Source organism: Tachypleus tridentatus, chromosome 13, assembly GCF_004210375.1.
Source record: "Tachypleus tridentatus isolate NWPU-2018 chromosome 13, ASM421037v1, whole genome shotgun sequence".
Taxonomy (NCBI): Eukaryota; Metazoa; Arthropoda; class Merostomata; order Xiphosura; family Limulidae; genus Tachypleus; species Tachypleus tridentatus.
Window position 1 is genome coordinate 169,729,379 of NC_134837.1, and position 144,179 is coordinate 169,873,557.

The 144,179-nt window shown below is 33.5% G+C and overlaps 2 protein-coding genes across 4 annotated transcripts; one reads left to right on the plus strand and one right to left on the minus strand.

Moving 5' to 3' along the window:
- Nucleotides 1-3,886: 3,886 nt before the first annotated feature.
- Nucleotides 3,887-50,829, plus strand: LOC143239230 (TWiK family of potassium channels protein 7-like). Its single transcript, XM_076480136.1, has 2 exons — nucleotides 3,887-4,527; nucleotides 48,814-50,829. Exons 1-2 carry the CDS (start codon nucleotides 4,071-4,073, stop codon nucleotides 49,524-49,526), a joined length of 1,170 nt encoding a protein of 389 aa, XP_076336251.1. The 5' UTR covers nucleotides 3,887-4,070; the 3' UTR covers nucleotides 49,527-50,829.
- Nucleotides 35,063-65,516, minus strand: LOC143239231 (uncharacterized). 3 transcript variants are annotated; one of them, XR_013021069.1, is made up of 3 exons: nucleotides 50,824-50,960; nucleotides 36,043-36,184; nucleotides 35,063-35,585 (listed from the first exon to the last, which is right to left on the minus strand). XR_013021069.1 is itself a non-coding variant. In XM_076480138.1 (3 exons), exons 1-3 carry the CDS (start codon nucleotides 65,420-65,422, stop codon nucleotides 35,432-35,434), a joined length of 330 nt encoding a protein of 109 aa, XP_076336253.1. In that variant the 5' UTR covers nucleotides 65,423-65,516; the 3' UTR covers nucleotides 35,063-35,431. The 3 variants fall into 3 exon arrangements, 1 of the variants encoding a protein (XP_076336253.1); XR_013021070.1 differs by lacking the exon at nucleotides 50,824-50,960 and adding an exon at nucleotides 36,847-36,919; XM_076480138.1 differs by lacking the exon at nucleotides 50,824-50,960 and adding an exon at nucleotides 65,389-65,516.
- Nucleotides 65,517-144,179: the final 78,663 nt, after the last annotated feature.

Genomic DNA, 144,179 nt, shown 5'->3' on the forward strand with positions numbered 1-144,179 from the left:
TAAGATCTGTGGGTGGCTCACAGATGTCAGTAGAGAACTGTAGTAGCGACTGCGACATGCAAGTTTACTCCAAATGGGCTATATTTGCACGAAATCTAATGGGCATGGTGGGTAAGAAACCATGATCATCGTGAGTTGCTGTACCATCGGTTTGAGAGAGTTCCTATTAGTCAAGGTAGAAATGCCGCATTGTGAGGTATTCACACCTCCAGATTATACATTGTACTTGAAGCCATTTTCCTATGTAAAGAAAAGAAAGACCTAACATATGCAATGATAACGTTCCCTACACCATTACACCATCTCCATCAGTTTGCACTCTAGGTACAAAACAAGTAGGGTCCAAGAGACTCTTGGAGTTATCTCCAACTTTTGTACCTAATTTTCAGCACCAAAAAAACCCAAAAAAAACACGTGCAATGTGAAACAAAACATCACGTGATCTCCACTGTTTGTTCTGCAAGTGCTATTGAAATCTTGTTTTACCTAGAAAGATCAGCTACTATAGGTCATTTTTTTCTCAATATTGTCACATGCTGTAACAAAGATTGCATACATCTGAGAACTCTTGATGTAGTCGGTCATTTACTTCGGTTTGTAGACAGAAGTTGAGAGCATTAGTTTTGCTTCTGTTTTACAGATCCTAGTGATAGATACATCTGAACTTCCGGCCAAATAAGCAATCTATATTAACAGTTGTCTTGCCAATTCGACACACACCATAACGCTTCTTCTGAGGTTGGAGGAATCTCTGTCGTTACTCGTTGTCTTGAAGATTACACAGGTCTGCGAATTTAAACTTGATAAAAGTTTTGGTTTTAACAACAGATCGGAAATATTTCGATAATAATATTCGCTTTTTCTTTTCTATTGCGTAAATTTTTTTTAACAAATCGGAAAGAAAGAAAGTCTTACAAAGATAACATTACTTCTTCGTTTACCACAATGAACATTTTTTGTTATTATGTTTGTTAACAAAAATAGAAACAAATTGAAGGAAAGTGAAGAAGATCGATGCCAAATGAGTCTCTTCATTCACCTTGATTTTGTAAAATTTACATATTTTAGTCTCAAAATTTAGGTGTTGTGGTCTTTTTTTATGTATTGTGTCTGTAGTATCAGATAATTAGCCATCATACTGATGTTCTACCTTCATGGATAGCTCCTCTCCATTTCCTTGATGTATAGATGAAACTTTTGCCCTTGCTCGTCGCTAACGGCACCGAGATTTTCAGGGAAATAGTCCTGATTTTAGCGTTGTAAATCCGAAGACCTCTTCTGTCCCAACGGGGGACAATCTTTAAAAGCAATCCTTGTTTCAATTTTCCTCATTATCTTTTCGAACTGTTCATTTTACGTCAGTTTCCTAATCATCTTTTCTATTAACATCAGTTCATAATCAGGTAAAATTGTTTTAAAGTATTCAGTACAGTAGATACAGGTACATTAGGTCTTATAGCAGATTGTAGGTTTGATAAGAAATTTTATTTTTATTTTCAGTGTTGTAGCGTTGCTCGTTACTTGAACAAAAACATCAGTAATATTCGTGGTTTCTAGGCTCACACTAGACCATTGGAATTCCAAAAAGCAAAAACTTACCTTTAGTCTATTGTCTCAACTCTTCATCACAAACGACACAATCTACGTGTGGAGCCCATGATTTATCCTGGTCCCCACGTTTTATTATGCATAATACGCTTTTTAAACGAATTCTGTAATATTTTATCTTTGCTTATTTACAACAAATTTATCACAAATGTAACGGAATATATCTGGGTTATTTATACAACCTTCTGTTGGCATAGCAATGAATAAATAATATTGAAAAATAATAATGTCAGAGTGCCCGCATAAACAAATACTATTCAAAAATGATATATAATGCGGCCTGTTAACCGTTTATAAAATAGAGGTGTGTTTCTCGTGGGTTCTAGAACGATCGATAAGATTTTCACGTAGTGATTAGATTAGCGAAATATATAGTCAATTGTTTTCAACATTTTAAGTATCACAAAATGGACCCGTTTTCAAAGAAAATTATTCACTTACTTAAAAGTACATACGACATTTTGTGAAGAACCTATACATGATGGAGAAAAATGGACATCGTTTCAGGATTTAGCGTACATGAACTTCTGTCAAACATGTAAAAATATCAAAATAATAAAACCGTAACAGGTCTGGGTTATCCATAATATGATTAAATATTTGCATTAATATGTCTGACATCTGTTGGGCCGTTTTAATTTATATAAAGATACAAATGGGATGTTATAAAAATACAGCTATAGTGAAATGGTATTTTTGTCAGCATATGTTTCACTTAAAACATCGAACACATTCATGTAAAGTGAGGCAGCATTTATATTATTTCTAAGAATGAAAAAGTAAATGTGGGATATATGATTTACTGATATACTTCTTAATCGAAAATAAATCAGAATGTTAAAAAACAACATAGCAGTTATTGTATAAGAAAATCTTTATTTCGATAGCGTTTTCAGGCTTTAAAGTTGCGATAGCCAAACTATAACATTTGACTCTCTATCACCGTCAATATTACCTATTTATTTTCTGAGTGAAAACTCAAGTGTTTTACTGAGTTTAGTAACTTTAATCAATGATATCGTAACGTTACAACATTGCTCTTTTGATTTTTTTCTCCATTTTAGCTTCTCCATGTAGTACAATTCGCTTCATTTGTTTATCTGTAAGTATTAGATCAAAGCCACATTGGATTATTTACTGTGTTCATCGAAGGGGATTAACTCCCGGATTTTAGCGTTGTAAGTACATAAACTTACAGCTGTATCATCATGGGAGTAAACCTGCTTTAAAGCTAAAAGAACCACTTTGGTTCTAATTTATGCGTAAATCTACAAAACAAATTGTCTGTGTTTTTCTACCGTGAGTATCAAACTCAGATTAGTAGCATTATAAGGCCTTCGACTTATTTTCGAATGACCAGCATACCCAATTAAAAAAATTCTAATTATTTAATAATCATTTGGAAATGTGAATTTTTTTATTTCAACATATATAGTCCGTTATTTGTAAAGAATAATAGAAACCAACTGCGTTAGACGAATTCGGTTATCGTTCATTCGGTGTACACAAAGATTGTTAGATAAAAATAGCACTACAGTTAAATAGAATGTTAATGTTTGTTTGTGTTTTAATTTCGTACAAAGCTACAAGAGAACTATCTGCGATAGCCTTCTCTAATTTAGTATTGTAAGACTAGAGGGAAGGCAGTTAGTCATCACCACCCACAGCCAACTCTTGGGCTACTCTTTTACCAACAAATAGTGGGATTGACCGTCACATTATAACGCCTCCACAGTTGAAAGGGCGAGAATATTTAGTGTGACGGGAATTCGAACCCGCGACCCTTAGATTACGAGTCGGATGCCTTAACCACCTGGCCATGCCGGGCCCAAATGTTATGTTAACAAGTCCAACGTGACTCATTGATTAGCGTGCAACATAATGTATCAGTGGGTCCAAGGTTTGCATCTCTTTGCCACGTTTTCTACTTTGAGGATGTGTGGACCTAATTAGAGTGACAGTCACGTGTGTTAAAGAGAACTGAAAATTAAAACCTAAAAGACACATTTTGCCCATGTGTTAAGATAGCTGTGAATCGAAGTTTCCATATCATTAATAATTAGTCACGTGATTTTCTTTAACGTATGTTCAACTATAAGCGTTTCCCAGAATTGCTTTTATGTTTTTTGTTTATAAATTAACAGTTTTGGCTTACAACGAATTACCTTCGTCTTTAACTGTAGCTTACTGAACATTTAATCAACAGATGGCGCTGGATTAGATAAGTTGCTAAAGTGTATTGACATCTATGCTCCCATCATAGTCTGCCGCTACTGCAAGCCCCAGCCATGTGACTGAGTTGTGTGAAGGTTTGACAGAAGCAGATTGGGAATTATCCTTAACGTATCCCAGCTGCGCACACAAAATGCTAATTTTTATTACGCACGTTCCAACAGTTGTTCAAAAACTAAATAAACTAAACGGTTTATTGGTATAATTACGTTTTAGGATTTACTAACGTGATGCCGTCAGAAAGAAAAAAGTCTTCCTACAGAAGTAGAAGAGAAAGCCACCATCCTATGAAGAAACGTCCTCCGGTCAACAAATGCAAGACGTGCTGCCGTAAGTTCACGGCTTTCATGTTCTCCCATGTCGGGTTGTGTGGACTAGTCGTTGGCTACAGTATCCTGGGCGCTTTCGCTTTCCGGGCACTGGAGGCTCCTTACGAAGAAGTAAAGGAAAGTGAAGTGACCGAGATGCGGGAACAGACAGTGGAGCGATTGTGGGACATTACGTACCACTATAATGTGCTTTATAGGGAAAACTGGACTCGAACTGTGACATCTGAGATCGAGGAATTCCAGGCAGCTCTAATAGCAGCGGTCAGAGATGGTTATGACGGCAAAGGTGTGGAGGCTGGTCAGCAGTGGTCATTCTCTGGAGCTTTTCTCTATTCTCTCACTGTCATAACTACAATTGGTAAGGTATTGGATGTTTTATTTCTATCTGAAAATAAATGTATTGTATAAAATAATAAGTCATAATTCTGGACAGACCCTTAATAATTGTACGTATCAAGGGTGACGTCATTACAAACACGTTTCTGTCACAAACGGTCACTTATTTAACTTGTATATAATATACTTATGTGAAAATGACATGTTTAAAACAACGTATATTTTACTTACGGTTGTACGCTACAGTTGTTAAAGTATAATGATATTTTTTGCTCAGTTTATGAATATATGTATACCTTATGTATTCTTTATTACCTTGCTTTATTCATTTATGCATACATTAAAAATTACGTAATTTTGCTAACTTTCATTATGGTCTGATCAGCTGATTTAAGATAACTTAATGTTATTAAGAATTATTTGATGTTTTTATAGTTCTGTTGAAATATTATATTACACACTCTCACAAATGTGTAAGGAGCAAAACATTTGCCTTTTTCATGTTTTTCAGTGTTCGCTAGAAACAATGTCATTAGAAATCAGTCAACTATCATAATATAATTTTAATAAGATAAATAACACGAGAAATTATGATTTTTGTTGTTATTGTTTCATTTCAAGTTATAAGTATTTTCTGTAAATTGATGAAATGCATTCCATTCGTCAGATTGCTTCCTCTTTTGTTATTGTTACAAGCTAGAGATCCCTTTAACATAGACCAAAACACAGGCCGTCTCTTTTCAAATATCGTGTTCTGTCGCAGGACGTTCCTAAGAGCGCAGTCTGTAGCTAAGCGGTAAACCTGAAGATTTATAAAGCTAAAAATTTCTTTCACTACCCGTAGTGGGCAGAACACAGTTAACCCATGGTGCAGTTTTGTGCTTAATTACAAACAAACAAAGCTTTGTGCCTAAAGCTGAAAATAAGTCTCACCAATTAATTTTTACTTTAAAATAACAATTATTTGTTTTTACCTTTAGATGTATTTATTTACACAAAAACACTAATGTAAATAGAGGAATTGTTCTTTCAATATAGAATTACTATCAGGATTGTTCTTTCAATATAGAGTTACTACCAAGATTCTTCTTTCAATATTGAGCTACTATCATGATTCTTCTTTCAATATAGAATTACTATCAGGATTGTTCTTTCAATATAGAGTTACTACCAAGATTCTTCTTTCAATATTGAGCTACTATCATGATTCTTCTTTCAATATAGAATTACTATCAGGATTGTTCTTTCAATATAGAGTTACTATCAGGATTGTTCTTTCAATATAGAGTTACCATCAGGATTGTTAATTGCTTCTCGACACTATAGCAACAAAAGAAACAAACGCAAGTCCAGTCTGTCAACAACTGCATAATATATAATAACATGAACTAAACAAGTTAACCTAAGTTAACTCTTGTATTCTGAAAATAACTGAAATTAATTAAAATATTTATAAGAACTTAAGAAGAATATTAATATTATTAACTACAGTTATTGAGAACGTAATCTATAAAGGCTTAACTGAGTATGATTTGTGCTTCTTATTTTTTCATTATAATATTATATATATGTTAAAGCAGTGAGGTTAAGTATTATGCTTAAAATCGGTTGCAACTAATATCGTTGTTTCGGTATAAAATGATATCACGGTTACGACACTCGACTCACAATCTGAGGGTCACATTGAACATGCTTGCCCTATCAGCTCATTGTGTAGTTTTGTGTTTAACTGCGAACAAATAAAGCATTCGACACTATCAAATAGGCCAACTTAATACGACAGTAACAAGGTAAACAAACGAATAAAACTGAACATTCTAAGTAAGTTGACACAACTTGACTTTTGTATTCCGAAACTAGCTCAAAATTAAATGCAATATTCTTTTAAGAACAAAATTGATTGGGTTTTAAATGATAATAAAAAACAACAGAGAGCTTAGCATTACACCTCTTTTTCTCTCTAGCACCTTCACCTTTTCTCTTTTTGAAACCCAAAACGTTTGTAACTAAAATCCAAATATAATACCAAAGAAATAAACAAACCCTATTTGGTAGAGTAACTTTAACCAATTGTAAAACTTTGTGTCAATACCAAACAAATAAATCCTGTTTGGTAGAGTAACTTTAGCGTATTGTAAAGTTTTGTGTTATTACCAAACAAACAAATCCTGTTTGGTAGAGTATCTTTAGCGTATTGTAAAGTTTTGTGTTATTACCAAACAAACAAATTCTGTTTGGTAGAGTAACTTTAGCGTATTGTAAAGTTTTTTGTTAATACCAAACAAACAAAAAATAAAAAATTTAATACATCATGTTTTGCTCAAGTTCGTATAGTATTTTTGCATGCTAAGTTAGTATAAAGTTATGATGTTGGAATTCATTAAGAATTGTAACAAACTGCATTCGATTTATCATTTCATTTGTTCCTATTATTAAGCATAAGCCAATGTGTATTTTTATACAGTAAACAACTTCTTGATTTCTAATATTGAAAATATATTTGTTCAGATACATTCTCGAGTATTAGAAATCAGAAAACTGTTTATAGTTTAAAGATACATTTTGATTAAAGCTTAATATCCAAACCCACATCTCAGTTTCTCATGAATTAGTTGAATATTCTAATTTTATACGAAATATTTTTGTCACATGTTACTTAGGTAAGTAACGGCCGTCGCAAAGCATCTTGTTAGAGCTTTCTAAGAATTAATCTGTTTATAAGAGTTGTAAGAACTAATCTGTCTATTACACATATTACGAGAAAGTTTATCCTAGATTTGAACAATTAATGTTTTTCTTATTGCTGGCTAATAATAATAAATTCAATGGGAGAAGGACAGAAATGTTCAAATGTTTTATTAACACGTCTCTCGGGAGCCAAGAATTCCCTTTACACAGTAGCTTGTTGAACATTAAAACGTTGAATCCGAAAACTTCCAAAGCAGGTTGTTTTGAATGTATCTTTTTGGGACATATTCAAGACAAGTTTTCGTTACTAATTGATAATTTTTAAAATAAAATACAGCGTTCCCAAGTCTCCGTACTAACTAGTATAAAGGTTTATCTGCGGGGTGTGTGTGTTTTCTTATAACAAAGTCACATTGGTCTATCTGCTGAGTCCACGGAGGGGAATCGAATTCTTGATTTTAGCATTATAAATCCGTAGACTTACCGTTGTACCAGCGAGATACTGTCTGCTGGGAGTAACTTCAATATATATGAATAAAGCCACATTATCCGCATTATTAATTAAGCAATTGCCAACCTTTTATGTTTGTGTTATCAGATTTTTATATTTAGCTTTCATTTGAGGAAGGAGCAATTTCACCTGCGATTCGTGTAGGGAAAGTCAAAGTATCACAATAGTCAGTAGTAGGATGAGTAGACAGTAACCTACAATTTCACCTACGATTCGTGTAGGGAAGGTCAAAGTATCACGATAGTCAGCAGTAGGATGAGTAGACAGTAACATTTTCAAAGCAGCTACATACATAATATTGTATCTGGCTTGCTACACAAAGTGGTTCTAAACAGCTCTTGAATATCTGTTCCTGTTATTTGGAGACTTTCATGCTTCTTGTGTTTAGCCATTAAGCTTGTGATGCGCTGACAGATTTCTATCACCTTACCACTTTAAATCACTTTTCACAGTCCCAACGCTAAAATAATATGGAAATGCCTTCTTTCTGACCAATAAAAATAACCCAAAATTTCAATTAAAATTAATAAAAAATAAATGGGGTAGTGTGTTTTTTAAAACAAAAATGTCCACCACTGGCTCGTGAGGAGCTTGTTAATACGTTGAAGATTACAAACATCTATCTATCAATGCATTTAAAGCACAAGTTGTTGTGAGGAATTAGTTAACATTGTTTAGATTTTATTTAATAAATGAACTCAACTTGAATTTTACATCCAAAGATAGAATTTAGTTGAATAAATATTTATCTTCATACTACGAATGAGGGCTCAGCTGAGCGAATAAGTCAGTGGTAGAATACGTGATACCAACGCCAAACAAAAGCTAATGTTTAATAACGCACATAGCAAGGGTATCTTTCTTTCGCACGAACGTTAATGAACTACGTCACGTCTCAAAATAGTGAAAGAAACGGCCCACACCCATAATTACAACGTTACATTTTAAACTTTAGCTAAGCGTTATATAAAATTATTATCGGAATTTGTATTTAGTCAGTAGTTTCAAAGATTCGATTTAAATACGTTCTATTTCTACACGTTAGGATTTCAAATTAAGTTTATCGATGTTTATGGGAGGGAAATGTGCAACATCTAACAACGTTATTTATTTTATCGCTGATATGAGTATCTAAAGAGGATACGTTAAAAAAGGTCTGTACAGCATACATACCTTAAACCATTTAGTAATATTTTCAGATTTATATCACTAGCATGGGCGATGAAACGTAATTTAAAAAAACACATATACTGATTCTTTGGTTTACAATGGAAAACAAATAGACACGTATAACAACTAATCAGTGTGGTGCTCTAAGGATTCACACATTGGGAATATATTCAATTTGCCTTTAGTTAAATTGTGTTCTTCCAGGACATTTTCTCGTTATCTAATGAAATCTTTTGTCGAGTGATAGGTAGATGCAACTAATCTCTAATTTGAGTCGAAAAAAAGACTTCGCATTTCCTGAAACATCTATAAAGTGACAATAAAAATGTCATCTTTCAATATGCTTGAAAATTCGTTGGTGTTTCAATTACCACAGATTGGAAATAAAGTGAAACAATTTTAATTTAGAATATCAACAGATGGCTTCGAGTAGGAACGCGGGCTGAAAAGGCTTCAAATTTTTTATCCAATAAAATATGTTATTACCATTTGCTTTAATCATTTTTTTATCTTTATACCATGCGATAAAGTAATACGTTTCACGAAAACCAGATTTTAAGTAGAATATATCTGTTTATTTCAGAATAATTTCATACAATATTTATTTCTGATTTAAATAATATTAACGTATAATAGTAATTACTATTATTTAAATTGTGACACCAGTTTGAATCTTCTCGTTTTATAATGAAGTGATATCGTCGATTATTTATTTATCTGGCCCATGGTCCGGCATGGCCAGTTGGATTAAGGCGTTCGACTCATAATCTGAGGATCGCGGGTTCGATTCCCTGTTGCACCAAACATGCACGCACTTTCAAACGTGAGGGCATTATAATGTGACGGTCAACCCCACTATTCGTTGGTAAAAGAGTAGCCCAAGAGTTGGCGGTGGATGGTGATGACCAGCTGTCTTCCCTCTGGTCTTGCACTGCTAAATTAGGGACGGCTAGTGCAGATAGTCTTTGTGTAGCTTTGCGCGAAATTCAAAACAATACATAAACAATACTGTACTCATCTAATAAAGGTATAAAGAAATAAACCAATACGTTTTTATGTTATCGAGTAACAGTTTCGAATAACGTCTTGTCTAACTGAACGACCTAATAACTCTCGCATCAGAGATATGGGTACAGTGTTATACATAATACATATTTGAGTGTTTACATAAAGAAGTTTAATACTTCTAGTTTCTCTACATTCTGTTCTCTAACACCCATAATTTTATTTTATATCTATAATATTCAGATGTTATCATATGTTTTAGATACATACAAAAAGAATCTGTAACGAATTGCTGCCGGTTAAACAGTCAAGCATTCAGTGAGATATGATATAGTCCTTCATTTTCATATCATCCAGTAAGATATGGTACATTCTTTTATTATCTATATTATCTAGTAAGATATGGTACATTCTTTTAATATCTATATCACCCTGTGAGATATGATACAGCCTTTTATTATCCATATCATTCTGTGAGATATGGTACAACCTTTTATTATATACACCGTTCAATAATACATGGCACATCCTTTTAATATATATATATATATCATGAAATAAGATATAGTACATCCTTTTATTATATATATCATCCAGTAAGATATGGTACATCCTTTTATTATCCATAAAATCCAGTAAGATATGGCACATCCTTTTATTATCGATATGATCCAGTAAGATATGGTACATCCTTTTATTATCTATATCATCCAGTAAGATATGGTACATCCTTTTATTATCCATAAAATCCAGTAAGATATGGCACATCCTTTTATTATCGATATCATCCAGTAAGATATGGTACATCCTTTTATTACTTATATCATCAAGTAAGGTATGATACATCCTTTTATTAACATTCAGTAAGATCTGTTGTTGGATTATATATATTTTCCAGTGATATAAGGTTCAGTTTTATTATCTGTATTATATATCAAGACATACTATACCTCTTTATTTCTCTTATCAACCTATCAACATATTTATCCACACACCCAACAGTTTACTGACCCGTTTCATAAGTTCGCTCAATAAGCCTTCCACATAACCATTTACTTATATGCCCTTCCTTCAACCAACTTAATCTTACTAGTGTTTGTACTTAATACCTTATCTACTTTTTTGAAGCACCTGATAACAAATCTTCACTACCAAGCAACTTTTTACTGTTCATTCTTAATATGAACATAGCTTTTGGTTTCATTCTCGACAAATAAACTGACGTACTTAGTTTTACATTAAACTTATCACTGATCTATACTTTCACACTTTTACTGAAGTATATACACTGCCAGATATCTACCTATTAATGCACCTACTCAGTTATTCTAATTACTGATCTACCTTTTCAAAGCATCTGCTTACTGGCCTACCCTTTTCTTATTAATCTCTTCTTTCTGGTACCGACTTAGACCAAAGAGGCCTAAGTCAAAATCCGTCACGTTTCTAGAATTGCAATTTGGATTCATAGGTGCTTCATAAGGGTGACTATCAAACATCGCTATTCAATTAGAGTCACCCAAGAGGTGCACTAGGTGCTGTTGAATAGCTTCAGTACTTATAGTATTTCAAGTTAAAATTACCTTTACAATAAGGATGGCAGTGTGTGAATATCCAACTGATGTTCTCTTCTAAACGTCTTCTCAATGACCCACACTATATTTTACACTAGTACTGGTTTCCACTTCGATGGCCTAATTACTAAAATATTATTTTACTTATGTTGATCCTTATATTCAAACACTCTTGCATCTTTCCACACATCTCAAGTACTTATCGTATCACATCATTACACTAATATACCCATACTTTTATTAATATTATATTTCTTCCTTATATCTACTTTTCCTGCAAATATTCCAGCACATTCTACATTGAAATACATTCATTGTTAATCTTTTGTGTGTGTGTTTTCTTATAGCAAAGCCACATCGGGCTATCTGCTGAGCCCATCGAGGAGAATCGAACCCCTGACTTTAGCGTTGTAAATCCGTAGACATATCGCTGTACTAGCGGGGAGAAATCTGTTGTGTCTTGTCGAAGTGTATTCATATTTATAAAAAAGATAAAACGTGTGGCGCTGGTAAAATTTTTGTTTATTTTGCTTTTGAATTTCGCGCAAAGTGACACGAAGGCTATCTGCGCTAGCCTTCCCTAATTTTGCAGTGTAAAACTAGAGGAAAGGCAGCTAGTCATCACCACCCACCGCCAAGTCTTGGGCTACTCTTTTTCCAACGAATAGTGGGATTGACCGTCACATTATAACGCCCCCACGGTTGAAAGGGCGAGCAAGTTTGGTGCGACGAACATTCAAACCCACGATCCTCGGATTATGAGTCGCACGCCTTAACCCACCTGGCCATGCCGGGCCTCAAAATGTTTGTTGGCTTGTTGTTCAATATAAAGCTATACGGGCCTGGCATGGCCTAGCGCGTAAGGCGTGCGACTCGTAATCCGAGGGTCGCGGGTTCGCGCCCGCGTCGCGCTAAACATGCTCGCCCTCCCAGCCGTGGGGGTGTATAATGTGACGGTCAATCCCACTATTCGTTGGTAAAAGAGTAGCCCAAGAGTTGGCGGTGGGTGGTGATGACTAGCTGCCTTCCCTCTAGTCTTACACTGCTAAATTAGGGACGGCTAGCACAGATAGCCCTCGAGTAGCTTTGTGCGAAATTCCCAAACAAATAAACAAAATAAAGCTATACAATGAGTTATATTGCTCTACCTACCGGGGGTAGCTAAACCCGAGTTTTAGCGTCATAAACCTTCGTAATTAACGTTGAGTCTTTAAAGGGGGGATCGTGAAATGATGGAAAAGAACTAGGACGGGAACGTGAATTAATCTTACTCACAATTTAACTATAAGTGTACAAAACCATCACAAACGTATCGCAGAGGATCCGAACGAAAGGAAAAAGACATGGAGATGTAGTAGCTACAAGTGAAACAACAATGAACCAAATTTACACATTCTTAGTACAGACAAAAAGTAATTCAATCCCAGAGTAAAACGAAAAGTCGAGAAAGCTCGAGCATTGAAAAGAACATAAGAGAGCAACTAGGAGTATAACGAACAAACAATGACTTTACGAAAAAGAAAATTTGATCTCCAGTTGGTGTGAAATTGACGGCTTTGGAAGAGATTAAAAATGAAATATCGCAAGTAAATGATGCTATACAACTGCTATATATATACATAATTAACATGATGATATCGTTTTTACAGGTAGGCCAGCTTGGTAACAAGTAAAACTCTTGAAAAATAAATTACAGTCTCGAACTTCCAAGAATGAAGAATGAGAGAAAGCTATTAGAGTTAATCTAAGCATCAAGATAAATGAAGTTGAGGACAGGGGGAGAATTATTAGCATAGCAGTAGAGGGAATTCCAGAACTTTACTCTGAATATCTGAATGGTAAAAGTCTCCCGGTGAGACATCGGCAAGTCTTCGGATTTATAACGCTAAAATTATGGGTTCGGTTTCCCTCGATAACACAGCAGATAGCCTGATGTGGCTTTGCTGTAAGAAAAAACACACATATTGAATGTTAAAAACAGCGCATTAATATAAATATTAAACATATTTAACATTCAAAGCAAATAACAAATGGTGATAGAGTACCTGTTGAATTATATAAAAAATATTATCTTAGAGAAGGTGCAAGACATTTGTCTTAAAACAAAGAAACAGATAAAACAATTGAACGAACAAAATAAATAGAAAATAGAACTGCCCTTTAAATTTAATACTGAGAAAACAATAAAGGAATATATATGAAGGGAAATATGACGAAATTTAATAAATCATTGTTGTGATGTTAACAAAAAATGTTGATGAAAGAAAGGAAGGTGTGTGTTTAAAGCAAGGATGACATATCCTCACCGATTACAGAATAGATTTAATAATACATTGAATGTTAAATCCGTTATGAAATAAGTACAATAAGAAGGGTTAAATAAATATAGTAGATGTTTAGGCAGACAAAAAATGAAAGGGAAACAACATTAGGTTCTCCAAAATGACAGATATACATAAATAAATGACAAGTGTAATAACAAAGTTTTACATTTAGTGAAGAAAAGTATGGATCATTAAAGAAGTAACCTAGGAAAGTGTAGTAATAAAGCCCCACACTAGTACAGCGGTATGTCTCCGGATTTACAACGCTAAAATCAGGGGCTCGATTCCCCTCGGTGGGCTGAGCAAATAGCCAGATGTAGCTTTGCTGTAAGGAAAATATATATATATATAGTAATAAAGAAAGTTTTAACACCACAAAAAGTATTGAAACAAGGAAGTCACACCTAGAAAAACTGGGTACTTTAATAAAATCGTCCCTACTTTGGCAACTTACAGCAATTATGTTACCATGATCCAAAGTAGGAATAGACGTTTTCAATTTTAAGCGATCAATTTTTTTTTTAGTTTTTACTTCCTTATTTCAATACTTTAAAACTTTCTAGATTACTATAGATAGCTAGGTTATGTGTATATATATCGATATCTACCAGTCTTTATAATATTTATATTTTTATTATTCTTGTTTGTTTGTTTTTATTATTTATATTCAAGTGCTCGCAGCGCCAAATGTGGGGTGAGTGTACACTCGATTACATTTTATTACTTATCAAAATCTCTACTAACCTGCACTCAATCCTAATTGTATGTCCGAAGTTGCGCATCGTACTTTTTAATATGTACACAGAAATGTGCATATAAGTAACGTTTTCAGTACAAGAAATGAATAATTCGACCCTAGACGGAAGAGTTATGTGATTCAATTAGGACAGTAAGGTTGGCTATTTTATTCTGTACGCTTGTCTGGAAATGTCACTTATCTACATGAAAATTCATTGAAATAGTAAAATTTTGCTTCACACCATAAACACGTATTTAGCAATTTAGACGGCTTTACAGTAGAATAAGCTCTAGTTTCACTCAGTCATTCCTGTGAAACAGTCACTGATAATGTTCATACATTTTGTAGATGGTTTCAAACGATTAATTTTTATGGTCGCCATTTGGTTTCATCACGATTCCTACTATTAATTGCTAACGCACTTAATGATAGAAAATAAAATTGTCTTACTCAAATAAATCTATTTATTTTACCGGCAGGACCAGGTGATTAAGGCGCTCGACTCGCACTCTGAGGGTGGCGGGTTCGAATCATTGTCATACTAAACAAGCTTGCCCTTTCAGCCGGGTGAGGGCGTTAAAATGTTATGGTTAATCTCAGTATTCGTTGATAAAAGAGTAGGTCAAAAGTTGGCAGTGAGTGGTGATGACTAGCTGCCTTCCTTCTAGTCTTACACTGATAAATTAGGGACGGCTATCGCAGATAGCCCTCGTGTAACTTTGCAAGAAATTAAAAAACAAACCATCTATTTATCTGTAAAAACCCTTTTATGAAGTTGCATCACGGGAAGAACTGAAATTTCTGGAAGTTCAGATTTCGATCCCCGTAGTAGATATAAATCATAGAAGCACCTGTGTAGCTTTTTGTTTAAGAACGACTAAATTAAATAGCTATCTAAACGTAGTAAGTAAAAAAAAACCCTTATCGATCTGTCTTTCTTTACATATTTATTTATTTATTTTGTGGAAGAAATAAAATATATAAATCGAAGTTCAGAAATGTACTATTTATTAGAGAATCACAAATAGTTAATGAATGCTGTGCAACATGATTCAGGAAAGTAAGCTGAATTTAGATACACTAAGCGATTTGTAAATATATCGTACCTGTTTACAGTTAAACATCCAGTTAAGAAAAATACATAAACAAAAAATTACCAATGTAGATATATTTTTCCTTTGTGATCTCAAAATAACATTTGATCAAGCAATAAAGGGTTCGAATCTCCGTCATACCAAACACGCTCACCCTTTCAGCCAGGGGGGCGTTAAAATGCTTGGTTAATCTTAATATTATTGGATAAAAGAGTAACTTAAATGTTGGCAGGGGTGGTGACGACTAACTGCCCTCCCTCCAGTCTTACACTACTAAATTAAGGAAGGTTAGTGCAGACTGCCCTTATGTAGCTTTGCGCGAAAATTCAAAGTACACTGATAATATCGTAATTTTTGTACTTTCATACATTAAATGTTGTAACGATATTTTAATGAAGAAATAATTTTGATAAGTATCAATCTCGTTTTTTGTTCGTTTGTAGTTAAGCACAAAGATTTCACAATATGCTATCTGTAATTTCCACGGTACAACGATAAGTCCACGGATTTAAAACGCTTAAAGCCCATTTCATAAAGCTCCCGACGAACAGTTTTTGTGCTGACGCTGCTTCCAGAGTCAGTTTTGAACTTTGATAGTGAGTGTTGCAACTGTGGACAGACGAATGTAACGTGTTATGCATTTCAACATTCTGCGGTCCTGTTCTGTGAGCTCGTGTGGCCTATCGCTTCGTGGCTGAGCTGTGGTTGCTCCTAGACGTTTCCACTTCACAATAACAGCACTCACAGTTGACCGGGGCAGTTCTCACAGGGGAGAAGAAATATGACAAACTGACTTGTTGGAAAGTTAGCATCCTATGACAGTGCTATGTTGAAAGTCACTGAGCTCTTCAGTACAACCCATTCTATTGCCAATGTTTGTCTAAGTAGATTGCATAGCTATATGCTTGATTTTATGCACCTGTTAGCAATGGGTGTGGCTGAAATAACCGAACCCACTAATAGGAAGTGGTGTCCACATACTTTTGGCCATGTAGTGTATTTTGATATTATAAAATTATGTGGAATAGGGTTAATGAATTATTAGTTAGGAAGTTTATTATACATTATGTAGAAAATAATGAACATTCATTATAATATTTAGCTGTATGTTTTAAAAGAAGACCACATAATAAATGTATTAACAGAGCCCCCAAAAGAGTAAATAATTTAAATTTAAATTTGAAATAATTTAAAAAAGACATAAACTGTACATTTGTATGAATGACAAAAATATACAAACTTAAAGTATATGTGTGTGTGTGTTTTTTTTTCTTATAGCAAAGCCACATCGGGTTATCTGCAGACCGCACCTAGGGAAATCGAACCCCTGATTTTAGCATTATAAATCCATAGACACACCGCTGTACTAGAGAGGGGCAAGCCTGTAGTACCACATTTTAGAAATAACTATATTAATGTTTACGAAATATAATACGCGAATTTTATTTAATAAAATACAGGAAGCAATTGAAAACATATATGTTGTAAAAAGGGATAAAATTAAGTGTTAGAAAATATTTAATAAATGGTTTGGATTGTGACTGATAAAGATAGAAGTGTTTAATAAAACACTGAAAATATGTAATTGACTTCAGAGTCACCTACCATCATTGTCATAAGACAAGTTGTGTTTGCTATATATAAGCTTCATCGCAGAGGGATATATACAAATAAAAAATAAAACGGTAAAAATAAAGTTTTATATTTCTAAATATTTGTTGAATGTTCTTCACGCATTACAAGTTTTATTTAGAATATATCTCCTATTAGAGGTAGATTTGATGGCTCACAACGATAAAGTCCAAAGTAAACTGAGCGTAAATAGCCTATGTGTAGCTTTGTGCTAAATCAAAAACACATCAAAAATTTATTTTATTGGTAAAGTTATCTATTCCTTGTTTTTAAAAACATAACCACAAGCACAGATTACCTAATAGTAAACTGTACGTTTATCATCCTATTCTGTTTATGATTGTCTTTAGTAGCATCTTTCGAAAAGAAGCTTTTCCAACTTGAAATTTGTATTAACTTCTTCTACAAAAATATGCCAAAAAGGTTTTATTTACAACTTCTACGGGTTCCCAATAGCCCACATTTTACTGTTGTACCGTCGTTGCGATTTAAAGCGACGGCACCACTTTAAACATATCTTTACCATGGGTTCACTATTGACGACGGCCCGGCATGGCCAGCTGGGTTAAGGCGTTCGACTCGTGCATCTATTTTTCTGTCAGCTAGTCACTTTCTTATTCTCCATTTACGTATTCAGCCGTTTATTCTTTCATAAACAACTCATACACACTGTTCATCCACTTAACCTTTGTATACATTGATATGTATGATTGTTTTCCATCTACTGACTCATTTAATAATTCTAGAAATTAGTCACTTATTTACCCTATTACCCTCCTAAGCATTTATTTATCGTTCCACCTACTTTGTGAGGCCCGGCATGGCCAAGCGTGTTAAGGCGTGCGACTCGTAATCTGAGGATCGCGGGTTCTCATCCCCGTCGCGCCGAACATGCTCTCCCTCCCAGCCGTGGGGGGCGTTATAATGTTACGGCCAATCCCACTATTCGTTGGTAAAATAGTAGCCCAAGAGTTGGCGGTGGGTGGTGATGACTAGCTGCCTTCCCTCTAGTCTTACACTGCTAAATTAGGGACGGCTAGCACAGATAGCCCTTAGTAGCTTTGTGCGAAATTCAAAAAGAAACAAACAAACCACCTACTTTGTAAATGTCAATTCCTTTCAAACAATCACTATGTTCACCCAAATAAACAATAAAGTACAGCTTCTTTGTTCAACAACTATCTATTTTTCTGAACAGTTAAATATCTAGTCATAAATTGTGATATTCTCTTGCTCTTAAACCTATCTATATTGCCATCCAGATATTATTGGCTCAATCTTTTTTACTAGATGTCACTTTTTCATAAAATATTGGGCTACCCAGACTTTACCTGTCAATCTTTCTTTCACTCACTAACCCATCAATCTAGTTAAGACTCATCCATCTTTCCATTCAACCCTCCACCTAAAACACCATCATTAACGAACCAGGATTAAGACCAGTCTCCCAAATACTTGACGATTCAACAAATAACTATTTAATTTCCCTCCTATTGAAAATACTCACCACAAAATTCGTCGTTCATTCAACACCTACCGACTTACTATAGCTCTTATATACCTATATTAAGAACTACACAGCGACGCAGTCGTCCATCTTCCTAACAATTTCAGTGCTCACTCAATCAATCACTTCATGCTAGTATTTTCAAGAAAGCTTGGCCTGTACCTCAAAGTTATCGGTTTCACATATAGCCTCAAAATGATGTGCTGCTCTTGGCTCTTTCCAACTGGAGGAAACCGATTCTTACAATACTTTTTTCTTTATATAAGAGTATGGTTATCTACATAAGCATAAGTTAGGTTAAAAACACTTCTGATGTTAGGTTTACTCGAATTTGGAAAGGTATTGCGCAATGTAACATGTTCAAATCTCAAAAGTAATCTAATTTCACTTTGTTTATTCTCTAATCTTTCTAGAGAGTTGCACATGATTAACATAATATAATACGAAACTAAATTTGTAGAATTTTTTTACAGTACACCAAACATGCTCATCTTTTCAGCCGTGGGGGCGTTATAATGTTTCGATCAATCCCACTATTCGTTGGTAAAAGAATAGACCCAGAGTTGGCGGTGAGTGGTCATGACTAGCTGCCTTCCCTCTAATCTTATACTGCTAAATTAGGGACGGCTAGCGTACATAGCCCTCGTGTAGTTTTGCACGAAATTCAAAAAAACCAAACCAAATATTGCAGATAAATTTTTTAAGATTGTATCATAGAGTCGTTTGTTCAGAATATGAATGTTTGTGTTAAGTTGCGGTGTGTGAAATAATTGTCAATGAAAAGTAAACCATTAAAAATTCAAACAAATTCGGAGTTGATACACAATGATTAAAATATGACTCATACTCACAACTTGATTCACCAACAGTGAACATCTGTTCTTGTTTTTTGGATATAGATGTGACGCACGATGCATTACATTTTCTTTGAATCGAAACAGAACATCTTAGCTATGTTCTTGTATAACATATATAAATATACATATTACTCAAAGCCTATACTTTGAAGAGAAGAGATACCGTTGAATTCTGATGGTTCAGGTAAGGGCTTCAGATGATCAACTTATCTCAAGATCTCTTACGACATGTTTGACTTGTTACCACGAAGTTCTCACTTGTGGTTGTAATATGACATTTTAAGATATGTCAGAAGGTAATAGAAAAATTCTGAACTTTCCTTGGAATATGCTCTTTATTTAACTCCTAATAGGGAAGTCTTAAGTATTCGTTCACCTAAGACTGGTAGAGTAGTTTGTAGTTACCAAATAAATATTTCTAGCTATTACATATTTAAGTTTCTCCTAACAGTAGAAATAAAATATACTTAATTTTAAAACAGGAATAAACATTTACAATTATTACAGCTATCATTGTTTAAATATCGTAGAAATGAACATGAAACTCACTTAATCAGTCATTCGAACCACTACTCTTCCCTCAATTATGGGCCAGGCATAGTCAAGTGGTTAGGGTGATCGACTCGTAATATGAGGGTCACGGATTTGAATCACCGTTACACCAACCCTTCACACACTTTTAGATGTTGAGCGTTATAATGATACGGTCAATCCCACTCTTCGTTGATAAAAGAGTAGCCCAAGAGTTGGCGGTGGGTGGTGATGACTAGCTGCCTTCCCTCTAATTTTATGCTGCTAAATTAGTGACGGTTAGCGCAGAGAGCTACAGTGTAAAGTTTTGCGAAATTAAAAACAAACAAACACTCAGTTATACATGTTTGGGGAATTTCACTTAGTACAAGGGCAAATCGACAAAACAAGACTAGACGATTGGTACGATTATTATTCTAAATATGGTGACCTAATTTTTTTCCATATTCACAAGACTTTAAGGATGATCAGGATATTAAACATTTCATTGGCATGACTATCAGCAAAAGTTACTATATTTTTAAAAGTTACTGTGGTTTATCTCATTATACAAGTTAAAATAATCACTTACAATCATGTACGCTCAGTTAATAAATGTTTCAACTCAATCTTATTAAAAAACCGTAAGAAGAAAACTGATAAAATGTACATATGAAAATGTTGGTTTACGGTGCATGCTTATTTCAAAAGCCACTTGTTGGTTATAATAAAAATTATCCGAACAACTTGATGATCATTCGTATTCCGCAGAAATACAAACATTTTTGTTTACGAATTAAAGTATGTCAAACCTTTCTAGCAAGTGATACTTTGTAATACCAATAGTTGGCTGAGTAACAACTATATTACGAATTTTTATTACTATTACAGTATTTACATGATGTTCTGTATCTAAGGCAACATCCTATATCTTTACATATTCGACCATGACAGCTCAGTGTTAAGTTTGAAGACTTGAGATACTTAAAAAGTGGGTTTTGATACTCGAATTGAGCAGAGCACAGATAGTCCATTGCGCAGATTTATGGTCAACATCAAACAAAACATATATATCTTTATTTCTTCTGTAAGTGACATTCAGGTACCGTGAGACTTTGATATAATTTTGTTTGTTTGTTTTGAAATTTCGCACAAAGCTACTCGAGGGCTATCTGTGCGAGCCGTCCCTAATTTAGCAGTGTAAGACTAGAGGGAAGGCAGCTAGTCATCACCACCCACCGCCAACTCTTGGGCTACTATTTTACCAACGAATAGTGGGATTGACCGTCACATTATACACCCCCACGGCTGGGAGGGCGAGCATGTTTAGCGCGACGCGGGCGCGAACCCGCGACCCTCGGATTACGAGTCGCACGCCTTACGCGCTCGGCCATGCCAGGCCCTTTGATATAAAGATTTGCGTATTTAAACTTAGACTTATGCATAAGTTAGTTTCTTCCTGACGAATCTTAAATCGATTATTTAACCTATAAGAACACTTAATTTAAACAAGGCACGTAACACATCTTGTAGAATTACTTCAGGAATTAGGAAAAGAAACACTTACCACACCTCTGAAAAGCAATGGTTATTTTTGGCCTCACTAGAAAGAAAAACATTCAGTTTTCCATTTGCTCCTTATCTTTCATCACGACCTAAAATCTATTTTCACCAAAGCATTAGATTTTTGTTACCGATATTTTTATATATATAAACACATACACCTACTTGAGGTTCGGAATTTTGACTATCATTTATAATTTTTCTTTTCTATATATTCACATGTGTTTCTCAATACAATCGTCAAATAAATTATATGTTCTTAGAAAGTAGTTCTATAATTTAGTTAGTTTTATTTGAGATTCCGACTATTAGGAGGTTTGAAAAGTAGTGCTATATGATTTTAGTGTACGATTATGGTAAACACTGTTTTTGCTCATTTCCAATTATTACGAAACTAGGAAAAATCTGTAGAAAGAATAGTATTATATCACTCCGTTTTGACAAAATCTATATTCTTTATCAGAACTTTTAATCAGATGAAGGAGTAAGTTAAAGGTAATTAAGATTCGAGGTGTTCTGATTGGATATTCCATATTACTACTACTTGATCTGGTGACGTGTGTTGTCACCTGACCTTGACTTTCATAAAGACTGTTGCAATACGTTGTCAGGCGTCGAATTTTAAGTTTATATCAAGGTACTGAGTAGTTTACTAATCACAGAATCGATAAAGATAGCATGATTAACCAAAGTTTAAACAATTTACTCACCTGTTAAAATTGACTTTATTAGTCGTCTAAGTAATGGTTTGTCTGTGATAACTATCAGGTTCGACTTGGCTTGTCGTCTGAGTAAAGGTTTATCTATTATAATAACTATTAGGTTAGCTTTGACTTGTCGTCTAAGTAATAGTTTATCTGTGATAATTATTAGTTTCGACTTATATCGTTGTCTAAGTAATAGTTTATCTATGATAACTATACGGTTCAGTTTGGCTTGTCGAATAAGTAATGATTTATCTGTGATAACTATAAGGTTCGACTTGGCTTGTCGTCTAAGTAAAGACTAATGATAATTATTATGATCGACTTGGCTTGTCGTCTAAGTAAAGACTTATGATAATTATTAGTTTCGACTTGGCTTGTCGTCTGAGTAAAGACTTATGATAATTATTAGTTTCGACTTGGCTTGTCGTCTAAGTAAAGACTTATGATAATTATTAGTTTCGACTTGGCTTGTCGTCTAAGTAAAGACTTATGATAATTATTAGTTTCGACTTGGCTTGTCCTCCTGGTACTAGTTTACTTGTGGTGATAAGCATCAGATGATTTGTTTCATACTGAGTAGCTTACAAAATTCTCATTAATCTCCTTTACTGCCTTAAACAAATATATATCGTTTGTTAGGAGAGGTAAGGTTAAATGTTTCACCTTTCAATCAATGAGAAACCATTTTGATAGTGTAAGAATTCACATATTTGTCAAAATTTGTGTCTTACTTATAGAAGTTCTACTACGTGGAAGGGAACGTATGATAACAAGTTCAAATATACGTTGTATAACGATCAATGTTGACATATTGTCATCGTTTGCATCTGATTTCATGACTGCTGTCTCAGCTGGATAACTTTCAAAATCTACAAAACCTGAGCGAATCTGGTACTTCTACAAGGCTACGATATTTATGTCCTTTGTTAAAAAATTTTCGTGTTTTTTTTTCGAAATTAATGGATGATTTACTGTCTACACCATAATTGTAGATTTTTATTTCATACTAAAGTTATACAATGCAAAAAATTAAATAAATATATCACGATAAATTGACGTATCATAGTTTTAGGGTTAAGTGGTATCAATACTTTGTATATTATAGAACCATCTTCTAAGGTTTTGTTTTGTTTGTTTGTTTGTTTTTGAATTTTGCGCAAAGCAACATGAGGGTTATCTGCGCTAACTGTCCCTAATTTAACCATGTAAGACTAGAGGTAAGGTAGTTAGTCATCACCACTTATCGCCAACACTTGGGCTACTTACTTACCAACGATTAGGGGATTGACCGTTACCTTATAACGTTCCCTCATCTTAAAGGGTAAGCATGTTTGGTGTGACGGGAATTCGAGCCTGCGACCTTCGGATTACGAGTCGAGTGCTTTAACCATCTGGCTATGCTTGGCCATCTTCTCAGGTGCTGGTGTCTTAGCCACAGTCGATAAATGAGTTTTAAAAACAGGCACAGTTTGTTTAAAATTGAACAAAGAAACATGTATATATATATACTAGTGAACACAGATTTTGCAATTATATTCCATAAATAAAGAAATTAATAGAAACACTCAAATAAAAACAGATTTTCACATAAAATATAAAATAATGTGATAAAAATCTCACGTTTTTCCCAAATTAACTAGTACCTGATTGAAGCTAAAATATCTTTAATTGGTTATTTGTTCTTCGGAAACTTTTTGTTTTCGATTCCTACATATATCAGAATATCTTAATGTATGCAAAAGTTGTTGGAATGTTAACTTTTAAATCATAAGACAGGTATATGCAATTGAAGGAATATAAACTAAATGCTATCCACAACCACATTGTGTATAGCAATGTTCCCGCCAACCCAGCTGGGTCAGAACTGTACGCAATAACACTGTGACTTCTTAATAATAACGTTTTATACGAACTTGAAATTTAATTATTTTATTAATCATTGCTTTATCCAGTGTATACTCTTCGAACGTTTGCTTGCAACCCCAAAAAGAATCTAAAGATTATGTTATACAAAGTTATATACCTATATGTAAATTAAATAGATATAGTATAGGATCAGTTATCTTGTGGCTGGATAAATACACTAGATTAATCATGTATTATATGACTTTATTCAGTAAAACTTTAAGTATACAATAGTTATGGTACTTATCCTGGAATTAATTTTATAAAGTAACTATATTATGCCTTAAAACCTTAGAAGTATTAAAGTAACTACAACCAGTTGCAGTATCATCATTGTTGCAACATACTTAATCAAAGTGTTCTATGGGATTTTTCTACAATTGTTTCTCATATACTCCCATAAAGTTTCCTTAGAAGTAACTTTAGATTTGCCAATTTTTTTGATCTATCAAACCTCAGATTGCTCAGTTGGGTGGAGATGAGTGATCTGTGGGTGCCGTCTTATGAATGACTGCAGTGTCTTTTTTTTTTTAGCTAAGCAATTTATGAATACGTTCAATGAGTGTTTAAAATCATTATCTTCATGGTAGTAGAATCATCTTCCAATAATACTCAAACTACTGGATATGCCATGACGGATCAGAATGTGATGGTCCTTGTGCTGGTCCATTATTTCAGCAGCAAACCACCTTCAACTGCTTCCCCATGCTTTATGGTAGGTGATATAGATTGAGGTAGATATGTTTCACCTTTCTTCTGCGTTCAACCAAGTATTTCATACTTGGACTCTTCCGTCCATAACACCATTTCAACAGTCTAGTTTTGTAGTTTTTAGCAAATTTCAGTCTCTTGATAATATTTGAAGATAGAAGTAAAGTTTTTTTTTAACTTCTACACGACCAGATATTTAATTCTTGTTAAGTCTTCTTGATGTTGTAAATCTGAACACGTTTCTGTCAGTTGGCACATGGTCATGCTTGAGATCAGTGACAGTCTTCCTTCTGTCCTGAATGCTACATAATCCAAGACACTTAACATCAGTATCATGGAGTTTAGGTGTTCTATCTCTTCCTTTCCTGTTTTCAGATTTGACTGTCTGGGTCTCACAGTCTAGGGTTTACTTGATAATGTTTGTAAAGCACTTCAAGTATGTAGCAATTTGTCGGCAATACTAGGTAAAGCTTTTGTGCGAACTCTTCGCACTACTAACAATTCTATATGCGTTTTGAGCCGTGACATAACAACAAAACTTAATATATAGTGTTAAACACTGTTTTTATCAAAGTTTATTTGTGGAGTGCTATAAAATGTTGGTACCATATGTTAGTTTCTTGCTAATTTCTATATAGTTAAGACACTGCATGGAATACCATGACAGTTATTTAAGACTCTAAGTTTGATCAGTATTTTCATTCAAGCAGCACCATTACAACATGTTCTTGGTACAAGTATATGAGAATTGTAAAGAATGATAAATATTTTCATTCTCGTTCATTCAAGTATCAACAGGGATCAATGAAGCATTACCATAGTGTTGAAATTTACTTCCTGTAATGAAATGATTAGCCCCATAAAAAGGAAGGAATAACAAAATATTCTCTTGTCCTAACACTTTTTCACAATACTATATATGAATAAGCATGTTACTAAAATATATCAGTGTGAAAAAAAGAGAGAAAATTACGGTGTGACAGGCGCTTTAAACACTTTAAGGTAATGTAATTTATACCATTTGCTCTTTGTGTGTTTTAACTCTAAACTTTAAATACTCTTGGTAGGAGCGAATTCAGAATTTCAATAATAGCACGAATTTTCTAAGTGAGCATTTCACTCCTGGGACGTTTTGTTATTACTTTAGATTCTAAGAGAAAAATTTTCCGAGGTGTTGTTTTCCGTTAGTACAAAGCTACACACTAGGCTACTTGCGCTTTGTGCTCCGCTGGAAACCGACTCCTGCCTTTTAGTGTTATAATTCGGTAAACTTACCTTTAATCTACCGGAAAGAATGTTTAAGCTACGAAAGATACATTATCTTTTTTTATAGCACACAGTTTCATTCAAAAACCTTACTACTAATTAATTAATTTATTTATTCATGTTTTAATAAATTCATTATTATATTATTATTTACTTACCAGAGTAATATTTAGGTAATATTGTATATATATATATATATATATGTTCATGAGAGCTAAAATTTTTAATTTAACGATTTGTTTTTGATTTCATATAACAACTAACTTATTCTTCTTTCAGTTCAGTTCCAGTTGTTTTGGTATTGATTCATGGTTTCAAGGTCTTTACTATTTTAGTAGTTTATTAATTTGATTATCATTGGTTTTTGTTATTTCTTTAGAAGACATGAAAACATGATTATACAAATGCTCTTTTATTGTTACTAAACGGACTTTTTGTTATTTCTTTAGAAGACATGAAAACATGATCATACAAATACTCTTTTATTGTTACTAAACGGACTTTTTACGCTAGCAGTTTGAACTAGTGGTTCTACATTTATTAAAATATAAAGTTAAAGTCATATACGAATTTAATAAAATTTATACATAAAGGTAACGTGTATATATATATATATATATGCATGAGTGACTGCTGCACTAGCAATACAGAAGCAGAAACAATTCAAATACAAAGTATTAACGGTAAATTGACACTTATCTAAATGCAAACTTTATTTTATTCGACATTTCGGAATATAACCCAGTCTTATGTAGAAATTAGACTAAAATGTTTAGAATTTATAAAAGTATTAGAGTTCTAATACTTGTAGTTAGATGTTTAAAATTCTATTTTTGAATATGATAATAATAGTCGTAAATACATATATCAATACAAAAAATATTATTTTTATTTTTAATTTTGTGCAAAGCTAAACGACGGTTAGCGCAAATAGCCGTCCCTAATTTTGCAGTGTAAGACTAGAAGGAAGGCAACTAGTCATCACTACCCACCTCCAATTCTTGGACTACTCTTTTATCAACGAATAGTGGGACTGACCGTAATTTTATAACGCCCCCACGGCTGAAAGGGCGAGCATGTTTGGTACCTTGACCACCTGTCCATGCCGGGCTACGACAATGATAATCAAGTGAAGTGTTTCTAAGAGAGAAATAGAGACAGAGTAAGTCTATTAAACAGCCTATAGTAAGATGCGAATAATAATAAAGAGTAAATGGAAGAAATTTTTGTGAAATAATTGTTTGAAAGCATCATTTTTGTTAATTCTGTAAAAGAACTTTATGCTCAGTTATAACATGCGGTTGTTTTCCAGACTTTAAACGTGTTACATGATATGTATTTGATGGAACTATGACAACAGTTTGGACCCACGAACATCGTTAGTTAGAGTGTTTAATACACGCAGTTTTATTTTTGTGTTTTTTCTAATTGAAGCTTTATCTTTATAAATGCATCATAATAATTATTCTGTACTCTTAGTTAGTACATCGATTTATAATAATTTAAGCCTCCTGAACAGACTGAACGTCATTATATGTTATTGGGCTTGTAGTCGAAAATATCGTTTACAGCCGAAATACCCAATTGATAAGACAATGCATCCTAAAAAAGTATATGCGATATGGTTCGATCATTAAATTTAATTAGCTATGCTCATATCAGCTATATATACGTTTATTTTCAATCTGCTGTGATTAGAAATTACTATTAATTATGACTAAGTGATCTGCAGTGTCTGGGAACTGGGAAGTTAGTAGAATCGTTTTGCCCAGATGTAACGTGTTCGTGAAAATTATTGCAAAACTGTGATCTGTTTCACCAATATATATGTATAGTGTGCGTGCGTGGTTTCTGTTGCACTGGTCAAAGTAAACTGTCATTCTGTTGTGCAGGTATAACGTTCCTAATATGCAATGTGGCGCAAGAGCCAATTATTAAACTATTGTTTGAAAGATATGACCAGATATGACATTGTTGTTGTATAGCAACTTCAGTTTAACTAAGTGACCTTGAAGGCATGGATCAGATGTATAAGAGATTAAAGAAGGTGTTGTAGGTACGTTAGTAATGGTGAGGTCATTCAATCTTGAGTAAACTAGTATTTTTTTTAGATTAGATTTCCTTTTAAACTGTTGATGGGTTGTTATGCTAATGTCAAGGGGATTTTGTAAGTTTAATTTTTAGTTTTGAGGTTTGCCAGCGTCTGTATGTGATGAATTGATTATATGGTGTTGTGTTTTTTTTTTTTTATGTCGTCAGTGGCATTGTTCGAAAAACGACGGTCTTGATCCATAGAGCACAAAATCAATGAGTTTGTAGTGTACAGTGGTTGTAACTGAGTCATGTGGGTAATGCTCAATAATGGTCATCTAAAACATATTGTTGTAAAAGTGCTTCACGTAGTACGTTATACATATCACGTATTTTCTACCATATTATTTTAATGTAGCAATACTAGAAATTTTTCAGTTATTTTGGCATGTGCAGCTTTCACATAACGCCCAGTCAAGAAATTCATTAAAACCGTATTAGTTCTTGCCTCCCTTGTTCCTTTGTTATTTTTTTAAAGATAAAACCTGTTCCGCCCACGATACCCCGAGTTTATAATCTCTTTTACGTTTGAATAAGAATGATCAATCTCAAGCATTGCTAATCGTTAGAAATGTTAGATTTAAACAGTATGGTGCATGATCTTGGAGAAATCATTTTGTCTAAGAACAAGTTTTTCTCCAGTAAAAGTGACGGATATTCGTCAATCAAGCAATGACATGCAATGTGTTTGTGTTTATGGCACAATAAAGTGTACTAATTTCATTTGGAGTTTACTTAGTGATCAAAATTATTCGTCACTGTAAATGATGTAATTTTTAACAAACTATAACAAAGACTGTTCATTATTTTTACATTGTTACACTCTCTATTTTATTCTCACGAACTCAGTTAATCAAGGAAGTTCACAATAACACTGTCATACATGTTTTATCGAATCTCCTGTTATTAAATGTAGACGTTCCATTGGTCTAAGTAAAATTAGTTTGGCTTGAGCATATCACAGTATTTTAACCCTTTAATGATTATTTCTTATTCTAATTTCAGAGTAACACTGTACGCATTACCCAATACATAAAGTTTTCATATAAATCAAAACTAATTTAACCTTCAAAGTGTATGTAGACTTGGCGTCTTAGAAACAGTTACGTTGAGGAAAAATATTATTTTATGGAAGCCAACAAACTTAAAGATATAGTTATGATTTTAACATAACAACGGGCTTTACTAGGTCTCTTTTCTGATAAAAAAATGTATATTTTGAAAAAACTACGGAAATTTAAGTAGGAGTAATACCGTGTACTAGTGAATAAATAAATAAAAAATACAGTGAGCAAGTAAAGTATCTGTGAAAAGATATAAACAGCAACAAAACTGTATGCTCATAAATGGTTGGTTTTGGAATTTCGCAAAAGCTACACGCGGGATATTTGTGCTAGCCGTCCCTAATTTTGCAGTGTAAGACAAACTTGGGCTACTTTTTTACCAACGAATAGTGGGATTGACCGAGACATTATAAGGCTCTCACGGCTGGGAGGGAGAGCATGTTTAGCGCGGCTCGGGCTCGAACCCGCGCCCCTCAGATTACGAGGCGCACGCCTTAACGCGCTAGGCCATGCTAGGCGTGCTCATAAATAAACAAATCAATAAAGAAATAGCGATCAACATATCTATCTGTTCATAGATATAAATAACAAAATTATGTGCTCATGAATAAACAAATAAATAAAGAAAACAGCGATCAACCTATGTATCTGTTCATAGAAATAAATAACAAAATTATGTGCTCATGAATAAACAAATGAATAAAGAAAATAGCAATCAACCTATGTATCTGTCCATAGACATAAACAACAAAATTGTGTGTTCATAAATAAATAAATGAATAATGGAAAAATCAATCAATCTATGTATCTGTGCAGAGACATAAACAGCCATAAAGACAAGTAGGAAGAAATCCACGTATGATTTAACTTGATAAAAACTATACTAGATAAATTGTACAAGATTTTTCCATGTGCTCTTTAAATTAATTAATTAATTTCAGTTTCTTAATTTGGCCTCAAACTTCATGTTTTACTGCAAATCCACGCAGATGGTTTTCTCTACCGCGTGTTTTGTTTCTTTTGTTTTGAATTTCGCGCAAAGCTACTCGAGGGCTATCTGCGCTAGCCGTCCTTAATTTAGCAATGTAAGACTAGAGGGAAGGCAACTTGTCAATACCACCCACCGCCAACTCTCGGGCTACTCTTTTCTTAACGAATTAACCATCAAATTATAACGCCCCCACGGCTGAAAAAGCGAGCATGTTTGGTGCGACGGGGATTCGAACCCGCGACCCTCGGATTACGAGTCGAATGCCTTAACCACCTGGCCATACCAAACCCTCTGCCGCGGGCACTGGAACCTAGGACTTTAGCATTGTAAGTCTATTAACTTACTACTGGGTATATTAGTAGTTGTGAGTTGATCTTTAAATGGTATTATAACAACCAAAGTTAAACTTTTATATTTTTACAGCATTTTATTGTATGTAGAACACACCTTTTTACTTAAAGGCATTTTTTTAAGTGACTTAATATTATTATTTTATATAGCCACGATGTTTTTGAGTTTTACTGAAAACCAGAAACGCTTTCAGATTGCAAAAGTAACAGCAATCTTCAAAATTACCCAGTAGCAAAAGTAAAACCAAAAGTTACAAATGAAGGCGCCTTGAATAGGTTATGCTTTTACTTTGAAACAAAAACAATTTTCCTGAAAGGTTTTCCAGTTTACTGAGATATTTCACCGGCAACATGTTTTATTATCACCTAAGACCTGGCAATATTCAGTAAAAACAAAGAGGGAAACTATTGAGCCAGTCCTCATTTGTAACCAGTATTTATACGAAGAAGAGCGCAGTTAAGTGTTTTTTTTTTTTTTCGTGAACTAAATAGTTCTCGGATTTACAAAGAATTACCTACGAACAGACGTTTTAAACACGATACTAAAAATATAGAAATGGAACAGCATGTGTTTTGAATTTGAGAAAAAAAGTTTAATTTTTATTGTTATAATGAACTCAAACTAGTAGTTTTTTTGTAGAACGGTTGATATAATATTTTTAATAATACTTATACACTGAGCTTTCACTATTTCTTAACAAAACTGCTGAATATCAACTGATTGCTTATGGAAGCTATCGCACTTAGTCTTATTAGAAGGCTTTGGTTTCCCACTGGGTCCATAGACTTACAACGTTAAAATCCAGGGCTCGATTCTCGGCGATAGGCACGCAAATAGCCCATTCCAGAACTTTGCGCTAAAATAAAACAGATATAAAAATATCTGAATTATTTTGCTGTTAATTTATTTATGTTATGAACATAAAGTAGATAATGGGTTTATAATTTACGACATAATGCTGACAAATTAATTGAATAAAACCTATTTTCACCTAAGTTTTGTGAATAAGAAGGAAACGTTTGAAATGTGAACGAAAAATACCCAAATTAAACAAAGTGCTTCCACTGAAATTGGTTTTCAAATTTAGTTATAATTATACAATGGTGTTAAGCGTAATGATAGCAACTGGAAAACACAAAGAAGCATTTTTACTTATTAGAATGGTTTTGTGCACAGAGTTAACAAAGTTATTGTGTACAGGCTCACTTTGTACTATTTTTCTTCCATAATGACCAAAACAGCTTTATCACAGATCTGGGCCTAAATATTTCTATATAAGATTTCACAAAAAAAAGTCTCAAAGGTGCGTAATATTATTATTTACCTTTGAATAATACCCTACAGGTACAGCGGTATTTTTACGAACTTATATAGCACAAGAAACCGGATTTCAAAACCCGTGGTAAGCAGCATAGATAGTCCATTATGTGGTCTTGTGTTTAACTTCAAACAAACAAACAAAGCCTTTTGAATAATAAACATAATAAAAAATTACTTTTTTCGAATGTATTATATTCAATCACTCATCGAAATTAACTGCTGAACTCCTAGTAGCTGTGGCTTTAACAGTTATATTCCAAATACGAGCTCGTTTTCTGTTAATAAACAGTTTGTATTTTGCTTTGGAGCAAAGCAAACGAATGGATTACTTGTGCTGTGCACACCGCAGGTATTGAACCCCGATTTTTAATGTCGTAAGCTACCCAGCTTAACTTTAAGCCATCTGGAGAGAAGATGTTAATACATAGACATAAAATTTCTTCAGTGAGAATTAAACTTAGTAACATAATGCTTGATGTAAAACTTGTAAGTTCGGGCATCTCTACCTTTTTTTCTATCAAGTGGAAATGTTTTAGAGCCACTTCAACCATTTGGACCGTGATTGTACATGGTGATTGTGGGCCATTTAGATGAGGGTGTTATAATGTGGGCTGCGTTTTGCTCAAAGAAAATTGGGTCAAGTTGCCAAGAGTTTGCATGTTTAAATGCTTGTGAATAATAAGGTACATTGTAATTGAAACGTTGAAACGTGGTATTTAATCAGTAGATCAGATAATTATAGTGAAAAGCTAATAAGATAATCGAAGTCAACTACTACGCGTAATTAGATATTATTTTGTTCAGTCTCAGTGTAAAAGCCATTTCAAGACTCCTTTCACAATGACCACAAAACGTAGGGTTAAAACAATTATTCAATATAAACCATGACAATGACTGGTGTCCAAAACTCATTTCCTATCGTAAATAGTTAGTAGTGCAATTTAGTTTGTTTAGAAAGATGATTATTACTACACCAACCAAACCTAGCTTCGAAAAGAATAATACGTACAGGACATCTGACGATATTAACTTGAAAGTTTACACCAGGCTGTACGGTCGTCATACATTACCTGCACCTTAGAAACAGTTTCAACTGTCATTCTTCTCTTGAAACCGAAAATACTGATTAATTAATTGTAATATTATAGAATGAGTTATTAAAGCAGTTTATTTTTCGCACTATTTTAAAAGACGTTTTACGTAATGATTTGCTCGCAATGTCTCGGTGTCCAGATGATTAGTATATCATTACGCAATAATTTCAAGCATCGTGCGACGATACTGAAGGGAACGCCAGAAGGATTATATGCATAACTTTATGATTAAAACGTTCGTAATTAATAGGAGAGAAAAAATTCCTGAATTGTTAATTCATTAGGAAGTGTTACCGGTGTAATGATATTTTTTCTGACAAAATTTTGAAATCTTCAAAAAAATTTTCATAAAGAGTTTTTTTTTTAATTTAAATCATGTTTTATTAAATATAATTTTTCTTCTTACGGGTTGTAGTTGTATTTAATCAATAGTTTTGTTATTTATTATTATTCCACAAAAAGTATTATACAAAAGATTTTCGTGAAGTACATACAATGAAACAGTGCGTATGTGTATGTTTCTTTTTAGGAACGCCACATCGGGCTATTTGCTATATTCACCGAGGGGAATCGAACCCCTGAGTTTAGCGTTGTAAGTCCGTAGACTGCAATGAAACAATATATTATAGTATGAGTAACAATTTCTAATAGGTACCAAATGATACCTTTTAAAGGCAATGTATTTTGAAAATAATAAAATAATTATTTTGAATGTACATTGTCGTAATTTTTACTTAAATAAGAAAACATTTTGTAAACACAACTAAACGTACAAAAAGTCTCACATATTCGGTACTCGATTTTATAATTGATTTCGAATCGCCTATATTATCATGAAGTGATAAACTATGTAAAAGTAGCACAAATATACACAACTTACCATATGTACACCAACTGTGGCTGCTTGCGTAAAGGAGTTATAGATCTCGCTTGTTTCATAAGTGCTCATTTATTGCGATGCCTGAGAAAATGGGCAGGAGCGCCACCATGCTGAACGTTTGGAAGCGAAGAGACATTAAATGGCCAACCTAAAGTCCTGATGTTCATTTATTATGACTTTCTCTTTTGTGGAATGCAGGTTGATACTATCAATCTGATGAGACGAACCATAAAATTCTCAAAGTACTGTCAAGCGTTTCTTTGTTCGCTTTTCACATAAGTAGTGGGTCATTTGTAAATATGTCTAAAACCCGTAAGTATAGCATAGAATCCTTATCTATAAAACCGAGAGCTTGTTGGACCTTCTTTTACAGGTCAACTTTTAAAGTATGACTAAGAAATTGAAATTTATTGCTGTGCTAGAATTAACAAATAAGATAATGTTTTTTTTTCTTCAGTCATTCAACGTATCGGTATAATTGTTATATTACTTGCATAGACAACCTTAAAATCAGTAAATTATCTGTATGGATCAGAACTAAACAAGTTTTTAAAATAAATATATTTAATTTTATACAGCAGACGCATTTAAGTTCATAATTTCATAAACCAGTGCACGAGACTAGATAGTTTTTGTTTTAGTGTAAATTTACACTATTCTTAGCTACACCCTGTCAGCCACGGAAAATTGAACTCCGAGTTTTAGCGTTGTAAGTCAGTCAATTATCAACCTTCTGACGCGATTAAAATACAGTGTCTGACCAGTTGGATACTAAGTGGTAAATGATATTTTCATTTGTAAGCCTAATAAGGTATAGAAGTAAACAACTGACGATAAATAACACGTCTTCATTACTTAAAACCGTATTAAACAGTTAGTTTTAACTCGAACCGTTCTTTAGTTAACTTCACAAAGAATAAACATAAAAATAATTAGCCTGTTGTCATTGGAAGGTTTGAAATTAACTAAATTAAGTTATTACTCCTTCATTTCAAACAAGTCAGGTTAATAATAAAAAATAACAGGAACAGATACATTGATGTCCAACACTATCCATTTGAAGAAGATCACAATACGTCAATCTGGACTTCATTCATCTTGTTTACAAACGAAGAAAAAAGAAACATGGACATGTTTCTGGCATTTATCCTAACAAGCGTAACTAACAAAATGTGTATGTATGTGTATATATATATATTTTTTCTCTTCAAAAGTATATATAAAGTAAAGAGAAAGCAGCCTGTTTCCTTGTGTATTTTTTAAGATTTCTTCACATTACACCAGCCTCAAAAGAATACAAACAAAATAAAGGAAAACACAGTTTCAAGATCTCGCAAGGAAAAAATCAGGTATATTGTCTTTGCCTTGCCTCCTAAAAATACTGCATTCCAAGCTGTTTTGAACACGTAACCTGGTTTAGAACATCTTGTATACTAAGTCTTTCATTAAAACAGCAGGAAGGCTTAGGCAGCTGACTCGACAAATACAGCTGATCGCAGGATTTCTTTTGTCGATGCTTTTCTAGCCTGAAGAATAAAAAAAAATATATAAAACAAAACATACCTGCACAGCTTGTACATTTTGTTTGAAATTTAAGGTTTTAAAACATTAGTTAAAGAAAACATTAATTAACCTCTGTATATATTTGCAGTAAAGTTTCTGATTTATTCACTCATTGATATTGACAATTGTGGGCTTTGTTACTTGAGTAAATACATTTTTCCTTATGTAAACAATTTGTTTACGCAATAAGCGTTTTATTTTCGTTCTCGGCTTTATGTAACACAACTGATATTTTTGTTTATTCTCAACGAATTGATTTTTATTTATAGCTTCTGAACAAAAGAAAATATAACCCTATAGATTATATATATATATGTAAATTAATTAAACTAGTTCTTCCCTGGTATGGCTTCGTAATTTGGACGCTTGATTCGTAACATGTGGATTACAGGTTTGATTTTCGTCGCTGAATATGCTCACCCTTTTAGTAGCGTGGCGTTATAATTTGTCGGTAAATCCCACTTTTCTTTAGAAGAAGAGTAAGTAGCCCAAGAGTTGACTGTGGTTGATATTGGCTGGTTGCCTTTCCTATGGTTTATCTCTTGAAATAATTGAACTATTTCTATATTATAAATAAATAATATAAATAAACTAGAAGTACATAATGTCATAAGGCAATCAAAACAAGATAAAATTAAAATATTTAGTGACTAGAATGCATTCGTCGATCAAGTCGATGCCTTCCTTGTATTTTGAACCGTAAATACAACAACAGATCATGAGATTTGACCAGTTTAGAAAAGTTAGGCTAGTCCGTAGTCCACATACTAATCTCATAATGCAAACTGTTCTTCATAAGTAAACGATGATAATTAATAATATTTCGGTCATTATAACCAATAATATAAAGCAAGTGACTTTACAGAAAGGTGAAGTTGTTATTACTTATAAAATACATGAAAAATGGTTGTTCGCTCTTCTGTTTTGGTACTGGTTTCCTAAGAAAGGATGACATCAGAACACGTACATCCTTGTATAACTTTCTTAAACACTGGCAAGTGGCCCGTGAAAGCTGAATAATTTTAATATTTTAAAAACAAAAGTAAGTAACTCCTGATACATGTTGCTCTTTAGTCGGAGGCTGGATTTGGTTTTGTTGCTGTTAAGCACAAAGGTACAAAAATATATACTCTGCCTAACACTGATATTGAAACCCGATTTCTAGCCTCGTAAACCTGTAAACATTATATAGGTTACTATGAGTAGTATACATAACGTACTTACTGGACGCTAAGGTCACACCTCTCACGCGGATTGACAAGTAACAGGCCAATCACCTTGAAATAATAAAGTCAATCTTAATAACTAGACAATAGGTACGATTTATGGCACATACACAAGCAGTAAGTTGATTTGACAAATAGTAAAATACAACACTGGTCAGTACAACTAATAGTATTAACAGATAGTAATCTAATTAACTGATGGATTTAGGTTGTACTGAATTAGTCATTTACTCTGACATACTAAGTTTTCGATACGTATTCGCAATAAAGCTTTCAGATACCGATATTTTTTCAATTGAAACTTTTATATTTCTATGTTTGCTTACACAATTTCCGCTTGATTTAAATACCTGTTTAAGTTGTAATTTTCCATTTTTTCAGAGTTATTTCTATTGTAATTTTTTGAAGTTAATTCTTCTTTAGCCTGTATCTTCAAGAATCTGTGAAAACTCTTGTTTAGTCTGTAATCTTCAGATACTTGTTTCTATTGTAAAATGCTTATTTTGACCATTTTGGTTGTTTACTTGTTTAGCATTAAGCACAAAGCTACACAATAGGCTATCTGTGCTCTGCCCACCGCGGGTACCGTAACTGGGTTTTTAGCGATGTGTGACCCTTTTGATTCTTTAATTGGCTGAAACGATATTGTATAATATTGCAGCTAATGTTTGGTGCCTCGTGTTCCGTTTACATAATCCCATTAAAAATTGTCACCTACAGTTCAGTTTGGTTGGTGTTCTTTTTAAGATAGACAGTCAAATCTTATTATTCGGTCTGATAAGAGAAGCCCATAAGGTGACTCTAGGTGGTGTTATCTATTCGCCTTCCTTCTAATCTACCATTTCAAAATTAGGGACGTCTAGCACAAATACCCTTCGTGTAACATTGTTCCAAATTCAGTAAACAAATTATGTATTAACTTTCCGATTTTTAAGCTTGTTTACAATGTATGTTCCTCTGGTTTAGATAATTGTTTAACAAATGACTATTTCATAATTGGAAATTTTATGTACTGGAATCATCTGATTTAGAAACTTATTTATATCTAAGTTTCCATATTTTGTTGCATGTTTATATTCTAAACTTGTATTTTAATATCAGGTTATACAGTTAACATAGGATTTCGAAACTTTTATTTATAACAACCATGTGTTTACGATGTTTGTCTGCACAGTATCTCAGATTAGTGTTATTATACAATCCAATCTGGCAAAATTAATAAACTTTTTAATACTCTGTGTAGGACTTATATCCTCCGAAATCTTTGTTATACTGTTTAGATCGTAGTGAAATATTTGCCATTCTTTAACATGAATGACAAGGATTGTAATAGTAATGAAATACTGAGGTATTTTAAGCAATATAAATGTGAGACCTCTGTGAAGTTGGTAATACTCTGGAGAATAAAGGTAAGAAAGAGTAAAAACACGAGGAACGAAAATATAGCTTTTCAAAAAGCTAAAACATTTATAGTTTTATGTTACAAAACATTTTAACCAATAGTTTATTAAAGTTTACAAGGAAATTGTAGTATCAGTGATAACTTGAGAATTAGCGTCTGAGAAACGTAGGCTGAGATTGAGAAGCAAGAGAAAGTGTCCTAATGAATCATTCATGGAATGAGTAATGCACCACGTGATTATACGGAACGTGGTTCAATAAGACAATACAAAAGGCAATCCTCTTAGAACGCCTAGATTTATTCCAACGAAGTACGTGCTAAATAATATAGGAGCTCAACTACCTAAAGGAGGTTAAACTTGTACATTTGACGCTATTAAGTTAGGTAACCAGATGAATATATGACAGCTTGGAGAGTAGATATTTTGCTTTTGCTCTATGAGATTGGTGGGCTGTTATCAAGATAGCATTTTAGTTGCTCAAAGTACCAGGTACGATAAAAAAAAAGTGATTTTTATGTCAAAATGTTGAACATATTGTTAAAGAGTAAGCAGCACTGTTCTGGGCAAGAAGTAATGAACGCATTTCAGAGTATATATGGACCATTCGGCATGGTTGGGTTGCTTATGGACAAACAGAAGCACTACTCGATACAAAATATTAAAGAATGATTACAAAACGTTATATCATATAAAGGCTGCCTCATTTATAGAGTTTCCATAAGGACTGTCCTACTTACAGAGCTACTCTCAAGACTGTCTTACTGACAGAGCTAGTATAAAGACTGTTCTACTTACACGGCTCCTATAAGGGCTATCCAACTTAAGAGTTCCTTTAAAAGACTGTCCTACTTATAGAGTTCCTATAAAGGATGTTCTACTTATAGGATTCAGCTAAAGGATGTTCTACTTATAGGATTCAGCTAAAGGATGTTCTACTTATAGGATTCAGCTAAAGGCTGTTCTTACTTACAGGGTCCTTTAAAGACTGCCTTATTTACGGAGTTTCTCTGAACGCTGTCTTACAGCATTTCTATAAAAAGATATTCTATTTTTGTGGTTCCGATAAAGATTCTGCTACTTACAGGGCTCCTTTAAAGCTGTCTGTACTACTTACAGAGTTCTTATAAAGGATACTCCATTTACAGGGTTCCTATAAAGGCTGTCCTTCTTACACGTTGATAACTCGTGTTCGTCTCATATGTTTCGTTAGTAGACATTTTTGACAGAGTAGTCAAGGATGAAAAAAACCTATGACACCCTAACAAACAGACATCATGGCAATCAATGTTTTTTAATTCCTTGTAATCATAACAGATTAGACAAGACAAACAATTCAAGTTCTGAAAGGAATTATCGTTTAGAGTTGATTTAGGAGATAACAACTAACAAGTTATTAGAAATAATGTGTTAGGTCACAGAGGGCTGGGGAAAGCAAGTAAAAGCATAATTTTATGGTAAGAAAAATTATATCTTTACTGGTAATTAGCTATTGATCTGAGAAGCAGGCCCTTATATCGAGTTTACTGCTGTTAAAAACAGTGTTTTACAATTACTAACTTAACTATTTGTATTGCACTGTGATTTCAAGAGACCCAAATTCAGTTGCTGAATTTTTAGTTTATTATTTACCAACAGAATGAAATTGCTTAAGTAAACAGGTTCTGCTGGTAGGCCGGTGATAAGTTCACGGTATTACAACGCTAAAATCCAGAGTTCGATTTCCCATGGTAAATATAGCACAGACAGGCTATAGTTTAGCTTTACACTACAAAAAGTGACAACAAAACTGATGAAGCTTCAAATCTTTTAAGTGTATATGAGAAACACTTCGACATTATTTGTGTCAAAAGTAAGAACTAGAGTAAGATGTAGAAAAGTGCAAAATTGGACGCTGTTTAGACATGGAAAAATATTGCAAAAATGTTCTTTCAAAAATTATACTCAGTGAAGGCAGAAAAAGAGATACAATTATAATGTATTGCTGAAATCTGAAATATCACGTGCCTGTACTATTCAACAAAATTTAGTGTTTATAATATTCTATATAAAATTCTTCAATTAATGAATTAATTTTTGCACAGTTTTTATGGTATCGTTTTTATATACCTCGTGCACTGTAGTGTTTGTGTATTTAATACTAATTATGTAGAAATACATTGTTTACTGAAGAGGTGGAATAGCGAGAGTATTAGCTGAATTTTAAATTAAATTAAAATAATTAAATGATTTAATCATAACATATAATTACTTTCTGATACGTTCTTTAAAAACAAACTGTGAACATTCACATTAATAATAATTTTCAACAAACACTAATGCTTATATAATAATAATAAAATTTTCATAACCCACAAGAGAAATATGTAATTATTATTTTATGCTTTAATATCAGAATGTGTTCAAACAACTATTAGGTTCAAAAATTTCAAGTCCCACATGTTCCAAGTGTCTTTCGTTACTAATTACTATAATAACACAAACGTACTTTTTGCGTGATAAAATTCCATTTGTCATTTGGAGGTTAGAAAGAAAAGATGCATCTGTAGGTGGATCATATTTAGGTATTGTTTATGTATTTTTCGTAACTGGATGTTTAACTGTAAACAGGTACGATATATTTACAAATCGCTTAGTGTATCTAAATTCAGCTTACTTTCCTGAATCATGTTACACAGCATTCATTAACTATTTGTGATTCTCTAAGAAATAGAACATTTCTGAACTTCGATTTATATATTTTATTTCTTCCACAAAATAAATAAATAAATATGTAAAGAAAGACAGATCGATAAGGTTTTTTTTTTTTTACTTACTACGTTTAGATAGCTATTTAATTTAGTCGTTCTTAAACAAAAAGCTACACAGGTGCTTCTATGATTTATATCTACTACGGGGATCGAAATCTGAACTTCCAGAAATTTCAGTTCTTCCCGTGATGCTACTTCATAAAAGGGTTTTTACACATAGATAGGTGGTTTGTTTTTGAATTTTGTGCAAAACTACACTAAAGCTATCTTCGCTAGCCGTCCCTAATTTATCAGTGTAAGACTAGAGGGAAAGCAGCTAGTCATCAGCACCCACCGCCAACTCATTGACCGATCATTATAATGCCCCCACGGCTGAGAGGGCGAGCATGTTTAATGCGAGGGGGATTAAAATCGAACACCTTTACCACCTGGCCATGCCAAACCGAGACAGGTGGTCTAATTTCATCTCTCTTGCGACTTCTCCATATATCATAAAGTACAGAGCAATAATCAGCTACTGAGGTGTAGTCACCCTCAATTTAAAGTCAAAGTTTAATCTGTATGTAAATTAGAGAAACATTTGATACATAAAAAAGGTACAGAAAGAAATAATTGCTTTGCTGAAAAAGAAAGTTGTAGAATACAGCTACTACAGACAAATATATTTTCTTGATTTTTAAACGTTAATCAAGTTAAAGTTATCATAAGAAATTGCAATTTAGCCAAGTTAAACGTTAAAAACCGATAAATTAAAAAACGAGAACTTTTATAGATTATTCAATTAAATATAGGCATAAATTAACCAAATTTAACGTTGAGATTAATTAAATAATATTATTCAAGGCCCGTAATAGTTTATTTTTTAATTATTGAGCATGGATACTTGTTATATTGAAGCATACTGATTTCTATAGTTGTTTATAATATTATATCTGTGTTTTAATGCTTGTCTATATGTTATCTTCTGTTTTATATGATTTTGCGCTAATAGGATATGGATACATTCGTTATTCTATCCGTCCAAGAATGTTATGGAACATTCATAATCAGCTCTTTGCTTGTAGTAGCACAGAATAAGTTTTTGACTCTGTGAAAGAATATACATGAAAACAATAGTACTTTAGTGTAAAAATATTTTTTTACCAACGAATATAGGGATTGATCGTATCATTATAGCGCCCTAATGGTTGAAAGGGTGAGCATGTTTGGTGGGATCAGGATTCGGATCCATAACCCTCAGATTGCGAGTTAAACATATAGATACTCATATTTGATCATTTACCCACGTAGGAATGAGTGAGTGAAGCATATAATCCCGGTATTATTGAATGAAAATCAAAAGAATTTATAAAAAAACAACAACTGTTGTAATAATATTGAGTTTCCACTCAAGAGAAAGTGAAAACTCTATATTAATACAACAGTATGCTGGTATGAAGCTCTCTACTATGTTCTAGTTATAATCACTGATCCAAAACAATCTCTTTTCCACGAGCACTAGCATCAGTTGCATATCAATTAAACGTAGTTGTGTGCTACATGTTATACATAGGTGCTAAAGCACTGTGTCTTGTGGCTCACAAGTGATGCACAGGACAGCGATAGGGTAAACCGATGGAAAGCTTGTGAAATGATAAAACACAGCCAGAATGGAGTGAGGAGGGATATGTAAAGTCGATCATGTTTTTTCATCTGTACACGATAATAATGACGGAGTCTAGAAATTACCAAGGGCAGCATTTAATTGTTTGTTTGAAGATAAAACAAAGTTACACAATAGGCTATATGTTCTCTGCCCACCACGGGTGTCGAAACCTGGTTTCTAGAGTTGCAAGTCTACCGACAAACCGCTATGCCAATGGAGGTCCAACATTTACCTCTTACATCTTAATGCTAAACCTACATGTCAGAACGCTGTAGAAGTTAAAACGAACATTTCTTTTTCTTACCATTCTTCGAGGAGATTATGAATACCATAATTTTAGTGTACAAGTCTTGGCCAAGTCTTTTCGCTAAAATAAATAAATCTTATATTATTTATCAAAATCGTTTTTGAAATAACATAATTTTAAAAACTTCGTTAGAAGCGATCTTTGTTGGGATCACATATTTATATCGCGAAATCTCATGTTCCATTTACAACACTTCACGAGTGAAAAATAAAACACAATATGTGAACCACAATACCGTCTCTATTTCCGACGAGGCCTTTTCCACATTACTAGGACTCATTAGTGTTTCACGTTAACTATTAGTAAGGTAGAAGAAGTATCGATTTTAGAAAGTTCTACTTTGAAATGTCTTTATCAAACATAGTTTGAGTGCACCATGGTCGTTTGGCTTTCTACTTTATCAACTAAACTTTGAAAGTTCTGATGATGTCATACAGTGTCGTTAAATATAGGTCAAGTAAATATAGAATGTAGCTTATAAATTTTGTGTAACTGTTTGTTCAATTTTCTGAACACATACACGAATCGTTTACCAGCCTGGCATGGACTAGTAGTTAGAAAAATCGATTTGCAATCTGAGGATCGCGGGTTCCAACCTCTTTTCTGAACATGTTTACTCTCTCAGTTGCAGGGACTTTATAATGTTACGGTAAATTTCACTATCAATTGGTAAAGAACAGCTCAAGAGTTGGCGGTGGATGATGTTGACTAGCTTCCTTCCCTCTACTCTAATGTTATTCGAGCTTTTCGGCCAAACCACACACTAAATAAAATAAAGGTACATCAAAAGATATGGTCCGGCATGGCCAGGTGGTTAAGGCACTCGACTCGTAATTCGAAGGTCACTGGTTCGAATTCCCGTCACACCAAACATGCTCGCCCTTTTAGCCGTGGGGGCGGTATATTGTGACAGTCGATCCCACTATTAGTTGTTAAAAGAGTAGCCCAAGAGTTGGTGGTGGGTGGTGATGACTAGCTGCCTTCCTTCTAGTCTTACACTGCAAAATTAGGGACAACTAGCACAGATAGTCTTTGTGTAGCTTTGCGCGAAATTCGAAAAACAAACAAGCAAACAAAAATCTAGCATCTAAACATTTATTTAAATCTTTTAAATTATACATTCGTTTTTTCATTATAAATCGTGGGATATTGTAGCCTGCCTCACTGCTCGTTGACGGTTAAATTGAAGCTTGATAGTGCTTATGGCTGCTCAAAGAGATTTGAAAAATTTTCCTTAATTTTGATTTTGTGCTTTTTCATGTAGCTATAAAATTTAATGTTTCTTAATGAATATATTTCATAGCACCGAATTTCTATTTACGAATTTGTTAAGATAGGTTAACTGAATGTTCTCCCCAGTGGCACAGAGGTATGTCTGTGGACTCACTCCGCTAGGAACCGAGTATCGATACCCCTGGTGGGTAGAGCACAAATAGCCCGTTATGCAGCTTTGTGCTTAATTCTAAAGAAACGAACAAAACCTTGTTTGAAAATGTGAAGATAATGTGAACCTCGATGTATGATTTATGCTTGTAAAGAAAAACCTATCTAGACTGGTTATAATAAGTTTTCCACCGTAAATCACCTAATATGATCTAAGCTTATTTTATTATTTATCTTAAATATCCATTCTTAGACACAGCTATGTGCGGACAGACAGCGTTAAATCTGTATCCCTCACCAATTCAATGGGAAGGAATTTTGTTATTTGATTTAATTTTGTGCAAAAATTCCTCGAACAAACTACAGTGACGGAAAGAATCAGTTGTAATATTTTATGGAGAGAAACCGCCTATTAATCTATACTTTTCTTTGCTAGCCTTTCAATTTGGAGTACTTACTATGTCGACGACCTTTGCTAAGAATAATTTACAACGAACACTACCGGTTGGTTTTATTTTTTCTGAGGATATGGGTGTTCTTGATTTAAGTAATGCTTAACCATCAAATAAAAATATAGCGTCTTCGTTCGTATAAGACAAATACGGCGTGTTCCATTACCACAGAGATATTTGGTTCTTTCCCAGGAATCCAAAGACACTCTGGAGCGCTTGTCGTCCAGCTAGCCTTGCCTCATCGTGATCTATTTTGTTGTAGCGAGTAGGAAGTTACTGGGTTGAGAAATTACACAGGAAAATGCAGCATGCAGTAGCCTGTTATTAGGCTATGTTGAGTTATTACACGTTTGCAAAGTTAAAGTATAAACATTAATTGTAGAGAATTCAGACAAGCATGTGCAAGTTATATTCATCAAACTTGCATGCACATGCATAATCATATAGGATACAACACGGGCCATTAATATAGATTCAGTGAAGAAGTGAAAACGTACTAAGATCTCCTCTAAACTCCGAGCGCCCATTATTTCCTGGTGTTGCCTTTAGGAATAACCTCTTTACTTGTATTTACAGAAGAGCTTACGTCTTCAAGTTTCAACTTTTATTAATAGCTTCGCTTCCTCTCTCATCTTATTAAGTGATATAAGTAGAAAGTGGGATAGGTTATTTATGTGCGGACTAAAACTATATATCACCGCATAAAAATCAGTTAAACGATGTTTTTGTAATCTTGTTTGTTTTCCTTTCATGTGTATGAAGAAGTTGAATAAAAACAATGAAAGGGAATTATACATTATTAGAAAGTTAGAGTTAGCGAGAGACGATATTCGTTTTTTTAAAATAAATATTAATGTGATTTGAAAACAAAAACAATAATTTCACTTGGTTTGTGTATGTCTTGTATATTAGAAACGTTGAAGCATTCTGGATTTTGTACAAAACTACTGTGAATATAAAAATCAGCATAGCGTCGCAACCGCTACCAATGTAAAGTCGTGATGGAACGGCATGTATCAGAACGACATTTTGAAATTACTTGGATTTTCGTGGGTAATGTGATGCCACCAAAAATTAGTCACTTTTGAGAAGGGTGTGTAACATTATTTTCAGATGCTAAGTATTTATATACTCAGATCATAAAGATATGTTGAGATTGGGAATATAGAATTTGCAAGACAGGATTATCCGTTGCACTCAATGCTATAGGAAAACATAAAAAGTAGATCAATTTGCGGGACTGGATTTATCCAGCAAAAATATTTATATTTTTGTACTTTATGGCAAAACTACTACTGCTAGCTTAAACTAGTGTCTTACATCCATCCATGCTAATGGATTGCCTGTCAGTTTTATAACGAACTCATAGCTTAAAGTGTGGAGAATATTTAGTGGTACTGTATGATTTCGAATCCAGCTAACCTGTTCCAAATTCCAAAGCTCTACCATAGAGCCAACCTTTACTTTTAGAAAGGGACTTCAGTAACATACCTAACAGTAGCCAAAGCCTTTCACCGGCCTTTGTAACACTAGGCAATGAATTTAATAAGAATGTTTTCTGGAAAAACGTCATAAGTTACGTGTGAAGTTTAATTGTTGCATACTTCATGCAGGTTGAGAGTGAAACTAGCATTCATACTATTCCTTATATACTCAATTAATGATATAAACTAAGGAGGAAAGGAGTGAGTGTACTTTCAACACGATATTCTTACTACGTAATCTTTCTCAATGGAAATTATGCTGCAGGGCTATTGTCAAGATGAACGATCGTCAGATAAAGCATGACCGGATGTGTTAAGATGGACTGTAAGAATGTGATGATTCTCCAAAATTAATTTGATATAATGTATTAAACTCCTGTATAGCTAATTGATGTACATTAAACAGCACGCTTTTGAACTTAAAATCTTTGTGATTTTTCTCACGTGGGATTTACCGTTTTTAATATGATTATGTAATATTCATTTTAGTCCCAAACCCTTGGAACCTCTTTAAATACAGCAGCAGTGTTTATACACTTAGTTTGTAATCATATTGGACTGTACATAAGAAATTTAAACTATCATTTTAAAAAGATTGAAACTATTTCACGCTTAATTTTACTATATTACTTCTTTCGCCATTAATCACATTTTTGTACCCTTATCAAGTCTTGGATAATTATTAGAATTAGTAGAACATTTACAGCTTACAATAACAATCTAAAACAGATAATACTTAGGTTTACATTCACAACTGATGAGAAGAACCAGAATCGTGTAGTTTCCCCTAGTGTTATTACTTGTCGCTATCAATCGCCAAGAAAATTAGTTAACATGAGAACGTAAATATCAGAGGCATGATCTCTCTATGAAAAAATTAATTTAAATTATTGCCCTAAATACTTATAATTACTATTCTTTCTTACTTCTATACAAAATGCAAAAATTTCTATAATATAGAATATACAATAATGTGATTTTATGTGGTTAATGCAAAGCTGGACAATGGATCGTGCTCATCACAGGTTTCGAACCCCGATTTCTATAGCATTATAAACCTTCAAGCGTGCTACTGAGGCACGTGGGGCTTAGAAGTACTAGATGTACTTCAAAAATAAAAACAAGTGCAAATTGTATAGATGAAACAGATAATCACAAACTTTAACTCGAAGACGAAACGTCTTCAAAATGGTTTTCAGTTAACAAAGATTTATTTGTAATACATCAGGTCGATTACATTAATCAAATAAAAAAGTTGTCCCATCGGTGTTGGTGATGAAGTTGAAATAAGGAAATTTGAAACGTTACGCTACTCAAGGAGTAAACACACAAAATCTAAAAACTTGAAGAAAAACCTAGGTTTTTTTTTTTTTAATTTCGCACAAAGCTACGCGAGGGTTATCTGTGTTAGCCGTTCCTAATTTAGCAGTGTAAGACTAGAGGAAAGGCAGCTAGTCATCACCACCCACCGCCAACTCTTGGACTACTCTTTTACCAACGGATAGTGGGATTGACCGTAACTTTATAACACCCCCACGGCTGAAAGGGCGAGCATGTTTGGTGCGACGGGGATGGGAACCCCAGACCCTCAGGTTACGAGTCGCACGCCTTAACACGCTTAGCCATGCCGGGCCTCCTAGGTTTTGTTTAGTGTGAATCACCAGAACATAACTTCCAGTTGTAATTTATATTTCTACAATATATAAAATAAGTAGCTACAATGCAGGATACCACGAAGAAAAATCATTGTATCTTGTTTTACTATTAGTTATTGTCCTTAAGAGTAAATCTCTTTTTCTTTTTAGAGAAAAATCCATTTTTAGCACTATGTGTACTATAAGTATATGTTGGCTGCTATATCAATTAAGCTCGTTTAATTGGAAAAAAATCAGTTATTGCAGCTCCTATCGAATGCGTTCGCATGCAGTCACCAATATTGCACAGCATTTAAGTTTTTTTTTATCATCAACTTCTGTTTGTTTGTCGTACGTTAATGGGTTGTGAATAAGTTACAATTTTTTCTTGCCATATATCTCATAAGTAAAATTTTGCTGTTATTCCTTTAAAAAATTGTATATTCGTAACAGATATTATTATATATCATTAAGTGGCAAATGTCGTTTGACTTTTATAAAAGCGTAAACTTCTTTCTTCTGGTTAGCACTGGTAAAATAAAAGCCATGTCTAAAACAGATATTAGTTATTGTGATACGAATTTGGTTTTCGTTTCGAAAAGTTGCAAGCTAAACATAGCTTTAAATAGAGTTATATTAAGTATTTCACTTTCATTCACACCGTAGAAAGTTCACACCATTCCAGTGTATTCATTCTTCAAATTATATCTAATATACTCTCTGTTAGCTGTGTAAGAATGTGTTTGGACTACTGAAGAATTTCTTCTAAACATATTTACTGATGGCGCTCATAATTGCGTGATGTTATACTTCAGGAAATGTTTTGGGTCAAATTATATCAGAACGTGATTATGAAAAACAACCAAGTTGTACAAGAGCTTTCATTTACCCTGTCTGTTCTTTATTACAGGATATGGAAACATTGCACCAAAGACTAACTGGGGAAAGTTAGTGACCATTCTCTACGCTATTGTAGGAATACCTCTGATGTTTCTCTATCTGACTAACATTGGAGATTTTTTGGCCAAGTCTTTTAAATACCTTTACCGCAGGTTGTGTGGGTGTAAGCCACAGGATGGTCGTCGACGTCCCCGTCGTCATGTAGAACATTATCGTGTCCACCACATCGTGTTACAGGAAAACACCTCTAATTCTCACGGTCCTCTCGAAGCTACATTGCCCAGCAAATTCAGGACATCGCAACCAGTCGCCGAAGAAGTTAAGATGGAAGTCATTCCAGATGATCCATCAGAAGAGGGGGATTATGGGAAATCGCGGACAAATGTACCAATAACTCTCTGCCTAACCTTGATTACTGGGTATATATGCGGAGGGGCTTTTCTTTTTTCTATTTGGGAAGGTTGGGACTACCTAGATGGCGCTTACTTCTGCTTTGTTACTCTCAGTACTATTGGGTTTGGAGATCTGGTGCCTGGTGATACAGTTGTTTCGGATACACCGGGTTCACAAGAAAAACTGGTCATATGTTCACTCTATCTTCTTGGAGGCATGGCTCTGATCGCCATGTGTTTTACTCTGGTCCAGGAAGAGGTTATTTATAAAATGAGGAGTATTGGAAAGCGATTAGGTATTGTAAACGACTCCGAAGATTCTGATGATTGAAAACGTAATGACTGGTGGTTTACTGGATTACAATACTGTAATTGTGTTTTCAGCATTTTGATAGTTACCGCGATTTGGCAAATAATTTAGTTGTTGACATTACGAATTATTACAAAATGACGACTTGTGATCAGATAACATACCAATTTCTGCATGATTTAGACTGCTGCGAGAATCATAAATGATCCAGTGATTTCAAAATGTAAAGGACCAGAGAGTGATAGGTCTGTGAATGACAATATCTCAGTGAACGGAATCGTTCTGTAGTTCCTGAAATGTATAATATTATGTTTATGTTTTAAGCTATTTGAATATAATATATCGTTAAAATGCGACACAATCTGACCAGAAGTCCATTGGACTCTCTCCACCCCTTCAGAAAAATTTTAATGTGTAGCGATGAAATGGATGATTTATCACAGTGGTTTATTGTTGTATTGCGATCAAAGTCCATAAATTTGTTCCATATCCTGTTTCACATAAATAACAAGTTAAAATATACACATGACTTTTACTGATCCGTTAGTCAAGTGAGCAGAAAGTATTTCTACACTCAGCACACTAACACAAACAGCGTCGTTGATTATTTTCTTAACATTAGCAAAATAAACTTTTCCGTAAAAATGTTAGGGATTAAAATGTGCCTTATGAGTTAAAACAGTGAAATATCTACTGGAACTAAAAGAACATTTCACTTTTTGATTTACTCAAGACTGTAGCTGTGTTCGCTGTAGCCTATCATACAGCCATTTTTAATGTATATTCTTATGGAAAGGATAACACTCCTGTTGTAAATTTGTGTATTGTTCCTTTAATAGTGTAACAATGTTGTCGATAAATAATTAATATATTAACTACGCTGAATCTTATACGGCTATTATGTACCATCTGTGATTACCTATATTGATTGACAAAAACATGAGATGCAAAGAGGGTACAACTATATAATCATCACATACGAGATTTTTCTATTTAATATTATTTGCATTAATTAAGAAAATTTGTTGCAGAGAAGCACATCTCAGATTTTGTTTCTATTCTTCAACTGTTCTTATCAGCAACCTTTCCTGTAGTTATTTATAAGAAAGAAAAAGAGAAATCATGGCAGTTATATATGTAATCAACAATTTTATGTAGGATATTGTGTAACTTTGCACACAGATAAACAAATAAACGTAAATTAAAAAGTAATAATAATATACATGAGGAATAAAATGATATGTTTATCTATATATATAAAAACTAACACCAAAAGATTATTTACATTAATAAACTTCCAATTATAATATATACTCACACATCATATTCGAATTATACTGAGAAAGGTTTCTAGTCCTCTTCCCTTTGTTCTCGTTAAGCACGAAGTTATAGAACAGGCTATGTGTGCTCTGCCTACCTCAAGTATAGAAACTCGTTATAAAATCTCAGATTTTCCGCTGAGCCACGGAAGGTCTTTAAATTCTTTTAAGCGACTACTAGATAACATCTAAAAAATACGCCAGTCGATTTCTTGAAAAAAACAACTAATTACAACACCTTTATGTTTAAACAGTTTTAGCAAGCATTTCAATATTACACTCGCATAGGTACTCAGGACAAACTCGGAGTTTCGCGATGACGAGAAACTTACTTGAAATAAAAATGTATCACAGACGGCTGGTATGGGTATTAACATTTTTACTAATAAAGCAAAGAACAACGTTTCGACCTTCTTAGGTTAACCTTAAGATGACCTAAGAAAGTTGAAACGTTGTTCTCTGCTTTATTAATAAAAGTTTTAATACCCATACCAGCCGTCCAGTGATATAGAAACATGGAGATTATCTCCTTAACGGGGAAGGCGAGATGGCGTACGTGTTTCGAATTAGCTAACAAAATCTACCAAACGGACGATAAAGATTAAGGAAGAAAGCATCTGGTGGTTGTAAAGAAAATTACTTATGCACACGAACCCTCATTCGAGTTACACGTGCTTCGTATTAATCGTTCCTTTCATTTCGGGTTAGTTTCACCCAGTGAAGGTTGAAATGGCTGTTAACCGTACATTTAAACTTAATCCTTGGGGCGTAGCCCTCTCTGAAATTCTATCGATAATTGTCTAACCAGTTTCTCAAACCAACTTGTAACGTTACGACCATCGACAGACGAATAACTTTGTTTGATATACACAGCTAATGAATTGACAAGAGCAAAGTTTCACAACAAAAAACAAATGACGTCAGATTAAATAACGTGTACATATATGTATACACACACAAGTCTTCCAATCATTTTATAGTACAAGATAGTAGTACTAGGCTGAAATAATTAAGAAAACACAATACTAATTCATATTTTCTTTTCGTTTATTATAAGAAATAGTTCATGTGAAAACCAATCAATATAAGTACAAATTTATACTTAGAATGTATATACAATTAACATATTTATTGTGTTATGTTTAAATATATTTATGTGATATTTGATATTTTGGCGCTTACAATTTAATGTTATGTTCTGGTTTGTTCTTAGCTGTAATCATATTGACAGTATTTTTAAACTTGCATTGAATATCGTTTATGATCCAGACTCGAAATTTTCTTTTGTTCCTTAACAGGAAAACTATGATAGATAACCATATTATTATGACTAGTAAGTTTATCGAAGAAAGCGTTTTATTAGTATTAATTGAAAATGTTTTTATGTCCTTGCAATTGTTCTATCTGAATCTTATTGCAACAATCATAACAATATTACGAGTGACGTTATATAAGATGTATCAAAATTATAATGTGACGTGTGACTTGATATTCATCTCTGTAGTATAGTGGACTAGATCTATTGATTGTTTGGGCCTATAATAATAAAGTATTACTTCAATGTGGTAATTTAAAAAGAGAGTCTGTGCTTTACGTCAATAAATGTTTAATAAAAAACTATATACGTCCAAAACAATGTTGTTTTGGCGAATTTTTGTTTCTTTACATAAAAAAGTAAGTTTAAGATAGCAAGCCAAACAGATTACCCCTATTAATTCTGTAGATTTTGAGATCAAAATCTAAGGTGGCTGTAATATACATACATAAAACTGTTTAACAAATGTATGTTATTGTACTCAAGCACACAGTAACATAATGTTTATGTTCATAGTTAAAAAACCTTGGGGATGAAATGTTCAGGGAAACAGTTCGTGTTCTTGGAGAGCTCAGTAGGTAGTCTTGTTAGCTTCGTCCCAAAGTGGCACAGCAGAATGTCTGTGGACTAAAAACGCTAAAAACTTGGTTTCGATAACGTGTGGTGGGTAGAACACAGAGAGCTCATTGTATAGCTTTGTGCTTAATTTCAAAGAATCAAACAAAAAATTATTAGCTTCTGTCTCGCACGAGTTACGTATCCAGATAATGTATTATAATATTTATAAATATAATTTAAACATGATTCGTTACTTCTTATACCATAGCGCTAATATCCCAGATTATCGTATTCTTAGGGAAAAAATATATATCTTGTCGAACTATTCGACGCGGCAATTTTTTGTTGTTGCGATTTCCTTTCTTAATATCGTAATTACTAAACGCCTATTGAAATTCATATTGGCTTAGTAGAAGTAACCTTCTTTTTCTTCCGGATAAATAATGCATTCTGATTACTTAATGAAAAACAAGTTTGTGCTCGAATAAGATGTCGTTACTGGTTAGTATACTGTCTTGAAGGTATTGATAAATCAAGGGTTAATCTCGAGATATAAATAATAAATTCAGTTCCAAGTTTAATGAATGATTAGCCTCTCAGGATGGCTTAAAAGCAGAATGTAATGAATGCAACCGTGAGATATTTAAATTTTGCTCGTTGATACGCTGCTTAAAGAGAGAGAGAACTTTTAGCTCTTTACAAATAGCAGTTAATGAATCTCTCTTGTGAGACATTTGCTTTTGCACTCACTCTTTAAGAAAATACAACGTTTAATGCCTTAAAAGAAGCACACAATGAACTTTTTTATAAAATATTAATTCGTATGCTGTTTCAGGAAAGAGAAAAATTCAATGCTTTACAAGCAGCACTTAATGAACTTTTCTTGTGAAATACAAGATCATTCTTATGTTGCTTAAGGGGAAAGGGAAGTTTTGATGTTTTGCAAGCAGCGTATAATAATCTTCCCTTGTTAGTTATTTATTTCAACATATACTGCTTGGATCGAAAGAGAGAGAGTCCCTTATCATGAAACTGAAATCGAAATATGTATTAAAAATAAAAAGTGGCGTAAATTTATGAATTTATACAGGAGGCGTTTCACGTAACCTATATAAAGTTCTCATTTATGCATGTACATTGAGGCATGTGAAAACACGTTTTGGAATTCGAATTTTTCATGACAAAGGTAGCAAGTAAGAACAGCTTTTTAAGCATTATATATATTTCTTATTTTTCCTATTTTAAGTACCATAGTAAGCGTAAGGTTTTATATGGCCGACTTCTTTATAGTTTGTTTGTTTTTGAATTTCGCACAAAGCTACTCGAGGGCTACCTGCGCTAGCCGCTCCTAATTTAGCAGTGTAAGACTAGAGGGAAGGCAGCTAGTCATCACCACCCATCGCCAACTCTTGGACTACTCTTTTACCAACGAATAGTGGGATTGACCGTCACATTATAACGCCCCCACGGCTGAAAGGGCGAGCATGTTTGGTGCGACGGGGATGCGAACTCGCGACCCTAGGATTACGAGTCGCACGCCTTAACACGCTTGGCCATGCCGGGCCAATTCTTTATAGAAGGTGTCTGTAACTTGTTAGCGATAAATGTCAACAACAAACGGACAGCATACAATTCATTCGCTTTAAACAATATATTCAAAACAAGTGAGACATATGTACAAAATGTTGCTAGTCTTTTGGCTATCAAAATTGTATTCAGAGCTTTAAGTAATTGTTTCTTTTTCCTTAAAGTCCACACAAACGAGTTCACCTACTTTAGAACACAGATTAGACAAAACAGTTTATTCTCCTTTGTCTTTATTATTACGATACAAGCTGTGAAACTCGCTTTAGAAATCGTTCGTTACAGCTAAACTGACCCCTAGTTTAGCTTTACTTTTACTTTCACAAACTTAACTTACTTACTTATTTTCTGTATCTGCATAAGATAAGAAAGATAAATCTAGCCCTCTAGTAATAACAATATTAAACATTACAAGAAATATTTAAAAGCTTCGAGTAAGATGACGTCAAAATATTATCAAAACCTAGTACAACAATTAAATTGCATACACGATTTGTGCATAGTCATATTAAGAAACCTGTCATAACTATCATTTTCAAAACCCTCATCAACACTCCTTTTATGAAAACTAAATAATCATTAAATATTAAGTCACCAAACAACCCAAACAATAACTCTTAAAGTAAACAGTATTGTATAACGAACTCTTAAACTAGACATATTTTACTTATACTGGGAACCACAGATCATTTTATGATCAACCGAATGTGGACATATGGCAATGGAAATGTGACACATTTTGTTTTTGTTTCCCACTTTGGGCCTTGCATGGCCAAGCGTGTTAAGACGTTTGACTCATAATCCGAGGGTCACGGGTTCGAATCCCGGTCGCACCAAACATGCTCGCCCTTTCAGCTGTGGGGGTGTTATAATGTGATGGTCAATCCCACTATTCGTTGGTAAAAGAGTAGCCTAAAAGTTGGCGGTGAGTGGTGATGACAAGCTGCCTTCCCTCTAGTCTTACACTGCTAATTTAGGGACGGCTAGCGCAGATAGCCCTCGTGTAGCTTTGCGCGAAATTAAAAAAACAAACAAACAAATTTCCCACTTTCTTATATTCACAACATGAAAAAACGTAACAAGCATGTTACAGCTATTTCTTGAATACAGAAAGAGAAAAAGTACAAAATAGTTACATGTTATTATTCCGCCAGTGGCTCAGCAGTATGTCTATATTAAAAACAGAATTTCGGTACTCGTTGTAGGCAAAGCACATGTAGCTCATTGTGTGGTTTTGTGCTTAACTACAAACAAACATATCATTACTTTAGTATATTAATCTATTACAAGCCAGATGTATTTCAGCACAATAAATGAATGTACATATGAAGTATAGGAAATATAACATAATGTTTAGGGACAAAGGCAATACATTCCATAGGTCAAACACCCTATTTGAAAAATAAAATTGTCTTAGCTGAAGGCGACTTCTATCTTGCCTAAATCTATATTTGTGACTTCTACTTCTGTAATTATCGCTGTTAAGTATGAAAAACGTTGATACATCACCATTATCAATTTCTTTTACAATCTGAAATAATTCAATCAAATCCTCTCTAACTCTTTTCCTCTCAAGAGAAAACAGTTTTAATGATCTTAATCTCTCCTCATGTGACAACCTCTCCATCGCAAATACCATTCTAGTAACCCTCTTCCAAACCCATTCCAAAAAGTCAATGTCTTGCATAAGGTAAGGAATCAAAGACTGAACACAATACACCAAATATGGCCTAACCTGTGACCTATACAATAAACTTTAAACATCTTCACTATATCTGTAGATAGAACCTAAAATACCCTTTGCCTTACGATTATCAACAGCAAACAGCTTGGATGGAAGAGGCCAATGGTCTTAGATCTTAGTCCTGAGGTACATCACTTGCAACATTAATCTAATTTGAGTAAGCTGCATTTAAAACAACCCTCTGTTTTTCATCAAGCTATTCTTCTATCCCATTAGTTAATTTATCCCCAACATATGAAGCTATAACTTTCTTTACAAGATATTTTAAGTTTGCACAACTGATTAAGGCTAATAGGCTTATAATTACTGAGACAACTTCTATACCTTCCTTGAAGATTAGAGTGGCATTAAGTAATTTTCAACCTACTTGTTATGATACACTATTCAAGGACTCACAAAAATGTGGCAAGTAGCTCCCATATCCAATCCTTGACCACTTTTAAAATCCCTGAAGGAATATTATCTGGCCAAGGAGGCTTATCATTCCTTAAACTTCCAAATTTTATTTGATCAAGCTCAGAATTTGTGTAGTTCTCTTGTTCAACTTTGTTCTAACCTATCATTTTTAGATGAGGAACACTGCCTATGTCTTCATTACCGAAAACGTAAGAAAAAGCAGAATTTAATACCCTAGCCATTTCATAATCATCATATTCAAGCATCCCTTTATCATCCATCAAGGGTTCTATCCCCATCCCAACATTTTCTTTACCCCAAATATAATTTTTAAATTTCTTACTGTTAAGTTTTATGCTTTCAGCCAACTTTTTTCATACATCATTTCTGATGTCTTAATTGCCTGTTTGAAAAAAACATTTTTTGTTCTCATATAATCCAAATCTTCTATAATACAGTTCAATTTAATTTTTTTTTAGATTTGTGATGTTCTTCTTTGATTTTATGAGAGAACCTGTATTTTTACTTACAGCTACCCTTTTTTCTTTAAGGAATATATTTCTTTCAAATAACTGAGCTCCCAAATCTCAACAGATAATTCTTGTTGCATCTCTACAGAATTTGCTTTTTTTTTAAATTTGGTACAAAAATGTCATTATTCCTGATTTTCACATGCAGTAAAACATTACATCTACAACAGCAATGATCACTTGTACCTAGATGTTTCTCAATTTCCAAACTTTTAACCATCTCTATGTAAGAAGTTAACAATATGTTTAAAATAGCATTATTTCCAGTGATGAAATCCATCTTGAACAGTTTCCAGTAACATCAATCACATTTCTCCCTTATAGTTTGATTTTAGTATTCTCCAATCATTATATCCCAGTTTTAAATCATTTATAATTATGACTTCATTAATAGCTGAAAGCTTAATATCTCTGTAAAGTTTCTCACTAAATTTATCAGTTTCATTTAGTGGTCTGTAACAAATTCCTACTAAAAGCTTTTTCCCTTGTTTTCCACTAACAGAAACCCAAATTGATTCAATTCCTTGCTAGTATCTTTAAAACTCTCAACTAAAGAAAAACTTTACATATAGAGCCACTTCTTCCCCTTTCTTTACTAATCTGTCTCTTAAATTAGCTATAGCCATACTTTTCAAAAAAGTTTCTGTAATAAAAATTATCTACATTTAACTATATTTCAGTTTTTCCAATTATATCATAATTTCTATTCCTTTGAAAATCATCTATTTTTTTTCTTATACTTCCAGCATGATAATGGTAAAAATTAAGCCTATAACTATATTTATGTATTGATTCTATATACTTCAATTTTGTTTAATTTAATTTGTCTTTACCCTCACTTCTATCTAGTCCTAATCTAAAATTTCCCTTACTGTCGAGTTTATAGTCCTTGCAAACATGTCATACCCTTTCCTATTTAAGTGTAAGCAATCCATTCTAAGACGTTTTTCTCCTCCCACTTAATTGATGCCACAAATCCAACCACTTAACCTACTCATCCTTACATATTACTTTTAGCCTAGCGTTTAGCCCCAGTGATCTACTCAAAATTTTGTGTCCAAAATTAATTATTGGCAATATCCCTGACACGTGTGTGTGTTTGTGTGTTTTTCGTATAGCAAGGCCACAAAAGGCTATTTCCGCAGCCCACCGAGGGGAATCGAACCCCTGATTGTAGCGTTGTAAATCCGGAGACATACCGCTGTACTAGCGGGGGGCATCCTTGACACCCTAAATTTATAATATTTATCTCAAGTGAAATTTACAATGAGTCAGCAGTCATGAAAAATCCTCAAATAAGACTCCACTTTTGCATGCTGGAAAATTAAATGTATAAACATTTGTTAATTTAAACTATTTATTTTTGTCTTATGAATCTATTTTAAATAATACCAAGCAAATAATATTTCTTAAAACCTAATACGTATCCATTAATGGTTTTGGTTCATACTGCATAAACTATTGTAAAATAAATATAAATCAATATCAAACGTTTTAATCACTCATTATTGGTCCTCCTGTAGGGCAGCAGTAAGTCTAAGGATTTAGAAGGCTAAAATCAGAGGTTCGATTCCATTCAGTGGACACAGCACAGGTCCCGATATGGTTTTTGCAATAAAACACTCGTACTCATTATCGATGAAAGTGTTAAAAATTAAGTTAATTTTCTTTTTATTAATTTCTCGCGAAGCTACACAAGGGCTATCTGCGCTAACCGTTCCTAATTTAGCAGTGTAAGACTTGAGGGAAGGCAGCTAGTTATCACCACTCACCGCCAACTCTTGGGCTACTCTTTTACCAATGAACAGTAGGATTGACCGTCACATTATAATGCCCCCACGGGTGAGAGAGCGAGCATGTTTGGTGTGACGGGGATTCCAACCCGCAACCCTCAGATTATGATTTGACTGTTTTACGCACCTCGCCGTGTCGGGCCTAGTTAACCTCCTATTGCACTCGTTATGAAAATGCGTCGGAAAACATGTTTACTTTGAGTTTTTTACTTATATGGGTTAATATTGCATAACCATATTTTTGTGGAACATATTTTGTCATAGATGCGTGCGTTGCTTAGAATTAGCAGTGTTTAATTGAAAAATCAACAAAAATAATTCTACGACTTTTCTTGACCTGGAAGTAAAAGATTTCAGCAACAGAATTGAAATATTTGTAAGTGTTTTAAGTAAGAAAGATAGGTTTGTTACCTGTACGCTACATCGTGCTATGTGATGGTTAAAACACAGCTTGATATGAATCTGAGATACTGTTTAGACATTCAAGAATGAGCATTCATGTAACATTTCTAGAGCATGTAGACAAAAGACATTATGACCTCATTATTTATGTGTGATAATATATACAGATAGTTCCCATGTTGACATATCTGTGGACAGAAAACTAAACCAAAACTCAGTGATCGAGCTTTCATACAGTTCGCAACAGTTTTCAAAATGGACTTCCCGCTAAAGTTTGGAACAGCGAATATTTCGCCTCATGAGTTTTTTTTAAATTAAATTCTCTCTCTTGTCTTACTAAGAAAACTATTTATTATTGTGCACACCTTGTTAGACTTGAACACTCTTATGTTCCAAGGTTTAATCTACGTTTCTGTCTCTGGTTCTAGTATTTATCCCAAAATTCAAAAACTTATCTTTGAAATGCTTGTTACGGAAGATTTGCCGATTATTTGAAGAATAACATTTCTGATAGAAAACTCAACTTCCTCGCATTTATTCAGCTCAGTTTTGTAGTTTTTTTATTTCTCTCAAAAGAAGAATACACAACACACATGTTGTATTTAGTAATCAGTCATGTCTGGAAACATTTCTGAAGTCAAAAATTGTTGGCACTGCGAAGGGATCTTCTGAAGAAAACATGATGACGACACACAAGAGTTTATATTTGCAAAATCATCATTTATGAATTAGGTTGTGAAATTTAATAATTTAAAGGAAAAAAATGTTAGTTTCTGATGTGTTCTTAATTTATTTATCTTTCGTTTCTTTAGTGCAGAAGAGATTTCAAACTAAGAGATACTCTTTAACAATTGTAATGTTTTCTCTTGTTGTTGAAGAGAAAAATAATTAGTAAATTTTACACAAAGATATTAATATAATAAAATCTTTGTATGAGACACGTCGTCTCTAGGAGAGAAAACTAATGCCTTAATGGACTCAACATCATTTGAATAATGATATAAAAGGAAGAAAACTTTCATAAAGATATTTGAAAATAAGTCTATCGTTTATAGATAATGATATGAAGTTTGAGAAAAGTGACAAAAATGATTATTAGTCGACTGAACTAGTGTTAAACAATGTTTGATTTTCCTTCACAGTTTGGTAGATGGTGAAAAAGGATTTAATATAAATATAAATATTGTTGCAAAGAAGAGAGTACTACTGGATGGAAACAAATATTTGTAGCTCTGGGTTTGTAAAGCAAAACCCAACCTGTGGGATTGTAAGAAAATAAACATAGAGAAGTTTCCAATGACAAAAAACATGTATCTTGAACAAATGGGTTACTGGTTTATACCACATAAAAAAAAGAGATGCCAAAAATACATCTTTTCATAAGGAGAGAGCAAAGACTGAAGAAAATATATTTTTATTTAGAAAATATAAGTGAAAAACATCCCAGTTTGTGATGCCAACACAAATCTGCGTGAAACTGTACAATATTAAGATTTAACAATGGCAGTTGTAGAATAAGCAGTGTTTGAAAGCAACAAAATTAACTTAGATGAGTTGTCCCACATTTGGAAGTTAGTGAATGCGTTGTGAAAATAACGGTCAAATTCCACTTTTGATTTGGGTAGCCCCAAAGTTGGAGGTGAGAGCTACTGACTAGTTGTTGCTTTCTTTCCTCTCTGTTGGCTGAAAATTACAGACGGTTAGCGAAGATGTTACTTCAATATATTTGAGCTAATATCCAAACAAACATAATTCGAATTGTCAGGCTAAGATGTTGCGAAACACGGGGACCAGGAAACTGTAACGTTTAAGCTTTTACATATATATGCTATAGACAATTCTTCTCAATTACAACAAAATGTTGTAAGATAGGAATGATTGAAATAGGACCTACAACTTGCATTCACAACTTTTATCTACGCATATCCTAAATTATATTCTTGATAAAATTATCTCATTTATAAATTAAATGTCGTTATTGATTTTAGTTTCTTCATTGCCAATGTCTCCTGTATGCTATCATAATAGTAGAGTTATTTTCATCAGTACTTTTATCATACTGTCAATCTAAATGTTTGTTGATTCTTGAAGAAGTACAAGCACTAGGCTTCGTATAATCTGGCGTAGATAGCTTAATTGCTTTGGGCCTCAAAACGCGGAACAACCAATCACATGGTGTTTTATATGTTTTTTTAAACGACGCGTGATTGATCCTACATAATCTCGTTCACATCGAGAACAAACCAATCGATAAAGAACACAAAAACACTGAGGTTTATTAATTCTGTCTTTTATTTTGGAAAACTTCTCTATTCTCAATACTGATTTAAGGCAGTACACAGAGAAATATGTGGATAGTTTCTTGATGACGAGATTACCTAGGAAAGTGGAAACGTTGTTCCCTGCTTATCAGTAAAAGTGTTAATATTCATACCAGCCGTTTTGAGATACATATGGATAGTTTAAAATCGGATGTTATAATTTGTTTCACAACTATATTTATCTATAAACTGATATGAATGAAAGTTTGGTCCTCAAAATTTACTTTTGTACACTCAATTTGAACAAAGCTTTATTGTTTGTTTTTTTATTTCGCGCAAAGCAACACGATGGATATCTGCGCTAGCCGTCCCTAATTTAGCAGTGTAAGGCTAAAGGGAAGACAGCTAGTCATCACCACCTACCGCCAACTTTTGGACTACTCTTTTACTAACGAATGAAAGGGTTGACCATCACGTTATAACACCCCCACAGCTGAAAGAGCGAGCATGTTTGGTGTGACAGGAATTCGAACCCAATACCTTCAGGTTACGAGTCGAGTGCCTTAAAAAACGTCTTTTCATAAGAAGAAAGCCCGACATGGCCAGGTGGGTTAAGGCGTTCGACTCGTAATCTGAGGATCGCGGGTTCGAATCTCGGTCGCACCAAACATGCTCGCCCTTTCAGCCGTGGGGGCGTTATAATGTGACGGTCAATCCCACTATTCGTTGGTAAAAGAGTAGCCCAAGAGTTTGCGGTGGATGGTGATGACTAGCTGCCTTCCCTCTAGTCTTACACGGCAAAATTAGGGACGGCTAGCACAGATAGCCCTTGAGTAGCTTTGTGCGAAATTTAAAAACACAAAAAAAGCACAAGGAGAAGGCAAAGACTGAAGAAAATTTATTTTAGTTTAGAAAATATAAGTGAAAAACATCCCAGATAGTGATTCGAGCCCGAAATCCTCAGATTACGAGTTGAGTGTTTTAACCACCTGACCACGCTGAGCCAATTAAAGACGTAAACCATTTTTTTGACAATACATTTGCTTTCTTTACATTTTATATTTCTTTATAAAAATAATGCCATTTACTAAAAACATGAATCGCTCTATAAAAGAAGACAAGTTATCAGTTTTGTCATTGTTAAATATATGGATATTTGTAATTTAGGAGTAATAGATCAGCTGAAAGGGAGCTGGCCAACACTACACATCGCAACGTCTGGATACTCTACTGAAATTGTGGAATTGATCGTCGATTTATAATTGTACCATGGATGACAGGATTAAATTGCTAGTCAAGTGGCATAATAACTATGCCATGCCCATGACCTTCTATAGATGAAAAAAACAAACAAATTTTTTCGTTGTTACCACTTTACATAGAAGTCTAAATAAAATAGGCCCGAAAGATGGGGTAAAATTGCGCCATCTAACTTATAACGAATTTGGTTTAAGATAAACGCTACATTTAGTAATTGCACTTAAATCATTAAATCTAAATGCTCTTAGCAGGGATCGGGAAGGCAGCGAATTATACGCGTTATCTAGAGCATTAGCGCAAAATAACTTAAAAATTAGACATAATCATAAAAATTTACAGTGGTACTGGTATGAAATAGGATTCCCTTCACCTCACTAAGCGACCCGCTGCAAAACAACCACATGTTATAAAATATTAAACTGTAACATTGTTTAAAAATGAGCATTGCAATTTTTTAAATATTTACCTTTTCAGGATAAATAAGTGCATTGATTGTTCATAACTTGCGCTCGTCCGTTAGTAGGTTTATGGGCTGGGGCAGGCGATAAATAATTGCAAGTAATTCAATTATATAGCAGTACACAAGAACTATTAGTATAATGAGGTAGTTGTTTTGCTAATGTGAATTGTTCTCATGTTAAAACCAAATTCTACCACTACATAGATATGCATTTAATATATTACTGTGTGTTTGTATATATATATATATATATGTAAAACAACAAAATGTTTCATTTTGCCTACTTCATTTCAAGACCTCCGGTGGCTCTTCAGAAAGTCCAACGACTTACCACATTAAAAATCTGGTTTCGATACTTAGAGTGGGCACACCACAAATAGCCCATTGCTTATCTTTGCGCTCAAGAAACATATAAAACTTGAAAGAGGTGACAAATTATACTTAAAAATATAAATTTCTACAATGTTGGCTTATATACTGTAAACTAATTATAATGAAAAAGTGAAATTTCTACAATGTTTTATAAAATATTACCAGTTTTTAACATAAAAACCATACACTTGTTTTTATATCAAAATAAGTTTTGAATTTCAAGTAATATTATACTAAAAACATGATTTCTTATACTTTGACAAACGCATATCGCATCCTGGAAACTAATAGGTGTACTGTTGGGTGTTTGTTGTAGTATTCAATTTGTCGTCCAATATTCGTTATTCAGTGAGCTTAGCATAGACAGACTGTTTTTCATGCTGAGTAAATTGAATTCATTTGTTTATATACCTTCATGTACTCGAAGCTAAACTAGTAGTAAGATTGATTAGGGCATCATTATCATGTATAGCCAATGGCTGTTGTTGTTGTTGTTGTTTTGAATTAAGCATAAAGCTACACAATAGGCTATCTGTGCTCTGCTCACCATGAGTATCGAAATCCGGTTTTTAGCGTTGTAAGTCCGTAGACGTACCGCTGAGCCACTGGGGGGCATAGCCAATGGCAAAATAACTTATTGGTTTCACCATACGTCAAACTCGCTATAAACTTTCTGTTTCGATAATAAAAGAATAATTGCTGTTTTTTGAAATGATCAAATATCATTTAAGAGTTATGCATGTATTTGGTATTTCAAACCCGATCGTTACTTCATGCGACACATGACTAAACGCCCACGTCAGTGGTCCTAAGACTCTGTATTGCTGACCAGATGATGGATAAACCTCAGTACCTGTCACTTACATGATTATGTTTAACCAAAGAAAGGAATAGAAAAATCGATTTTATTACGCGCCCCAACCTGAAAGAGCAGAGCGTCTTCAAAAGCATATTTAGAGCTCGAACTTTGGACCTTTCGATCTGCAGCCGGCAGTAATTCCTAGGCCACGTCAGACTATTTTAGAATATTCAAAATAATCCAGATAACAGGTTTGTAATTACTTGTCTAACATCTGATGTTTTTAAGTTTGATAGCATGATAATACAAATAGCGGCTGACCTCTTTCAGTTAATTTATATGAATATTTTGTTTAAACACTCAGCAATAATAACTTTCAATAAAATTACACAGTTTGCAGAAATAGAGCACATATTTATATTTTATGTTAAATATCTTCCAGTTTTACCATAAAACAAGTTATCCTACTAATGTTTGGATGAATTCTTGAGAAGGTATAAAACAATGGGTATTTAATAACTATAACTTCTCTATATTATTCGATAATAACTTCTGCTCTCTTTAAATTGGAGATTGTTACTTATTCGTTTGTTTAAACAGATGAAACCCAAGATAGATATGAAACGATGGACATTGAGTTGCTCCACAATATAAAAAATAACATTTGTCCTGCTCAAGTTTATATTGAGGAATGTTATTTATCATTTGATTAAACGGGTGAAATTCGAGATAACATTGAAACACTTTCTCTTTTTTTGTAAAAGAAAAACGTTTTCCTGAATATCACCACAGTGACACTAATAATAATAATACATTATTTCCATGATATTATATTATTTTGCTTCAACGCAGTTTTAAAAGTCTGCACTACTTTTAAAATTTAGTTTATTTTCTCAATTGCATGGCGATTATGATTGTTTGAACGGTTTTGTGAATAGACATGAAATATTTTGTTGTTTTCCCTACAAAGAAACAAAAAGACTCTATTAAAAGATTATTTTCATGGAAAAAAATTGTATCGCAAAAGACTTAGTGGCTGATCAACATACTACACCATAAACAAAAGAAAGATCAAATGACTTATACCCACGTTTAAGTTTGACAGGAGAAAGAAAGAGAATCATTCATCGGTCTTCCTACTTTCTACTGATCCCAAGCAATAATAATTTTATAATCTATTATCCACGTAGAAAGGCAAGCACGAACTAACGAACCTCCAATCACTCTGATCGACCCGGCGTAAAATACGGCTGTTAATCCTTGGAACAAGATAAAACAACCTAGATAGGCGATATAGTAGGCGTCTGACGTAATTTGCTCAAACAGTGCGTTGTGGTGAGACGAATGACAGGAAAAGACGCCTGCCAAAATAAAACCCACATTATCTTGTTAGTTGACATACGCTTGGACGAACATAAATAATAGATGGCAGAATGATGAACATCAAAATTATAATGATCGAAGCCACCGTGTGCATCAAAAACGCAATAGTAATAAAAATATCAAGAAAATAATCTTGTTTTTCTCAAACTTGGGAATTTTGGGATACTTTAAACCTTCAATAAATAACTTAGGGCTTAAATCATGTCCATCTGTCTAGATTAGATACGTTACGTGTGTAATATGATTTTATAGTTCACAGACAAATTGATCGTTATTTTTAAAACCCCACTCTGTGAAAATATTTTAGTTTCTGATAAAGCAATTCAATTCATTTTCTATTGTTTCCACATAAGGTTTTACAGTTTTGAATAAGTTTCTTTTTTTAATTCATCAAAAAATGTTAATATTGATGTACTGTCCACCATTAAGTTTCTTATCATCAGTTCTACTTGCAAGAGAAAAATCAGTTTGTTTATTTGTTTGTTTTGGAATTTCGCACAAAGCTACTCGAGGGCTATCTGTGCTAGCCGTCCCTAATTTAGCAGTGTAAGACTAGAGGGAAGGCAGCTAGTCATTACCACCCACCGCCAACTCTTGGGCTACTCTTTTACCAACGAATAGTGGGATTGACTGTCACATTATAACGCCTCCACGGCTGAAAGGGCGAGCATGTTTGATGCGATGGGGATGCGAACCCGCGACCCTCAGATTACGAGTCGCACGCCTTAACACGCTTGGCGCGATGGGGATGCAAACCCGCGACCCTTAGATTACGAGTCGCACGCCTTAACACGCTTGGCCATGCCGGGCCGTGAAAAATCAGACCGCATTTTGATCTCCATAGCTAACTTAACACACAAAAAAAAATTGTTTGTTTCAATCTTTTTCACAAAGCTGCACAAAGACTATTTGCGCGTAACTGTCCCTAACTTTTAAATAATATACTAGCAGACGGGGACAAAGGGTTAAAACAGATTCCGAGGGGTTTTGAATTTGAAAGAATTTGACCTATACAAAAATGTTTTGTGTAAATCCTTGTTTCAGAAAATGCACCATTGCCACATTTTAGTCCGTGTTGGATTATAGGCTACTGTGGTCATTGGTTATATCCAGGGTCAGGCAAAAAAATTCGCCATATTCTGAACTGTATGCGTAAAAATATGAGAACTGTGAATATTCACTCTGTATTATACACGAATTTAATTCTTGTCTCATCTCCCTAAAAAGAATAGATTGTCATAACCATCATGGGGGGGGAGTCCTGGGGGATAATATCTTGAGATATATAATAATGTCTAATAAGTGTTTCAATATGAACTTTGAGTAAAACTCTGATGTAATATCACTGATGTTTGGTGTGTAAGTTTACACTGCAGGTATAACAGCCAAAGAATTAAAGACTATTGATAAATCCAATTAATGATATTATACAAGAGATTGTCATCTCATAGGTGGAAATGTTTTCTTAACAAGCCTACATTATGATCATTATTAGATTCGTGGGACTATATCATACACTTTAGTTTCCCAACCAAATACTTTATTTCAGAAAGAATATTACCTATTTTACTGTAAAGAGTAATAAAGTAAAATCAGAAGACATAAAATGGAAGACAGTCCATGCACAAACGTAAAGCTACTTCGATAGATATAATTTGTTACAACAGATGATCTAATAGAGTGCCAATTCTCTCGTGAAAAGGTACAGACGTGTGCCACACAAAGGATCACGTATGGCGGCAAGGCTCTCCCAGAGACAACAAGAAGACTTGACAATGAAACACAGAGACAATGATTTCATCACAGACAAAATGGCGTATAAGTTGCTACCAAAATACAGCTCAGAAAGGAAAATGTGAACGTGCGAGAAAGTCCTGTGGAGTATTTCTAACATGAAGACGCCCCTCCTAAGATATCGAACATTTATCTTTTGAAAAGATCGAAATCTATACTCTTAACAAAGATTATTGCTTTTTGTTGTGACAATGAAGGCACTAAAGAAATTCCTTTGTACAAAGTACCTAAAAAGAACGCTGGGAAAGACTTTCAATTAATAATGAAAAATAAAAATAAGGATGTCTCATTAAGGGCGAAATTAAGTCCAGCAATAGATTTTACAAACTCTCATGCTGCAGACATACAACAAAAATTTTTGGGCCATTAATGGGTCAAATGCTTTTGATATGCGTAAAGACAAAAAAGAAACAAAAAATTGTATCCTGAATTAAGTTTATTGGTATTGTTCATAAGCACTTTGAGACCACACTGTACTCGTTATTCGGTTTTCCTTCTTATGTTCGTCACTTTTACTTATGTTGGAATTATTCACTGACTCACACCAATGTAATAATAACAAACTGTTATTTGTTACTGGTGATAATTAACATATAAACCTAGAAATCGGCCCATATATTAGTAGGTTTTGTTTCGTACTGGCAGCAAATTTCTTTTTTATTCGCCTCTCTCGGTTTATCCATTATCTTCTACACATCTTCCGATTGTTTTTAATCTTTTGTCGAATTTCTGTCTTTTATATTACTTTCTCAAACCCACACCAAACAGGTCTCTTTCTTCCTGACTTCGCACCTATTTTCCGTATATCGGATTATAAAGTTAGTCTTTATGTCGACTGAACTTAAAATGGTTGTCTGAATGTAGAAGAATGGGAACTATTACCTTTCGCTCCAAATCATTTTCTGATGATTTAGAATAGTGTAATCTCCTAATTCTTTAGAGATTGACCAAAGATAAGCCGCTTTCTCACACACACACACACGCGCTCTCAGATTCAACAGATGTTACCTTACATTTAGCTTTTCATAACACAAAGGCTCCGACAGAGGTAACTAGTTATTCACTATATCTGAATTACAAAATATGTAAGAAAGAATATATGATAAAAACCATGTGGCCAGATTATCAGAAACAAAACTGCTTAGTCAATCAATTCAATCAGTAATTATAACAATTTCAGATAATTTGGTATTTTTGAAGCCAAAAACAATACTGTTGATGATAACCTTCACATTTCCTACCAGGTTGTAGTTTCTTAAGTGAAGTTCTTACAACTTGCACTTCCTGAATTATTATACCTGTGTGATAAATTTGTGGATGACGATTAGTTGCTTTGGTAACCAAGTCAAACAAGATTACAAAGGTGGCAACATGCATTTTTCTGATACCAGGGGGAATTTTTAAAAATATCAAATAGGTTTATTGCTTTCGATCATAAAGTCCCCCAATATTTCTTCTGAAACCTAATTATGAAGGATATATAGCTCACAGCGCTACTTCTTGGCGTATTCTCGCGTTAAAGAACTCTAGGAATTTACCATGACACTTAAAGACTCGTCAAGACCTTGACTTTTTATAGGACACTCATACGGATAACGTTTTTTTTTGCAGCAATAACTCGCAAACCACGAGTTCTCAAACTCATCACAGTGTGCAAACATTGACCACAAGGCCAGGCCCGCCCCAAGACAAAGAATATTACATTATAAATAATACCTTGTTAAATAACTAATTATTTTATCAGTTCATATTAGATAGCTTATTGGTCATTCATGAACATGCTGTATTAAAACTTAAATGTTCGAATGTGTGACATGCAATTATTAATAATTAAGATTTATAACGAATAATGGTAATATCATATGTTTTAATACTTCTCAAAAGGAATCTTAGATAATTCAGTAGTTCGATTTATTTCATTATGTGCATAGTTAAAGTTTTCTTATTTCTGACACCAACCAAGTCTGCAAAATGATAAATTTTAGAGTCGTTGCAATATTGTGAAACGAACATTAAAATACCTTCCAACGAAACAAATACACCAATGAAATGTAAAATTAGTGTAGTAGTTGTAAAACAGAAAAAAAAAAAATACTAAAGGAGAGGATTTTCTCCTTAATTAAATACCTTACAAAAAGAAACAGTTTGATAAATCTCGAATATCTGACTACGGAACTATTATGAAACTTAACGCCCCAGTGGCTCCGTGGTAAGTCTGTGGGTTTATAATGCTAAAACAAACTGGGTTTCTATATCGAGGACGAGCACCTCAAAGGTAGCGTAGCGTGTTGCATTGTACTCAACATCATATAAATCAAACTTAACTCCAATAAAAAAAAAATTAAATTGAGCACAAAAATCGCTTTATTTAATTATATATTCATGAAGAATAAAATATATTTTAAATTTATATAAAACATCATATAGCTGATGAAGTATAATTGAATTAATTAAAGATATTTATACGTCAGTCACTTTAATGATTGAGGCGCAAATCCTATACAGATTGGTACAGAATGTTTTCTGATCCACATGTTTTTAAACAGGTTGAAATAGTTTTATTTGTTTCACTACGTCCACCCCTGGTACAGCGGTAATTCTACGGATATACAACGGTAAGATCAGTGGCTCGATTCCCCTCGGTGGATTGAGCAGATAGCCCGATGTGGCTTTGCTATAAGAAAACACTAACAAATACATTGTTTCACTGAAAATTAAAAAAAAACGCTCATCATTGGAAGCATAAATTATACCTAGTGTTCCAAATAGTTCTTTTTTTCCACTTTGGTGTCTGATGATATGAGAAATCATACCAGATCCAAGGAGGATTAGGATATAAGCTTCAAAATAGGTGTTGCTACAGCACAGGGTCTCCTCCTGCTGCAGGATCAAAGAAAGATGTATTAAAATTCCGGTCTGTTAATAATAGTATAATGACTTCCGCTAAAACAGGAAGTGAAAAAAGAATTGCAGTAATTTTGACAGATCATACAAATAAAGGCATATGTTATAAGACTATACCTGGTGTTCGTATGTTAATAATTGTTGTGATGAAATTAACAGCACCTAAAATTTAGGAGACTCCACCTAAACGTAATGAGAAAATTGTTAGGTCAACCGAAATCCCTAAACAGAGAATACTATTCTGGTCCAGAAGTATTTTCGTGCCGGCTATTAGGTGGTAATAGACATAAATGGTGCTGAATTCACATACACAACTCATATAATGGACGTTTAAACTCACATATATACAATTTGTGTAATAGACATGAATTTACATACTAAACTTTATATGTAATATACATGACTAGTGCTAAATTCACATAAACAAGTCATGTAACAGAAGAGTCATAAATTCACCAACAAAAGTGTTTAATTATTTATGTAACTGATTTAACAAGTATTAAATTCATATAACTAACTGTTTTGGTAAATGATATGAACAGTGCTAAATTTTTATGAACAACGTTTTATGTAATCAATACGACTTGGCTATCTGTCACGTTTGTTGTTCTGTACCAAAGTATGGTGCGTAATTATTTTCTGCAGTAATAAGACACAAACCATGGTTTCTAAACTCCAAAATTCGGCACTCTTTTCACTCTAACTTTAATAGAGAGTATAGATGTTAAATAAAGGATACGGCAACACTCACTGTTTTATCAGAAATATTTTAAGATATATAAAAGTTCAATAGAATCGAAACCAACTGTTTAATTATAACTTATTAATTGTATACAATTAAATGTAACTGGATGTTTTATAAGTTACTTCTTATGAAAGGAAAGCTGGGACTCCAAAAGTTTTAACCTTCACATAATATATTAAAGTGCTGGAAACTGAAGAGATTTAACGAAATTCCTTACTTGGCGTGTTATAAACAATTACAAAACTGTTATGCTGAAATTGTAATAGAAATGTTAAATATCACTCGAGTAATCTAACATAAAACATCAACAGTTTTCGTGCATAATTCAAATCCTCATGACTGTAAACTCTATGAGTTCTCTCAAGTGAGATAATTTTACAAGGTAATAAATTTTATTTGTCTTATTTAGTATGAATGTTTGAGGCACTAGTCTGTTAGCCTTGTCATATTTTATTATCACTATTACATCTTGAGAGATTTTATATTACTTTTGGGTAGAGAGAGACAGAGAAAAAAGACTGAAGATTTTTGTATATTTCTTAGATTACTTGAATGTTCTCTACCTCCTTTCGTGTACGAGATTAAGTAATAACGATCGTAAGATATTAGTTATTAATTTGTGTACTTTGACTTAATGAAGATTTTCACTAACTGCCATATTGTTAGGTAAATAGACGAAAGTCGTGGAACACTTGCTGAGGGCCCAGCATGGGCAGGTAGTTAAAGCACTCGATTCATAATCAGAGGGCCGCGGGTTTGAATCCACGTCACACCGAACATGCTCGCCCTTTCAACCAGGGGGGCCTTAAAATGTGACGGTCAATCCCACTATTCGTTGATAAAAGAGTAGCCCAAGAGTTGGCGGTGGGTGGTGATGACTAGCTGTCTTCCTTCTAGTCTTACACTGCTAAGTTAGAAACGGCTAGCGCAGATAGCCCTCGTGTAGCTTTGCGCGAAATTCAAAACAAACCAAACCACTTGCTGTGTATTTTTTACATGGATCTATGAAAAAATTTTAAATTTGACATGTTGTTAAAAGAATTTCAAGAAACATACTTTACCATTTACGTCGCCCTAACTGTAAATGTAACTTAGTATTTTTATCGAAGGTGAAGGGTAGGAAGAAAGGTGGTTTAGGATTTGCAGTGACGTAGTAGTCAATTTTGGTACGTATCGTCAGAGGTCACTTCATTTTACTAAATGTTTTGTGCTAACAGTTGATACTATTAATATAATTCCAATGCTGTATAGTAAACTGATTTTAGTAATGGTTTGGTTTATTGGAATTGCAAATCTATACGAAGAATATCTGCATTAGCTGTTCCTAATTTAGCAGAGGAAGACTAGAAGGATAGCAGCTAGTCATCACAACCCACCGCCAATCCTTGAACTACTCTTTTACCAATGAAAAGTTCGATTGAGCGTCACATTATAGCACCTCCACGGTTAAAAGAGCGAACATATTGGAGGTACGGAGATTCGAACCAGCGACCCTCAGATTGCTAGTCAAGCAATGGGCCTAGAGGAATGATTTCACTTATTGTTATTATCTATAACCATTGCATGATTTAAATGACTTCAGCAGATTTTTCTTTTATAGCAAAGTAATTTCTGAATATGTTGAATGAGTGTTTAGTCATTATTTTCTTGGTAGTATAATCATCTTCGAAGAATACGCAGAGAGTTGGATATACCTTGACAGATCAGTATCTGATGGTACTTGTGTTGGCAGCAAAATACTCTCAAACCATTATATTGCCTCTACCATGCTTCATGATAGTTTCTATGGATAGAGGTAAGTATTTTCCACCTTTCTTCCCGTTTCAACCACATATTTTAAACTTGGACTCATCCGTCCATAACAACATTTCAACAGTCCAGTTTTGTACTTTTTTTAGCATATTTCAGGCTCTTGATAACACTTGAAGATAGAAGTAATTTTTTTGTAACTGCTACATGACCAAATATAACATTCTCATTGAGTCTTCTTGATACTGCAGATCTGGAAGCTTTTCTCACACTTGGTACGTGGTTGTTTATCTCATGCTTGAAATCAGTGGCAGTCTTCCTTCTGTCCCGACAACTGCATAAATAAAGACACTTAACACAAGTATTATTGAGTTTAGGTGTTCTGCCTCTTCCTTTCCTATTTTCAATGTTATCTATTTCAGTAAATCATATAATTGATGACTATTTTCGTGTGGATGAAAGAAATATTATAATACGTTATTTTAAAGAATTTTATACAATAGTAGCATACCATTAGGACACTAACCTGGTAGAAACAATGAATGGTATATAACTGGTGACAGATTTAGAGTAAATGAAAAAAAAACAAAAAACTTTATAATACATTCTCAACAAGGTCATTTACCAGAGTAAGCAGTCCATTAATTTCCAGGAGACCGTATTTATGAGGTCAGTGGAGGCAGATTCAACAAAACGTTGTTTAATGAAAGGCGACACAATGGGCTATCCGTCTACCACGAAAAATCAAATCCTGAGTGTAGTTTTCTAAGTCTGTACACTTACCTTTGACCTCCGAAAGACCAGTTTCAATGAACTTTGATATTTTTGCGAACTTTCGCTTTCATTTATAATAACACATATTCATTGTACTTTACGACATAATGAGAGAACAACATAATATCTTAAAGCAAATAAAAGTAGTTTATATATTTAATTGTTCATTAAAACCAAACTAAAACATAGTTATGAATGTATAGAAGTCATATAAGTGTTTTTTTCCCCTCGGTGAACACAGCAGGTAGTCTGATGTGGCTTGGCTGTAAGAAAACACACACACACACACAAATGTGTTTATACTGCAAAATACTAAACTACGTCATTACATGTATTGTGATATGAAAATGCACACACACACACACACACACACATGTGTTTATACTGCAAAATACTGAACTATGTAATTACATGTGTTGTGATATAAATACATACATACATACATATATATATACAATAAATCCAGTTTTTTCATTCGAAAGTGACAGTACGTTATATCGACAAAAGAATCGACGTTGGTGATATATTATAGACACAAAGTTTTTCATAGAAAGTTTCTACTCTACAAAATCCTAGTATATGGAAAGAGGAATTGTTTGAATGAGTTCAAGGATATTAAATCAAACTAATTCTTAGAAACCGGAGTCGACGTCACTGTGAACTTGATAAGTTAAAGTATTTGAAACATCTGCTGAGACGATCAGTAACAGGTCTGTTACCCATGTTTAAGCTCCTGGATTCACTTAAAGGCGCTAATAAGTTGTGTGCGTCTTTCCTGAACAAGATGGTAGCATTGATTTAAACAGTTCGTTAGAAAACAACGGTAAGAGAAGAACTGATGAATACAGCAATAAATATTTGTCACGGTTTAATTTTATATGCGTTCCTCGTGATGCGCAAAGATACATTACACTAGTCGACTAAATACGTACATTGTAAAACACCTAGAGTTTTGTTTTGAACTTCGCGCAAAGCTACATGAGAATAGCCCTCGCCTTCTTTAATTTATCAGTGAAAGGCTAGTCATTAACACCCAGCGCCAACCCTTGAATTACTCTTTCACCAACGAGTAGTGTGTCTGACCGTAACATTATAAACGCCTCCACAGTTGAAAGGGTGAACATGTTTGATGGGGACGATGATTCAAACCCTTGACTCTCAGCTTGCAAGGCAAGCACTCTGACCTTCTGGTCATGCTAGGCCAAACTTTAAAGGCTAAACTTCTTGATATCGTAAAAATGTTCGATTAATTCCGTAACATTCTATACTATTTTGTCAAAAATATTTAATCAATTAACTTGACAATTTAGCTAGTTAATAGCACTAAACTAGTATATTGTATGAGCTGGATTGCTATGTCAGCAACAGTAACTGTTTTAATTAAATAAAATAATTCCATTTATAGCAAATAAAAGTTTTAAAGTTTCACTTTATGTAATCCAGTTGCGATATAATTTGTACTTTTGTTCGCGAAAACATAAAGTGAACTTATCACATGGACTGCTGATTCGCTAAATATGGTATGGTCCGCCTTCGGTACTGTATACAGTGTACCGTCGCAAAAATTCTCTGTGCGTTTAAAGAAGCCACAGTTAAAGGTAACTAAAGTATTGAATAGAACAATTGAGTATTATTATCACTAAAGATATTTCAAATGAGCTAAATACATAAATTATTTTAAATATAAATAAAATACTACTCAGCTCTGAGGAAACAAAAATGAATGTGAAAGCTAATAGTTATATTAATTTGAAATTCTCTTATTTCTGCCCTCGATGGGATAGGGGTAAGTTTATGGACTTTCAGTGCTAAAATTCATGATTCAATTTGCTCCGGTGAACAAAACAGATAGCTTAATGTGACTCTTTTCTAAAATAGCCAACCTTTTATGGTACTTAAAATTCAAAACTCTTCAACCTTATTGGTGAATTTACGACAAAAACTTCACTAAAATTGATTTCAAAGGTTTTATAGGTATCGCCATCTAGTAGCTAAAATAGAAAGGTTTCAGGTCATGTTTCAATAATATATCCAATTTGACGAAAATTCAGCTTTCTTCCTGTTTTGATTGTGAATCATTAAAAGATCAAGTTGCTACAATGTAAACATGAAATGGTTGGCATGTTACAACAAAGCATTCTTCATGCTTTTATTATATTTTGCTAATCGAGTAAACATCACATTTCTCCACTTTCTTCATCAAGAAAACATGTCAAATAAAATGGGTAAATACATAGTGAAACAAATATATGTTTCAGTTGAACAAGTATATGAAAGAAGAATACAAAAATATAATTTTATAGAAATATGGAAAGTCAGTTATATATACAGATACTGAGGCGTATTTCAAGTTATAATCTCTTCCAATAAACGCTTTATTATATTCGTTTGTCAGGTAACAGGATTTCCAAAAGTCATGGTATTTGATTAGAGGCAACACACACTTGTGGACGATTGTGAAACCTTGCTAATTAACTTGTGCTAAGGTTTAAGTTTAGAACGATAGTAAGGTCTTTGATCTAGTTAATTATGTAAGAAATTAGCACTTTATATAACTCATATCAGTTAATCACTGAATTCTTAAACTGTGAAATTTTACAATGGTTATTTCAAGTAGAGTCTTTCAAAAGTAAAACTATTCTAGTGTGACTTAGGTTTCAATGGTAAACCTACCAATTCAGTTTTTTCTTCATGTTTAAATCTCTCTTTAATCGGCTAACACAAAATATTATCGTAAACATAACAGACGATGCATGTAATGATGTAATTTGTACAATATTCTGAAGCGAAATCAAAAGTAAAGTTTTATATATATGAAATGCAGGATTTGAAACGTTCTCCATATCTATGTTACGAAACATACAGACAGATGGACAGGTAGATATATAGAGAGAGAAGTTGTGAGGAAACAACAAATGAAAGAATTACATGCACGTAAACAACTACAAAGCAGTGAATACAGGGTTCATCAAGCTAAGACTGAGCGACCTCGCACGTATCGTATCACGAGACCGTACGTGCACGTGACATTAACTGCTCGGGACAGCGTGAAATTGAAAAGGAATGGAGAGCAGTCTTTCCTTGACAAAACTAATCAGCCAAAAGTCAACGTCCCTGTCTAGCATTGTTGTCCTTCTTCTTTTGTCAGTAACGAAGTAGTGCAGAGCTTGAAAAGCCAGAGCCACATTCTAACATGAGATCTTATCACGCGCACACGCTGATACTGTCAAGCATGAAAACAGTTAACCCACAACGTGCAGTCATTGTGTGTGTGGAACGTTGGAAAAGAGGTATTTCTCGCAACGTGTTCTACTTCAGTTACTCTAGACTGTATCGTGTTTAGTTTCATTGCTTCACAATACGAGGTTAGACTTATACACAGTGTCATTCGATTTCAAGAACTGTGACACAAACTTACGGAATAACCGTATCTACTAGTTCCAAACAAAGTCTTTCATTTCACGCGAGGTACTTTCGTTTTCCATGATCAATAAGATACGTTTTTGTTTTAATGGAATATTTTCGTATGTATTTAATGTATAGACAATGCATTTTTATGTTTAGGAACATCTGGTTTGACTCGATTATTTTAACAAAGATATATAAGTTCCTCTGGATATTTTAAAATCTATAATCAGTGGGGGCGCAGATAGCTTAGTTGCTTTACACCATAAAACGTCAAAACAACCAACCAATAGTCAGTCTGACTCCAAACTGATTCACTTGACTACTACAACTCACATTTCACAAGAAACAGTGTTTATTAAAAACTAGATTTGGTGGGATTTTTTTATTATTATTAACATCACAGGAAGTTGATTTTTCTGTAATAATAGCGTTCATTTCAGAAATAGATTTTCTATTCAGATTTAACATAGATTAATATTTCTCCGATCACAAACATATTTTTTTTTTGTATTTAGCCATGATTAATAACGTTCAGGCCAGGACGGATGATTTTCCTTGTGCTTCAGACAGTTTAAGGTCTTATGTTTTTAAATTATACTGTTAGGTTACAGACACATGATTTTTATTATATTTTAAAATGGTACTGTAAGATCACAGACATTTTATTTTTCTCGTGTTTTATCGTAGTTTAATATGTCAGGTTACAGACATTTGATTGTTCTAATGTTTAAAATGGATCAATAGTGACGAATTTTGAAAGTAATCCAAACACAGTATTATTTTTTATCAGTGAACTTGCAAAAAAGAAAAACTTTGCACTGTTAGTTTTGTCTGCAAACCTTTCAAAGCCCTAGCATGAACAACTACAGACTACACAAAACATTCGAATGAATGTTACATTCGAAGCAAAGCTTAGCTGCTTGCAAAATATCATCCTACTATATAATGAATTTTGAACATCCTAACCTTGGACTTGTGCTGTATATCTTAAATGCTTAAGCCATGTTTGTTGGTCAGGAAGAAAGAAATCTCAAAGTTATTCTTTATTACCATAAAAACGTTAATTATTTTATTATAGGAGACACGTATTACTATGTGAAGAAGAAAAACTCTCTGCACCAAAGTGAGGCAAATTATTATGATTGGTGCAAATTTGTTTCCTTGTTTGATTTGAATTTTGCGCAAAACTAACCGTCCTCAATTTAGCAAGACTGGAGGGATGGCAGCACAAACCAAAGCCAACCAAAGACACATATATACATGTACATACACACACATATATATAGAGTCAAGACAAAGAAAAAGCACATTAAGTTTTTAAAAAGAGGTAGGTTCGACTTCTACATCGTTTGTAGTTTGTCAAACCTATCAGTCAAACAGGGTCACGCTGCTGAATGTCTCTTAATTAAAATGTTGGTAACATATACCAGTGATCGTAATAGTTCATAAAGTCATGATTTGTGAGCTTTTTGAAAAATAAGGCCCACAACTGTAGGTCTTCACTTGTCAAGCCTGTTCTTACTCACTTGTGCACGTGCAACGAATATCAAGGAAAAATAAACTTCAAATATTTTTGTACTATCAGCAAACAGCCTGCCAGTCTCGTATTGACACAGCTCTAGAACCTAATGCAATATCTTCCAGATGTAATACTGTATTCCTGGCAATTTAATAGAGTTTATACTATTTTGTTTGTTGAAGAGGGGATACCTTGTTCAATGACCCATTTTGAATTGCTACTACATGTTCCAGTAATAAGTGGGCAACTTGAACAGGACATCCATGGTGAATGGGACACAGAACCCGCCTCGGTTAATTTCTGAATGAGATTGAGCGGGCTATAAGGTCCAGAACCTTAGGCTAGAGGAGCCTACATTTTGGGTTATAGAGGTCTCGACGAACACATTGTCGCCAAGAAAGGCAGTAAAGCTGCTCCTACGTAACATTGATTCTTTTAGAAAACAAATTCATAAGTGCTATGCGATCTTAGAAGAAAACTTTGTTAGTAGGCAGCTATGAGGTAGACTGGTATATCTGATAGCTCTGAATCCAGGACATTAAGTCAAATTCCATGTAACATATTTTGCCCTCAGTCTCTCCACTCATATTCGTAACATATTCTTTTAGATCTCGCTTCTGAGATGAAAGATTTTTCTTGTATCTAATTCTTTTTTCTATATCACCAATAGTTTATATAAAAATTGTCAAAGAAGTATTTGAGCATTTTGCTTGGTATTCAAGTCGATTGTATGGAAATCTGTTGACACAACTTTCTTCTCGCTTCATTGGTTTCTAACCATACCGTACTGTTCTTAGAAAAGTATTCGTCGTGCGCCTTCTTATGTTGTTTTTGTATTTCAGTTATAAAGAAGTGGATAAAACAAATTAGGTAACTTTTCATTTTATGCAAAAGACGAATTGTTTCATTCATTTTCTAGAACAAACTAAGTATGTGATTTAAAATAGGAATTAGTAAAGCCGAAATTAAGTAAGATCAAAAAACGGTTAAAGAAAGTTATAAGAAAATATTTAATTCTTCAAAACTGAATATTTATATATTTTCTCACACACTAGAAGAATATTTTATTAAAATGATTCCGACACGTAGGGCGCGGCATGGTCAGGTGGTTAAGGCACTCTACCGTATCTAAGCGCCGCGGTATCGAATCTTCGTCACACCAAACATTCTCGCCCTCTTAGCTGTGGGGGCGTTATAATGTTACGGTTAATTCCAATCTTCGTTGGTAAAAAAGTAGCCCAAGAGTTGGCGGTAGGTGGTGATGATTAGCTGCCTTCCCTCTAGTCTTATACTGCTAAATTAGGGACGGCTAATGCCGAGAGCCCTCGTGTAGCTTTGCTCGAAATTAAGAACAAAACAAACCAATACGTGTGTTTCAATCTCTTCCTTAGAAGTTCCTGTATCTAATATTTCTCTCTCATAACAAATTATGAAAAAGATATATAAAGTGCAAAATCCATTAGAACCCTTTTTTTCATCTAGTATTTCGCAGCTAATCACAGCTCTTACGTTACGTTAGACAAATAATTTTTTATACTTATTTAACATGTCTGTTGGTGTTGGCGAAAAATGCCTCTGGTAATAGTGTTGTATGTTAATTTCATAAATTAATGGTAAAATTGTATTTTAAAATAACTCAGAAACATTTTTGTGGTTGGAACGATAAAAGAAAGTCATTGTACAAAATAAAGCAAAAGAATTAGTTGAACATCACACACAATTCCAGCCGTCTATAAAGTACGCAAAGTTTCACTTCCTTTTAAAACTTCTGTTATCACTAAGTGTTGGCAATTTCAACCTAACAAACACCTTATACACATGTGAGCTAAACAGCAAAGCCAAAGACCTTATTTTGGAAGGCGTCCAGTGAGCAGAACTCTTCACAACAATGACTTTTACGGCTTTGAATAAAATGATGGGATTCAATTTCAATTTTTAAACTCATTTCTTAGTTTAAACTATGAAGTGTGCTTAGCAGCATCACCCTCGCGAATCTTTGATCATTCACCTATTTCATTCAGTCCCCCAGTCGTACAGCGGAATGTCTGCGGACTTACAACGCTAAAACATGGTTTCGATACCCATTGTAGGCAGAGCACAGATAGTCCATTGTGCTATTTTGTGCTTAATTGAAAACAATAACCTATTTCATCCACTATTACGTAAATACTATTAAATATCTAAGCCTAAAATAAAGCTTGATTACATAATAATACACAATCACCCCAAATTCTCTCAATTTTTCTGAAAGGTTCCCCAAACTAATCTCCAACAACTGGGTACATTTAATGTGCAATAAACACTAAGAATTTTCGTTAAGAAATAACATTAAACTGGAATAAGACAAAGTGGAAAGAGTATTAAATTTAGTTCACTTGATCTGAATTCAAAAAACTAAGGGTGTTCTGAGGCTCAAGTTAAGAAGATAAATTAAACAAATGTTAGTTATGCACAATAAAACTGTTAGTGTATTGTGCATAGTATTTACCTATTTGACCAAATCTAGTTTACATTTTAGCGTGCTCTGAATATGAATCTGAGAATTCATGAATCGCAGTCTGTTGTCGCAAAAATGCGCTTCACACTTTGGAACCGAGTATGTCCTAGAGGAGTTACAGTCAAAACACTGTTTAGGCAAGAAGAACCCTAGAATTGGAGGTGGATACTGTTGACGAACTGCTTTCATTCAGTCCATTAAGTCAAAATTAGCGACAGATATTCATAAAACGGCATTTATGTAAATTTTTGCTATCCTGGCATGGCCAGGTCGTTAAAGCACACGACTCACAATCTGGTCGCCATGTCGAATCCCGTCATCAAATAAGTTCGCCCATTCAGCCATGGGAGCGTTATCTATGGCGGTCAATCCCACATTTTGTTGGAAAAAGAATAGCCCAAGAGTTGCCGGCGGGTAACGATGACTAGTTACCTTCCTTCTAGTCTTTCATTGCTAAATTAGGGACTGCAGAAAGCCCTCTAGTAGTTTTTTTTTTTTTAGCTATATTCAATTAGAAACCAAACAGAGCGTTGCGCAATAATCCATTTTTGAAACAAAAAAAAAAAACCACTTTACATACGATTTGTTTTAATAAAACTAATAAGCTATCTTTTTGTAAATTTCAGAATTTAAAGTGTTAAAAATACCCTGTTTCTCGCAATGTAATTGCCGAAAAACAAAAAAAAGATATGATTTTATTCTATTTATTTTTCCTAATCGTAAAGTTGTAGAATGGATTATTTACGATATATTCACAGCAAGATCGAATTCCAAATTATTAAATCCTAGAATTAAATGTAACGTTTTCTTTATAATCAATTTTTGCAATGAACAGCTGTTGTTTTTGTTAAAAAATAATGTATTCGGTTTTATTATTCATTTTGAACTGTAAGTATATATATATGTTTTTTGGTTAGAATTTTACGAAAAGCTACAAGAGGGCGGAGTATGCTAGGCGTCCCTAATTTAGCTGTGACGGGTTAGAGGGAAGGCAAACAGTCATTACGACCAACCATCATCTTTTGGGCTACTCTTTTACTAAATAATAGTGAGATTAGCCGTAACATTATAATGCCCCCACAATTGAAAGTGTGAATATGTTTGTAAAGAGGGGGTTCCAAATCCGCGACCCTAAGATTTGGAGTCTTATGCTCTAACCACCTGGCCATGTTTATGTAAAGGTTTGAGGAAAAGTTGTACATACATCAATTTATCTTAGCACAAAATGTCCTTTGTAGAACATTTTTCATGGTAGGAAACTTATTCTTCAACGATATGTTTGTCCAACAAAGTTTTGATGTGAATAAAAACCTTCCTGAAACTATACATGGCAGGAGTAGGTTACGCACGAATATATCACATCTGACAACACAGTAAGGAAGTGACAATACTGACACGAAGAAATAGCTGAAAGAAAAAGAGCAAAGAAACAAGACAAGAGCTACTAGAAGTGTTCAGGAGGAAACAGGGTTTTAGTTACTCCTGACAAGTCATATCCGATTACAACTAATATACACACGTTAATGAGATTGCAGGAATCATTTCTCACCACAATCCCTGTTCGTATATCTCTGTCTCTGTGCTGTGAGCTTGATTGCTCCAGTTCAGCAAATTGTGAATGTGGTGTTAAGAATTCAATTCATAAACCTGCTCTAAGACATTTGATTGCTGAAAGTGTTGTCTGCACTGCATTGTATTGAAACAAGTTAGACGAGAAAGAACAAAAAACAACAACATAAAATGGAAAATTCTGGTATTAAACGAGATAAAGTTAGATAGATAGATAAAGACAGCTTATGAAAGAAGCACCCTGCTGGACATCAAGAATAGTTTGTTTGTCAGCTTGTTTGGATATTGTGACGTGAGAACGACGGACCATAATCAATCATATGGACTGACACGACAAAGCCGAGCCAGTGAAGAAAGAGTTACGTAACTGGCTATACGATAAGACATGGGTTGGGATGTTCTAACAGTTAAGCCATCTTAGACATTCTGACAGTGCTGCTGGTGGGACTGTGAGAGAATATATATCTATACATTTATACAAGATAAAAATAACACAACACGAGAAAGCAATATCTAAGTTTTAAGAACTATTTAGTGTATGCTAGAACTCATAAGTTTATGACTTGAAATAATCACATGGATGTATAATCTAAATGTACTAATCAGTACGTAAGTGAATAGTTGTATTATAAAAATGTACTGGTTATATCAAAAGTGAATGGGTGTATGATTTAAACGCATTGATTATACCAAGTGTGAAATAAAATGAAATATGAATTACAGTGAAAAAAGCAAAAGGCTCTTTAAGTTGGTTTGAAATTTTAATGAAACGTAAAATGAAGAGATGAACGTATCTCAATTCATATGAATCATAAGCACTTAAAGTAATTTACACTACCATTATTTCACGTTAGGTAACTACTTCATTATTTACAACCAGGTGTTAATAACGAAAAAAAATCGTAATGTAAGATATAACAAAAAGGTTCAAAACACATTTACTCAGAGACTATTCCTAATATTACTGTTGTTGTCCTCAAATAATTTTATTTGCCCTATCACAATTATTTAGCTTTAACTACCGTCCTTTAAGAATATCTTACTTCATTCGAGCATTAACAGTATTTTTTTTACATTTTCATAAGTCACCTGCCAAAACTTAATGTTGAACACTTCTTCCCCTGCCAAAAATGTTATGTCACTGTCTAGCTTGACAAAGGACATTTTCGAAATGTCGCTTTCAGTTATTATTGAATTTCTTCCTATTTGGTCGTCTGTTCAAATAGAGTTTGTTTTAGAGTCGTTAACATTCTCCTTGTATTAAATATGTGGCTCATTTGGTAAAAAATGGAGCTGGACAGAAGAAAATGATAGAGACCACATTTTTCACGTTATTCACATTACTTGGTTTTATGAATCACAAGTGCTGTCATATCTTTTTGACCCGTGAGCTATTTCTCTTTCTTGTGTACTCTCTTCTTCGAAACTTTAAGATCCATTTATATATCGCGTAATGAACTGAAAAGAACTAGTTTTTCTTATATCAAAAAGGCAATCTAATAGTGAAATGAAGAAACGAAATATAACTGTCCATTGAACTAGCACGATTTAGAAAGAAACACAATAGTGCTGTATTACATTAACGTATTATTTTTGACTAATTAACAAAATGTGAAAAATATATTGACATCTGGTTGAAGACTTATTTTTTCCTTATGTTCTCTTAAGTAAAACGCCTAAATTTTGGTTTGTTTTTGAATTTCGCACAAAGCTACTCGAGGGCTATCTGTGCTAGCCGTCCCTAATTTAGCAGTGTAAGACTAGAGGGAAGGCAGCTAGTCATCACCACCCACCGCCAACTCTTGGGCTTCTCTTTTACCAACGAATCGTGGGATTGACCGTCACATTATAACGCCCCCACGGCTGAAAGGGCGAGCATTTTTGGCGCGACGGGGATGCGAACCCGCGACCCTCGGATTAGGAGTCGCACGCCTTAAGACGCTTAAGTATGATGCTATTCCCAGTGTAGCATGTAATGGTAATTTGTCGCAGCTTCTGTATGGGCTTTGTGTGTATATGTGTGACAAGACAACATATCAAACTTATAAATATTAATCTCTTGTAACAAAATAATTCGTAAAATGTGTAAAAAAAAGGCAAACTTATAAAATATAGTAAATTGGATGTAAGATAGAAAGGCAAAACAGAGGAATCTTTTTTCTTCTTTTTTTTTTGCGATGGTAGGGAGGAAGGGCTATTTCCTTTCTCTCATGGTGCACCCACAGCAATATGGTTTGTGTATTTCATATTGTTGAGATTCGATTAATAAAAAGGTATTTGCGGCAGAAATTAAATTTATGTAAATCAAACACAAACAGAATGTGTAAAGACAATAAAGATGAAGAGAAAACATGAAAAGCCAAGACGAATATTTCTTTGTATTACATACAACAGAACATTATTTCACTTTCTATATCACGCCAACTTATATTACAAAACGCCAGCCAGCTACCTATCTCACTTCCACATATCATGTTTATTAGAGACAGAGGGCCCGGCATGACCAAGTGTGTTAAGGCGTTCGTAATCCGAGGGTCGCGGGTTCGAATCCCGGTCGCACCAAACATGCTCGCCCATTCAGCCGTGAGGGTATTATAATGTGACGGTCAATCCCACTATTCGTTGGTAAAAGAATAGCCCAAGAGTTGGCGGTGGTAGGTGATGACTAGCTGTCTTTCCTCTAGTCTTACTTACACTGCTAAATTAGGGACGGCTAGCACAGATAGCCCTCGTGTAGCTTTGTGCAAAATTCAAAACAAACAAACAAACAAACAAACAATCAGAGACAGAGTTTCTTTCAAATCTAGAGTTCGTGGGAAGATAAAGAGAAGGGATCACACCGGACATCAGAATGATGTATAGGCTGGAAAAAAGATATTACAGTATGTAAGCATAATCTCGTGGAATCTTCTTAACAAAATACATTTTTCGTTGGCAACAGTTATGCATTAATCATTACAATAATACAATGACTCTTAAGAGAGTTTTCCACTAATCGAGGATTATTTTGTACTGTTAATTCTGTATATGGATTAAGGACTAATCTATATTTTCTAAGGTGATCAGCCGTTGTACGATTTATTGGGATTACGGCAGAAAATATCATTAACAGAGAGGGCAACTAGATAATGAATCGAAACATTTTAATTATTGTAAGAAAGAAGATACATAAAATAACTACATGTATTTGGTTGTTATGAAAACGTACAAATAAATATATAAAAGTATTGTTGTTATACTTCAGTTGTAAAAAGATAAGTAAATAAAATCATGTTACAGAGACTTGCCAAGTGGAAAGGATGAGTGGTGGATAATATATTTTTAATTTCTTGAAATAATCCTTATCACAATTATTTATTTATTCCATATTACTTTTGTTTATATTACGTTAAATTTAGAAATATTTACCTGAAGGAAAGGTTTCAAAATCTCTTTAAAATATTACTACAGTCTGTAGCTCTATTGACACCACTAAATAAAACAAGATGTATTTTGTTCTCTTAAGTAAGTATCCAAGTTCATTTTCAAAGGCTCTCTTAGAGTTGCAGTTCGTGCTTTCTCTCTCTTAGGACATAGTTTTGTCGAAATCGTTCTACGTGTAGTTATGAACCAACTTACCAAGTCTTACGTATTTTTTGTGTATTAGACTTTTGTAATTATACTTACTTCTGCGTAAACTATGCCTGATATCAGTATTTGATAAAGTAAGGACTTTTAATATGACTGTAAATTACAAATTATGTCGTTCAATAGCTTCTGGTCTTTTTAAACGTGGTTTTGGAAGCCAATGGCCACGCACAGTGAGAAGTCTTTCAAAGTGTGTTTTAAAACTGACACTGTCGTATTGCACGGAAGCTTGTTAAAATGCAAATTGTGTTACCTAGTAATATGGGTAACCATGGTCACCAGACGATGGAAGAAGGCTTTCAAAGGTAAAAGAGACATTCTCGCTTTCTTTTCTTTTGTTTGAAATGCGATTAACCCTCAACATCTGCATAAATTAAAGAATACAACATTTAAATGGCCAAGGTTCCAGTGAACACTTATTGGGTTTGGCGTTTTATGGCGCAAAGCAGCTAGGCTATGTGTGCGAACATCTAGTGACTAGAACTAAATAATAATAATAAAAGTGAAACTAAGTGAATATATATATATATATACATATATGACAAACACTGGACTGGATTAACACATATACAGGATACAGCACGTTGTAATGAAACGTTTATAGTTTTAAGTGACATATGCATTAACGAAAGTTTTTAGTAATACATACTATACATATTTATTTGTATTTCGCAGCTACTAGTATTATATGGATTCATAACTCAAATAAAATGGTAATGTAATAACATGTCAACAACATTTCTGTTATATGAACTGCCAACGAAACTTTCCCCCAATACCAAGGATTATTCAGCAAAATGTGATACAAAAAACAACTAATTATTTTCGAGATATTATTTATAACATCACTTACTTGATCAAGAACAGCTTCAGTATAAACTAGATTAAGTTGATGAAATTATTATCAATCTATTTTAAGCCATTACTCATCACAATTAAGTCTATAATTTTTTATTAACATTAAATTGTTTATTTACTTTCATACCGAATTATTTATTATTAATATTATTTATTTTATTTAACTATATTTACTCATCATCCTGAGAAATCTTCTTATTAGAGAGAATTTAATAACTACTAATTATTAAGCATTATTCTGGAAACACTGTTTATAGTAAATTAAGCTATTGTCTCATCGATTATTTCATTTAGATTTAAAGTCAACCTATTAAATTTTTCAATTATTTACTACATAAGCCGTATTGACTCGTCTCTCCTAACCACTGGATATACGTACGTCTGGAATTTTTCGGAATTTCTTTGTTTTTAACCAAGGAAACTAGCCACAGTTTTAAAACAATAAAATTGCTCCTAGGTTAGAAGGTAAATTATTAAGCTGGTAGGAAGAAGAGTACAGTGTAAACGTGTGTAATTGGGTCTAACAATAAAAATACACATTTCAAACGTTGCACCGTGTAACTATGCTGCTTTACTTCTGGACAACGTACTTTTAAAGGCCAGCGTATTATGGTAGCTTAATCATGTAACGAAACCGTGTGCAAATATAACTGCGTTAATTAATCTGTATAAATTTCACACGTCAATACTGTAATTCTAACACAGACGAAACGAACGAGTTCTATAAACTTATTGCATTGAGAAATAAGCCACTTAATCTAAAGGACAATTATTCTATAGATATTTATGTCATAGCACATTAACTACTCTTGACATTTAATTATGTTGGCATAGGTACGTACGAACAGCTTAGTTCAAGCGTGCCTTACCTTGAACACTAACTGAAGCTAACTTTCTAAGACATACTTATCCTCTAAAATGTATTTTCGTAAACTAAATCTAGACAGTCTGTGGTCTGTTATCTGAATAGTGATTTACAAAGATTCGTCCATCTGGATCTTTCTTGGAGTTTACATCTATGTGTACACATATCCTCCGCTTGCTCCGATTGACTCAGCGGTACGCTTGAGGGTTTATATAAGTTAAAATTTACACACAGCAAAATTCACCGTATAGTTCAGCACTCAACAACGAAACAAACAAGCTACCTCTACAGAGAAACATAAATGAACGAGAACATCCTGTATTTGTAGAGTAGGAGAACGAAAATTCAAAAGAAACATGTAAGTGTATTCTAAAAAAACAGCTTGTATGGGTGTTAAAACTCTAAGTAAAATAAAGTACAGAACAATGTTTCGACCTATTTAGGTCATCTCTTCTAACCTGAAGATGACTTAAGAAACGTGTAAATATTACTAACTGTTGTAAAATAACAAACTAACTCTACAGACAAACATAAACGAACACGAACATTTTGTACTTGTAGGGTAGGAAAACAGTTCTTGCTGTTTGTTCAAGCTTTAAGATGTAATAGGTTATGACGACACTTGTTATAAAATACTTGTTAGAAATACATAAATAATTAGATGCAACATTGTTTCAAAATAGGAAACTATTTGACTTTCTATTATAGAGGTGACCTATATATCTGCTTAGTAGTTTCTGTATGCTGACATAAAATGTCCGTTTAACATTTTTTGTGAACAAAAAAATAGACGAAAAAAGATTAAGATACCTAAATTAAGGTAACAGATTTTAACTAATTGGAAAATATGGTATAGATGACATAAATGAGTGAAATCAATCCTCTAGGCCCGACGCTTGAACTCACACTCTGAGGTTCGCGGGTTCGAATCCCTGTCTAACCAAATATGCTCTCCCTTTCAGCCGTGGGGGCGTTATAATGGGACGGTCAATTCAACTATTCGTTGGTAAAAGAGTAGCTCAAGAGTTGGCAGTTGGTAGTGGTGATTAACAGCCATCCCTCTAGTCTTAAACTGTTAACTTATGGACGGCTAGCGCAGAAAGCTCTCGCGTAGCTTCGCGCCAAATTAAAAAACAACAACAAGCAAACAAACAAATCACCCCTCCAAACGAAGAGTACGCATGGTGAAGGTCACGAGTTCCTAATCTAGTTTTTACCTTTCATTCGAGACATATATATACAAGTTAAAGTATTTTAAAATATTCAGCACTATGTCCTCAACCTTCGTTTTGTCTGATATGTTAGTTCTAAGTTAAACGTTCCTCAAATACAACAAACTGTTTAGAAACTTACAAACAAATATTACTCTGAAGTATTTTAGAGCCGTGAAACATTACACACGTAGCACATTATCAATATTTGTTTTACTTTATAATCCTTACTGACAAACAACAACAACCCAAAACAACGCAATTTTAAGGTGCCAATAAATAGAACTAAGCTTTTATCTCAACCTAAATGATTAGGCTAAGCTGAAATGATCTAAAAACCAGTGAATAATTATTCAGTTTGCTTCTTACAGGTCCTTCAAATCACAATTGGTATTCTTAAAGGATAGCTCATTAACATGCACGACACTTTTTAATCCGTTAGTCAAATAGAAAACAGTCTACGTGCGAAACACTCTTCCTTCTCTTTCTCGTGGATTCATCATTTTGGAAACGTTCGTTTGTTATTCCCGTGTGATTGATGGTTCCACCCAGACCACGGTGAAATTAACTTTTACAATACTGTTAGTGTGGTTATTGACAGACTCCAAGAACTACACGGAACGGCCCATTGCTTGTAATAACATAGTATAATATTCAACTTAACAAAACTTTATTGATTATTAGAGCATGGCGGTACTGCAGTATGGAAAAGAACATAATCTAGTGTTGGCGCTCCAACTGTGCTACGTTCTTGTTTTATTGGTATATAACGACATGTACGTTTCTCTACTACTACCACAGAAATGACATGAATATTTTGATGCAGATTAACAGGGAAACCGTACTGAGTGAAGAAAAATATTATGCTCTTTGTTAATCATTATCGTTCACTGTTCAGAAACTTCTAATAATTCAAATCTAAAGCATTAGATACTAGGATACACTAGTAGAAGTCTTAAAGCCTCAGATGTATCCTAATATTCAAATAAGATGGAGAAATTAAGAACATGTTTCAAAAACACATTAAAATAAAATTTGAGTAAAAGAAATTTAAGTTTCTTAGTCCTTGTACTGATTAAGAAACTTGAAAGTTTGTAGTAGATAAACCTTTACTTCTTAAAGTGAAACTTAGGTATTTTAGTTTTCACAGTGATTATTAAGTTTTAGTTCATTACAAATATGTTTAGAAAACGAACGGTTGTAGTGTTGGGCAAGTTCGTACATCTGATCCTGTAGTAAAATATGGAGCGTTATAGGCTTATCAAGTCAGTTCCGCTAGACAACTGTATAACAAAGATAATTTTTAGTAATCAAAGTGTTGTTTTGTTTGTGAAAAATATAGCTGAAATAAATATGATATGTCCAAAAACGTCTGATTTTAGTATGAATATAAATCAGAGACCTAAGAGTTCGTAACACGACTGAAGATATGTTAATGGATGAATATTGCAGTAATAATGTATGTAGTTTTCTACTTTCTTCCACAATGTGTTTTTAATAACGACTTTTGAAATCCTATTTTTCGATTTTAATCTATCTGTGAACCTTTCTCTCCATGATTTAACCATTACATCCAAAATTGGAATCACTTAACTATTCCATTTAACCAACGGATGTTTCAGCTAACGATTTTTCTGTTAGATGGATTTGGATGTATCTAATGCAAAAATAGAACATAACACTTATATGAGATAAGACCATAACCAAGAAACTGTTGAATAATTAAACATTTAATTTAATTATTTTCCTAGTTTTGGTGTGAATTTTACTAGTTTAATTATTCTCGTTTGTGTTAAAATATCCTACAACCCAAATGCTCCTGGTAAGCAAATAACTTACGGTGAGTTTTTTTTTTTTTCAGCGTGGACATTTAAATACGTAATAAAAGGCATCAACCATATATGCCTGGGTCGTGCTAAATGAAATGAACTAGTTTGTGTGTTAGAATGTTAGCTAGACTAGACGATGAGTTAACGTACACTTTTATGAAAAAAATATTCGAGGATCTAGGAGCTGTATATCTTGAAAATCATTTAGGTTTTCCAAACTGACTCACGGATAATTACATTTCGTCTTGAAAACTCATTGACATATTGGCACCCATATGCTCGGCAAATTACACATGCGCAACAGGCCACCAAATAGATTACAAATAAACTTTATAGCAATGTCGAAGTACTATTTTGTTTGAACGAAGCCCCATGTTAAATATATGCAGCGTTTCTCCAATAAACGCTTGCTAACTTCATGATATGGTAAACATAATAATACCTTGAATTCATGTTATTTAGACCAAATTGCAAGAGCTGCTACTTAAGATAATTTATGATAAATATGAAATGCAGTGTAATGTTATGTTGAGGTAAAATATCTTTAATCAGCAGTGTAGATGGAATAAAGTGAAATCTTTGTGTACGAGGCTGAAATCTTGTATTCTGTGTGTGTGTGTTTGTGTGTTTACTTATAGCAAAGCCACATAGGGCTATCTGCTCAGCCCACCGAGGGGAATCGCACCCCTGATCTTAGCGTTGTAAATTCGGAGACTTACCATTGTACTAGCGAAGGGCTATGTATTCTGTGACGATAGTGCATAGGTAATAATTGGAGACTTGAGTATGGAAACACGTTATGCTAATATAATAATAAGTTGGCAAACAATTACATGAAGAATTCAGAATAATGTTTTGTTGAAACATGTACTATGTTCCCTCTGTAACGGTAAATGATTTACCGTTATACGTTTATTTTAAGATCTACGAGTGTTTCTGTTTGATGCATGTGACGTATACTCTTAGGTGTATATTACAAGTTCCGCCTGTTCTCCGAACTTGTAGAAGATTCTCGAGAGAATGAATAAAAAATATTTGTTTTACGAAAACGCTAGCGTGTTTTCGAACGTTGTTGTAAGTCTAAAAACCTAGCCTGATTGATATATAAAACTAACGCGCCAAGAGAGTTATCCTATTAGTCAGCTACAGTCAGTGTACTATAAACCTCAAAAGCTATCATTGTGATTATAAATTGGAAACTACAGAATTGGACCAAAAACGTTTATAGAATTCTGTCATTACAAACCGTTCATCTTCAGTGAATTAACTTTGGACATTAGAATTTCTACAAGGACATTAAATATTTTCGCCGGAAAAAGTCAGCGGAGTGAGACCAACCAAGCTAGCTAGCTTAAGCGTGGTGTGATAGTATCAACTCAGGAATTAATTTACTAGTCGTGGACCTGGATTGTTGATAAAATATTCAGTTCTAGATTGGTTATAAGACTCAGTATTTTCTGTAAGTTTGTAAAACTCTGGTATATAAAGCATCATTTGTAATAACTATTAGCAATAACCATTATTATAAATATTATTGTTTTTTGTTTGTATATTAAAATATATTTGTGTTAAGAAAGAAAATTGTGCGCATCAATGTTGTTGGCAAATATAATAAATTTGATACATATTAACATTTAATTAATTTCTAAATTTAAGTTAAAATTTCCGGCTATTTGAAATCGTAATACGTAACGTAACTAACATAATAAATCAGACTCGTCCGAGGTAAATTATAATACCAAACAACCCGAAATAGATTCACTTCATGAAAGGTATAAATCGTTGCTTGTAAACTTATTATTAATTAAAGACATAGTACCTTCAACATGTGATCTCCAACTATATTATATATGTGTGTGTGACCAAATATATATGTTTATTCCAGAATACCTGTCCTCTGACCATCAAAGCGACTCTTATAAAGCTAAAAAACGAGTGTTTTGTCACTCTTATAGTGCACCCACGGCTCCAAAATGCGAAGCACATTTTTTTTTTGCAAAAAAACGCGAAACGCAAAATCCTCAGATTCACAGTCAATGCACGCTAATCGCTAAGCCAAACCCGGTTCTTCATACGGAAAAAAGTTTTTGATTTATCTACAATCTTAACTCAACTGTCTAGCAATGTATTAGGAACACATGTGTGGTACAAACTTATTTTATTTGGCTCATTACATGCTGTTTACTTTTTATAGTTCTCTGCTGGTACAGTGTTAAGTCTTCGTATTTACAACGCTAAAATCAGGGGTTCGATTTCCCCCGGTGGACCCAGCAGATAGCCCAATATGGCTTTGGTATAAGAAAACACACACACACACTTTTTTATAGTCTCAACTGGGTATCATTATATCTAAGACTAATTCACTTCTCTGCCAAGTATTGGTGTTGAATTTTACGAATATCATTCTACAAGTAGTATAATTAATGGTATTACGAGGACTTAGTACTAAACCTATAATATTTCCCTGTGAACAATAATACAAAATAGTTTTACAAACATGTAATGTGAAGGATATAAATATAAAAAGTATTCCATTCTTTTCCACTGCTTGTAAATTTAAATATACTGAAGGTATTACTCAGTAGTTCAAAAATTGTTTATAGTCTGATGCATTTAGTTGGGACTGTTGATAGAACTTACTTATTATGGATTTCTAAAATGAAGTTCATTAGCTAACAGTATACAGAAATACTTATACCATGATTAACTGAGAACTGATGTCTCGAATTACATTCAACTCTACTAAAGAAAACGAGGTTTGAAAACTGTTTGTGTAATGGATAAATTTATTATTTTAGATACTATTTATGTAATAAAGGTGACCTTTCTATCTAAGGATATTGTTTATACAGTGAAGATAATATTTCTAGCTTCAAGTATCGTTTAAATAATGACAATAATGTTTCTAGTTTCAATTTTGAGTCCAGGAGTAAGGAAGGGGGTGGGTATGTGGGGGATAGTATGAAGGAATGGAGAGTAACTTTTCCTGGAGAAAGGCATACACATGAAATAACACTGAATCGGTCCCCCTTTTCCTGGAGAAAGGCATACACATGAAATAACACTGAATCGGTCCTCCTTTTCCTGGAGAAAGGTATACACATGAAATAACACTGAATCGGTCCCCCTTTTTCTGGAGAAAGGCATACACATGAAATAACACTGAATCAGTCCCCCTTTTCCTGGAGAAAGGCATACACATGAAATAACACTGAATTGGTCCCCCTTTTCCTGGAGAAAGGCATACACATGAAATAACACTGAATCGGTCCCCTTTTCCTGGAGAAAGGCATACACATGAAATAACACTGAATCGGTCCCCCTTTTCCTGGAGAAAGGCATACACATGAAATAACACTGAATCGGTCCCCCTTTTCATGGAGAAAGGCATACACATGAAATAACACTGAATCGGTCCCCCTTTTCATGGAGAAAGGCATACACATGAAATAACACTGAATCGGTCCTCCTTTTCCTGGAGAAAGGTATACACATGAAATAACACTGAATCGGTCCTCCTTTTCAGAAATTGATAACAAAAAATAGGAAATAACAGAAAAACTCGAAAGAATCTTTAAGGCACCGAATATAAAATGTTCAAGTGATAAAATGCTAAGAAGTATGGCGTGTAGTCAGGATTACTTGAAAGTAGAGTTAACTAAAATAAGAAAATAAGTAAATATATGTATGTATATAGGTGATGCGAAAATATGTATGTATATATATATATATATAGGGAATGCGAACATATGTATATACGGCTCTGCTCAAAAGTAAATTTTCTTTCCTTTTGACATCAGAAACTTGATATACTGTCCTTCCATGATTTGATGAAATACTTGGTTCATGAACTGAATACACAGCAATTAAAATCAGAAAATTGGAGCACTTATACCAAGACATTCCTTGATACATCAAACTTTTAATTTTTAACTTAATGACTTTTGATTTTCTTATTAAAATCTTACATTTGACTTGTCACTAAAGTTACCAAATACTTTATGAACAGGTACGTGCATCCACTGTTACCAAAAAGCATAATTGCAAAATAATTATGCTCTCAATAAGTTAGGGATTTCCCAAGATGTTGGATTGAGATTCGAGTTTAATATAGCGGAATTTATTTTTGTCTCCGTGTATTTTGATCGATTTTATACGAAATGGTGTCATATGCCACGTATCTATTTGCGTCAGAACTGAGAAAAACTTCTCGCTGTTTGTTAAGGGCTTTAAGCTAAAGTGAGTTAGATAAGTAATATATATATATATATATATTTAAAACCTACAACATAGAAGTCAAGTAATAGTCTCATCTGTAATTTGATTTTTCTTTCTCAATCTTAAAGCTTGGTTCAAAGGACTGTAAAAAGTGTTTAGGAATTACAAGTTAATATTTAAGTTTTTCTTTTAAAATAGAATTTCTCTAAAACGTAAAACGAAAATGAGAAAGCAATACTCTAAACATGGGAGTGAAAACTTGGGAAATAAGGAAGTCAACAAATTCATTTTCATTGTTACAATCGATTCTCAAACGAATAAAATGTTTAATGAACTTAAGATATATCTTCGTGAATATAAAATCTGCAATTATTGTTTTTTTTTCAAGATATAAAAACAAAAGTTAAAAAGCAAAGTTTCAAACATGGTGCCATTTTAGACTCGTATACAGTTTGTTTCCGTAGAGATATGTCAAGTTATACAAATAAATTTTACATTTTTATTCTACGTGCGTAAATATTAATCTCAAAAGTCACAAAGCATCGCTTATAGCGTTAACAGCTTCTTCTATGAATAATACTGTTTCCAATAATAATAATAAAGACAGGTGAATATTTTAATTACACATACTAACACCAAATTATATGGTTTATATTTTACAATTAAATAATGACTTACAAAGATACTGAAAACATTCTACTCACTTGTAAAAGTGTCACCGTTTACAGTGTGCTGCTGTATATTGATCCTTGACCTTAAACAAGTACTTTGAATTCGACTGAGATTTAAATTTCTCGGTAAGCGTTAAATTTCTCTGTTCATGCTATCTAAACATTACTTTCTAAATAAACAAATCAAACACACTTGTATAAAATTCATTTTCATAGAAGAACGATTCTGTTTATAACGATAATGCCTCAAACTTATTATTTTAAATAAATAAGATTCTAAATAACTGAAATATGTAGCGTTTTTTCAAATGAAGTGTCAAAACTCACTGTTATTACTTAATAACAGCTATTTCATTTTCTTGGGCCATTAAAAATACGAATTTATTTTCAGATCTTTAAATCCGTATTAGTTGTACTACTTCTAGTTTTTCACTTTATCCTAACTTTATTTGGAATCTCATTCTCTCATTATTCAAGCAATTTTTACGCCAGCTTAGAAAGAAAGAAAAATTTGATGCAAACTGTGATTTCAGGTAAATAATCGAGTGAGGAAAGTATCCGTTAATAATCAGTTAATTAACCTATTTTCAAACAAGTTGTTTGTGAAACAAGTAATTTTGTGCGATTAATTCCTAGAAACAAGACCCTTTGATAAGCCGTGCACTATTATCAAAACAGAGTAAATTTTGATGAAATACTTTCGTCCACTTTCGTGACATTTCCATTTTAAATTTGAACGATACAACACCCAAAACACACATGAACCTACTGCTACTTCTCTTCGCAAGTGCTAAGTTTAATGATGAGTTATTTTTAAACTGTACTTCTAAGATGATTGAGAAGAAGAGATATTTAAACTTAACTAATATTCTATCGGTAACCTTAAAGAGTAAGCAAACATAAAGTTTTGAGCTATTGTGTTCGTAAATCGACATCTAATGTGCCTTAAATCTATTCATTGTCGTAGTTTATAACTGTTGGTAAATCAACATTTCTTTCGGAGAACTACGAAACAGAAGTACAATTTAAGTTTGGTATTGTATAACTAGAATGTTGTGGATGTGATATGAAGTATGAATGAACTACTGTTTCTTAAAACTATTCATTACCATAGTTTATTACTCACACCAGGTTTCAAAAATTCGATTGCGTAATAATAGAATGTTTTGAATTTCGCGCAGAGTTAGACGAAGTTTATTTAAACTAGGCGTCCCTAATTTAGTAGTGTAAGACTAGAGGAAAGGCAGCTTGTCGTCATCACGTACTGCAAACTCTTGGGCTACTTTTCTTTTTTGAATCAACGAATAGTGGGATTGACCGTAATATTATAACACCCCTCTTGCTGAAAAGGCGCGCATGTTTGGTGCGACGTAGATTCGAACCTGCGATCCTCAGATTAGGAGTCGAGTGCCTTAACCATGTGGCCATACCGGTTTGGTTATAACAATGAAATATAAAAACAATGAAGTGAATGCTATAGATGATATAAAAAGCCCCTGTTTAAATTAACGGTTACTTGAAAAGAAAAGAGAGGAAATAAAAACATTATCTTTACTTATTGAACTTTTAAAAAATATAATTAATTTATGATTTGTGTTCAGTTCTTTAGGTTAAAGAACAACTTGCATTGAAAAACTTCAAAGTATTGTGTAAGTAAATGAATAACAAATGGATGTCGTTTGAAAGGTGTAGACAAGTCATTACATTGCAGTTTAAGAAATTTATAATTATTCCAAGCTGAACCACTTGGGAAAGTTTAAGTATTTACAAAATAACAGCAATAAGAACAAATAGGAACAAGATAGTAATTTTCTATTTTAGAGTATCAAACTACCGTCTTAATTACCACCTTGGGTAGTATGTTACATAAAAACTTTTTAAAAGAGTTTTTTCAACTCGTTGAAGAATAAAAACAATTTACAGCATTTCACGAGCTTTAGGTTCATTCATTAATCATGAAAAATTTAATTATGTCTCCTTACGGCTTCTGTGATCAGACTAAATTGTGATTAATGTGTAGTACGCCACCGTTCCTGTTATCCTATAATTGTTCTTGTAAACTCATGGAAAAAGCTATCGTCTTGTAGAGAACTGATGAGCGTCTCGTAAGAGATTCTCCATCTGTCAGATTAATAAACAAATAAATATGATGTGCAAATTTATACTTATTTAATTATAAACTAATGTAATTTACAGGCATACAGATAACCATTTGTATAAAATGTGCTTCGTGCTGGTCTAACACTATATTAAACCTGGATTGGATAATGAGCCAAAATACAAAGAAAATTATTTTTTTCACAGCGTTGAGAAAGAAATTATACAGATCATTATTAAAGACTGCCTTAAAAGTAAAAACAAAACGTATAAACATTTGCAATTTGCTTTGAAAGCAAGCATAATAAACGAGTAGAAGTCACAGATCGAAGAAAGCAGTTTGCGCCATCTTGAGCTTAATTTATGAACTAAACCGGGATTCAAACACCATAAATGTAGATATGTTATTGATCCAAGAACATAAACTACGAAATCATGCAAATAGAAGTGATGTTTAAGTTGCAAGTTGGACGATAAAACAGCAAATGATGGAGTGACTGATTAAAATAAATCGTGACAAATATTTTATTGGTTGGGAATATACTGAGGGAATTTAAAAGGGAAGTGTTTCTTAATAAATAAATCGTGACGAAGATTTTGTTGGTTGGGAATATACTTAGGAAATAAAAAGGGAAGTGTTTCTTAATAAATAATTCGTGACGAAGATTTTGTTGGTTGGGAATATATTGAGGGAATTTAAAAGGGAGTTGTTTCTTAACATTGCTGAATGAAGGAGTTATAGAATAAGCTGAAGAAGAGAACAAAGGAAAAATAGATAAATAATATTAAAGATTAGTCTTATTTAACTATTTTTGAGAGGAGAAACTAAAACTAGAAAAGAATAGAAAACCATTTAATTCAACCATTGGCTCTGAGATCACTCTTAACATAAAAATGGTAATAATTACGGAAGCACATAAGGGACAAAGAAAATGTTATCGCTGAAGATGTAGAATAAAAGCCTATAAATTGGACGTTACAAAAGCAATTCGTATGTGAGCGCTTTGTTTCTGCAGGGAGTGTTTAATCTTGCGTTTGATCCCATATAGCTTATTAATATAAGATTGCGAAATTCGTTATAACTGTCCTGTATTAGTCCTCAAGAGTGAACCAAATTGTTATGTTATATTTTGACCTTCTTAGTTTTTACATAAGTGCATACAGTCTCATAAATATTCATATCGATACTTTATGCTAGCTAACTTAAGGTTGTGAGTGTTTTACCACTTTATATTTCGCGAAGATATCGTTTGTTTGGAATTGTTATCTTGCGTGAAGTCAAATCTATGCTCATTAAATAGTGTTCCTGAGGAAATGATATGAAAGATGAAAATGTGCCTATAATTGTCTGAAGTCAGGATGCCATCAATTCTGTTTGAATAACCAAAATCTTCGATGACATGCAGCCACAAACTTCTGCTGATCATCAAGTATTACAGAAGGTGGTGTATAAACAGTTGTTGATTGCTGCCGAGCCACCAAACTTAGGGTCATCTGTAATGACCACACGTCACCATGCTTGTCCATCCCATTGTCTGTTGTCCGATGCTCATTTCAACCGTTGCATTTGGTTACCTAACTTCAGCAACTGTTTTCCATGCATCTAGCGTATGCATTCCACTAACTAAATCCCAGTGTTCGCGTATTGACGATCAACCCTTTAACTATTTCTTTTGATTTACCTTTTTCTGTAACGGGTCACGGGTCAAAGGCCATATCATCGCGTTTCTTGACTTGAATTCAAAATTTTATTGAACTACTATTTAATCAATTTACTTGGGTAAATTTGGAATAAAATTCTAGGTTACAATTCAATCTTTAATGCTATATATGAGTTAATTTCTTAATTTAAAAGTAAATATTGCAAGAACTCATCTAGCTATGGATTTTAATGAGTCTTATAGTATGTTGGATGCAGTATTGTTTGTAATGTCAAAATGTTAAGTCTGTAGTTTCGTACAAATTAGGAGCTAAAACTACCAATATTAACACGCTAGAATATAATATTAGACCCTCATATATTTTATTTTTCTGAGATATGGCTTATGTATTGTATCAAACACAGTGGTTCCGTTCACCTATTTCGAATTGCATATACGGGACAGTTTTAAAAATTGTGGGCGCGTTGAGAAGACCGTTTTGAGGACATTATGAGTTGTCGACTGGTTATTCACACATCATATATTGAAGACTCGTGTATTGAAGTAGAATAATTATGTCATTTCAAAGTTCCCGAACGTTTTAAGTATGTTGAAGTTGAGAGTTTAGTTGCCGAAAACAATTTTAACACTTATTAGGTTAACGGATGTTGTTTATCTATGTTTTATAGAATAATTATAACCTAATTTAACATTTAGTTGAGCTACCATGTTTATTGTTTAAGTGTAAAACTGCACAATAGGGAGAGATGCAGATTCTGAACCCCGGATTTTAGCGTTATAAGCCCTCAAGACTATTCCTGAGCCACCGGATGCGAAAAGATAAAGTATTGAATGTGTTCTGTATTATTATCAATTTATATCAGTACGAACATTTGTGAACAACTACTTGCCCAATAACTTTATAAATCTGCCTTATAGTGTGCATTTTGGCTATTTTAAGAACTTGAATAGTTGTAGTGTTTTCTCGCTAAAAGCTATCTGCGCATAGCCATTCTTAATTTTGAATTGAATCAAATTAATTTCCATTATTTTGACTAAGCGTGTGTACAATAGTTTATTTTCAGGATTTGGTCTGCTGACATTCTAACATGAAAGTAGCTAGTCAATATAAAATGCCACCAACTCTTGAACTATTACTATCTGGCTGAATTGTGAATTTCATCGCTACTCATCAAATCTCACAGCGAAGTAGTTTTACCAGCAAAGAGACGCAAACTTCGAACATGATAACTAGTTGACCATATCTGACACATCGATAACATATTTTCTAAATACAACTTTTGTTTTTTTCACGTTGACTTCTAGAATTTAACGTGTTTTAGAAAATGTTTTTGCACGGTGGTTAGGGCTATCAAGAATCAAACGTAATTTAAGTTGTTACTCAGCCTTTTAAATGGTAACTTTTACTTGAAGTTTTTTCTCATGCATACGTAAGTCTGATGTTACGATTGTCTCACGGCGGGACAGCGGTAAATTTTTGGATTTACGCTGCTAAAATTTGGGTTCGATTCCCTACAGTGGACACAGCAGATAGCTCAGTATGGCTTTGTTCTAAAACAAAATAGTTGCATGGACATACAACAGACAACGTACAGTATTTATATATTATATTTTTAATATCAATAAATTACATCCGTCGGTATTAATTACATCTGTAGCAAATCATCCAAAATAAGTAATCAAAAGTAAACATATAATTAATTACAAATGAAGATTACTTATTGTTATCTGAGTAAAAGCAGCATTTTAGGTATCGACTTCTGAGGGTCGTAATTTTAACAATGCTTTAACAATTTGTTTTAATATTGTTTCCTTCATATTGCGTTACACAAAGAATTGAAAATTATTAAGTACTATAGAATGAATGTCTACTTTCTCTGATGTAGCACAAAAAGGTAAACAAAACAATCTTAAGAACACACATATGATGCCTGCCCGGCATGGCCAAGCGTGTTAAGGCGTGCGAGTCGTAATCTGAGGGTCGCGGGTTCGCATCCCATTCACACCAAACACACTCGCCCTTTCAGCCGTGGAAGACATATAATGTTACGGTCAATCCCACTATTCGTTGGTAAAAGAGTAGCCCAAGAGTTGGCGGTGGATGGTGATGACTAGCTGCCTTCCCTCTAGTCTTACACTGCTAAATTAGGGACGGCTGGCACAGATAGCCCTCGAGTAGCTTTGTGCGAAATTCAAAAAACAAACAAACAAAACACATATGATGCCATCGTATACGAATAATAAATCACTCGACCGACAGAATGTGTGAAACAGCGTGAAATGTTAAGGCAACATGACGTAGCATAAAGCTCCTTCAGTTGCTAAAATAGGCAACAAAAGTATTTGTATTACCAATAATCATAAGCATTTATTATTTTGTGGTGTAAAATATGAATGTTTTCGTTCTAACTGAATTACTGATCTCACTTACATCAACAAAGACAAGGCACTTAAGACATCAAAATCTTAACAGTTGCCCCACCCCCAGTGGTTCACCAGTAATTCTGCAGGTTTAAGACGCTGAACTCGGCTTTCCATACCAGTAGTGAACAGATTACATATAATTGTATGTGTGGCTTTGAATTCATCATAACCTAATGTTTATGGACAACGAGAGACCCATTGGTCCATCTCGGTTGTTCCTCCCTCTAAGCAAACCTAAAACTATTAAATAAAACAATTAAAGCCAATCCTTATTCATATATCAATCAAGCTTTCTTCTAAACTCACTCAAATTTACTGCCTTCACAACATCCGAAGGCAATCCATTCTATGAGCCAACCACCCTACTTAATAAATAAAATTGTCTTAGCTGAAGACAGTTTCTACCTTGGCTAAATCTATATTTATGTTCCCTGCTTCTATACTTCTCGCTTTTAAGTATGAAAAATGTTTATGCATTAATATTGTAAATTCTTTTTATAATCTTAAACACTTCAATCAGATCCTCTCTAACTCTTCATTTTTCAAGAATCTTAACCTCTTCTCACATGATAACATTTCCATCCCAACTAAACTTAACAGCTGAAAAGTAGCATCTCTGCGGTAATTATAAACATCTGGCAAATAAAATATTATTTTTTATAATGCTGAAACTCAATAATATTCGTTTTTGATATCATTAAACTTGTAGACAAATTCATTGAAGCAGCTTCAGAGATATATTGTAACCCTTTTGTAACTCTTTCCTACTAAATCTTTATCATTTGAAAACAACGATGTTGAGAGATCTGCTGAACACCTATTTTGGCATTATTCTACTAACTTCGTACGTTTTGAAAACGATTATGTTGAGTGATATGTTGCAGACCTTTTTAGACATTTTTTTAAAGAATGGATAATACTGAAAATGTTTCGGAGCAATTTATAAGTAAAGATTTTAAAAGTTTACATCATGTGTGAGACACATGTTGCCTGACAAACAAAATTATTAAAAAAACATCCGGATGGTTTTAAGCTCTATCATTCCTTATATGACTGAAACCAGGTGTCTGTTATAACAGGAGAGAAACCCAAATTGGTTTTAGAGATAAAAATGCTGTAGTTCTTTAGTATATTTTCGATAACTCCAGTTTAATTTACTTTATACTTTTGGCTTAGTTTTCATCCATGATAAATTACTTTTTGAAATAAATAACAACTCCATATACAGTTTGATTGGTTGTACCAGATAAATATAATAACAAAGTTTTACAAAAACTAAATGCTACTATATGAGAAATTAAACAAGATCTAAATGCCCGGATTTTGTAGAACGACTGTTTGGTGACAGGTTCTGGAAAATATTATTTCTGTGTGTGTGTGTTTCTTATAGCAAAGCCACAGCGGGCTATCTGCTCAGCCCACCGAGGGGAATCGAACCCCTGATTTTAGCGTTGTAAATCCGGAGACATACCGCTGTACTAGCGGGGGACAATATTATTTCTAAAATTGGTTCAACCAGCAAAATCCAAAAGCTTTAATAAAGGAATAAGCATAATTGTATGCTGACTTCTTTCATGAATTTGTTCGCGATTTTACAGATTTTTAAACAGCACTCTTTCTGTGATGAGAGTTGAGACAAAAACTAAAATGAGAACTAAAGTATTATGAATTCAGATCCCACGTTTCTTTATAAAAATAACATTCTACATTTAAAAAATACATAAAACATTCGTTGAATTTTTGGTAAGAACAATACTGAATAAAAGGTTAATATTATTATTATTAGCAATGACATATATTAACAATTTTAAACTATTGTCAAAGAAATTTGTTGAGTTTAAGGCACCACAGAATGAATATCTTGCAAAACTACATGTACTGATATTTTGGAAAAGTTACTGCTAAAGTTAAGTGATTAAACATTTCAACTAAAATTCTGTATTGTTCATAGGTCAGTACTTTCTTGCTTCAAACCGAAGAATAGATAATTAAACGGAAACCTAGCTATTACATTAGTTCATTACTTACAGATTTTGAATTATACGTGTGTGCTCGAGAGAGTGAATAAAAGTAACTTTAGAGATTCCCAAAAGGTAGCGCTAGCTTACTTATTTTTATAATTTAAAAATCTTACCATTCACAGTTAGACTTTACACTGATAGAGATAAGATATGTATATATATATATATAAAAGATATGTTATTTGAAGCGACAACACGCTGAGATGTATCTTAAGCGCTTGATGCTTGATGTATAAATGATTTCTAAACCTTTATAAACGTAATTCTAAGAAAAACGACAATATTCTTTTACTCAAGACATATATTACAATTCAGTGGGTAAACGTATATTCGTTAATTTTGAGTCAAAGAACCAAAGTGGCGAATGGTGAATACAGGAATAAATTATATTTCATATTTATTTTTTAATATAAATTTGTTTTTTAAATGTTTTGTAATTACATCAGACTTATTTGTAAAAGTTTTGAAATCCTAGATTACTCACTGAAATTGCACAGGTTGTAATCTTCGAACGTTGATGCATTTTTTTATAATACTTTATCAGGCCTATTTCTAGTTTCTTTAAAAATCCTGGGATTACTCTTTGAAATTACTACACTTTTGAAGATTCTGACTGTCTGGTACTAAAATATTTCATTGAAATAAGAATTAGAGCATTCCTTTATAAAAACAAAAAAAAGCACCTGTCCCGACAGACAAAAAAAGTTCAAGTTAATCTATAAATTCAAATTATGTCATGGACTTTAAAAAGGTTAATTGTGCTCCACTCTTGATTTCATTCAAAGTCAAAGCTATAAACTACTTATACCCCCCCCCCCCGGCCCGGTATGGCCAACTGGTTATGGCACTCGACTCGTATTAGTTGGGCCGTGGGTTCGAGCCCGTCACACCAAACATGCTCGCCCTTTTAACCGCGGGAAAGTTATAATATAACGGTCTATCCCACTATTCATTGGTAAAAGGGTAGCCCAAGAGCTGGCGTTGGATGATGATGTCTAGCTGCCTTCCCTTTAGTCTTACACTACTAAATTAGGGACGGTTAGCGCAGATAGCACTCGGGTAGCTTTGTGCGAAATTAAAAACAAACTTGTACCACCTACCGTGAAAAAGTAATGGTTGAGCATTTCAATCATGCTAAAAGCCACTCAACAGAACTATACGGTAAATTTATATTTTTAGTCTTTAAGTTACACCAAATTTTGAAATATGAAGAATAACGAAGTTAATTTCTAACAGTTTAGTATAGAATATTTTACTTGCGAAATAAAGTTCGGCATTAACATTAATCACACCTGTTCTCCTGTAATTTAAAAAAAGTGAATGTTGAGCTTACCTGCGTTCACTGTTTTTCAAACGTGAGACAAAGGAACGTTCAGAGAGACACCACGATTCTCAAATACAGTTATAAGATACTACTAGATTGCATTTTGGTGTTTATCGGCAGCGAGAATTTGGCTGTTTAATCACAAGGAAACAGCGCCTCTATTGATTGATTGCGTTAGATGTAAAGTTCTTGTTTACTTAAAGTTACCTCTATCGTATTCATACCCATTTTGCTGGAACTGAACTGGAAAATTAGACAATTCAGTATTATAAATAGCAACTAATTACACATGAAAATTTGGTTTTTATATATGATCTCTCGCAATGTTTAGATGTTGTTGTTGTATTAAATATTAGAATGTTAATGAGTACATATCTGTACCAATATAGTATAAAATAATTATTTATTATTAAAGTGTATCATACAGGGAATCCTTACTTAGTAGCACCACTTAAAAATAACAGCTATCACGTAATATTTCTGTGATAGTGACAACATTCGAACACGTATCCTATTGTCCTAGCGTTTTCTACACAGTGGCGTCTTCCCAGCTAAGTATTTCCTTTTCAGAAAGTTACTGAATTATTTAACAGTTTATGGACGTTTACGTCTTCCAGAGAGAGATTCAGGGGTAAGACTGCTGGCTTATTACGCCGAAAACTGAATTCCCACGAAATAACAACATGAATTATAATTTCAAACACGAATTTTATCTTATGCTCAAGAGAACTTTGCGGTTGGACTAGCAATTCCCATAGACCAAACATACTTTTGCCTAATTTTTGCCCCTGACCAGGGGGAAAGCAACCGGTCATCAGTAACTGAGATTATTTGGATCGTTTAGCAGGAATGATTGTAAGTTTCATAACGCATCCATACTGAAACTGAGAAGCATGTTCAGCATTGTCATGTCTCGAATCCTGAACCAATCGTTGTATATGCTAATTACAAATCACGTTCTTTCTACAGAACCAGATATGAAAAGCAGCTTTAAAATAGACTTCAAACAGGAAGTTATAAAATTAGTTATAAATTTTCTTAAAGGCTACAATTTCAGATAATCTTTGTTCAAAATCGTGTATCTTAATTTTATTGATGACTAAGCTGTCTTTATAACAATAATTCAATACCATGTTGTCTTCAGGCTAGGCGTTAAACAGTAAACCTTTTCACATTCTCCATGTTCAGATCATAAATAAAACCACAGTATTACTAAATGCATCTACGCCAATTATTTCATTACTAGGTCAATGTACCTGATAAATAGCTATCTATACATCACATAGTCCCTACTTTCATTTCTTCACACCAGTCCTGTGGCAGCTCCTAGATGCAGAATGATGTCATAAAACAGGAAACACCCATAATCCAATAGCAAACAGTCATTCCATATGAGGTTCAGATTAATTCCATGTATGTTCTTATGCTAATTTACCGTATGAAGTGAAATGAAAGTATTAAAATATGGACCACCTGGTTGGTTTCACCTGTTCTTCGCCAAGAAAACTGAAGAGTTGTTTCTAAATGATCAATTTCTCACAAATGCATCCACCTCAACATTAGCGAATGATCATCTTCGTAAACAGAACTTTGAAGTATAGGTTCATTCAATTGACACTGCCATATGAACTGTAAACAAACAATTAGTGCAATGGAAGGAAAAATACAGTTCTTTATCGTTACTAAGACAAGATTAATCACATATGATTTAGAAATACCAGTACTACTCGTATTTAAGTGTATACTAGTACAATACTTATTTGATGTCTATTTCAGTGCAATTGTTATCTGATGTGTACACTACTACAATTGATACATGTTGTGTGTGCCAGTGCAATTGTTACTTGATATTTATGCCCGTAAAATTCTCACTTGATGTATTACATATACACGGTATATTATTGACAACTGTGAAACATTATGAAAAAGTAGTTATGTTGCTTACCTCTTCTCCCCTTGAAAGTTTGAATTACTGAATGGAAAAGAAATAACTGAAGCTCATCAGGATAAAACATTGTCAAAAACTAAATATTATGATATGAAGAAATCATCATGAAACTGTTTTGCTTTTTGTAAGAAATTAGAGCTGATACAGAATGGTATAAATCACTTTAAGGTCCAAGAACTGCAAAAACCTTGTAGTGTATTTAAATAGATCTTGAGATCCTTATTTGTTTATTGTGAATTTCCCGCAAAGCTACACTAGGGCTATCTGCGCTAGCCGTCCGTAACTTAGCAGTGTAAGACAAGAGGGAGGGCAGCTAGTCATTACCACCCACCGCCAGCTCTTGGGCTACTCTTTTACCAACAAATGGTGGGATTAACTGTGACGTTATAATGCCCCATGGCTGAAAGGACGAGAATATATGGTGTGACGGGGATTCGAACCCGTGACCCTCAGATTACGAGTCAAGGATCCTAACAGCATGGCTATGCCTAAGGTGATAGATCAGAGGGAAAGCAGCAAATCAACAACATCAACCGCCAACTCTTGGGCTACTCTTTCCCAACGAATAGTGGAATTGACTGTCATAGATAATAACTACATGGCTGGAAGGACGAATATGTTCGGGGACGAGATTCGAACCCGAGACATTCAGACTGTTAGCCAAGTGTCATCATCATTAAACTATATCAGTCCTCTTGAAAACTAGGATACACAAAGACAAGCTAAATTAAAAAAACAACAACAACATGAATATATTGCATAGAACAGCTATTAACAAGAAATTAGAGGTAAAACATACAAATAAAACTAGTAACATAAGATAAGAAAACAGGTACGACAGGATTTGATTGTGATTTTCTGTAGTAGGACTAAAAAAGATATATATTTGTTATATATATTTATATAAAGCTTGAATTAAAACGTGTAGAAAACTGGCGATACGAACGAAAAGTTATAAAAGCATTTTCGATAAGCCTACACAGAACGAGAATGGAATTTCAGGCAGTCGATTTGCTATTTATTTTGTTGTTGGTTTTTTCCACAAGATTCCGTCAGCAGTGATATCAACACAGAAGGACACGATAAAATTTAGATAAGCAAATATAATACCGGTATTGGTTTTACTTTTATGACCTTCTAATGGAAGTGCCTCACTTGAGGATGTGTAGGATGAAGGATGAACACTTCTATAAGGAAAGCCAGATAATAAACAATTTTAATGGAGTCTGATGAAAGGCATTAAGTCTTTACAACAAATAAGGTTTTTCCTCGCTTTTAGTTTCTGGCGAATTCAGCCTTTCTTCAAAATACGAGTTAAAATGGTCGAACGACTGGAAAACCAAATGGGCTTTAAGATTGGACGATGCATTTTAAAGCTATTTTACATTTTCTACAGAGAGTGCCATAAGAATTTTTTAAATCTTCCAGGGTGATACAGTAGTCTCCACTCATTTTATTAGTGTCCACCTGATTACTTATAAAACCTTGGCTTTATACGTCCTCGAAGAATGAAATCCACAGAATATTTCCTCTTTCTTCGTCAGTATAAATTTTTTTTAGAATATTAGAAACAGCAAAATAATTTTGAAGTCGAAATGTATTCTCAAGACAGTTGGTATAGGTATTAGCACTTTAATCAAAACAAAGTACAGAACAATGTTTAGACTTCTTAGATCAGTTTTAGGTTAACAAAGAGATGAGAATACATTTTTACTTTAAGTGGATTTCTCGTAATTACGAGTAACTCCAATTTCTCAATTGAACGGTCCTGGATGTTAGTGTTGTGAATTTGAAGTTGTAGACAGATTGACAAAGAGATAAGTGTTTAATATTTAAGATTTATGGAAACATGAAATAAAACTTTTTAAGTATAAACATTTGTATTTATTATCAATATCTTGGAAACTCTTTTTAAATTAATTTATTAACCTTATAGCTAAATGCTTTATTTTGGAGTGCCATCTTTTTCTAACCACACCTTATTTAAATATTTATAATTTACAAAATCAAAGCAAGAAGCTAGCGCTAATTACGAAAATAATTTTGTGTTTTTCAACATCTTAGGTAGTAGTAATTTCTATACCATATCACACGACATTTCTTAAAATCTTTACAACATTGTCTGGGCGCGGTCTAGTGGTTAACATGTTCAGATTGTGGATGTAAGGGTTGATGATTTGCAGCCCATTGTTATAAAAACGCGTTCTTTTCTAAAAGGATTAGGTGCACTTTAACAGTCATTGTCAGATCTCATTTTTTCCTCTTACAAGTGTAGTCCAAGAATGAGCTGCAGATTATGTTGACCGCCTGTCTTCCTTCTAGTCTGTCAGTTTAAAATTAGAGACTGCTAAACATAAGGACTATTGTGCAGCTTTGGACAAAAACTCTGAAGCAAGCAAACAGGTAAATGTCTCTGTCATAATAGTAGAACCGTGGTTATGGTGTCAGGCACAAAAAAGTCCGAGGTTCGGATATACTCCTTTTTTTAATTGTGGCAGTTAATCCTATTATTCGGTTAAAAGAGTTGGTCAACAGTTATGTTGCATTTGTTGCAACACGTGCTATTAAATGAATATTTTCCTTTTGGACAACAGTTAAAATTTAGACACGGCTACAATTAATTTTTTCTGGTGGGGAGTAAATGTTTACGATACAGTATAGTTAGAACTTTCACATTTCACGTAACGCTCTGAAAGAAGTAATTCGTCAAATTCTCCTGCAATAATATCTCGTACAAATATGTTGACTTAAATTGGTTTTCCATCTGTTATTGTCTCTGGTTCGTTTAACTATTAGATTCTTATTGTGAAAGTTGAAATACTAAGAGAAATACAAACTCGTACAGAATGTTATGGAAAAAAATATCTAAAAATTTAAAGGACAAGTTGAGTACTCTATGTTAAAGGAATTGTTAATATGTAAATCAGTAAGTCGTTTCACAACCACGACCGATATAAAGTCACAATGCAAAGGCATGTATCAGTGATACATTTCGACATTGTTTGGCGTTTTGTTCGTAATGTGATGCCACAAAAATTGACCACTTGGAAAGATATGGTAAAGTTCTTTTCAATGGAAGATATTTAAAAATTGAGGTCTGAGATCGGGGATTTAAAATTGCCAAAACAAAGATATGTTTTAATTATGACAAGTCCTACCTAGCAAGGGGCCTTTTACATTGGAAAAACGTTGAGGTGTTATTGTCAAGATATGTGTTTGTCAAACAGGACATAACTAAGCGTGATATCATGAAATTTAACTGCTTGATAAATTCCCAAAATAATACAAAATATTCGAAGCGTAACGTTTCTACAAATTGAACATCATAATACTAAGGAATTTTTCATAAATACCCATTATACATTGCTATTATAAACTGTTCATTAGAGACAAAAATTTCTAAGAATCAAATAATAATACGGAAAATAACATTTAATCTCTCTACACGAATCTTTCTTCTTCCTAGTTTTTGTTTTTGTTTCCTATTTGTCTGTTATGGGTTATGAGTTTACACAAAGTGGCTTAGATTTACGTCCTACGTTTCACGATCCCATGTTAGTTGGCTAAGCTCATATCATCTATAAAACCTAGTTTTGGACTTTCTGACAATCAGTGTCATTTCCCCTTCTTGGCAGATTTCAGTTGTATAAAACATTTTATGAGGAATTTTAATTGTGAATGCATTCAAGTTATCTCACCATTTGATCAAACGTCCCAGCAATTATTTAAATATTAGTTGATCTAATTACCTAATCACATTTTCGTTCTGAAGTAATTCGAAATAAGTTACTTAATTAGTTTCGATCTGCATAACATTTAGGTGTACACCTTATAATAGAGTCGATGCAGTTCCATATTACTTTAGTAACAGCTAACTCTGCAGCAGCTCTGACTTCATTCTCTATAATCTGCCTTGACTATCTCGTTACAAAATATCCTTTGTGTTCTGATTAAAGAGAAGAGCCGACATGTTGGTTCTAGTGCATGTATTTGATTTCTTGGAAAGACTTCAAGATGCGAAATGACGTAGGTGACTGTCTGCATCCGCTCGATTCTGTCGATTAGTCTTTCGGTTGTCATGTTGGGATAATCGACGCTGCCGTTTGACCAGGCAAAGTGGATTTCTCTGTTAAATCAATATTGTATTATTAGTGCAAATCATCAATGTCGGAGACACCCGCCGTGTCTTGAAGGTCATAGCCTTATGAAGACTATTGTTCTTTGTGGAATCAAGTTTCTTTCTCAAAAATGAATGGCTCTGTAACCTAATTATATGTTGATTTCTTCCAGATATTCTATCTTAGGTAAATAATTTTAGGATATCGAACAGAGATTAGGTTGATTAACAAAAAACAGCGAGTTTATTTTATTTATTGTTCAACCAAGTTTTGCTTAATTAACGTTATTCGTTTATGTTTAATAGAGAAATGACTATTGTTGACAAGCTGTATTTTTAACTTTAAAAGGTAAACGTGTTATAAGTTTAAATTAAGAGTCTTCCAAACAATGTGTTTTAAGTGTGTGAAACGAATATGTTGTAAAGGCACGAATGGAAGTGTTAACTTTATTTTGTGATTATGAAAAATATTGGTATTTTCAACGAAAACGACACCTTGTGTGGCTAAACGGTTAAGCCAGTGACTTGTAAAGTCGAAGAAAAAAACATCCATAATTCAGAACTGTCGACTGGAATGCAAATGGTCAACAGTATCAGCCGTTCACGCACACATTTCTAAAAAAAATAGCAGACATTACTACCTTAGCAATAAGTCCTCCATAGTAAAACATTATTATTGGCATAATCGTGCTCAAAGCTTAGATTTGGCGATTCGAAGCACAATAGGCCAACATGGCATGATCTCGAGAAGAAAAAAATATACAGTATTAAGAAACAATTAGAACTAACATAACAACACTGAAAACTATTTTCTAGAACTAACTTAATATTCTAAGATATCTATAACAAATATACGAGGGTTCAGATGTTGTTTTTAGCGCACAACTGCACAAAGAACATTCTGTTCACCGCGAAAATCGAACCCAAGATTTTTGGGTTACTCTTTCATACATTTTTCACAGAACCACCGCAAGATAATGATTTAGAATATAATATGTAGAACTTAGTTTAAGTAATGCAAAAATAACAAACTCATTATTTGATCTTAAAGCTGTTTTTGTGGACATGAACAGAACTGTATACTATTTTAATATTTCACATTATTACTATTATTTGCTGCATTTATACCTACAGTGGTGTTGACTCATTGGTTGAAATGCCGTACTAGTTTCTAAGAGTTAATTGTAGTAAAATTTTGAAAAATTATACTTTTACGAATACAAACTTAATTTAATATATCATTATTAGCCTTCTATGAGTAGAAGCTCAATAGAACTTCAATAATCATGTGTGAGTTATAATTTAATTAAACTTATAAGTAATTTGAAATTTGGAGTCTTCTAATAATTATTATGCCTTACCTCAAAAGAAGCGTTTCTTAGCAGGCATCGTACGGTTTACGGCTATTAACTTTTCTAGTATTAAAAAAGCCATAGAGGGTTTGTTTTGTTTCTATAACAAAGCTACATAACGTTATCTGCTCTGTGAATCATGAGAGATGAATCTTGGATTTTAGCATTGTAAGCGCATAATTTTCTGCTGTCCTACCGGGGAACGTTAAAGAAGAAATAATAATATCGCTGTTTAATAAATGATGAACGTTAATCTATAGTTATTCACGAAAATAGAAAACTTTTAAAAGCTCTAATAAGCTTTAAAACTGTTTAATACGAGCTATAACCTTTCCCTTCCCTACGGAATTTCCTCTGGATACATATCATGCTGTTGTTTAATGAGAAACAATCATATTAAATAGGTGGACAAACAAACCACGAGAGATAATAATTCTCCACTCTATTGCGTTTTAATGACGAAGATTTAGTACATAATATTGTTGATTAATCATTCGTCTTTGAACCACCGTTTTCATGAAATATGAAAGCAATTACTTTTTATGTATTACAAAATCTCTTAAGCACTTAATCATTTGTTTTTGAATTTCGCGCAAAGCTACACGAGGGCTATCTGCACTAGCCGTCCCTAATTTAGCAATGTAAGACTAGAAGAAAGGCAGTTAGTCGTCACCTCTCACCGCCAACTCTTAGGCTACTCTTTTACCAACGAATAGTAGGATTGACCGTCACATTATAACGCTTTCACGGCTAAAAGAGCGAGCATGTTTTATTGTGATGGGTATTCGAACCCGCGACCCTCAAATTACGAGGTGCGTGCCTTAACCACTTGGCCATGCCAGGCCACACTTAATCGTAGGGTTTTTGTTGATTACTTAAACTCGGTTAATTTTAATAAGTTTTAAAATTCCTTTTTTAGTTTGCTAAATCGTATATTCATAAAAGGATTCAATTTGATTTTTATCAGTACCATGAGTTAGCCGAAGTAAATTTGGAAGAAAATTTTCTCAGATAAGTCCTAAACACGGAGTAAGGAATGGTTTATTATTATTGTTAAAAAAAAAAGTGTGATTTTTTCTAAAATATCCCACCAATACAAAGTCCCAAAACCCCGAACCGACGTAAACAACGATCTGCATAACGCTTGTATTTCGTTTTTCTTATCGTTTTTCACTTCACTTTGAAGGTTCCAGACTTTGCGAGATCCAATTGTTTTATTGATATTGTCAGTGTACTTGTGAAAACTATTACCATGAAGTTCGTGAGGCAAGGTTCGAAGACTGATTAATATTAGGTGATCGATCCAATAATCTGCAATTAGCCGTCGATATCATAAGTACATCACATGTAGTAGAAGTAGATTTGGTTATGTGCTGGTTGATATATGTGGGGCCACCAATACTGACTACATCAACCTTTTCCCGTTGAAGGTCCGCGAGATACATTCTTTGGATTAAACCAGTTCATCTAGCTCAATCTCTAACGATAATATAAAAATTCAGTAAGGGACAAGTTAATTACTCTACGGAGAAGGGTGATATCATACAACGTTTTGTAATATAGTAGATACTAAAAGATGGTTGTCACCCAGTGGGATAGCAGTAAGTTTACAGACGTAGAACGCTAGAATCTGGGGTTAGATTGTGGGTCTGCTCTAAGTCTTAAGCAAACACAAACAAACTTGGTTTTATCATAACATGACAATATGTAATTCTATACTTACTACACGTTTATTAAAATCTGACATGAATCAATAAGATAGAAGCAGGCAACAGTTAATACGCTCAGTATGTTACAGGCTTGTTAAAATATTTAAGAGCATATTGATAATGAAAAATTCCCATATTAACATGAACAAAAACTATAAATTTGAATTAATTCTTGTTATATTAAAATAAGATAAACATTTAAGGCTGTTTGCAATGCATATATGATGACAGGGCCTTTTAAGCTGTTAAATTATATATATCAGATACATATAACATATAACAAGAAACCAGTGTTATTTTATTAATCCCAGCAGTTAGAACATGAACAACACATTCATGCACCTAGAAACCGTCATCTTTCTTCATAAAGAAAAATACGATCGAGTCATTTCCCATGATGTTAAAAAATGCATTACTTCTACTACACCGATCCGGCATGGCCAGGTGGATTAAGGCACTCGACTCGTAATCTGAGGGTTGCGGGTTCGAATCCTCGTCACACTAAACATGCTTGTCCTTTCAGCCGTGGGGGTGTTATAATCTGACGGTCAATCCAACTATTCATTGGGTAAAAGAGTAGCCCGAAAATTGGCGATGGGTGGTGATGACTAGCTGCCTTCCCTCTAGTCTTATACTGCTAAATTAGGGACGGTTAGCGCAGATAGCCCTAGTGTAGCTTTGCGCGACACTGAAACCAAACCAAACCTACCAGACCATTCTAAATCATTACATCAGTATTTTGAGAGCGACATAAATTCATGATCAATTTTTATGCCTTGTGAGACTTGTAGCGGTTGTTAAATAAATGTGGCGCAGTTACCTTGTTAATTTGTATGTTCAAGCTTCCATGTCATCTTTGCAATATCTTAAAGATATATAATACATATTTAATAAATAAGCAAAAATTTGAATAAATACAACAGTGATGTCTTCCCATTCTTTCATTCAGTTTTTATATTAATATATCACTGGTTATAACCAGGACTTCGATTGTATGCATCCGTACAAATTTGATGCTCTTGCTACGTCGCAAATAAAGACAAATGTTCTACAACATGTTACAGTTATTAGGTTATGTGAAACATTGTATCTTGTAAGACCTGTAGCATATGTTAACTTATGGGAAATTTTTATATGTTGTGAGGCTTGCAGTAGTTATTAAATCACGACAAATATCCTTACCAACTGATAGATAATAGCAAATAGTTATCTTTCGTGAGACCTGGATCAGCGTTTTAAAGGAATGTTTATAAGCTTATTGGATTTAGCTACAAAAAAGCGCAACTTGCACCTAATCAAAAGCTGTATGATCAGAAAGACGGCGCTGCAATGGCATCTAGATTAGCACTGGTATTTCATAATCTGTTCTTACCTACTGTATGTGTCAGGTAAAATTAGAGGAAATTAACCTATTAGACTTTAGACGTAATCAAATACATCAGTTGAAAAAGTTTGACCTCCGGAGTTCTAAACTGTAATTAGATTTCCAATCGGTCAAGAGATGACGGTGTTATGAACTAAAAATTTGTACTTAGGGGGGGGGGAACAAACTCCGAGCCATTCTATGAGCTTCCATGCCGCGACTAAAAACATAAATGATTGTCCTAATCAATTTAAAACAAACTTATTGCAAAAGATATGTAGGTGGCACCTTTATTGTTTTTGGAAATATTTTTGGACTGTATAAATAGTAGGCACAAAAACATACAATGTACAGTGGAACACTAAAAAGTATATAAACTGCCATGTCTAGACGTATTGGTTGAAAATAAAAATGAGACTTTTAATCGTAAAACACATAAAAATAATCATTTCACAAACTAATTGCTATACGGAGAAGGGTGATATCATATAACGTTTTGTAATTTAGCTACGATAGCTTTTTAACCTTATTCCTGAGTTATATAAGATTATTCTAATCAAAATGTTAGCCCATAGAGCATATAAATTAAACGAATTTCCATATAAACGTATTGATAAAATACTTAAGAGCTGTTTGAACAAACATTATTTATGTTCACAGATAAAGATCACAGTTAATAAACAAAGAGCCTCCTAGTAGCATAGCGCTATGTCCGCGGATTTAGAACGATAGGAACCGAGTTTCGATACTTGTAGTAGGCAGAGCACAGACAGCATATCTTGTTTCTTTGTGCTTAATTATAAACAGAGAAGGTTTATTTCTTTACTTTTCATTGAAGCATAATGTTTTGAAATTAAAAAATAATAATTTGATCGAATATTTAGAATGACATATTCATGTATTTAGTAAAAGTTTATATTGTAAGAAAGTGAGATCCTTATTAGTTTTAATTTTTTTCTAGTTCAAAGTTACATAATGGGCTATTCGTTTTGTCCACCTTGTTGTAAGTCCGTAAAACCCTGGCCCACAGGACTAAATGCTTTAATACCATATTAACATAATTTATGTATGTTCTTTATCCCTTTCTATTAACATGACATATTTATGTTCGTGTTTTTTTCTAGCATCATTTGAATATCCTCTTGTAAAATATTTATGACAAAAATTATTTATAGGAATTAATTTAGCTAGAAATCAATATTTATAAAAACAATGCTATAGAATTATATATAGGCAGAAGAGGAACAACGGTAAAGCAGTAACGTTCAAAATAAACCGCTGTTATAATTTTCTTTGCATGGAAGCACCGATCTAGTCATGGTTTTATACATTTTTATTGTAAATATCCATGGTAATCTTTTGTCACAGATGACTGTAGCTACTTCCTCTCGTTTCTTTTGTCCTTCCCTTAAATTTTATCTCTCACAGATATCTTATTTGGTTCTTCATTTTGGATTTTACTCCCAAAATGTCTTAAGTCTTTTACTAGTTCCAGAGTCTTCCCGTTTAAATCCGTGATCTTAAACATTTTTTTATTCACTTCTGCTCATCCAAACTTCCATTTTTCTGGCATTCTCTTTCAAGACTTTTCATATCAAACTCATCTGCCACACTTTAAATTGTGTTTGTAACTGTTACTCAATTTTAGTTGTTTGGAGAAGGTCGTTAGCGAGCAACAGTTCTATCAGGAATCTCTTATGGCACTCTTTACTCAAGACAATGACTAACAGTAGACAACTAATGATTGACTCTTGGTATAGTCCAACGATTACTTCAGACTTGTCTACTTCTCTCCATACTGTCTTCACAACTACTGTAGTTCCTTCATAAGAGGTCCCCACTGGTCTGATCAGCTTCTTGGGTTTTCCTTCATTATACAACAGTTGCAGAAAAAGAACTTTGAAGAAAACAAGAAGTTATACCAAGTGTATGATATTGCATTCATTCTTGCTCACACAGGGTGAAACTCAAACTGTATTTTATTGATGTCTACCACTTCCCTTATTTTTTAAATACTTTTCTTTCAGTTTCAACATATGCTGCACTAGGTTTTATTCCTCTATAATTTTCACGCAAAATAGCATCTCCTTTTTGCTTGTATATGAGTATCTCTTCCCATTTTGTAGGTATTCACTCTTTCCTCCAGATATTCTTCATCAGAGTCCATACATATTCAACTTCGTCATTTCCTAGTACCTTGAACATTTTAATGACAATATTTGATGGGCCTCCTCCTTCTCCTATCTTCATTTTTCTCGTTCCTTCCCTAACCTTTATTCTACTGACGTCCAGTACTGAGCTTGATGTCTCCTCCAATTCTTTTGCCTTGTTTTTGATGTTAAAACATCCATGGTAATAGTGTTTCTACCTCTGTTTTGCTACCCTTTCATTTGTTAGGAGCTTTTCTCTGTCCTTTCTTACTTTCATCATGCAATGTCTGTCTTTACCATTTCCATTTACTTAGTTATTATCTATTCCTATCTTCTTCTCACCTTCAAATGTTTCCGTGTTGTCAAACCATCTTTTCTCAATTCCATTGTTCCTTGTCACTGCTACAATGTTCTTCGCCTCCTTTTTTGGCTCACTTTTTACACCATTCTTAAATAGGCTTCCAATGTACACTGCTGGCCAAAATCTTAAGGCCAATGAACATAAAGAAAAATTATGCATTTTGCGTTGTTAGACTCAACCATTTATTTGAGTAGAGCTTCAAAAGATGAAAATAAGAAAAGGGAAAATAAAAATAAAAAACGTTTTAGCGTTTAATAGGGAAAATGTGAACACTATGGAATGAGCCTAAATACTAGTTGGTCAAAGTTTAAAACATACCAAAAAGAAGTCCTAAACAGCACAGGAAATGCCCAACAAGAAGTCTCAGTAGTGAGTTGCACGGCCATCATTGTGAATAACTGCAAACATTCGCTTTGGAATGGTCGATATAAGCGTTTGCAGAAGGCTGGCTGGAATGTTATTCCAAGTGGTGAAGATGGCTACACGAAGATCATGCAGTGTTTGGAATTGACGTCCATTTCTATAGACTTTCCTTGCCATCCACCTCGAAATATTTTCTTTGGGTTTCAGTTCGGGTGAACATGTTGGATGGTCCAAAAGAATCACGTTATTCGCCATGAAAATTCCTTTGTCCTGCTGAAAGATCCAGTCATTTCTGCACAAGCGAGGGCCTTCAGTTAATAAGGATGCTCTCTCCAACATGCTAATGTAACCAGCTGCTGTTTGACGCCCCTGTATAACCTGAAGCTTCATTGTTCCATGGAAGGAGAAATCACCCCAGATCATGATGGAACCTCCTCCACTGTGTCGTCTAGAAAATGTCTCCTGTAGGATATCCTTATCATAACAGTAACGTTGGAAGCCATCTGGACCATCCAGGTTAAATTTTTTCTTATCAGAGAACAAAACCTTCTTCCACTTTTCTACGCCCCATGTTTGGTGCTTTTCAGCAATGTTTAATCTAGCTGTTTCGTGGTGTGGAAGGAGGCATGGTCCTATGAAGACGTTTACGGTTTTTAAAGCCTTTCTCTCGTAGATGCCGTCTTTGTTCTTGAGCTGCATTCTGCGTCCGTAAGGTCCTTAATCTGGTTCGACGATCGGCTAATGTCTTGCCGGACAACCCGTCGAATCTTCCTGCTTAACGCCGGAGAAATTTTCTTGGGCCGACCACTTGAAGTTCTCTTTCCATATCCTTCAAGGTCTTTTAAGAAATTTGCAACAGCAGTTTTACTACGCCCAATCTCACCAGCGATGGCACGTTGAGAGAGATCTTGCTTTTGCAGCTCGACGATTCTGCCACGTTCAAACTCTGTCAACTTTTTAACCTTTGCCATATTTTTACCCAATGTAACACAGGAGATGTCAGTCGGAGATGTTGTCAACGCTAATGCTTTAACACAAATGACTAAATGTCGTTACGTGTTTACCGATTAACGCTTCATTTCAATATGGTCTTAAACTTTTGACCAGCTAGTATTTAGGGTAATTTCATGGTGTTCACATTTTCCCTATTAAATGCTAAAAAAAGTTTTTATTTTTATTTACCCTTTTCTTATTTTCATCTTTCGAAATTCTACTCAAATAATTGGTTGAGTCTGACAACGCAAAATGCATAATTTTTCTTTATGTTCATTGGCCTTAAGATTTTGGCCAGCAGTGTACCTTGATACTAATCTGACCCATGTATCTTGACACCAACATATGTAGCCTATTACTGTAGTGATCTATATGCCTCCACAGTACTACCATTCATATGGTGTGGCAATGTTTTGATCTATATATATCGACACTACTATTATTTATACGTTGTGACAACGTTCTGATATACATTCTTCGCAGGATTCATTGTTCAACAATATCTTTGACAATCCATGAAAAATCAGTACTTTATTGTTTTTAGTATATAATTAATTTTTAAAGTTTTTTCAGGTCATGTGCAATTTGTATACTATTATATCACATTACAGTGTTATAAAGTTTTAAACATCAGTGTTCTTAATTAACATATCATTAACTAAAACCTGTCTTGTTTCTATTGGAGAAGAAAAAACTGTCGATAATAATGTTCGTTTCGATATTGATATCACGCTTATTGGGCATGGCCAAGCGCGTAAGGCGTGCGACTCGTAATCCGAGGGGCGCGGGTTCGCGCCCGCGTCGCGCCAAACATGCTTGCCCTTCCAGCCGTGGGGGCGTTATAATGTACGGTCAATCCCACTATTCGTTGGTAAAAGAGTAGCCCAAGAGTTGGCGATGGGTGATAATGACTAGCTGCCTTTCCTCTAGCCTTACACTGCTAAATTAGGGACAGCTAGCACAGATAGCCCTCGAGTAGCTTTGTGCGAAATTCAAAAACAAACAAACAATCACGATTATTACTTCTCTTTTAAGCATTGTTTGTTTGTTTGTGTTGAATTTCACGCAAAGCTACTCGAGGGCTATCTGTGCTAGCTGTCCCTAATTTAGCAGTGTAAGGCTAGAGGAAAGGCAGCTAGTCATTATCACCCATCGCCAACTCTTGGGCTACTTTTTTACCGACGAATAGTGGGATTGACCTTCACATTGTAACGCCCTCAGGGATGAAAGGGCGAGCACATTTGGTGTGACGGGGATTCAAACCCTCGACCCTCGGATTACGAGTCGAGTGCCTTAACCACCAAGCCATGCTGGGCCCTTTTGAAACATACTGAAGCAAGAAACGATTTGTACTTTGTCTCAACATCTTGGATACTTATCAAGGATAACTAAATTATTCACAATAAATGTCGATTATATATTATATCCATATAAATATATCCCATTTACTCCATTACAATATTTGTTTTTAACTTATTATCATAAAAAATTGCAGATTATTTTGACGTTTTAAAGTAAAACACTGCTTCCTGAACTCTAATAAAAGTGGTGAAAAAAAAAGAAATATATTTTCATAGGCTTTACATGCCTAATAGCATATAATCTAATCTTGAATTTTCAGATAGTGGTTCACCAATAAGATTCTAATAGACTCTCTGGCTGGATATTCCCAGTCGTTTTAAAATAGCAACATAAACTGTAAATTCAATGCTTTATAGGGACAGTTCCATCAAATTTAGTCAGGGGATTTCACTAAGTTAGATATATTAAAAAACATATTTGAGAACTACATTTTCTTCTCTTCTGATGCAGTTCTCAAACTTGTTTTTAATATACCTACGTAAGTTAGTGAAATCATCTATTAAATAAATAAATTAATTAAATATATGTGTAAACCCGATTTTATTGTATTCAGAAAAACCTAAATTAAGACATTCAAATATGTAAATATATCTTCCATAACCTTGTGCGTTATTATTCAAGAGACTAGGCTAGTGTAGGATTTGGTTACCCAGTGTACTCTATTGCCCAAGAGGGTGAGTAATAGCTCACCTTCTGTCACCTAATATATCTTATTTTCCATGAAGAGAGATAGTCAAACACAGTCCCTTCTTCAGTGTACTTTGTTACCCAGGAGGGTGGTTAACTGTATATTTTCATCACCCAGTACAACGTTTTGTCAAAAGGGTCAGAAATACAGAGAAATGATTATGAAACAAATAACTAGTACTTATGTGTTTTGTAAATTATGTTCTATTCTTTATTTAAAATTAGTTTTACTAACAGTGCTAATTAAAATGTTTAATTTACATATAATGTACGTTTAGATGTGATCTGACGGTAAGCTAGTGTAACTGAAGGTTCATAGACGTGGCTGACTCCTTCCCGCAAATACACACTGCGAACTTTGGAGCCGTGGGGTGCAGTATAAAAGCGATGGTAAACTTCACTACTTGGTTAAAAAAAAAAAGTAGTCAAAGAGTTGGCAAAAGGTGGTATCGATCGGCTGCATTATCCATGATAAACAGTTGGTAATTAGGACGGATGTATGTACACTTCCTTCTGTTTAGGTTTGTGCAAAAGTTCTGAAGTAAACGAATTTATTTTTCAATTTGTATTATGTACATACGCACACACACATATATATATATATTCATGATGATGGTTTTGTATTATTAGATTATTATATAGATTTCAGACTAAACTAAATATCTTTAGCTGACCGAATATCGTGAGAATTAATTTTGAGCTTGTGATATCTTCATCCGTTCAGAAGATATCTCATCGAAAAGAAACCGGATCTAGCTTTCCCATCTATATAAAACAGTATTCGATTTCATTTCTAAGCTGGCCGTTTTTTCTTTAAAAGTATGTTTGTTTGTACTTAAACACAAACTACGCAATGAGTTATCTGTGCTTTTCTCACTAGTATCGAAACTGTTTCTAATGTTGTTAGTCTGTAGGCGTGCCGCTGTTTCACTGGGGGGGGGCTTTCTTTAAAGAAGAGGTGAAATTACACAAGTAAGTCTCTATAACGTTATGTCCCACCGGTGGAACAGCGATGACTCTTCGAGTTTACAACGCTAAAATCAGAGGTTCGATTCCCTTCGGTGGACACAGCACAAAGCCCGATGTGGTTTTGCTGTAAGATAACATAATGTTACGATTTTCATTTTTTTTTTCCATTTGCACCTCAAGACAAATAATTTCGAGTTAGTCACAATACAGACAGAAGTTCAGATTATTTGCTCCTATTGTACTCGTAACAATATATTGCCCTGAAGAACTAATCTTTTTATTGGTTCAGTATAATCATTTATTATTTTCTTATAAAGATAACTGAGTTGCCAGCATTATCAGAGAAAGAGAATTGATGGTAATCTAAAATACAATGTTACTTTCTTAATGGGAAAAGGAATATTCAATGAAGTTAAAAAAAAAGAAGAGAGACTTATAAAATTAGTGTTGGGGTAAATTTTGAAGGAAGTGTTTTTGTCATTTAAATTAGAATCGCATAATTAGTAATTAATAGCTTTATAGTATAACCTAAAGCACTATTAATTATAAATACTTTGAAATTAAGTTAAGGACTTGTTTTAAAGATATCCTCTACGTGAATAAACCTTTTATCAACATACAGATCTACACAAGTCAAACCATTTCCTTTTACAGTACGTATAACCAGAGAAGCGCTTAAAACGTGCATGTCACTAAGACCATAAGGATATGATAAAACAACAACCAAACAATATTCAACCATTAATGTTATTGCACTTTTTAATAGGAAGATCAGAGAAAGACAGCTATACTTATGGAAATCGCTAGGCCTTGTAATGATCAACCATCTTGTACTAGAGATTTCCGTTATTATTTATTTTGTAATAAACAAACGATTTGATATAATTTAAGTCAAAATTTTACCCATAAAATTAGCAGCAAATTTTCATCGTACTTAATTATATTTTTTGTCTCAAAAAGTAAAAATAAAATTCAGCATGCATATGATTAAATCAGATATAAAGATTCAGTCATCAGTCAAATAACTTTTTGTAAGCTAACTGAATTATATATCTTTACACATTATTAATTGAAATATTCTCCAATTTGTATATTCACTTCAACAACTTACTACAAAGGCACCTCAGCATGGCCAGGTGGGTTAAGGCGTTCGACTGATAATCTGAGAGTCGCGTGTTCTAATCCCTGTCGCGCCAAACATGCACGCCCTTTCAGCCGTGGGGGCGTTATAATGTGACGGTGGGTGGTGATGAATAGCTGTTTTCCCTCTAGTCTTACATTACAAAAAATATGTGATAACTAAATGTTTTTACAACTATAATGTAAAAAACAGAAGTAAAATACTACAAGAGCTATCTGTATTAATCTTTCCTAATTTTGTTTGTTTTTGTTTTGTTTTTGAATTTCGCGAAGAGCTACACGATGGCTATCTGCGCTAGCCGTCCCTAATTAAGCAGTGTAGGACTAGCGGGAAGGCAGCTACCCAACACCACCCATTGCTAACTCTTGAGCTACTCTTTTACCAACGAATAGTGGAATGAACCGTAATATAATAACGTCCCCACGGCTGAAAGAGAGAGCATGTTTGGTGAGAGGGGTATTTGGCCATACTGGGCGCATAGTTTGTTTGTTTGTAGTTAAGCACAAAACTACACATTGAGCTATTTGTCCTCTGCCCACCAAGGATAACTGGGAGGCATTTAAAACAGAAAAAAGATTGAGTAACACAAACATTTCAGTAAGAATGCTGATATAAAAAATACAGTGAGAAATAAGAAATAGAACAAGAGGGAAGTAGAAAGAAATAGACAAGAATAAATGGAGCTAAGGAAAGAGACGTTTAGTTAAGGGACCCAAAGAAACAGGTATGGATGACAATTTGAATGGATGGATAAGATTAATGTTGTAAAATGAACTTGGAGAAAATACCTCGACTTCTGAAGACATGAAGAGAATAATAATGTAGAACTGAGAGATCATCAACCAGTGTAGAGATAACAAACAAAAGAGAGACGAAAAAATGAATAACGTGAGGCACGAGGTAAGCCAAATAAAAATAAATGAAATAAATCTTTTTTTGCAACAATATGTTAAAACAAAAATGATATGAGGAGAGTTGGCTTTAATATAGATAAACGAAAGAAAATTGTATTCACAACAAAGTAGGAAAAGTCACTCTCTCTTTGTAGAAACAAAAACTCACACAGTGAGTGCAATCTTCGTTTCAGTTTCTTTATAGGATTTGAACAAAAACAGCCACGAGAATGATTTATTATGAACATAAAGGAAAGCGCTTTATTTGGTTAGAACCGCAAATATGGTGTTTACGTACCTAATATTTAACCAAAGAAATTGACTTATATTACAATCATCGGAGTCACACTGGTAGACCTAATTAATTTCTAAGCTGTTGAATGCCGAACTAACAGCAAAAATATATGCATAAAAGCAAGCCAGGAGAGACTAACCAGAGCTATCTACCATTATGATAAATACCATTTTAAAACGAAATCTTTTAAAGGAACATTGATACTTATAAGGCCTCTCTTAGAAATATTAAAAAAAAACATATACATCGTGCAAATGGTGTATAATGATGTTATTAAACATTAAAATAAAGTTTTATATATGGCTAGAATTATGTTTCATTAAAAAAGATAAAAGCTATTAGAAGTGAATTTTAACGTGTTCTCTTAGCCTGTTTCAATCTATTTGCAGCACATACACCAATAATAGTACGTTCACTGTTCATTCGTGCGAACAGGTACAGTGTACCACCATGAAGGCAGCAGTAATATTATATGCAGTGAAGGTACAGTTGTATCAGGTCAAAGCAAAAGGAAACAAGAAAACGAAAAAAAAATGCGTTTTCGACCATTTATGCACGTTTTGAACATGGAACCAAGGACGAAAATTTAGTTTTCTTTAAGCTCTGTCGCTGCTGTTTCAGTGGTTCAGCTCAACTAAAGGAATGTACGGATAAGTGATCTGTTGAAGAATGTCGTTCCAGTTTTTCTTGTTTCTTCCACTCTGAGCTCTATCAACACTGAGCTGATACCAAGTGCGTATTATAGATATTGAAGGTATCAATCCGGAAGGAACAAATGTCGAACTTTTGCAATAAAAAGTCGTTTCATAGCGCTGAAATTCAGTGTTTCAAAAGTAAAATAAAAGAAGCCAAGTCTATAACAACGAGCCGTATTGTACACTCTTTGAAGCTAGAATTTATGAACATAGTAATTTATCAGTTTTCTGTGTAGTTTTGAAACATACACACACACACATATATTGTACGATCTTGCAGGTCTTCAGTTTATTTCCAAAACGCTCATGTTGGAGTATCAACTAACCCTCCCCCAAAATAATTAAACTAATCTCTAGTCTCTATCAAATGATACAGCATCTTTAACACAATACATCACATGATGTTAGCTTTAAAAAGTGGATGATATCCTTGTTAGTTTCGTGGAACTGATTAACTAAAAATACATATATAAAATATTTCGTCTTGACAAAATGTTACACGAAACATATTCTTTAGTTTATACGAAACTCTATCTAGGTTTTTATTAAAAATAAAAAGTCAAAATTTGGCGATAACGACTTACCCTTTCAAACTTAACGGTGGAAAATAGTGATGTATGTTCAGCCTTGGTTGAAGGAATTTAATACATAAAAATTTCCTCGTTTGAAATGTTTCTCATTCGAACTGCATCCCAATATTTTAAAAGACCTGCAGTCTACCAGCGCTCCCTGTATCTGAGCATGTAGTTGGACAAAGAACTCTCTTTCTCTTTTATAGCTACCTGTTCTGAAGGTTTTAAGTTTTCAATATTTACGACCTCGTTCACATCAGACAGTTATGCACATAGAATATATGAAATTATTTTATATCTGTTTGACTCACACCAAAATTATTATTAGCGCCGTCTCTCTAAGTTAAAGGTTATGTTTGAGAACAAATAAAATACGATAATTAAACACCAATAAAACATCATTATTAAAGAAACCTACTAAAGAAAACTAGTAAAAATAGCAATAACAATAGTCTTTACCACTATCTGAAGCTAGCTATTCAATATTATATACTACATATATTTTACTTCAAAATACTTGGCTGTTTATATTGTATTATAAACTAATTATTTTTTCTTTAATCTGTAATTTATAGGTTAATTAGGAAGAGCATTCAGTTTAAAACTAAGTAAACGCACGTATATATATCCAGCTCCTTGACGGCTCATTTGTAATTCTGAATGCTAATAATGCTGAAAACAGGGCTTTGATAACCGTAGTTGGGAACAGAACAGATGTCCCATTGTGTAATTTTGTGCCAAACAACAAACAAACGCATACAACCTTAAATATGATTACAAATCTATGACAGTGATCTAAAAATAATGTTCAGTTTAGTACAAACTGTGAACGTTATAAAGGTACATCTTCGAAACCTGTTGATAGCTGTTAGTAATAACTGAGTCAAATAAAACACTTCAAACATTTCATATAGGTGGATATGCTGTTAAACTGTTACTCTTTGACTGAGAAAAGAAACTTGTTACCGAGAGTAAAAAATAAAAATATAAATCTCATTTTTTACAGCAATAATATGAAGGAAACAATTGTTCAATAAGTAGTGTAATAAATACGTGAAGCAGTTATTAACTCAAAATTATTTTACAGTTTCCCAACACCATGAAGTTCACACTTCTTTTCAATAGTTAGCAAGCTTCCTGTCACTACAGTTTTTTTCAGGCAAAGCGAATTTAGAATATAATACTGAAATATTTTATTTATTTTATTATTATGGTGAATATGTAAAACATAACTGACAAAATAGCCTCTGAAAACGCTTGAAAGTTAAATGGTAGGAAATATAATATTTTTAAAGCAACTACCTAGTTGCAAGTACTGTGCCATCTAAGTTAGATTTTTGTAATATAAAATCTATATGTGTTCTATTATTTATTTGGAACTTCAACGAAAAATAATTTGTCTTAGAATCAATCTTAAGAAAATGATTTAGTTATATCTTTTTATGATGACAGTAGGTTCTATTAGACATTTTTTAGATTTCTGTAATTCTACGTAGTGCAATTCGATTGAATAAACTTTTACTTATAAGTAACTCCATGCAGTTGCTGTACAAAGCTGAATCTGAAGTACATGAAAGATATGTAAAAACGAAACTAATATTTCACCCACTACTTCTATATGGTGAGAGGAATGAAACACTTTTAATACCAGATAAATATCAATACATTAATGATTGTAATTACTCTAAATCCAGTATCATATTGCAAATAACAATATTATTTTACCTATAGGTGGCTTGAGGTAAGTCTATAGTAACCATAAGGAGTTACAACGCTTAAAATAGTATTTTTATACCCGAGAAAATTATGCCTCCAGCTGCTTTGTGTTTAAACACAAACACATGTTTATGAAACATTGAATTAAGTGGCTAATTCCTAGATAAGTAGCATTCGTCTATCTATGATGTTGTAATAAAATATCTTACTTCTTTCTCCACCCGTAACATAATCATTTGTTTTACATGTAAGCCCGTCATGGCCAGGTGGGTTAAGGTGTTCGACTCGTAATCCGAGCGTCGTGGGTTCGAATGTCCGTCGCACCAAACATGCTCGCCCTTTTAGCCGTGGGGGCATTGTAATGTAATGGTCAATCCCACTATTCGTTGGTAAAAGAGTAGTCCAAGAGTTGGCGGTGAGTAATGATGACTAGCTGCCTTCCCTCTAGCCTTATACTGCTAAATTAGGGACGGCTAGCACAGATAGCTTTCGTGTAGGTTTGTGAAAAATTATAAAAAGCGTGTTATTCATTTAGTTTTTACACTTACATATTAGCATGTAGGACAAGCCATAAAATATCTTTAAAAAGCCACAGATACTTACTGCCTTTTTTTCACTTTCCCACTGTTTAAAAAATCCCGTTTATTTCGAGTTTTGTTTTGTTACCAATTTTAGTTCACACACCATCTAAATTTGAAATTACTTCTTGTATAACTAACTTACAAGGAATTAATTAATGAAAAGTATTCCTAGTTCTTCAACATATTGATTATTTCTTCTCATTCAATAGAAAATATTACTAGACTCAACTAATTTAAATTACATTAAAATTAGAGTTTTCCCAGTGGGACAGCAATAAGCCATCGGATTTATTTTCTTGATGGCTTTACAATAGGAAAACACATACTAAAATTAGAGCTCTCTAAATACCATAATTCAAATATGTCGAAATAGTTAAAAATAATAAAATGTTAATTTTAATTAAGAAAATTAAGGTCATAGCGAAAGAAAAGAAAAGTGTCTATTTTCCCTCACAAACTAAATTTAAACTTTTCCTTTATTATTGTTACTGGATATATCGGTTTTAAAATAATCATAGCAAACAGAGAATACTTTTAATGTGAAAAACTATTTTGTTTAATATTTCATACAGAAAGTTAACGTTTATATTGAAAGTCGAAAAGAATGACGTGTGTGGTAATTCTGATATAGGTGTTACAAAAACCAAAACAAAAGATAACATGTTTCAGATATATTTTAAAAAATTCCCACGACATTCATAAAATGTGTTTAAGATTATTTAGTATTCATACCATTCAACTTGTTCGAATGTTCAGTTAATTACGGTCTACAAATACTGTTGAAAAGACGGCTAAATTTGGGAAGTATTATTTTTAGGTTTTAGGTGACTTAGATAAAATATGGTATGCCATTCAGTAATGACATGATAAAATATGGTATGTCATTCAGTAATGACATGATTTCTTTGACTGTTAAACTTTTATTTCTTTGTAAATGTAGGACATGTTTTCTTGGTTAAAGGTTAAAAGAAGCAAAGGTCTCTGACAACCTCGGGTTGTCTTTCAATACCCAAAGTGTTTTTGTTATTAATGCTGTTTGAGGTTTGGGAGGTTATTAAACTTAAATTACTGCTACGAATTTGATTTTGACTTGGTCTAAATACTTCACAATGTTAGAACTTTCTTTAAATGCATGTAAAATTCTTATTTTGCTTTAAAAACTTCCTGCACTAAACATAATGGATAATGTACAATAAACTGTATTAGTTTAACATATTTAAATTTATAGCATTTCTTTGTTGTTCAAGACCAAAAGGCCTGGACATAATTACTTACTTGTCTAGTAAGGCTGAACTTACACCAAGAAATGCATCAAAACACAGATCACCTTAAACATGCTCTACAGCATAATTTAAACAGACCCCAAAACATGTGCTAACAACACAGATTGAGCATGCTTTACAATACAATTACGATGTCACACATTAATACATCTATATATGAGTAAAAAACGCGAACGGACGTATGTGTAGGATATCCAAACTTATCAAACTTGTGAAACAATTCTTCTGTATAGAGTCGATCATAATGAAACTATAAAAGGAGCGTTATGAACGTTTTCACTGGTAGTAATTTATTGGGCGTTGAACTTTTCCTTTTAAATGGCGTTGGTCTGTCCTTAGTAGTAAGTTTCGTTGCAACTAATGGGCTTGGCGTGACTCAGTGTTAATCTGTTGAACTGTGGATATGAGGATCTTATACACACGTCCTGTTATGGCAGAAAAACAAAACACAAAAACACACAAATAAATAGTACCACTGGGATATAAAGATTAGGGCTAAATCACACTCTTCAAACTTGTGTGAAACAAAAACATCCAGCATTTCATTAAATCTCTAGAATGTTCTAATTCTAGGATATCCTACATGCTGCAATATATTAAAAATTCTCGGGAATGAGAAGTATTTGAGCATTCTAATTCTCTTGTCAATTCCGCTTTCTGATCAGAAGTCGTTGTCAGTGTCGTCGTCGTTTCCCTGAGTTTAAACGACTACGGAAAAGCATTGAATGGCATTACAAGGTCTAATAATTCATATACTCTGAATGTGATCTACGGCAAAGATATTATTTGAACAAAGAAAACTTTGATAGCGTAACATATAGAACTAAAATTATTATGTCTTAGTTTCCCTTTTCATTTCAGGAGAAGCATGCAAATTAGTTACGTAAATCTGGCGTTGGCTTATGTTCAGTTTTAGCCGTTGTTGGTTTGTCATGGTTTGTGTAATGAAGTACACATTATTGTTAAATAATTTGCATTAAATGTCTCGCTTATGACGTAATTTAAGCACGAAGCTGTTTGTTGGAAGGACTTTATCATAATGAAAACAAAGGAACATCATATATTGTGATTTATAATTTAAATATGTTTTTAAGAACGATTTTCTACCACTTTTTTGGGTTATTGCTGTTGGTTTTTTTAGAAGAAGGAAACCGTATGAAGTAAAATGCTTACGATTACAGTAATAGCGTTTTGTAAAATATATTTTATTTCATTACATTTCAAAGCCTCGACTAAAACAGAAATGTGTGTTTGTTATTAAACACAAAGAGTCATCTGTGCTCTGCCCATCACTTAGAAATGAGTCACCCGAATTGTGTAATAAGATGGTTGTTTGTTTTTGAGTTTCGCGCAAAGTTGCACGAGAGCTATCTGCGCTAGCCATCCCTAATTTAGAAGTGTAAGACTAGACACCATCACCTACCGTTAACTTTTGAGCTAATCTTTTAACAACGAATAGTGAGATTGATCGTTCCATTATAACGCTCCAACGGCCGAAAGAACGAGCATGCTTGGTGGGAGGAGGGCTTCGAACTCGCGACTCTGAGATTGCGCGTCAAGTGTCTTAATCACCTCGCCATGTCGAGCCAGAAAATATAAAGCAACAGACGTTACATGGCTGAAGAACACATACCTAGTATTTCAAAATACGGACACTCGCACTGTATTTGATTCGCCAAAACTAAGTGCTAAAACTGATTTGTTTTATTAAGAAAACACTAACTGATGCAACAAGCCCTTTCTTCTGTTTTTTATTTTCTTTGATTTTCATTTAAACTTACTTTATAACATTATAGCATTAAAATATTAAATAATTAACCGAAGACGTGCTGTTGATTACAATGACTTTAATACAGCGGAGAGCAGTTTTTATCTGATCGTGAGAAGGAATTAATTCTTGTCTGAACACTCTCTTGTAAAGATGAAAATAGCTAGTTTAAACTTGAATTTAATTATCAGTGCTATCTTCCAATAGCATATTTCATAATATTCTAATACATGGAAAAAGAATATAGCATTATTTCATGAAATGAATCAAGTAGCAGATATCTTACTTGAAACATAATGCCATTTTTCTGTTTAAATCTACACGATATAGAACGTAGTTAATTACAATATAGCGAAGTCGTAATGAGGGCTATTTCAGGATAGTGAAGAATTAGTTATACAAATAAATAAAAACCACGTTTATTAATGCAATGATATCAACTAAACCATCATTAATACAGATATGTAAACTAAATAATTATTAATACAGATATATAAACTAAACCATTATTAATAGAGATATATAAACTAAATCACTATTAATACAGATATATCAGTTAAACCATCATTAAAAAGATATATAAACTAAACCATCATTAATACAGGTATATTAATTAAATCATCATTAATACGGATATATCAATTAAACCATTATTAATACACATATAAAAACTAAACCATTATTAATAGAGATATAAAAACTAAACCATTATTAATACAGATATATCAATTAAACCATTATTAATAGAGATATAAAAACTAAACCATTATTAATACAGATATATCAATTAAACCATTATTAATACAGATATATAAACTGAACCATTATTAATACAGATATATAAACTAAATCACTATTAATACAGATATATCTATTAAACCATCATTAAAAACGATATATAAACTAAACAATCATCAATATAGATATATTAATCAAACCATCATTAATACGGATATATCAATTAAACTATTATTATTACACATATAAAAACTAAACCATCAACAATACAGATATATAAACTCAACCATTCTTGACACAGATATACAAACTAAATCATTATTAATACAGATATATAAACTAAATATTTTTTAATAAAGTTATATAAACTAAATCATTATTAATACAGATATATAAACTAAATATTTTTTAATAAAGTTATATAAACTAAACCATTATTAATACAGATATATAAACTAAACAATTATTAATACAGGTATATCAATTAAATCATCATTAATACAGGTATATAAACTAAAAAATTATTAATATAGATATATCAGTTAAACAATCATTAATACAGATATATAAACTAAATCACTATTAATACAGGTATATCATTTAAACAATTTTTTATACAGATATATGAACTAAATCATTATTAATACAGATATATCGATTAAACAATCATTAATAGATATATAAACTAAATCATTTTTAAAAAAAGGTATATAAACTGAACCATCATTAACACAGATATATAAACTAAACCACCATTAATGCAGATATATTAGCTAAATAATTATTACCAATCAACATTATTCAGTTGAGATATGCATTAAAACCAGTTTGATGAGGGCCTTTCTTTTTTTTTCTTTTTAGTGTTTGTGTTTGTTATTTGCAGAGCTGAGTCTAATAATTAGGTATCTTAAAATAATATAGATTTTATTGAAAGATTGTTATTAAAGTAGTCTCATAGTTTTTAACAAAGTACTATTGAAACAGATAATTCCACAATCATTATATCACTATAAGGTATGTTGATCTTCTACTGCTATAAGTACCAGGACACATCTCTGATATGCTATTCACGTAAACTGAGGTACAGATTTACGTTAGCTAGATCAGCTTATAGCATGGTTCCAAGTCCTTGCAGATTACGTCTATTTGAAAGAGAAGAGATTTGGGTGCCACTGGAATCATACAAAATCAATTTGTGAGTATTAATACTGTTTGATAATCATAGTCATGCACTGTACCACAAAATACATGCTACGTAAGCCTGATAACAGAGCATGAATAGGAGATATTTGAAAGGCCTATCTATTCATATCCAACAATGTAAAATACTTCGTGAAACGTCTGGAGTTGTTAATATTACAAGTTAGGATACAGTCAGAGTTCTTGAAGCAAGAATGAGAAAAATGATCTAGAAACTTGTTAAAGCCTGGTTGAGTGCATTTTCTTTAGTACAATAACAGTTAAACAATTATTTTAGCTCATAGTTGGACTGAATACTTCTCTATGATCTCCCACCAAGACTCATTTCGCTAGTGAATGTGTATATTAAAGAATTAACATATTTGTTGATGTGATGCTTAAAGTTGAAAATTTAGGTGCATTTCCTCCCAAATATAACTTACAAATGAGAGGCCAAAAACTTGATTAATCTAAGTGGTACGTGTTCTCATACAACACATGCGAGTAAGACCTGATGGCCGCGGCTGGCTTCAGACATTAATATATTCTGTAGGCACCTGGCGGCAATAAGTCTTGTCTCTTGAAACATATTGCAGGAAATACTTTATATAAATAAAATGACAACAGAAGTGAGCCCTATAACCCTGAATTATGAGTGTAACTTGATAGGCACATCTACTCCTAGCAGCAACAGTTTACGCCCGCATTAGGAGTTTGATCTCTTCAAAAATTTCTCTATATTTTATGTTTCTTGTCAATTCAGTGGTTGCTCATGTATTGTAAATATATGTGTTTTGTATTTCAAGTAAACTGTGAATTCAGCGATGAAGCCAGGATCGCTTTTCTGCAGAGATTGAAGAAACCACCATTTCACGACAGTTTTAATGATATATTTTTGCGTTAATATTGACCACTGACCACCTTATGAAACACTTCTGTTATGTGTCTCGTGTCAACTTGGTAATTAAGCAGGAGACTTCTTATGTTTTCTAATTGTGTTGTTAGTATTTTTACGTTGTTGAATTCTTAGAGACCTTAAAGAGAAGCATACTTTTAAGGTAAACGAAATTCGTTTCTTATTTGCAAAGTTCATTTTTTTTTATGGAATGAAGGCATTCATTATTTCACTGACACTCAAAGTCTTCAAGTTTTCATTTTTCACTTATTGTATTTAACAATATTTCTGAGTCAACAGAACGCAAGGGAACAAAATAAAATACAACGTAGGAGTAAGATTGTTGTCTATATATGTGTACGTGTGAACAGACACAAATAAAATATTTCGTAAGTTGTTTAGTAGGGGTAGACAGGCTACACTACAGATACTACCAGTCGTTTTCTCAATGAAGAACACTCTTTTATACTGATGTTCAATATGCTATAATTTCTAAAATAATATATCTGGTTATTGCTTATAAACTGATATGGCATAAAGGTTTGGTGTTTAGGCGGTAGTTGAGCACAAGTTACACAATGGCCTATTTATGCTCTGCACTCCAAGGTATCGAAACTCGATTTGGTTTTTACCCTTCCACACACAAAGGCTTACTGCTGAGCTACTGGAATGCAGGCGTAAAGAAATGCTTGATAGATACATATGTACCAGATAATATTTTTACAAATAACGTGAATGACAGTATTGTTATAACCTGACATGAGAGTTTTCTCTGATTTATAATACACTGATTTTAACTAAATATATTTATTACGTTCCAATAAAGTATCATCTATTTAAACAACTTATTGAACTCAGTTAAAGAACACAAAATTATTGTTTTAACTCAAAACACTTCAATAATTCTACTTTATTACAATGTAGTTTTACGAAGCAAATCATCTAACTCAGTTCATTTTCACTAGCTTATTTTTCCAGCGTGCAAAATGTTTTACTTCAAATTCTTAAAACAATTAATAGTGATGTTTGGCGTGAAAGTAAAGGAAAGCGTGCAGTATTATATCCACTTCACTGCAACGCCAAGGAGTAGTATACTAACTAGTAGTTGATAATGTCGAGAAAAATGACGGAACAATTATTTTACATTGCTGATACATTAATTATATTTGATAATGCACAAATGTGTAGTGGTAATGTCGTGAAGTATATGATGAAGTTACTTCACAGTTGGTAATAGATTGATTAATTAGTATTTGTAGCATCGGAAAGCATAGTCCACAGTTGTGTCAGAGTAATAGGTTAATTAATGAATAATTGGTAGTGTCGTGAAACATGATGTAGCAGTTGGCAATTCAGTTCACCGCAATTATTCCAAATATATTAAACCCATTGCAAAGTTATGAATTACAGCTAATGCAACGTTTTCCATTTATAAAAGCGCTTATTCAGGTGATTGCAGTAAGAAAGCCTGTATGAAAGATTGCTTTAATGAAGCAAGCTTTTTATCATAGAGAATTCCTATTTTGACTGTATCTAATATTTCTTTTATTGAAATGTATATAACACTTGCTTTATAATTTACACTTTAAGATCAAGCTTTAATGGGAACTACTCTTCCTGAAAAAATGGGTTTGGCATGGCCAGGTGGTTAAGACATTCAACTCATAATCTGAGAGGTTGCGGATTCGGATCCCCGTCGCACCAAACATGCTTAACCCTTTCAGCCGTGGGGCCGTCAATCCTACTATTCGTTGGTGAAACAGTAGCCCAAGAGTTGGCGGTGGGTGGTAATAGCTAGCTGCTTTTCCTCTAGACTTATACTGCGAAATTAGGAACGGCTAACGCCGGTAGCCCTCGAGTAGCTATGCGCGAAATTCAAAAACAAACAATCCTAAAGAAATAAGAATATTAAAATATAAGGATTTAGAATTTAAAAGTACTTGCACAAGTTCTTAAACATACAAAGTTCTTTTGGTAAAATAATGGTGTACAGAAGTTTTTACTTTGCACAAGTATAAAAAAAACCTATTTGGACGACAAATGTTTCGTCTACATAGCCATTAAAACACTCACTAAACAGCCATTACTAAAGGCTACGTATAGAATATGTTCACATAATGGTACAGTGGTAGGTTTACCGAATTACAACCCTAAAATTAACGGTTCGATTCCCCTCGATGGACTCAGCAGATAGCCTAATGTGGCTTTGCTATAAGAAAACATACATTTTCACCTAACGAGAGTTTCACAACCATTGATACTTTAACGCTAAAGAAATGGTCTTGAAGTTCTTGGTTGATATTTTGAGTATCATTTTGTCTTCTCAATAATAAAAAATAAAGTAAAGAACCTCTTATCATATATATATATATATATATATATATATATATAGGAGTTGTCCCTTTGGTAGAGCTTTGAATTCGATGTTGTTTCACTTCGTGTCTTTGTAGCAGACAATTAAAACAAACTGTCATCGATATAGTGCCCAGGATTGGAGTTCTGGATTTCAGAGAAGGTAAAGCAGATTCGAATCTGTGAGACACTTCACAAAAATCTTTTCACTTTACATTGTGGCTGCATTATAAGAGTTACAGTCAAACTATTCACGTGGATTTTGAGGAGTAAGATAGTGCTAACTGACTGAACTTACTCTGGTTAGTAGCTCAAAATTAAAGATAGCAAGAGATAATATTAGCACCTTGACGTAAATATAATTTATTCTAATTATTAATATTTTTTATTAAAAGTAAGATAATGATATATATCACAAATTAGTATGCAAGTAAAGCATAGCGGTAGTGATTAGAATTCATTAAATTATCAGTCGAATATTCTCGCTGTTAATACAGTTTTTCACCATGATCTCAATAATATCTCATGAGGTTTAGCCAACTTAGAATGTTTACGATAGTCAATATGCTAGTTAACAGTACAACATAGTTTATATGTATAATAATAATAATAGTAATATCAATATTTTTAAGCATTATAACAAATAATAATAATGAGACTACAAAAAAATGGATATAACAAAAATATGGCAAAGATAAAAAGTAATAATATGCTATATCAATAATTTCAATTTTTAAGCATTATAGCAAATAGTATGAATGAAAATGATGAAAAATAGAACATATAATTGTTTATGGTGCTAGATACATGTTAAATTAAGTAATGTATTTAATTTCAAGCGTGATATGAATACAATTTTATGACTTACAAACATTGGAAATAAATTTTGACAAGATATGCAAGTTATTCATCACAACTACGTAGGTTTTGTTTGTAAGTTTGTTTTTAATTTCGCACAAAGCTACACGAAGGCTATCTGCGCTAGCTGTCCCTAATTTAGTAATGCAAGACTAGTCATAATCACACACCACTATCTTTTGGAAAACTCTTTTACCAACGAGGAGTGAAATTGACCGTAACATTTATAACACTTCCACGGTTGAAAAGGTGAACATGTTTAGTGTGACTGGGATTCGAGCCCACGACCCTCAAAAATGAGAATCGAGCGCTCTAACCACATAGTCATACCGGGCCCAACTACGTACGAGTTTAGATCGCCTTAGAGAACTTGAGACCGGAATATAAAAGCAAGCGGTCAAAATCAATTTTGTCGTGATTTTATTAGTTTTTATAAGTTAAACATAACCTTTGTCTAGTTACCAATACTACATTGTTTTAAAAAAACGCAAACTGACCATTATGAAAAGCAAATTTCAAACTTTTTTAGCAACAAGATAACTTTAGCATTAATTAATCAATCGTATTTGTTCATTTAACATTTTAACAGCATTCGTTAACCAGGACCATTAAAGTTTTATAGAAGCTATTTGAATCTATTGTCTTGAAATATTTATCAGCATAGGAGACCAGAAGATTAGTAATTTATTTACTACAAAAAATGGCCTGGCATGGCCTAGCGCGTTAAGGCGTACGATTCGTAATCTGAGGGTCGCAGGTTCGCGCCTGAGTCGCGCCAAAATGCTCGCCCTCCCAGCCGTGGGGGCGTTATAATGTGACAGTCAATCCCACTATTCGTTGGTAAAAGAGTAGCCCAAGAGCTGGCGGTGGGTGGTGATGACTAGCTGCCTTCCCTCTAGTCTTACACTGTTAAATTAGGGATGGCTAGCACAGATAGCCCTCGAGTAGCTTTGTGCGAAATTCCAAAAAACAAAAACAAATAGTACAAAAAATTAAATATTTCTTTACATATATCATTAAATTACTAGCATTTTGTTTTGAAATATTTGAACTCATTTATCTTCTATTAAATTAGAAAAAAAACCATATTGAATTAAAAAAACTATGTACGTTTCAGTATTAATTGAATTGTCAGTACCTGACGGATGGCGAATTTTATGATAGATTACTTTCTGTTAAGTTACCAGTAGGATGTGAGCCAAGTACTTCCATGTTAATTTATTAAAATCTGTTTGTCACAATATGGCATTATCATTTAGTTAAACGGTAGTTTTACTTTTGTACGAAGTGACGTTTCGTAATACCTATGATTGTAGCATGTTCTATTTGGTCATCGCTCAAGTTTGTTTAATTATCTCTTTTAATATCAACGAAGCGTTGTCAAATGTCCGAATATTCAGTGGTCTTATAATTATATAATAATTATTTAAAATGTGTGAACTAAATATAAATGGAGACTTAAAGGTTACTAAAGCTTGGAAACTGCATCATAAGTATGTGAGATGTCATGATAGCTTTTACATACTTACGAAACTTTTTCTTCGGTATTTCATGTATAGACATCGTAGGAGAGCTACACAGTCTTAATTTTTTCCATCCCAAACCTCAAATGTAGAAATTTAACACAAAGCAGCTGGACTAAAGGTTTATGTGTTTATATTAAAATTTAACAACGACAAATTCATTTCGACTAAGTCTACTTCAGAAAATGCAGCTAAGCCTTTATCACTTGTTAATCAAAAACAAAAGAAGGTTAGACAGTAAGAAAGCAGTTTTCCAGATATATATATATATGTATATACCACACATAAAGCAAACCTAAGCAGTTTAAAATTCATTCTCCTTGACTATCTTCGTACCGTTTAAGATTCTTTTATTATTGTTTTACACAAACTTACAATTTTCCAAAGTTGCTACCATGAAAATAGTTTATATGAAACATTTGAATGATATTAAACCTCATACTAAGAACAAAGTATAATTAATATTCATCTCATGAGGAATACCTTTCGTAATTTAATAAGGTTTTTATAAGACAGGTACTTTAAGTGGCTTGTATTTATCTTAGTGGCAGCAGTGGATATAGTTTGATAATCATTAATCTTCAGAGATGGCCTTCCCTGTTGCCTTTGGCAATTCATGGGCTCCACATACTTTCCGTGGCTTCCGGTCAAAAAAACTTCGTGGAATTTCTTGATTGGCAATCAACAGTGCTTCTACAACAGTTGCTTCACACCTGGTCGATCCAAGCTTTGAGATCTAACATCTTAGTATCAAGATGGCTGTCTACATACTCTGTATAATACTAGAAACAAAGTTTTGTGTGGAATACAGTTAGTGCGGTAATAGACATTAGTGGTTAATTAATTTGACACAGCACACGGTGTTGAGTAATGTTCTAAGACACAAAGACCTCGACAGTGATATTAATTGAAAGAAATGTTATAATGAATTACATGTTTCCTCTGACATAAAGATCTATACTGCTATGTCTATTAAATCAAAAGTTATAATGAATTACATGTTTCCTCTGACACAAAGATCCGTACTGTCATGTTTATTAAACCAAAAGTTATAATGAATTACATGTTTCCTCTTATACAAAAACCATATTGTCATGCTTTGAGAGGTTATCCAATAAAGTGAGAATTGATAACCTGGTTTTACATGTGAGAAAAACGAAATGGAAGATGCTATTTCTTTAGAGTAATTTTTGTGATGTGAATGGCTTGGTATCATGCTCCTGGGACAACAATGTTCACTTTGTAATAGCAATTACAAAATCAACATCTGTACGTTTAACATAACAATATCAATAGAAAATACACATTTGTGGGCTTACCGTTATAGTGTCAATAGAAAATACACATGTGCACGCTTAACGTAACAATATAATTACATAATCCACATCTGTTTACTTAACATAATGATATCAATACAAAACCTACATCTGTACAATTAAAGTAACAGCATCGATACAAAACCAGAAACTCTATGTTTAACGTAGCAATATTAATACAAATATCCTGGAATTACATTATTAACGTTGTGGCTATAATGTTAATAGATAATCCACAAAAAAAAAACAAAAACTGAAGAAATATCTGTGGTACTGACGAAAGCAACCACATCATAATGAACTTTGTAAAGCGCAGTGTGTGTATGTGTGCGTTTTCTTATAACAAAGCCAAATATCGGGCTATCTGCTGAGCCCACCGAAGAAAATCGAACACCTGATTTTAGCGTTGTAAATCTGTAGACTTACTGCTGTATTAGAGGGGGCCGTAAAGCGCAGTAAAAAGCAACAAAACTGAAGAGGGTTTTGCATTTAAGGCAGGTTTACCCGTCGAAAGAGTTTTATTATAATACTGCAATGAAGGTAAAGTTGTACAAACATCATACAGTAGCCTAAGTTTCGGTGTTTTAGAGACACTATGCAACCATGACAGTATTTTGTTATTATAATTACCACTGTTCAGTATATTGATACTAATCGTCACGCGTCTTTTACCTTCTGTAGATTGTAACACATGAATCTCTCTTTCCTGTTCCTCTCCATTACACACACACACATATACCCACTGAGCCCAACATGGACTAGTAGTTAAAGAACTCGACTCGTAATCCGAGGGTCGCGTGTTCGAATCCCTGTCACACCAAACATGCTCGCTTTTTTTCAGCCGTGGGGGCGTTATAATGTGACGATGAATCCCACTATTCGTTGGTAAAAGAGCAGCACACGGGTTAACGGTGGGTGGTGTGACTAGTTGCCTTCTCTCTAGTCTTACGCTGCTAACTTAGGCACGGCTAGCACAGATAGCCCTCGTGTAGTTTTGCGCGAATTTCAAAAACAAACACCCACCCACACCCTTCACACGAAGCGTTTTGTTAGCGAGACAGTAATCTGATATTAGTTGTAATTGTGTTGCAAAGTTATCATGATGATGTTGTTTTTTTAAAAGAATGTTTACATTTATTTGATGACGATTAATGCATGAAAGTTTCCTTAAGAAGGTAAATGCTCTAAATTCATCTTTTGGGGGGTATTAAGTAGCAATAGAATTTTTTATTAAAATAAAGAATATTAATATTTAGTTAACATTAAAGGTACTAGAGCTAGAAGAAGACCTTTGTGCTACAGAAATTACTATATATTACGTTTGTACAAAGCTACACAATTAGCTGTGTGTGCTGAGCCCACTATGGGAATCAAACCCAGATTTTTTAGCATTAGAAACCTTCAAACTTACCACTGAGCACAGAAAGGGTTTTAAAATGAATTGTAAAAAACCAAAAAGTATAAAACCTTGCAATATCTGTCTATTTTATTTTGCGGATGAATACTATATTTGATTTCTGGTTGCAATTCTGAAACCAATCATGAAAACTATTTTGATTATACTTGCACTACAAAATTCACAGAATGGTGCAGAAAAGGTATTAAATGAACTGCGACAAGATTATTTTGTGACGCCCCCCTCCACTCACGAACCCTCTTCTCAGAGTTGCACGCGTGCATGACATTTGTTTGTTTTTTCTTTGTTTTTGGAATTTCGCACAAAGCTACTCGTGGGCTATCTGTGCTAGCCGTCCCTAATTTAGCAGTGTAAGACTAGAGGGAAGGCAGCTAGTCATCACCACCCACCGCCAACTCTTGGGCTACTCTTTTACCAAGGAAAAGTGGGATTGACCGTCACATTATAACGCCCCCACGGCTGGGAGGGCGAGCATGTTTGGCGCGATTCGGGCGCGAACCCGCGACCCTCAGATTACGAAGCGCACGCCTTAACGCGCTAGGCCATGCCAGGCCTACGCCTGCATGACAATGATTTCCTTTCTTTTATTTTCAAAATAACTGCAGTCATGCAGTTTTTATATTTACCATTACTTTGGTTTGGTTTATTTGGAAGTTCGCGCAAAGCTACACGAGGACTATCTGCGCTATCGGTCTGTGGCCTAGAGCAAGTTCAAACAAATATACAAACATAAGTCTACAACAGAGCCTCTAACGAATCAATAGTAAATTTTATGGACTTTCAACACTGAAATTGAAGGTTCGATTCTCCAGTGAGGACAGAGTTCAAGTTGCTCATTGTAATAGCTTTAAGCTACAAAGAAACAGCTGTACAATATCATCACGAGACAAATGTTTCGTTATTATTTCCCAGCTGTTGTAATTCTGCGTATTACTCATTGATGCTATAATAACTGACGATTTATTATTTTTCCAAACATATTGCTCAGGGGCCTTCATCGCACTATTTTTTAAACTTTGTTCTCGTTACATATCTACTTCACAGTTATGATGTATCAGTTTATCATAGTAGAAAATTTGTTAACTGCATTGAACGTGAAGGTCGAAAAAAATTAAACATGATTTTTATCCTCCACAAGCATTTTGTTACCGTTATCTGTTTTTTAAATATTATTTTTGTTTTCTATAGCAAACTTGATTGGTAAAAAAAATTATTAAGTTTATCAAAGTTTTATTTACTTCCGACTTTTTTTATATTCATGAGTCACATCCTACCAACGATAAACAAGCAGTCTTTGTATTTTATAGCTGAGAAATTACATTAAAATCGCTCAATAAACTAAATGTATTTCAAGCTAAACTCGTGTAAAAGTGTAGTCATTAACTGTTAAGTCTGATTTTCACACTAAAAATGTGATATTTTGTGATATACACTAGTGTACTACACATAACTTTCCAACATTGCTGAAAATAATAAACGTGATTAAAAATTAAATTATATATATATATGTATCAAGAAATGAGAGTTTCAATATTATTAACTACATTAACTATCAATAGGTGATTACAGTAATGGATTTAATATAAAATAAATATTAAGAAGCTTTTACCAAAGGCCACTGTCGACCGCAGTTTTCACCTTAAAGTCACAAAAGATATTATCTGTAGCCATAGATTCCAAATGCGTTGGGAATATCCAGTCTACCAGACAATATCCAAACGCTGATGTTAAGCTAGCCAGCAAGCCTGAAAAATCAATTAAGTTTGATAAGCATTGTTTGATACGAAAATATCCAGGGAAGATATGAAAATGGTAAACATAAAATTCTGAAGGCCTAGATATTCAACAATAAATCAATGCAGTTACGATACAATAGTCCCACTACGCTTGCTTACAGATGGCTCTTGTAACCAGTTAGATACAACTCATTAATATCTGTTTTATAGAACTTATTGACTTCAGTTTGCAAAAATGTTAAAACTTATCTTTTTCATCGATAAAATGTAGCAGCAAAATACGGTTAAATATTCGTCAGGCTTATTTTACTGCTATCAGAACTTTAATTTATACTTCTTAGCCATGAATTTTGATTATAACTAATAAGTTAGGAAGGATGATCCATTTAAAACTAGATTGA

What these genes read in the sequence shown, in the direction of transcription:
- LOC143239230 (XM_076480136.1), top strand. Translation starts at nt 4,071, where the DNA reads ATGCCGTCAGAAAGAAAAAAGTCTTCCTACAGAAGTAGAAGAGAAAGC. An exon ending in CACTGTCATAACTACAATTG is followed by an intron (nt 4,528 to 48,813) that starts GTAAGGTATTGG and finishes TCTTTATTACAG; the next exon opens with GATATGGAAACATTGCACCA.
- LOC143239231 (XM_076480138.1), bottom strand. Translation starts at nt 65,422, where the DNA reads ATGATTCTCTTTCTTTCTCCTGTCAAACTTAAAC. An exon ending in TTCTCCTGTCAAACTTAAAC is followed by an intron (nt 36,185 to 65,388) that starts GTGGGTATAAGT and finishes TTTATAATATAG; the next exon opens with AAATAGTTCAATTATTTCAA. An exon ending in AACGCCACGCTACTAAAAGG is followed by an intron (nt 35,586 to 36,042) that starts GTGAGCATATTC and finishes TTTATTCTTCAG; the next exon opens with GCTAGAAAAGCATCGACAAA.